At 41.5% G+C, this 144179-nt stretch overlaps 3 protein-coding genes and 1 pseudogene across 9 annotated transcripts; 2 read left to right on the plus strand and 2 right to left on the minus strand.

The window, feature by feature from the left end:
- Nucleotides 1-1882: 1882 nt before the first annotated feature.
- RPL15 (ribosomal protein L15) lies at nucleotides 1883-4634 on the minus strand. Of its 3 annotated transcripts, none has more exons than XM_010386280.2 (4): nucleotides 4355-4502; nucleotides 3623-3804; nucleotides 3083-3219; nucleotides 1883-2479 (listed from the first exon to the last, which is right to left on the minus strand). In XM_010386280.2, the coding sequence occupies exons 2-4, from the start codon at nucleotides 3792-3794 to the stop codon at nucleotides 2174-2176; spliced, it is 615 nt and encodes a 204-aa protein (XP_010384582.1). In that variant the 5' UTR covers nucleotides 3795-3804; nucleotides 4355-4502; the 3' UTR covers nucleotides 1883-2173. The 3 variants fall into 3 exon arrangements, with proteins under 3 accessions (XP_010384582.1, XP_010384581.1, XP_010384580.1); XM_010386279.2 differs by lacking the exon at nucleotides 4355-4502 and adding an exon at nucleotides 3989-4007; XM_010386278.2 differs by having other exon boundaries at nucleotides 2123-2479; nucleotides 4477-4634.
- NKIRAS1 (NFKB inhibitor interacting Ras like 1) lies at nucleotides 4627-34451 on the plus strand. Of its 4 annotated transcripts, XM_010386277.2 has the most exons (5): nucleotides 4627-4733; nucleotides 13995-14105; nucleotides 24888-25129; nucleotides 33048-33132; nucleotides 34142-34451. In XM_010386277.2, exons 2-5 carry the CDS (start codon nucleotides 14012-14014, stop codon nucleotides 34156-34158), a joined length of 438 nt encoding a protein of 145 aa, XP_010384579.1. In that variant the 5' UTR covers nucleotides 4627-4733; nucleotides 13995-14011; the 3' UTR covers nucleotides 34159-34451. The 4 variants fall into 4 exon arrangements, with proteins under 4 accessions (XP_010384579.1, XP_010384576.1, XP_010384577.1 ...); XM_010386274.2 differs by having other exon boundaries at nucleotides 33048-34287; XM_010386275.2 differs by having other exon boundaries at nucleotides 4644-4771; nucleotides 33048-34287.
- Nucleotides 34452-35054: 603 nt separating this feature from the next.
- On the minus strand, nucleotides 35055-120065 carry LOC104680350 (ubiquitin-conjugating enzyme E2 E1). Of its 2 annotated transcripts, XM_030933269.1 has the most exons (6): nucleotides 119872-120065; nucleotides 118532-118716; nucleotides 114462-114512; nucleotides 38673-38805; nucleotides 37047-37194; nucleotides 35055-35850 (listed from the first exon to the last, which is right to left on the minus strand). In XM_030933269.1, exons 2-6 carry the CDS (start codon nucleotides 118681-118683, stop codon nucleotides 35753-35755), a joined length of 582 nt encoding a protein of 193 aa, XP_030789129.1. In that variant the 5' UTR covers nucleotides 118684-118716; nucleotides 119872-120065; the 3' UTR covers nucleotides 35055-35752. The 2 variants fall into 2 exon arrangements, with proteins under 2 accessions (XP_030789129.1, XP_030789128.1); XM_030933268.1 differs by lacking the exon at nucleotides 35055-35850 and having other exon boundaries at nucleotides 35857-37194.
- Nucleotides 45193-47146, plus strand: LOC104680353 (annotated as a pseudogene).
- Nucleotides 120066-144179: the final 24114 nt, after the last annotated feature.

A 144179-nucleotide genomic window follows, 5' to 3' on the forward strand; every position in this document is an offset into this window, starting at 1 on the left:
TGGGAGGCTGAGGCAGGAGAATTGCTCAAACCCGGGAGACAGACGTTACAGTGAGCCGTGATTGCCCCACTGCACTCACACCTGGGTGAGAGTGAGACTCCATCTGAAAAAAGGAAAAAAAACTGAATAATCAATGTTGCTGTGTGAATTACATGCCATTACAGAAATAGTAAAGCAAATGGGAACAGCTTGTGGGGCGGTCAGGGCATAGCCAATAAAGTGACCCTTAATATTGGAATAAAGTTTTCCCATCATAAAGGTATTAGAAGTGTTTGGTGTATTTGAAGAACAGCAAGGAGCCTGGGGTGAGGACAGCAATAGGACATGAGGTCACACATACAAAGTGGGAAGATCATGAAAGCTATTGTGAGGACTTTTGATTTTTTTGCACAGGAGTGCCGTGATCAATTTAATAGGATCCCTTGGGCTACTGTGTGGAGAATAAACTGTAGGGTAGCAAGGACAGGGACAAGGTTTTCTTGTGGACAGACAACGCTGACCTTTGGCCCGAACCCTTTCTTTCCCAAATTAGCCAGGTGTAAGTTGTTTTTTGTTTTTAAATAGAGGTCTCACTATGCTGCCCAGGCTGGCCTCAACAAATCCTCCAGCCTGTCTCCCAAAGTGCTGGGATTACAGGCCTGAGCCACCGCACCCAGCTGAAGAGTTTTAGATAAAAACTTATTTCATGCAATGATCAAAGAACTGAGAGAGTAAGTACATTTTATGCTACCTCAAATTATGTTATTTCTATAATCACATTTTGATGCCTTTTTGCTGGCTAGGGTATTTGGTTTGCTTTAAAGTACATTAGCACTAGATGACAAAAAATAACAAAGTCCATTTCTTTTAGTTTAATAGACATTTATTCCTTTAGTTGAACAACCTCTACACAATAAAAATGTATGACTTAAGAGCTTTTTGTGTGTGTATGTGAAGAAATTTAGGTCTCAAGAACTTCTATGAACTTGCTATGAGTACTTCCTGGAATTCAATTAACTGAGCCTTTTGAAACCCCTAGAGAAGATCGGAGAAAATTGGTTCAGAGAAACGAGCATTTAAATTTAAGTCAGTAAAGTCAGAATTTAGAATTGGGCAATTCCTTGTCTACCTTTTCTTTATACTCAAATCCACCCTGGGAAACAGTCTAGTCTCCTGGAAGACATGATAGAAATAGAAATGCAGTGTGGTGGTATACTCAAAGTGGGAGCACAAGTGATGGCCCAACTTTGTGGAATGGTAAGGATTTTTAGGGTAGTTTGGCCAGGAACACGAGAATTGCTTGCACAAAACACATACGGTTGCAAACCATGCGCTTATGACCTTTTCTGTAGCCTATGGGAGTGCACAGAATGGGTAACCCAAGATGTTTTTAAGACTGACTGGACTAAGAATGAGGTACTTATAGTCAACTACTTTCCCCCCTAATGTGACTTAAGGGATTCATAATGATCACAATTAGCATTACAGTTAAAATATTTTAGGATTGACTTCTCACACTTGAAAGGTATTTATCTAATGGCCACTGGCTTACCAGCTTCCCACTCTAGCATTCATTGCTAGCTTACCAATCTTAAGGCTAATTTTATCTCACATTCAATTTCAAAACACACCAGTGTTAATACCACTACCACTGATCATTGAATTACATGAAGCCATGGCACTGAACCAGGAGCTTTCACCTTTTTTATGTGAATTTAAAATGGTACTGTGGAGGCGGAAGCAATTTTCTTCAGGCTAACCCAGATTTTCTAAAGCCCAGTTAAAAAAGTGTACCTGTCAAACTAAAAAAACCCAGCTACTTGAAAGTAAACCAGCAGAGCACTGCCATCACCAACAAAGCTGCAGGTTTCATCACATGCACCAGACAAATCTACAGGGCTAGTTTCAGTTCTCTTAAAGAATTTATTTTAAACCTATTATACCACAGTATGTTTTATACACTGACATACAACTCCCTAATAAGATAAAGCAAAGACAAAAAGTTTATCTTATTAGAAACAAGATACACCACCACTTATTGTCTTCAAACATTATTGCACTTTAACTTTCTTAATTTGACAAAGCATTCAAGAAACAATCTGCAGACTAGTTTTAACAGACAAATAACACCTGTAAGCAGACATGACTGTCCTAAATTGTTTATTAGGTATGAATTTTACAAACTTTACTTATATTAGCGGTAACGGTGGAGCTGGAGAGTATTGCGCCTTCTCCAAGCTGCCCGGCGAGAACCACCAATAGTATGGTGGAACTTATGGCCCTTTCCAAGGCCACGGCTCTTTCGGCCTGCAGATGTCAGCCCACGCATCTCCCTGTGCTTGTGGACTGGTTTGGTGATCCACTGGGTGTCAGGATTTCTTCTGATAGCTTTATGGAATGGATCAATGAGGATAACCTCAAAAAATTTGTATGTGGAATCTTCTCCAACCCAGTAAGAATTCAGGACTCTCAGAGCCCCACAGTGGCGTCCAGCTCGCTCCTAGAATAGGAAAAAAGGCCAAGGTCAGTCTCCCACATTGCCTATAGCAGCAAGTCAGAAAGAATTTTAATTCTCAACTCTAGTTCACCACCAGACAGGAGTCTTTTACTACTCAAGTATTCACTAAGCATCTCTCCCTAGACTATCACAAGTATAATGAGATAAAGTAAACTTGCTAAAACACGCATAAATATAGACTGAAACACATCATTCCCTCTTAATACTCCATTCCTTACTAATACCTGGGTAACAAAATTTAGGGTTTGAGGACCTTATCTTTTTCCAATACAACTGAGAGCTCAGCAACCTTTAGCTTTAAAAATATCTAGTATATATTTTAGGCTCTGCAGGCCACATTTGGTCTCTTTTGCATATTCTTGCCTTTAATGCTTAGCTTCCACAAGTACTTCCAGTATATACACACGCATTTGAAACAAAGACAAGTCTTTCAAGCAATTACTCTTTACCAAGATTAGTAAAAATCACAAACCCTGTTTTATACACGTGACAGCTCAGGTTAAGTACAATCAGAAGAGTTGCTTAAATGTCTCTCCCACCGTCCCCAGGCAGTATTCAATATAACTGCTACTCAAAACCATTTACCTCTGCAACGGACTGAAGGCTTCGAGCAAACTTTAGCTGGTTAACACCATGATGGACAGGCTTGCCGTAAGTTGCACCCTTAGGAACTGGGCGTTTTCGGCCACCACGGCGAACACGAATCCTATATATAACGTAACCTACACACAAACACACACAAAATTAGTGATTTTACAGGAAGCCCATCAGGCTTAAGACTCAATGGCTTGTCATTAACACCACCAAAAATGAAACTTCAATAGTAAGTTAATGCTATATAATGGAAAAAAATAAAATACATCCCAGTCTGTCAATGTACTTAGGTTACTCACACAGGGAGACACACTGTTTGCTTTAGTCTGAATTCATCCAGATTTGTAACCTTTGACGCACTTGCCACTTTAGACAACAAGTGCATAAAGTAACTGACCAGTGCTGCTAGCTATGTTCTGTCAAAGCCCTATGAGAAGACAGACACTGGGGCAGCAGTGTCTTCCTACCAGCTGGTTTCCAACTTTCCTGGAATACAATTTTATCCTAGCATCCAGGCAGTCGATCACGTACCTTGCTTGGCCTTGTAGCCCAGTCGGCGCGCTTTATCAGGCCGGGTGGGGCGGGGAGCCCTGTGCAGAGCAGAGAGCTGGCGGTACTGCCAGCAGCGGACCCTCAGAAGAAAGCGCATGACATCAGACTGCTTCTTTCTCCATAGCTCCTGGATGTACTTGTATGCACCCATCTTGGCTTACCTGTGAAATCAAACTGGGTATTAAATATCATCCGCTTGAAGCACAATACGACGACCCTACTCGTCCATCTTACTTCCTCAACAAGCACAAGGAAACCGCCGGGAATGAAAATGGCTCTGCACCAACAGCGGAGGACAGCTAGCCCAACCCCCACCGATGCGCCCACGGAGCCGCGTTCAGTCACCTCCGCAACCCCGGCGCGGTGCTCCGCACGTTTTGGTGGGGCGAACGAACAGAGCCAGAGGTTAGCACCAAGGGGGCGGGTGGCTGCGGCAGGCGGCGTCCCCAAGGGGAACCTGCAAGGAGATGCAGCTGACACAACAGGACAAGGTACTGCTGCGGCCGCCGAGAATTAACTCTCGAGGAAACTGCATCTACCCCACCCAACCAGCAGCCTCTCTTTAGGCTGCCTTGTCCCGGGCGCCCCATTCGTCAGCCCCACGCCTCCTCCAGGATCCGGGCCCAGCTCGAATTCGCGCCGCCATCACATCTTCGCTCAACCCGCCCCAGGGGCCGCCTCTCCACCCCCCTCGCTGTCCCGCATCCTGACCAAACTCTGGCCGCACAGGAGGGAGACCTATCTCGGAGGACGCAGGGTCCCCGGGCCTGGATGGCTGAAGAGGAACACGATCAACGGCGGATGGAAGAGCAAAGATCTCCAAAGCAGCCTACCTGATGGCTGCCGCCAGACGGAAAGGAAAGAGCTGTACTCCCACAATCCCTTTTGGGCTCCTCCCCCACCTCAGCCAACCTCTTTCCGGTGGAAAACTGCGGCCTCCCAGAGCCTCATGGGACATGTAGTTCCAGCATCGCGCCTGGTGGGCGGAGTTCTGCCGAGTGGGGCGCAGTCGCCCCTATTGTCCCACCCGCTGCTCCGCAGGATTCCATCCTGAGCGGCCAGGGGTGAGAGAGTTGGCGGCGAGGCCTCGGTAAGCGAGCGTCGGTGACTGTCCCGCCGCGAGAGGAGGCAAGTTGAGGTCCAGGTTCCAAAGCCGGTGACCGCGTACCGCGGTGAGCGGCTGTCTTTGAGGTCAGAGGAGAGAACAGGTTTATTTCTCGCACCGCGGGCTCTCTTCCCGCGGAGTCTCTGCGTCTCCGCGCTACGCTGTCCCTCTCTGGCCTCCGCACGACAGGCGCAGAAATCTGGGCCCCAGCGCTGCGCTGAGAGACCCCCTGACGCTTCGCCAGCCCCCCAGAGAGGCCTTCACGGAGTAGGGGCGTCGCGCGTGGGGACGCTCGCTGTGTCCCTTCAGCTCCAGATTGCGTGAAGCTCCCGCAGGCCCCAGCTCCCAGGGATTTTGTCCTAAAAAAGGGTCACAGACTGGTTGGATTGCGGGCGGCTCGGCGCTTTTTCTGCATACGGATTTCATCCCAAATTTGCTAACATCAGAAACACAGTTTTTCAGAAAAGCAAATGTTTATTTGCCAAGACCTGTTTGGCAGGTGTGAATGTTTTAGGGAAGAAATGCCGAGAAAATGCTGGCATTTTGCGCTTCGGTTTTTTGTTTTTTGTTTTTTAAATTAAGAAATGGGTTACTGGCTTATTTTGCTTCTCCAGAATATTTTCATTTTTGATATAGTCATGTGGTTTTAATTTCCTTCCAGATTCTGCGTTCGAATGTGGCAAAGGCTTAAAAGAATCGTTATCTCTTAATCGTAGTGGTTTTGATTATCTTTTTTCCTACGTCATATTTTTCTTTCTTTTTAAATCACAGCTTTACGTTTTTAAGTGTCTCCATCTGGTACATTGATTGAGTCAACAAATATTTATCAAGTGTCTAATATGTGCCAGGCATAGTTGCTAGGGATGCAGCAGCAAACAACGCAGAAATTTTGGCCTTCTTGGAAACGGGCAGTAAGCAGAAGTAAGCTGTATATTGGGTTTGGTGGTAAATGCTAAGGAAAAACGGTAAGGGGAGGGAAGTGATGAGGGAGTGTTAGGGGATGGGGCTTGCAATTTGGGTTGGAATGTCCAGGTTGTCTTTTAGAGAAGGTAACATTTAAGAAAGGACCTCAAGGATAGGAGTCTGGGAGTAAGAGTAGGGGTCTGATTCAGGCAGAGGGAAGAATGCCGAGACTGGAGCATGCAAGGTGAATCGAGGAGCGGCAGGGAAGCACTGTGGCTGAACTTCACAGTAGGAGAAAGTGGGAAATGATGTCAGAGAGGTGAAGGGTCTTACTTGGACTTTGGATCTCATTGTAAGATTTTGAACAGAAGGATGACTTCATATGGCGTACATTTTAAAAAGATAATTTAGGATTGCTCCTTTTGAGGCTAAAGGGAGAGCAAAAATGGAAGCAGAGAGACTACTTAGGAAATTGTATTAGTCTTCCATTGCTCCTGTAACAAATTTCAGCAACTTTCTTGGTTACTAACAATGCAAATTTACTGTCTTTTAGTCTGTAGATCGGACTAGGTCTGTAAATCTGTAAAGCTCACTAGGCTAAAACCAAAGTGTCACTAGGGTTGTGTTCCTTCTGGAGGTACTAGGGGAACATACATTTATTCCTTGGCTTTTCCACCTTATGAAGCCTGCCTGAATTCCTTGGCTCCTGACTTCTTCCTTCATCTTCACAGCCAGCAAAAGAGCATCTTCCAGTCACACCCTCTGCCTTCTCCAGCACTCCTGTGTCTTTCTTATAAAGACACTTGTGATTACATTGGGCCCACCTAGATAATTCAGGACAATATCTTCATATGGAAGTTCTTAATCACACCCACAAAATTCTTGTATGAGTATGTAAAGTAACATATTCACAGGTTTGGGGGATTACGATGTCTTTGAGAGACCAGGTGAGAGAACGTGGTGCCTCACCCAGACCACTTCAGTAGTGATGAAAATGGTAAGCAGTGCAGCCCTGTGTGTATTTCAACAGTGAGGATGACTGACTAAAAAGTTGAATGCGCTACTCTAGGCGCACTGCCTAGGGGCGTAGTCCAACTCGGTAAGGAGCAGTAAAAATAAAATAAAAAATGTTGGATGAATCATTTGGAAAAAAAATTTCTAGTAGTGTTAATAATCACTGCTAATTTTATCAATCAGGTTTGCAGTTTTGTTTCTCAGTTTGTAGTTTCTCAGTTAACAGTTTTACAAGATTTGGATTTGTGTTTCCAGTTGATTTTGAGATTGCTGAGGACAAGGGATGATTTCTGTTTTTGCCCCCTAGTTTGTCCCTGATAGCTGGCATGACGGTAGGCCCTCACTAAATGTATGGTAAATGAATAAAAGAATGGTAAACTAGAATCTGCTTATTACATTTTCTTTTGTGCAATATTGTGTGCAAAACCTGTTGAATATATTTTTATGTATGTAAATATATTCATATATGGATAAGTGAAAGTATTCCACACCATGCATAATGTTGACATAAGTAAATACACAGTGTAGGTGGTTTCCCCACATGACAGTATTTTTAGAGATTTATGACATCTCTCCTATGATGTTAACAGTGTTTTGGTATTGTTTTTCTGTTTGCATCAGAAAGTTGTGTTTTACTTGTAACAATAGAATGACCCACTTACGTGGAAGAACAGAAGCACCAGCAGTTTTGGGGAGCTGTTTCTGATGGCTTTTCAAAGAGAATATTGACAAAGCATTTCACAGGAATGGACCAAGTCACATATTTATTCTGTTTTTTTTTTTTTTTTTTTAGTCTCAAGTTGGAGAGAGGATGTTGTATTTATTCTCTAGCAACGTTATTGATTAGCCTGGAAAATAAAGCAATAAGTATTTAAGACTGCCCTGGATCTTGCCTGTTAAGCATGTTCTCTTAGTAATTTACATCAGATGAGGTATGATAGGTGTCAGATTGAATTTTATTGCGCAGTTTCTTAGGGTAGGGATGTGACAAGTAGCTGTAACTACTGTTTTTTGTGTTCACCTCAGTGTTGTGTGTTCTCTGGATAAGCAACTTCTAATATCATAGCATCACAGTGTTGAAAGGAACCTAAAGGTGATCCATGTACTACAGAGCCTTTCAAATTGTTGAAACATAGATTTAAGTAAGAGGCTTGGTTACCCCAGGATCAGTTCATGAGATTCAGTGCCCATTCAGGGTACTGCAGGTGACCACCTTTGTATATTTCACAGGAAGTGGTGTGCATTTATTGTGTTTAGGAATTATTTAATTATAAGTGCTTTAAGAACCAAACTTTTAGTAGTTTTTATTTGTAAATCTGAAAATAAGCATGAGAACCAGTTATTTGTAATGTGAGTTCTTGCCATAGTGATCATATATAGAAAATAAAGCATTTTTGTGTATGTGTTGTTTATTCAAAATGTTAATTTTTTTTAAAGAATTCTTAGCTTTGTAATTGATGGTAGCAAGGCACTCATTTGCTTTATGTAGTAGTATTGTTTCCTATTTGGAAGGCAATCAGGAACCTACAATATTCAGCCATGCTTTGATTAATCACACTTATCTTTTCATCTTTGTTTTCTTTTTGATAGTGTAAAATATTTAATAAGGTCTGTTCTATCTCTTCACTTTCCTTCCAAAAAATGCTTAAAATCCTTAGCTAGTGTTTTGAGCTACCTTTATTCAGTTACTTTTACTGTTTGCCCATGATGAAGACTTTGGTGATATCAAAGTGAACTCCCCAATTTATTAATATACACACACAATACAAAACAATGTATAATTTTTAGCAAACGTCTGTTAATCCTGTTATCCTGATAATTATATTATCCTGATAATCATCAATGAGTGATCAAAGTACATTTGTAGTGTACTATCTTTTTTTTTTTTTTTGAGACGGAGTCTAGCTCTGTCTCCCATGCTGGAGTGCAGGGGCGTGATCTCAGCTCACTGCAAGCCCCACCTAATTTTTTGTATTTTTGGTAGAAATGGGGTTTCACTATGTTAGCCAGGATGGTCTCGATCTCCTGACCTCATGATCCACCCGCCTCAGCCTCCCAAAGTGCTGGGATAACAGGCGTGAGCCACCGCGCGCGGCCTGCAGTGTGCTACTTTTAAAGAAGATATAGTAAAATTACTTCCAAAGGTACTTGGAAAGCTTGATATCTGAATTTCTCAGGTTTCTGTTGGTGTCAGATTTTTCCAGTTTGCTGTAGTCCCCAGAACTCATATTTGCCTCTTTTTTACAGGGGGCCTGTTGCTGTTAATCGTTGGGTGTTTTTTTCCTTATAGCTGCCCGCTTCACTCAGCTACAGTATGTGCCTGCCCTTTGGAGTTTATGCGTATGTAAATTCAAAGAGACAGGGTCCCGATGTGGTGCCCAGGCCAGTCTCAAACTCCTGGCTCAAGCAATCCACCCACCTTGGGCTTCCAAAGCGTAGAGATTACAGATGTGAGCCACTGCATCCGGCCTCTTTTGAGTGTTTTTGAAGATTGGCATAATGTGTGGATAAAGGCGTATTTTTTCAGTTGAACGGGAAAGGGAGAGTAGTAAAAATTGATACTTAGAAATTCCACTGAGGGTAAGAGATTTTCAGAGAAATAGAAATAACAATAGAGAAATTTGGATTTAAATTCCAACAGCAGCCTTTTCTGACAGAATTATGCTGTGCTGTCATCATTTTTCCCATCCTCTAGGAGTTTCTTTTTCAAACTCTTCTCATGTGCCTACATGGCAGTTTCTTTTAAAATTTAGCTATTATTAAAAAAAAAATTATTCCTAAAGAAAGATACAGTGGTATCATAACTTGCAAAGAAATCACAATAGGCAGAGAGGAGAGTCCTTTGATCAATGAAGTGACATTAAATGTGTCATAAATTCAGAGGTATCTGTAGAAAACCTTTTAAAATAGGTTGTTGTTGCAGATGAAGGAAATACCATACATACCATAGATGATCAGTGTTACATAATGCTCTGCCCTTATAAATAAAGGCTGAGAATTTTTCTATTACAGTTAGGTTGAAAATATATAAAGAAAAGAAAGTCCCCTAAAAAAAGTGGTTCTCATGGAAGCCAGTATTTAATATTCTCAGAAGATTTAGAATCTGAAGCATGCCACCAAGGAAATAATGGTTGTATTATGTAAGTGATGGCTAGTTGTCTATTGGTAAAGTGCAGTGTACTACTCTGAAAATAAATACTGTGTTATTACTATGCTACAAAAATGGCAGCATTAAATTTTTTTATATGAGATTAGTGTTGTGGGTGATTTGGGTTATAAAAAAATTACAGATTGAGAAGATACAGTAGAGAAGACTTGAAATTTATTTGTGGCATAATGTTTCCAGTGTTGGTAGAAGACAGTATTGCTGTGCAACACACATGTGTGCAAATACAACTACTATACCACCACCATTAAGATATATTCTGCACTTTGGGAGGCTGAGGCCAGCGGATCACTTGAGGTCAGGAGTTCAAGACCAGCTTGGCCAACGTGGTGAAATCCCATCTCTACTAAAAATACAAAAATTAGCCAGGCATGGTGGCATGTGCCTGTAATCCCAGCTACTTGGGAGGCTGAGGCAGGAGAATCACTTGAACTCAGGAGGCGGAGGTTGCAGTGAGCCGAGACTAGTGCCACTGCACTTCAGCCTAGGTGACATACACACACACACACACACACAAAGATATATTCTGTAGTTGATGTGGTGAACACACACACACACACACACAAAGATATATTCTGTAGTTGATGTGGTGAACAGAGGAGGATCCCTTGAATCCAGTAGTTCTAGGCGGTAGTGTACTGTGATTATACCTGTGAATAGCCACTGCACTCCAGCCTGGGCCGCATAGCAAGATCTGGTCTCTAAAAAACATGTGCGTTCCGTGTTGGGTTTTTATTGTCACAATCCAGTGAGGATATGAGTGCCGAAAGATACCTAGCATCCCTTTTGTCAGAATGCTTATTTGAACTTTCTTTTCTTTTTTTGTTTTTTTGAGATGGAGTCTCTGTCGCCCAGGCTGGAGCGCAGTGGTGCCATCCCGGCTCACTGCAACCTCCACCCCCCAGGTTCAAGCAATTCTCCTGCTTCAACCTCCCAAGTAGCTGGGATTATAGGTGCCCACCACCACACTGGCTAATTTTTTGTATTTTTAGTAGAGACAGGTTTTCACCATGTTGTCCAGGCTGGTCTTGAACTCCTCACCTCAAATGATCCACCCAATGTGGCCTCCCAAAGTGCTGGGATTATAGGCGTGAGCCACTGCACCTGGCTGTGGAGTTTATTGTTAGAGCTCTTTTTGTTTGTTTTTATTTATTTATTTATTTTTTGAGACAGAGTTTCACTCTTGCTGCCCAAGTTGGAGTGTAGTGGCGTGATTTTGGCTCATTGAAATCTCTGCCTCCCGAGTTTAAGTGATTCTCCTGCCTCAGTCTCTCCAGTAGCTGGGATTATAGGCACCCACCACCACATTCGGCTATTTTTTGTATTTTTAATAGAGATGGGGTTTCATCATGTTGGCCAGGATGGTTTCCAACTCCTGATCTCAGGTGATCCACCCACCTCGGCCTCCCAAAGTGCTGGGATTACAGGCGTGAGCCACCATGACTGGCGTTAGAGTTGTTTTTGACTGCAAGGAGTTATAGTGTCCCTTTTAGCCAGGTTTATAGCATGGTCACTTATAGGTGAGCAGAGAATTAGGGGAAAGAAGGAGGTAGTGGGAGATGACAAACAGCAATGTAGAAATTTGAATTCTTTGTCTGTTGTATTTAATGATCCCTTTTAACTTTCTGCCTTGACTTCTGATACCTTGCCTTCTGGAAAGAAAAGCCTTGAGGAAAATTGAAGGAAATGTCACCTTACCTTGTTCTTACTTAGATATAAGTTGAGAAGCTAGGAGAGATTAATTTTCCTTTTCTTTCCAGTTTTAAGTGCATGGGCAATTTTTCTTTTTTACAAAATTTTAAAATTATACTTTAGTTCTAGGGTACACATGCACAATGTGCAGGTTTGTTACATATGTATACATGGGCCATGTTGGTGTGCTGTATCCATTAACTCATCATTTACATTAGGTGTATCTCCTAATGCTATCCCTCCCCGCTACCCCCACCCCACAACAGGCCTCGGTGTATGATATTCCCCACCGTGTGTCCAAGTGATCTCATTGTTCAGTTCTCACCTATGAGTGAGAACATGCAGTGTTTGGTTTTCTCTCCTTGCGATAGTTAGCTCAGAATGATGGTTTCCAGCTTCATCCATGTCCCTACAAAGGACATGAACTCATTGTTATGGCTGCATAGAATTCCATGGTGTATATGTGCCACATTTTCTTAATCCAGTCTATCATTGACGGACATTTGGGTTGATTCCAAGTCTTTCCTCTTGTGAATAGTGCTATAAATAAACATACATGTGCATGTGTCTTTATAGCAGCATGATTTATAATCCTTTGGGCATATACCCAGTAATGGGATGGCTGGGTCAAATGGTGTTTCTAGTTCTAGATCCTTGAGGAATCAATCGCTACACTGTCTTCCACAATGGCTGAAACTAGTTTACAGTCCCACCAACAGTGTAAAAGCATTCCTATTTCTCCACATCCTCTCTAAAACCTGTTGTTTCCTTTTTAATGATCACCATTCTAACTGGTGTGAGATGGTATCTCATTGTGGTTTTGATTTGCATTTCTCTGATGGCCAGTGATGATGAGCATTTTTTCATGTGTCTGTTGGCTGCATAAATGTCTTCTTTTGAGAAGTGTATGTTCATATCCTTCACCCACTTTTTGATGGGTTTGATTTTTTTCTTGTAAATTTGTTTGAGTTCTTTGTAGGTTCTGGATATTAGCCCTTTGTCAGATGGGTAGATTGTAAAAATTTTCTCCCATTCTGTAGGTTGCCTGTTCACTCTGATGGTAGTTTCTTTTGCTGTGCAGAAGCTCTTTAGTTTAATGAGATCCCATTTGTCTATTTTGGCTTTTGTTGCCGTTGCTTTTGGTGTTTTAGTCATGAAGTCCTGTGCATGGGCAATTTTTCTAGTGTTGTCTATTCTTCCTCAAAAAGAAGTATGACTAAGAAGGCCCACGTGACAGGCACAGTAGCTCACGCCTGTAATGACAGCACTTTGGGAGGCCGAGGCAGGCGGATCATTTGAGATCAGGAGTTTGAGACCATCCTGGCCAACATAGTGACACCCCATCTCTACTAAAAATACAAAAATTTCACTGGGCATAGTGGCAGGTGCCTGTAATCCCAGCTACTCGGGAGATTGAGGCAGGAGAATCGCTTGCCCTCAGGAAGCAGAAGTTGCAGTGAAGTAAGATCTCTCCACTGCACTCCAGCCTGAGTGACAGATCTAGACTCCATCTCAAAAAAAAAAAAAAAAAAAAACCGAAAAAAAACCCCACGTGACTATCAAAATCCAGTTTCTTCTCTTCCTGAGAAAAGACTGACATAAACATTCATGTTTCTCTGAAAAATCATGTCCATTTTCTAAAAATTTTATCCTCATGCCTCCTTAAATTTTTACTTAAATGTTTATTTTTCCAGGTAAATATTAATGAGTAGGCAGTCTCTTTCAAGGATTTAAGAGTCTGTTGGATTCCTATAGACTTAATCAGTATTGAAATATTCTTCATATAAAATATATTTATTCTTTTTGAAAACAAAGATGTATTCGTATCTATCCATGTATTTTATTTTTTTATTAATTTTTTTTGTTGAGACGGAGTCTCGCTCTTTCTCCCAGGCTGGAGTGAAGTGGCGCAATCTCGGCTCACTGCAACCTCTGCCCCCTGGGTTCAAGCGATTCTCCTGCCTCAGCCTACTGAGTAGCTGGGATTACAGGTGTGTGCCACCATGCCTGGCTAATTCCCAAGCGATTCTCCTGCCTCAGCCTACTGAGTAGCTGGGATGACAGGCGTGTGCCACCATGCCTGGCTAATTTTTGTATTTTTAGTGGAGACGGGGTTTCACCATGTTGGCCAGGCTGGTCCCGACCTCTTGACCTCGGGTGATCCACCCGCCTCAGCCTCCCAAAGTGGTAGGATTACAGGCGTGAGCCACTGTGCCCGGCCTGAAGTCTTATATTTATCTACATTGTCTCTGTCAGATATATAAGAAACTGATAATGCTTATTGCTCTAAGGGAGCAAATGGGAGACTGGGGAATGGGATTTGGAAGGTTATACCTTATTCTGTATCTCCTTTACTGTATTTGAAAATTTCCCCTGTGCATGTGTTACCTATTAAATTGAAATACTGAAATAAAAAGAAATGGTTAGTTTCAACAGTATACAATTTAAAAGACCTTCTGTTCTCTCCACAGTAATATCCTGAGAGAAGATGGGAAAGGGCTGCAAGGTTGTGGTTTGTGGATTGTTATCTGTGGGGAAAACTGCAATTTTGGAGCAGCTCCTTTACGGAAATCATACTGTTGGTAAGATTGTTTTTCTCTAGTTTGTCTGTAGGTTCTGGGAGCTGTCAGGGGTGTTCTGTTGGTCATGCTAAACTAAAGATGGTTGATGGTACATAAAGGGGAGGTATAATCCAGAGGGACCAAAAGAGATTAAGAGGGAGGAAAAGAGGAGGGAAAAAAGTCTTGATGTTATTGAAATTCAAGAGTGCCTGCTCTAAGTTATCACAGGTAAGGAAAGAAATGGCCAATATAGACAGATCAATATGGATATATTTTGTATATGTGTGATTTCCTGTGTATTTACATAATGAATGGTGGTCTACAACTCATAGAAACACTGATTTAAGAAAACATGACTTTCTACTGGGCGTGGTGGCTCAGGCCTGTAATCCCAGCACTTTGGGAGGCTGAGGCAGGTGGATCACCTGAGGTCAGGAGTTCAAGACCAGCCTGGCCAACATGGTGAAACTCATCTCTACTAAAAATACAACATTAGCCAGACATAGTAGCAGATGCCTGTAATCCTGCTACTTGGGGGGCTGAGGCAGGAGAATCTCTTGAACCTGGGAGGCCAAGGTTGCAGTGAGCCAAGATGGTGTTACTGCACTCCAGCCTGGGCTACAGAGCGAGACTGTCTCAGAGAAAAAAAAAAAAAAAAAAAAGGCCGAGCTCGATGGCTTACGCCTGTAATCCAAGCACTTTGGGAGGCTGAGGCAGGGGGATCATGAGGTCAAGAGATCAAGACCATCCTGGCCAACATGGTGAAACCCTGTCATTACTAAAAATACAAAAATTAGCTGAGTGTAGTGGTACATGCCTGTAGTCCCAGTTACTTAGGAGGCTGAGATAGGAGAATCACTTGAACATGAGAGGCAGAGGTTGCAGTGAGCCGAGATCACACCACTGCACTCCAGCCTGGCGACAGAGCGAGACTCCATCTCAAGAAAAAAAAAAAAAAAAAACACGACTTCCCAGAGCTGCTGTATATAGATTTTTAAAAATGGAAGAAACAGCCGTTTGGTGAGTATGACTTAATTTTGTTAATTGGGCTACCTCATTCATTTATTCATTTATTGAGTCAAATAATTATTTATTAGTATTTGCTATATGATACGTGTAATCAGGCCTTGGGTTACAGAGGTGAAGATATCATCTCTGGAGGTCATGGCTTAGTAAGGAAGATAGATATTACAGGTTAGAGTGAAGTGATGTTTGTGTTAGATAAGTAAATAGAGATCATCAAAGCATTTATTTCTGGCAAGTAACTTAAGCACATTTCTGTTTTTCTGAGATGGAGTCTCACTCTGTCTCCCAGGCTTGAGTGCAGTGGTACAATCTCGGCTCACTGCAACTTCTGCCTCCCAGGTTCAACCAATTCTCCTGTCTCAGCCTCCCGAGTAGCTGGGACTACAGGTGCGTGCCACCACTTCTGGCTAATTTTTGTATTTTTTTTTTTTTTTTAGTAGAGACGGGGTTTCACCATGTTGGCCAGGCTGGTCTCGAACTCCTGGCCTCAAGTGATCCACCCACCTTGGCCTCCCAAAGTGCTGGGATTACAGGCGTGAGCCACCGCACCTGGCCCACCACACCTGGTCCACATTTCTATTTTTCATTAATCATTTTGATGTGCTCTGCTTCTCTTCTATTTTTCTAAAATAATGTTTAACAATTGTGGTTAAATTCATATGTAGTGTTTATTATAATACCTATGTCAGTAGTTCTCAAATTTTTTGGTTTTAGACTCCGTTTGTCCTGTGAAAACTTACTGAGGAGCCCAAACAGCTTTTGTTTATGTGGGCTATATCTTCCAACACTTACTGTATTAGAAATTAAAACTGGCCAGGCGTGATGGCTCACAGTTTGGTAATCTCAGGACTTTGGGAGGCCAAGGTGGGAAGATCTCTTGGTCTCAGGAGTTTGAGACTAGCCTAAGACCTCATCTCCACTAAAAACAAAACAGAAAAAAGAAAAAAAAAGAAAGAAATTAGCCAGGTGGTCGTGGTGGCATGCGCCTGTGGTCCCAGTTACTTGAGATGCTGGGGTGGGAGAATCACATGGGAGGTTGAGGCTGCAGTGAGCCTTGATCACACCACTACATTCCAGTTTAGGAGACCCTGTCTCAAAAAAGGGAAAAAAAGGAAAATGAAGACATTTGTAAACTACTTAATTTTTCTAAATGACACTAATAAACTCATTATATTCTAGAATAACTTTATGAAAAATTTTATTTTCAAAATAGAAAGCTGGCATTGATTTACTTTTTAGAAAATATTTTCTGACGTCCAACTTAATAGAATGCAATTATCATATCTATTAATACTTGTCTTTGTAATTAATCTGTTGTGATGAGGTGTTTTAGTTGAAATATATGAAGAAAATCCAGCCGTACACAAATGTGTAGTTGGAAAAGGTAGGAGGAATACTTTAATAGTCTTTTCAGGTAATTATGGATATTTTTCTTTGGTATTTCACTGAAACTCAATGAGTGATGGTTACTTAAAGGTTATTGCAGTGTAGAATCTGAAATCATATTTGTGAACCTTTTTACTCTACTAAATTGAAATCTCATTGATTGGTCCTGTATTTTAAATGGATCTTTTACCCAAGCAGAGTTTTCTAGCACCATGAATTGGTCATTTGGGAAATTTTGGTTCGCCGAGATAAGCACATCTTCCATATCACTTTTGTTAATATCACTACCAATTTCATCAGTATTGGGAATCTATCAAGTTCATGATGATGGATACAATTCTGATTTTTGCCTGAAAGCTCAAATTTTATTGACAACAAATACTGTTATCATAGTTACTTTCCTTGAAATGCTAGGCTTCCTTTATTAATTTTTGAGAAAATGTTTGTCAAATATCATAAATACATAGTTTTTCTGTCATTTCTTATTTTTGAAAGTGACAGCTAGTTCAGCTTGCCATTCAAAACACGCAAGAGATTTTCCTCGAGACAGTTACTGTAATTGTATGCAGAAATGCTTTGTGCATAGTTCCCATTTAATCCCATAGAATATTGAAAAGATACATACTTAATGCTTGAGATTTAATAAAATTAGTGATTTTTTGTCTTTTTTTTTTTTTTTTTTCTCTTTTTTTCCTTTTTGTGGAGAATGGGGTCTCGCTATATTACCCAGGCAGGTCTTGAACTCCTGGGCTCAAGCTATCCTCCCGCCTCTGCCTCCCTAAGAGCTGGGATTATAGGCGTGAGCCACCGCGCCTGGCAAAATTAGTGATTTTTATTGCTTCATTAAGGACATTCTTAAGTAAAACTGGCTTTTTTATTTTTTAACCGCAAGCACAAGATGGTGAAGAGAGGATCTAATGGTGACTATACATTTAGTGCCACTGACTTGATTTGCACTAAGGTACCTGCAGTTTTACCCACCATTGCTTTTCTACATCAGTACAAATGTCAACACAGTGGAAAATGCAAATGTCTTAGTATTATTATGAATATAGTTTTGCCCACGTGGATCCCCTGAAAGGAGACCTCATGAGATCTGCAGAGCACAGTTGGAGAGCTGCTGGCATATATAAATACAGTATTAATACAGTACAATTGACCCTTCAACAGTGCGGGGGTTACGGGTGCCAATACCGCCCCCCCAGTCAGTTGAAAACCTGCATATAATTTTTGACTCCCCAGAAACTTAACTACTAATAGCTTACTGTTGACCAGAAGCCTTAAACCTGATAACGTAAACAGTTGATTGTCATGTTTTATATGTTGTATTATATACTGTACTCTTAACAATAAAGTAAGCTAGAGATAAGAAAATGTTATTAAAGTCATAAGGAAGAAGCTGGGCGTGGTGGCTCACGCCTGTGATCCCAGCACTTTGGGAGGCTGAGGCAGGCAGATCACTTGAAGTCAGGAGAGTCAGGAGTTCAAGACCAGCATGGCCAACATGGCAAAACCCCGTCTCTACTGAAAATATAAAAATTAGGCGGGCATGGTGGCATGTGCTTGTAATCTCAGCTACCCGGGAGGCTGAGTCATGAGAATCTCTTGAACCGGGAGGCAGAATTTATCGTGAGCCGAGATCACGCCACTGCACTCCAGCCTGGGCAACAGAGCGAGACCTCAATAAAAACAAAAAACAAAAAACCTGCTTTAAAAAATAAAGGTTGTTTTGAAATGTATAAGAGGTTACCATTATTTAAATTTGAAAAGAAGAATGTAAGTGAAAAATAGCCACTGCAAAGGATGTAAGACCCTCTCTTTGATGATAATGCCTATAAAATAAAATCAGTGTCTCCCAGGCTGGAGTATAGTGGTGCAATCTTGGCTCACTGCAACCTCCACCTCCTGGGTTCAAGCAATTCTCCATCTCAAAAAAAAAAAAAAAAAAAAATCATAAGGAAGAGAAAATATATTTACTATTTAGTAACTGGAAGTGGTGCATCGTAAAGGTCTTCATCCTCATTGTTTTTATGTGGAGTAGACTGAGGAGAAGGAGGAGGGTTTGGTCTTGCTGTCGGGTGGCAGAGGAGAAAGAAAATCCTCATGTGAGACATGTGAAGTTCAAACCTGTGTTGTTTAAGGCTCAGCTGTATTCTCAGTTGAGCAGTTTAGTATACTGTGATTCTTTTTTTGTTGTTGTTGTTTTCATGGAAGCTAATATTTGCTTTATTTGTCATTTATTTAGTTTTGTTTATACCTTTTGCTAGTTCTTTCCACGTAGTCCAGATGTTTCTCAGTTCTCCATGAGGTCAGCTCCATCAGATAATCTGTTTTTTTCTTCCCCTTTGTTTCTTCCTGTGATTTTTTTTTTTTTGAAACGGAGTCTCACTCTGTCACCCAGGCTGGAGTGCAGTGGCACGATCTCGGCTCACTGCAACCTCCGCCTCCTAGTTTCAAGTGATTCTCCTGCCTCAGCCTCCCAAGTAGCTGGGATTACAGGCATGCACCACCACGCCCGGCTAATTTTTTTATTTTTAGTAGAGACAGGGTTTCACCATGTTGCGCAGGCTGGTGTCAAACTCCTGGCCTCAAGCAATCTGCCCGCCTCAGCCTCCCAAAATATTGGAATTACAGGCGTGAGCCACTGCACCCGGCCTCTCCCTGGTTTTGACTTCCTGTTTCCTAGATCTCTTGTCATCTTCTTTTGGCTTATACCTTTTTTTTTTTTTTTTTGGAACACATTTTCCAGTACTTTTCTGAGGTTGAAAAGGTTGTACAGTAGAAGAAAACGTTCAGTGATGGCGGCCTTCAACATGCCCTCTGCCTGGCACCTAGTTGTGACGCTGGGGCTTCCAAATTGAGATATTTACTAATTGTGCTTGTGGTTTCCTTTACTTCATATCTGTGTTAGGGTCTGCTTCTTTCTGTTTCTGTGATTACATGTTCATTGTTATGGAGGGTCTCCTCAGATAGTTTTCTGAGAAAATATACGTGATACATTTTTTTGAGGCTTTGTATGTTTGAAACTGTCTGTATTTTACACTAACATTTGTATTGTAAGTTTGATGGGTATAGAACTCTAGGTCAAAAATAATATCCTTTCAGAATTTTGAAAGCATTGCGTATATGATTTAATCAATAATTATAAGACAAACCTTCACAAACTCTCCACATGGATCAAGAAGTACAACACTGAGGACAGGCCAGTGGCCCTCTGTGTTCCTCTGTCCAGTTGCAACTCATTCCTTCCCTTGACTTTTGGTTAATCATTCTTTTTATTTTTAATTGCCACATATGTGTGTATCACTAAATGGTATAGTTTATTTTTGCCCTATGGATTTTATATGAATTAATCCATGTCTGGCTTCTTTTATTCAACATTGTATTTGTAAGACACGTCAGGCCAGGCACGGTGGCTCACCACTGGAATCCCAACACTTTGGGAGGCTTAGGTGGGAAGATCACTTGATCCCAAGAGTTTGAGATCAGCCTGGGCAACACTGGGAGACCCCATCTCTATTTAGAAAAAAAAAAATAAAAGATTCATCCATTTTTGCCGTAGCTGTGGTGCTTTACTTTTCATTGATGTAACATTTTATTGCATGAAACTGCCTCTGTCTCCTGTCTTGATGAACATTTGGGTTATTTCCAGTTTGGAGCTATTGGAAATAATGCTACTCTGGAACATTATTGTACGTGTATCCTGGCTATCATGTGATAAATTCTGGTATACATATCTAGGAATGAAATTGCTGATTCATAGAAGGTGTATCTCTTTAACTTTCCAGCTTCTCTTGTCTTCTTGCTTCTAGTGCTACTTTTGAGAATCTGGGAACCATTACGATTCTTGATGCTTTGTCAGTGGAAGCTTTTCTAGGCTCTCTTCTTTGTTCCCAGTCGCTGTAGTTTGAAGGATAGTATCTCCTCCAAAATTCATGTTGAAACTTAATCTCCAATGCAACAGTATTAAGCAATGTGGCCTATAAGAGATGATTAAGTCATGAGGGCTCCACCCTTCACCTTCATGAGGACTAATCCCTCATGAAAGATTAGCATCCTTATAAAAGGGTTGAGGTTGAAGGGAGTGCTCTCTTGCCCTTCTGTCTCTCCCACCATGTGAGGACACAACATTTGACCCCTCCCAAGGATGCAGCAACAAGGTTCCATCTTGCAGTGGAGACTGGGCTGTAACAAGACACCAAACCTATTGGCACCTTGATCTTGGACTTCCTAGCCTCCAGAACTGTGAGAAATTTTCTGTTTATGAATTACCCAGTCTGTGGTATTTTGTTATAGAAGCACAAATGAAATAAGACACCAGTGTTCTGAAATTTCAGTGATGCGTCATAGAATTGATCTTTTCTTTTTCTTTCTTTTTTTTTTTTTAATGGAATCTCGCTCTGTTGCCCAGGTTGGAGTGCAGTGGCACGATCTCAGCTCACTGCAGCCTCCACCTCCTGAGTTCAGGCAATTCTCTCATCTCAGCCTCCCGAGTAACTGTGATTACAGGCACGCGCCACCATGCCCAGCTAATTTTTGTATTTTTAGTAGAGACAGGGTTTCACCATGTTAGCCAGGCTGGTCTCAAACTCCTGACTTCAGGTGATCTGCCCACCTCGGCCTCCCAAAGTGCTGGGATTACAGGTGTGAGCCCCCACGCCTGGCCAGTCTGTTTTCATTTACTGTAGTGGACAGTTAGAGGGTCCCTTCTAGATGGAAATGCGTGTTCTTCAGTTTTGAATTATTTTGTTGTTGCTTTCTTTCCTCTGTGTTCTCTGTTCTTTTTTTCTGGAACTTTCTTTTTGGATGCTGGACCTTCTGGACTAGTCTTTGAATTTTCTTATTTCTCCTTTCCTATTTATCATCTCTCAATATTTTTGTACCACTTTTTGGGAGATATCCTCATCTTTATTTTCCAGCCCTTCTATTGAGTTTTTGTTTTTTAGTATCCTGTTCTTATTTCATGGATGTACTATCTTATTTTTTTGATAGATTAGGTAGTTTTTTGTTTGTTTTGTTTTTCTTTTCTTTGTATACTTGATTTCCTCTGTAGTGGTGTCTTCTTGTTAGTCTCTATTTTCTTCAGGTGTCTACTAAACCTTGGTTATCTGTTCATAATTAAAAATGGACACCTAGGCCCAGTGCATTGGCTCACGCCTGTAATCCTAGCACTTTGGGAGGCAGAGGCAGGCGGATAGCTTGAGCTCAGGAGTTCGAGACCAGCCTGGGCAACATGGTGAAACCCCATCTGTACAAAAAAATACAAGAATTAGTGGGGCTTGGTGGTGTGCACCTATTGTCCCAGCCACTTGAACGACTGAGGTGGGAGGATCGCTTGAGCCCAGGAGATCGAGGCTGCAATGAGCTGAGATTGTCCCAATGAGCTCCAGTCTAGATGACAAAGTGAGACCCTGTCTCAAAAATAAATAAATAAGTAAGACTTAAAAAGCCAATTGGGGCTGGGCGCGGTGGCTCAAGCCTGTAATCCCAGCACTTTGGGAGGCTGAGACGGGCAGATCATGAGGTCAGGAGATCGAGACCATCCTGGCTAACACGGTGAAACACCCCATCTCTACTAAAAAATACAAAAAAACCCAGCTACTCGGGAGGCTGAGGCAGGAGAATGGCGTAAACCCGGGAGGCGGAGCTTGCAGTGAGCCGAGATCCACTGCACTCCAGCCTGGGCGACGGAGCGAGACTCCATCTCAAAAAAAAAAAAAACAAAAAAACAAAACACCAATTGGAAGCTCTAAGCATATGGATAGGGTTCATGACTTTGAGCTTCACTAAAGTGATCTGGCAGGGGCATTTGTTGGGGAAGCCTAGATGTCAGTATATTTAGGAGTTTCTCCTTTTCCATTGGCCAGATTCTCCAGATTCCTCTGGATGGGGATAAAGTCCTGGCTGCCAGTGTTTTGGGAGCAGAAAGGGAGAGCTGGAGGACTTCAACATTCAGTATGTGTGTGTTCAGGCATGTCACTTAATTGCCCCGTTTTCATGGTGGAACTCATTCCCTTTATTCCACAGGCCAGACAGCCTTTGTTTTACGCTCCCCAGAGATTGCACCCTTAAGCCTTCCCCTGGAGTGTGAGATGGGTTGTTGCCCAGCAGCATGGAGTGGGAGAGGAGATCTAGAGAATTAATGGAAGACTCTTGACTTCATTTGATCTTTAGAGTACTAAAATATCAAAAGGTCTAAGCTTTAGACCCCCTTTTGGAGAGGCAGGTAGGGGTGGGCTAACAGGACTGGCTTTTGGTGGATAAAACGTCACATGACAAAACACTTGGTAGTTTTTGCTTTTTTTTTTTTTTTTGAGACAGAGTCTCGCTCTGTTGCCCGGGCTGGAGTGCAGTGGCCGGTTCTCAGCTCACTGCAAGCTCTGCCTCCCGGGTTTACGCTGTTCTCCTGCCTCAGCCTCCGAGTAGCTGGGACTACAGGTGCCTGCCACCTCGCCCTGCTAGTTTTTTGTATTTTTTAGTAGAGACGGGGTTTCACTGTGTTAGCCAGGATGGTCTCGATCTCCTGACCTCGTGATCTGCCCATCTCGGCCTCCCAAAGTGCTGGGATTACAGGCTTGAGCCACCGCTCCCGGCCAGTTTTTGCTTTTAAATTAATTTGTAATCAAAGCCCCGTATGTTTGTGTCTTAGTAGATAACCTTTAATTTCCTTAGGGCTTAATTTATGACAGGATGACACAGACATCTATATACATAATCAAATTTATGAATAATTTTACTTTTCTAAACACTGAATACATTCTTTATGAGTTATGTTGATGAAAGTAATTTTTGGTTTCTCATGATCCAATCTATGTATTACCATGTGATTATTCCTTTTAATCTAATACTTATGGAGATTTTATGTAATCTAATACTTACAGACATTTCATGTAAGGCATCTGGAACAAATCATTCTACAATATATAGGTTGTTTAGGAAAACTGTAACTGGAGTTTTAAAAAAAAACTATAACATAGTATGACTTGGGGGGGTATAGGATGTTACCCATGTGATTTTTACCTCTAGATATATCTCACATTTATTTATTTTTTTTTTTTTTTTTTTTTTTTTTTTTTTTTTTTTTTTTGAGACGGAGTCTCGCTCTGTCGCCCAGGCTGGAGTGCAGTGGCCGGATCTCAGCTCACTGCAAGCTCCGCCTCCCGGGTTCACGCCATTCTCCTGCCTCAGCCTCCCGAGTAGCTGGGACTACAGGCGCCCACCACCTCGCCCGGCTAGATTTTTGTAGTTTTTGGTAGAGACGGGGTTTCACCGTGTTAGCCAGGATGGTCTCGATCTCCTGACCTCATGATCCGCCCGTCTCGGCCTCCCAAAGTGCTGGGATTACAGGCTTGAGCCACCGCGCCCGGCCTATTTTTATTTTTTTAAATTATTTTTTAAGATGGAGTCTCGCTCTGTCGCCCCAGGCTGGAGTGCAGTGGCATGATCTCGGCTCACTGCAACCTCTGCTTCCCGGGTTCAAGCAATTCTCCCTGCCTCAACCTCCTAAGTAGCTGGGATTACAGGCGCCCACCACCACACCCAGTGAATTTTTAGTAAAGACGGGGTTTGGCCATGTTGGCCAGACTGGTCTTGAACTCCTGACCTCAGGTGATCTGCCCACCTAGGCCTCCCAAAGCTGGGATTATAGGCATGAGCCACCGCACCTGGCCTCATATTTAAATACAGAGGTGGTTACTGGGACTATACCTTACCTGTCTTATCACATGTCTCTCCACTACTCTTATTAAAATTCAGAGTGCTAATCTTCTCCCTTTAATTCCTTTATCAATAAGAGCTTATTGAATATTTGCTGTGTACACAGAATGGTTCCTTTCACTCAATAAACTTAGAGACTAGTTGAAGAGATAAAACTTGCACAAATGAAACAAAGTGGTAAAATGCATTTTTAAAAGATCATAAACAAGAAGAGGATTTTAATTTTTATGCAGAAGTAGTATTTTTTAAAAGATTTTTGTTTATGCCAGGTGCCTCACACCTGTAATCCCAGCACTTTTAGAGGCCAAAGTGGGTAGATTGCTTGAGCCCAGGAGTTCGAGACCAGCCTGGGCCACATGGTGAAAGCCTGTCTCTACAAAAAGTAGCTGGGCATGATGGCACCTGTAGTCCCAGCTGGGAGGGACTACTTGGGAGGCTGAGGTGGGAGGATCCCTTGAGCCCAGGAGGCGGAGGTTGCAGTGAGCTGAGATCGAGCCACTGCACTTCAGCCTGGGCAACAGAATAGGACCCTGTTTCAAAAAAAAGTAAAATAGAAATGTGATTATTATATGTGGTAAATAGGAAACCTAGAAAGCCAATTTCTAAAGGACAAGAAAATACTGAGCAGTTGACACTGGCTTAGCCAAAAAGAGTAATTTCTTTTCTTAATCCCAGGAATGGAAGATTGCGAAACAATGGAAGATGTGTACATGGCTTCAGTGGAAACAGACCGAGGAGTAAAAGAACAGTTACATCTTTATGACACCAGAGGTCTACAGGAAGGCGTGGAGCTGCCAAAGCATTATTTTTCATTTGCTGATGGCTTTGTTCTTGTGTACAGTGTGAATAACCTTGAATCCTTTCAAAGAGTGGAGCTTCTGAAGAAAGAAATTGATAAGTTCAAAGACAAAAAAGAGGCAAGTGGATAAAAATGCCAAATGTGAATTATAATACCATTTAAATTATAACACAGACTTTTGGGTAGTTTATTTTCAGATCATTACAATGTATTCTTAGTATCTGTAAAACCTTAACCCTTTACAGTTTTTTTCTTTTTTTTTTTTTTGAGACGGAGTCTCGCTTTGTCGCCTAGGCTGGAGTGCAGTGGCTGGATCTCAGCTCACTGCAAGCTCCGCCTCCTGGGTTCACGTCATTCTCCTGCCTCAGCCTCCTGAGTAGCTGGGACTACAGGTGCCCACCACCTCACCTGGCTAGTTTTTTTGTATTTTTTAGTAGAGACGGGGTTTCACCGTGTTCGCCAGGATGGTCTCGATCTCCTGACCTCGTGATCCGCCTGTCTTGGCCTCCCAAAGTGCTGGGATTACAGGCCTGAGCCACCGCGCCCGGCCTGTTTTTTTCTTTTCTTTTTTTTTTTTTTTTTTGTTTTTTGAGACGGAGTCTCACTCTGTCTCCCAGGCAGGAGTGCAAAGTGCAATGGTACGATTTCGGCTCTCTGCAACCTCCGCCTCCCAAGTACAAGCAATTCTCCTGCTTCAGCCTCCCCAGTAGCTGGGATTATAGGTGTGTGCCACTATGCCTGGTTAATTTTTATATTTTTAGTGGAGACAGGGTATCACCATGTTGACCAGGCTGGTCTTGAACTCCTAACCTCAAGTGCTCTGCTGGCCTTGGCCTTCCAAAGTGCTGGGATTACAGGTGTGAGCCACCATGCCTGGCCTAGAATTTTTTTCTTAACCCAAGAAATACAGGACTGACGGAATTTAGTCAGGACCAGAATTTGACTTTCTGCCTTTTGCTTGTTACTATGTACAAGTTGAATTTTAATGACTTATCTCAAGTACTACATAATTCATTTTATGTTCTTTGGTATTGCTATTTCCTTGGGTTTTTAAAATTTGTTTGTTTGTTTGTTTGTTTTTGAGACAGAGTCTCTCTCTTTCACCCAGGCTGGAGTGCAATGGCACGATCTTGGCTCACTGCAACCCCTGCCTCCCAGGTTCAAACAATTCTCCTGCCTCAGCCTCCCGAGTAGCTGGGACTACTGGCATGTGCTACCATGCCCACTAATTTTTTGTATTTTTAGTAGAAACAGGGTTTCACCGTGTTAGCCAGGATGGTCTCAGTCTCTTGACCTTGTGATCCACCTGCCTCAGCCTCCCAAAGTGCTGAGATTACAGACGTGAGCCACTGTGCCCGGCCTCCTTGGGCTTTTTATTATCTCCTTGGGTACATAGGATTCTTGTCTTCAGGCTTACTGAGAAAAAAAAAAAAAGCTAATAATTATTGGATTCTACCCATATACCACTTAAACATAAGATTCATATGCCTTACAGTGGTCTGTAAAGATTTAGATTACCTGGCCCACGCCTATCCTTTTCATCTCATCTTTATCATCTGCTTGTCTCTCACACTATACTCCAGTGACACTGGTCTACTTTCTGTTTTTTCAACATGATAGTTTTGTTCTCCTATTAAACTTTCTCAATGGCTTGTTTCCCTGCCTGAAACTGTCTTATCTCAAATCTTTCTCCAGATCTTCACATGGCAGACTCTTCATTGTCTAGGGAACCAGATAATATACTGATTAACAGTACTGGCTAGATGTTCTTAACTTAGATTTTTATATGTTGTTTTGTTAAGCTTTTATTTTGAGACAGTTGTTGAGTCACATGCAGTTTTAAGAAGTAACACAAAGAGATCCCTTACCCATTTGTCCCAGTGGTACCATCTTCAAAACTGTAGAACATCATAACCACTGTATTTGTGTTGATTCAGTCAAGACACAGAACATTTCCATCACCACAAAGATCCCTCATGTTACTCTTTTGTAGCCGCCCCTTCCTTCCCATCTTCACTCCCACCTTAACCCTTGGTAACCACTAATCTGGTCTCCATTTCTATAATTGTGTCATTTCAAGATTGTTACATAAATCAGTGGTCCCCAATCTTTTTGGCATCAGGGACCGGTTTTGTGGATGACCATTTTTCCACAGATGGAGTTGGGGTGGTTTGGGGATGAAGCTGTTCCCCCTCAGATCATCAGGCATTGGATTCTCAAAAAGAGCATGCAGCCTAGATCCCTCACATGTGCAGTTCACAAATCGGTTCTCGAGCTCCTGTGAGAATCTCGTGCCACCACTGATCTGACAGGAGGCAGAGCTCAGGTGGTAATGCTTACTGGCTCCCTGCTCACCTCCTATTGTGTGGCCCGGTTCCTAACAGGCCCTGCACTGGTACCGTGTATGACCTAGGGGTTGGGGACCCCTGATATAAAAGAAATCATACAGGCCGGGCACAGTAGCTCACACCTGTAATCCCAGTACTTTGGGAGGCCGAGGTGGGTGGATCGTGAGGTCAGGAGTTCGAGTCCAACCTGACCAACATGGTGAAACCTCGTTTCTACTAAAAAAATACAAAAAGTAGCCTGGTGTGATGGTGCACACCTGTAATCCCAGCTACTCAGAAGGCTGAGGCAGGAGAATTGCTTGAAACCTGGGAGGCAGAGGTTGTAGCAGTGAGCTGAGATCACACCAGCCTGGGTGACAGAGCAAGACTCCATCTCAAAAAAAAAAAAAAAAAAAAAAGAAATCATACAATATATAATCTTTTGGGATTGGCTTTTTTCACTCACATATTCTCTGGAGATTCATCCAAGTCACTGCATGTATCAGTAGTTCATTTCTTTTTCGTGGTGAATAGTATTCCATGGTGTGTACCAAACTCTTTTTAACCAATATCTGTTGTAAGACATCTGAGTTACTGATATTTTATTTAGAATACTAATTTACTTTGTGAATAGATAACATATTCACAAGGTTTTGAAAAGATATAAGAAGGCATGAAAGCTCCTCTCCCCTGTATTTTCCATCTTTCCCACCGAAACAGGCAAATGCTGTAATTATTTATTGGGTATCCTCCAGAGACTTCTCTCTGCCCCACAGAAGTTGAAAGGTCAACGAACACTCATGTACTAGATACTTAAATCTTGGCTTTGCTTCTCAGCTTTTCTGCTTCAGTTTCTTTATCTGTAAAAGGAGAATGATAGTACCTTCCTCATATGCTTCTTCAATCCCCATAATCATATTAATTCAGTGAATGCTTATTGAGCAACTACTATGTGCCAGGCATTATTCTAGGTACAGGGAATGTGTTAGAGAACAAAACAGCCCATATCTCAGTAAAGCTTCTATTTTTGGAGTGAGAGAGACAGTAAATAAATATATTTAATACATTACAAAGAGTGATGCTATGTAGAAAAGCAGAATGGGGAATGAAGGCACTATTTTCTGTAGGGTGACTGTAGCAGATATTTGAAGGAAGTAAGGAGGGAGGGAGCAAAGCTGATGTCTGGAAGGAAGAGTGCTCCAGGTGGAGGGAATAGCTAGTGCCAAGGATCTGAGGTCGGAATTTGCTTGCCACGTTCAGGAATCAGCAGTAAAGCCAGAGTGGGCTAGCAGGTATGTTGTAGCTGATGAGGGCACTTTGCTTTTCACTTTTAGTGAGATCAGAAGGCACTGGTTTGGGGCAAAGGAATGACATGATATGGTTTAAGTTGCATTTATTTATTTTCATGTTTGGTTTAAAAAAAATTCAATAAGTAATGTTTGCACATGGTTCAAAAATGGGGACTGTGTTCAGTCTGGTTCCCACAGCTGTCCTCAACCACCAAGATCCTATACATTAAGCATGGTTTTAAAAATATTTTTACCAGTTTTGGGGCAGTTGTCCAAAGTTTCTTTATATAAATACAAGCAAATAGGAGTCTACATTAAAAAATATTTTTCCTCCTTTTTTTTTTTTTCTTTATTTCAGACAGGGTCTTACTCTGTGGCCCAGACTAGGGAGCTACGGCATGATCATAGCTCATTGCAGCCTAAAATTTCTGGGCTCCAGTGACCTTCTGCCTCAGTCTCCTAAGTAGCTGGGACTACAGGCATGCATCACCATGCTTGCCTAATTTTTATTTTTATTTTATTTTTTTTGTAAAGACAAGGTCTTGCTATGTGGTCCAGGCTGGTCTCCAACTCCTGGCTTCAAGTGATCCTCCTGCCTTGGCCTCCCAAAGTGCTGGGATTACGAGTGTGAGCCACCATGTGCCTAGCCTTTTTTTCCCTTTCTTACACCAGGTACATACTATCTTGTACCTTCTGTTTTTCATGTAGCATATCTTGGAGTTCTTTCCATATCAGTACCCAGACTTTTTTCTTTTTTTTTTTTTTTTTAATTGTAGAGACAGGTCTTGTTGTGTTGTTCAGGCTAGTCTCAAACTCCTGGTCTCAAACAGTCCTCCTTCTTCAGCCTCTCACACTGTTGGGATTACAGGTGTGAGCTACCACACCTACCCGCCCCCTGCCTTTTTTTCTTGGTAACTGATGAATAATATTCATCCTGTGGCTATAGTTGTATCATCCTTGTTTTTTTGTGTTTTTGAGATGGAATCTCGCTGTTGCCCAGGCTAGAGTGCAGTGGCATGAACTCAGCCCACCGCAACCTCCGCCTCCCAGGTTCAAGCAATTTTCCTGCCTCAGCCTCCTGACTAGCTGGGATTACAGGCATTTTCACCACCACGGCTGGCTAATTTTTGTATTTTTAGTAGAGATGGGGTTTCACCATGTTGGACAGGCTGGTCCTGAACTACTGACCTCAGGTGATCCACCCACCTCAGCCTCCCAAAGTGCTGGGATTACAGGCATGAGCCACCGTGCCTGGCCGTTTGTTTTGTTTAGATAACATTGTTTGTATGCTAATGGAAGAAAATTGATGATGAGGGGACTAAGTGCTGGAGTGACATCCTTGTCCAGGTAAAGGAGGATGGGTTTTAGGGCAGAGCGAATGGGCTTGAAAGATGGTAGGTTGTTAGATGTGGTGGCGGAAGGATGTGGAAATACTCTTTTTTTTTTTTCTTTTTTTTTTTTTTTTTCAGATGGATTCTCGCTCTGTGGCCCAGGCTGGAGTGCAGTGGCGCGATCTCAGCTCACTGCAAGCTCCGCCTCGTGGGTTCACGCTGTTCTCCTGCCTCAGCCTCCCGGGTAGCTGGAACTACAGGCACCCGCCACCACGCCCGGCTAATTTTTTTGTATTTTTAGTAGAGATGGGGTTTCACCATGTTAGCCAGGATGGTCTCGATCTCCTGACCTCGTGATCCATCCGCCTCTGCCTCCCAAAATCCTGGAATTACAGGCGTGAGCCACCACGCCCGGCTGAAATTTTCTTCTAATTGCGTATCTTACTGAAACAATATGGTCATCCGGTGAAACGAAAGTGGGGAAGAGTAGATACTGGAACTTGTAGAAGGGCACCAAGGTATGAGATGTCTCATTACAGAGTAAATGGAGAAAATGTAATACATTTGCCGGAGAACACCAGTTCATTTGAGGTCTGTGGTATGATCTGGGCCAGCAGGGTTGTATGTTTTTCTCCAGCCATATTCAGCTAAATGGTGTAGGCACAGAGTCTGGTTAACAGCTAAATTTAACAAAGGAGGGGTTTTGCCAGGTGAATATGGTGGGATAATGGGGGCGAGGGAGTGAATAAAAATAATCTAAGCTTTTTTTTAGATTATTTTAGGGTACGGAGGAATTAAGGACATGAGTAGGGTGGAAGGACAGTGATAAAGGTAGTAGAGCCAGTAGGTTGTATGTCTTTGTGGTGTTTGGAATTCTTGCACTGGGGGCATTAGGCATGACTGGGAAGGCAGGAGTTAGAGTGGGATGCCTGGAGCTGAGATCATAGAGAGCAGTTACAATGTCAAGGTCTAGGCTGGGTGTGGTGGTTCACGCCTGTAATCCCAGCACTTTGTGGAGCTGAGGCAGGAGGATTGCTTGAAGCAAGGAGTTTGAGACCAGCTCCAGCAACAAAGTAAGACCCCATCTCTAAAAATTAAAAAAATAGCTGGGCATGATGGCACATGCCTGTGGTCACAGCTGCTGGTAGGCTGAGGAGGAGGATCAGGATCGCTTGAGCCCAGAAGCCCAAGGCTGCAACCAGCTATGATCAAGCCATTGCACTCCATCCTCTGTGACAGAGAAAGAGAGAGAGAGAGAGAGAGAGAGAGAGAGAGAGAGAGAGAGAGAGGAGAGAGAGAGAGAGAGAGATAGAGAGAGACAGAGAGAGAGAGACCCTATCTCTTTAAAACAAACAAACAAAAAACAAGGTCTAGGATATGACTGCGGGAGTGGTGGATGGCTGAGGTAAGGATGATGAGACCACTGGAGAAGTCAAAGAATGAGAGACCAGGTTACTGGAAGCAGCATCTGCATGGCTAGTGAAATCACTAAGAATTATGACCAGAGTAACGGCGAGGGCGGGTTGACCATGAGCCAGCTCTGTGATGAGGAGCAGTTGGGTGGCCAGCCCGGGGTTAGTAGGTACAACAGACTGATAGCATCAGCCTTCTGCAGGGGTTTTAGAGGACACCATTGGAGGTAGCATTGAGGGGCAAGGAGGACATCTTACCTGAACCTCGTGGTAGTGGTAGGAGGGGAGTGATAGGGGAAGCAGGACTGCAAGGCAACTAGGAAAGAAGGTGAAGGGAACATTCAAAGCAGAGGTGGAGGACGCAGTGGGGGTGAGTCTTGCTGAATTCTAAGGGGTAAAGTGAACGAGTTTCTGCAGTTGGGAGGAGAGGGAGATGGAAGTCACAGTAGGGGATGTACATGAAGATGAAAATCTGGGTGATGAAGAATGACAGGAGGGCTTGAAGGGTGAGATAGAGTATGTGATTCCCATAGCAAACCGGAGCTCTGGGCCCACTTTCATCCTGCCAGCAAGGCATGGCCTTACCTGGAGCACAGGGAGCTCAAGCTCAACGTACAGACAGGAAGGAATACAGTAGTGGTTCCAAGGTCTGATGAGTTCACTGCTGCTCCTCAGAGGGGCCTTCTTATGACAGTTCTTGCTGCCCCTCCTCTACTGTCACGGCATCCTGTGTCATCTTTATGGGTACTATCTGAAAATCTGGTTTGGGGTCTCTTCTCCTCCCCCCAAGCTTTGACTGCTGTATTCTGGTCACCTTTAGTGCCTGGTGTATAGTACGCATTCGTGTAAAATGTTCCTATTGGCACATACTTGTTTTTTTGGCCCATACGTTTAACAGATCCTTAGCAGTCACCTTTTTAGTATTGGGAATAATGTGAACATAACAATTCCTGTTCTCATGGATACAGAACTCCCATAGCTCCAGTTGTCTTATTTTGAAGTACTATGTTGCAAATCTCTCATACATCAAGTATAGCCAAACTGAAATGCAGACTCATCGAAACCAGTCTGTATCCTAGATGCCTATTTCCCAAGTCTATCTTCCATTCATACCTGAGCTAAATTTTTTTTTTTTTTTTTTGCAGTTAGCAAACTACAGAGCATCTGCTTTTTTTTTTTTTTTTTTTTTTTTTTTTTTTTTTTTTTTGGAGATGGAGTTTCGTGCAGTCACCCAGGCTGGAGTGCAGTGGTGCCATCTCGGCTTACTGCAACCTCTGCCTCCCAGGTTCAAGCGATTCTCCTGCATCAGCCTCCCACGTAGAGGGGACTACAGGCGCATGCCACCATGCCCGGCTAATTTTCTTATTTTCAGTAGAGATGGGGTTTCACCCTGTTGGCCAGGGTGGTCTCGAACTCCTGACCTCAAGAGATCCGTGAGCCTCGGCCTCCCAAAATGCTGGGAATACAGGCATAAGTCACTGCACCCAGCCGAACATCTGCATTTTTAACAAAAACGCATTAAGGAGTAAGGTGATACCCTAATATCCAGTCACATTTGAGAATGAGTTTAATGAAGCGGGTTTGTTAAGTGGAACAGTTTTCCTTATGTCTCCATTTTGCCCAGGAACTGATGTTGGCAAAGTACTAGTATGATCTTTTCAATCCGTTTTCTTTCAGGTAGCAATTGTTGTGTTAGGAAACAAAATCGACCTTTCTGAGCAGAGACAAGTGGATGCTGAAGTGGCACAGCAGTGGGCAAAAAGTGAGAAAGTGAGACTGTGGGAGGTGACTGTTACAGATCGGAAAACTCTGATTGAACCATTCACTTTATTAGCCAGTAAACTTTCTCAACCCCAGAGCAAATCAAGCTTTCCTTTGCCTGGGAGGAAAAACAAAGGGAACTCTAGTTCTGAGAACTAAAAATCAGTAATTCCACAATTGTATGTTGAATAGTGACTGCCTTTAAGTGTCTGTGAACATGGAGTAATATCACTATTTAAAATAGGCCATTTGTATCTACCTTTGGTCCTTAGGAAAATTCCCAAGGAAGTCATTTAATGCACTTTAGATGTTAAAAGTATTTGGGCTAAGGTTATTATTGCCTGTTATGAAATAATATATTCTTATTCTCATTGTTTGAAACCTGTCTTTGAAATTAGCACCTTTGTTATTTATATTGTACTTGTGAAAACAGTAAAATAAAGTTTGGACAGTTATGCAAATGCACCTATGTGTAACTTCCCCCCATCCCCAAGCTGTTTCAGAAGATACCATAAACCATTGTTACATTATGCAAACTTCTAAGCTCAAACATGACTTTGTTTTTAAAAAGTTCATTAATGTCTAGGATTATAAAACACTTTTTATGTCTAAATTGGACCCAAAACATTGAACAGTTTGGGGTAGTAAGCTAAATTTCATCTTGTAGAGATTTTGCTAAACAGACTAAGACCCATGATTTAGGGTCAAATTAGAATGTTTAGCATGATTTGAGGTACCAGGTAGTGTAAGTAGGTTCATCACACTCTAAGGCTGTTTTTTCTTCAGCTAGATCCCAGTTGATAGACCAGATACTTGAGGGCAAACTGTTTGCTCCTCCTCTTGAAAATGATTAGGCACTTTAGGACAGTAAAGCTGTATTTTCTGGAAGGAAGACTGTATCTTCTGGAATAGTTTTCTAGAAAACTAGTCATATACAATAAAAGTATCAAAAATACTGGGCTCTAGATGGTCTAACTTAGATGTCTGAATTTGTGTTGTTTTCTCTACAGATTTTGGCAAGACTTGAGCAATGTGGCTGACTGTAACTTTATTAATTTAAAAGGAAGGAAGGAAGCTAGTGGTTTCATCTGTGAAATAACTATTTTGATTGAAATGTAAAATAAGCTATTCAGCAAAGAACATATTAAAACATCAAGTAATTTGTAACATCTTAAATGGAATACTTTTTATGAGCTCAAGTGAAGAACTACTACATATAAAATACAATACTTATAAATCAGCTATTGCTGCTACAGTAGAATTCTTCAAAATTTCCCATCATAAATTCATTTTTTGGTCAAAAAATTGCCACTCAGACACTAACTCACCCCTTACCTTTTCCCCCTGTTATTGAATATTAATCTAGCTTTTCCCCCCATGCATGTTACATAGATGGACAAATGCTTTCATAATGATTTTTAAATAAGTACCTTCCAGTTTGCTTTGTTTCCTACTAATGCAACTTAGTCTATATTAGTACAGACAGAGTTACCAATTCTTTTTAAATTCTGTAATGAATGTAAGTTTCTCTGAAAGAGACACACAGAAACAGCACTGCTGGGTCATGCATTGTATATACTTAGGTACTGCCAAAATGCCCCCTACGGCAGTGTACCAGTTTATCCCTGACAGAACCCATTTCTCATGTACTTGCTACTACAGCATCTGCAAGTTAGAAAACGCTTTTTAAAAAAATGCAGTAGGGTTTGTCTTTGAAGCCTAAATGAGGTAGATTATTTATTTAACCTTTTCTAGGATACCTCAACATCTACAGCTGTGTAAAGTACAGATCCTAATATGGGTAAATAATACCTACTAAATATGCATTATTTTTAGCTTGTTTTAGAAGCAGATACCTATCAATTTCAGAAGAATCTGCAAACAGCAACCAAAAGGCAAAATAAAAGTAAATGAACACAGCAGTATTAGGCGGTTTTTAATATTGTTTATTAGCACAGTAACAAATGCAGACTTAAGTAGTCCACAACATATAACCAATCCACTGAGCAACTCCTATTCCACGCCTTACAGTTAACAGCTTAAGGTATTTCACTACAGGTTTTCACAAGTCCTGATTTAAACCTTTTTTAAACAAAGTAGATTGGCATATAAAATAAAACATATTACTCATCTCCTATATGGTGTTTTACAGCCATGTGTCCATTTTATATATATGAGATGACAGTCTCTAAAAACTCTGTTAAATATCAATGTTCCCTTCCAAGAAGGGAAAACAAATTCCAATTTTGTTTTAAACAAAAAGTATGTAGTCTTAGAGGGACTTTACATAAATGGCCATATGTGTAACCTGTACAAAATTAAGCTGTTTTAAATTTACAGACTACAAGCAACTGAACCCAAATGTCTAAATGTACATTCTTTTCAGTACTACATTTCAGCTAATATTGCAGAACTAATGACAATTTTAAAAGTTGCTATTACCAATTCTGTCTACTGTAGCAAGATACCTTAAGTTACAACAAAATCTTAGGAAATAAGACTGAATAATATCTGTTATAGAAATACCCTACTCTTTACCAACTCCCACCCTCCCTGACCCCTTCAGAATCATAAGCAGCTCTCTTCTGTGACAAATAATGTAAGAATTGTGAAAACCCAGTTTATGTAGCGTATCTCTTGGTCCACTGTCTGGCCATTCTGTCATGTTCTGCTCTGTTGGTCATATACTGAGTGGCAATACTTCCCACCAAGGGGTCGGCTGGAAGAAAAGAATGTAGATTACTTTGGAGAAAGGAAAAGAACATTTTAAACTTTAGCAAATACATTAGTGACAGCTTGGGTAGACATGTACAACCAAGTATGTGTGATCAAACCCATCTTCGAAACACCACTCCACCATGCTGGATATTTTTCCATCAAAAATTTAAAAATCGTAACATGGGAGGAAGAGGGAACGCTCAGGCTCTAGTGTACTGGTCTGTCTCTATCTTAGTTCATTCCATTTTTCTCCCAATAAACAACACCCGATTGGAGTTTCTTTACTCTTATGTGTTAGGCTGAGTTCAATAGAGACTGGAACGGTCAAGGCTCCAGACTACAATGAGCATCCAGCTGTGTTCATGTGACCCTTAGCTCAATGTCACCAGTTACGGCATTGTGAATACTGTGAAGTCTTCGGGGCTGCTGCAATGCAACACTATTTACCTTTACACTGGTTAAAGAGCCAGGTTGCCAGGCAAAACCTGGACCTCCAATTAAGTATCGACAAACACACACACACACACACACATATATATATATATTTATATTTTTTTTGAGACAGGGTCTCGCTTTGCCACCCAGGCTGGAGTTCCGTGCAGCGACATGCTCATGGCTCACTGCAGCCTTGGCCTTCTGGGTTCAAACAATCCTGCCACCTCAGCCACCCTAGTAGCTGGGACTACAGAAAAATATTTTTTAAATGAAATGAAGTCCCAAAAAAGTCACAATTCAATAGTCACTAAGTATTTAACAAATACCATTTTCAAAATTGAGTGCCATCTCAGTGACCAGCCATGGGGCGCATGCCCACTGAACCCCACAGGCAAGGTGAGGCTTGCCAGGCAGATGACTTGACATTTAGAAGTGTATGATTTGTTTTATAAGAACTATATGGGAAATTAAGCAACAGGAAAAAAAAAAAAAAAGATGAGGAAGAATAACTGAAACTGTAAAAGCCCAAGGCAAACTTAAGTCTTCAGTTTAAAATACTCTGTTGCTAGAATATACTGATTAATGAAGTTGTATGTCTCAACTAGTAGACTGAACTTCTCGATTAAAACTTTTGAAAAGCAGATTAGTTTTTATATTCATAAAGTTTTGCAGAAAAATTAGTTTTGCCCTTTGAAAGCTTTTGGAAACAAGTACTTTGCAGGTGAGGAAGAATAAAACAAGGTAAAGAATTATTAACCTTACCAGGATTACAGTCTGTAAGAAGTGAGCAGATAGAAAGGAGGACTTTAGAAATGGTTAGTGCTGGACTCCAATTATCTTTCAATATGTCCAAGCAAATAACACCTTGACTGTTAATATTACAATGATAGATTCTTGTCCGAAATGTAACCTAAGGAAAACAAGGAAGTGTCAAACAATAGTTAAACAGCAAACAAACTTTTTACTAAATACTCAACCGAATGACCCTAATTAGAAAGGAAAAAAAAAAAAAAAAAAAACTCCCAGATAGGTAGTTTTTAAAAAGGTGAATAAAAGCAGCTTTAATTAAAGCTGTCAAGAAGATAGACTTGTTTAATAAATTTGATTAGAACGTGTTCACTGACCATCTCAGGGACTGTGTCAATTTCATTTAAAATGTTATGTCCACTGATGGTAAGTTCAGTACTTCCTAATTTTATCTTTAGCAATTTTAAATCTTTTAAATATTAACATTTCCAAGTCTGAATAGCTAATTGTTTGCTGACCTCTTGTGCTAGCTGGTAGTACTACACTGCCTCAAAGTAAGCTTTAAAATACTGAGAATCATAAATATCTCTTAAAAACTGAAGTGCAACATAATAGGTACCTAAAGATAATTAAACAACATACTTAGCAGACAATGACTACACCCAAAAAGCTGAACAAAATTTGAAGAGAAGTCTACTTCTGCTTTTTTCTGACCTTCACATCAGGTCCCATAGACATCCTGTCTACCTAAATCACAGAATTTACTATCTATCTAGAGTGTCCATGGATGCAGAGCCAGTAATGGGCAAGGACCACAGCAGAACACAACACAAGCCACGTGAGCAGGTGTTATTTGGGTCTCTTAATTTTTATTTGTGAAATATACCAAAACACAAAGTAAAAATTACCTGTAATTTTACCAGTTTTTTAAAAAAGTGACTTTCGATTACTTCTTGGTGCTGCAATTGTACTTTTATCTGGCAGTCTACCTAATCCCCAAAGACTGCGTTTTATTTCTGACTGAATGAGAATCATAGATTGAGTACAAGAGATGGGTGACTCGGGCAATCCCCACCTGTCCTAGAAAGAAAACTGAGGCCTGGAGGTAAGGAATTGAACAAGACCAAAACATGGCAGGGAGCAGAATAGAGTCCAAACTTTGGTAAGAAATTCTGATACTCTAGTTGTTTATGATTTTCTAGTTGTTTGACCCCCTGACCTGTCCTTTTTTTGGGGTGTCGCTTTGTTGCCCAGACTGGACTCAAACTCTTGAGCTCAAACAGTCCTCCCAAGTAGCCAGACTACAGGTGCACACCACTGCACCTGGCTTGACACCATTTTTAACTGTTTAAAACCCTTCTCTATGGGGTGGAAAACGGATTAGTTCTAGGTTGATGACAATATTACTATAAATAGCACAATTTTAGGCACCATCAAAACAAAGCACTTACTCCTAGAATGGTCTCTGCCAGATAAAGCAAAATCAACCTAAAGAAGTGTTTTGTATATGTAAAAATACTCAGCTCTATTAGGACATAAGATAAATCTAGGTTTTGTGATTAAAAATTAAATTTAGGAAAACCTCAACAGTTGCTCTCTTGTGGGAATTAGTAAATTTGAGCATACAGGGAGATTTCTTACCTTTGGAGGCTTGAAGGGATACTCTGGTGTAAAAGTGATATCGAGAAAGAATACGCCACCCTCATACACGGATCCTGGAGGCCCTAGAATGGTTGATCTCCATTCATAGATGTTATCACCTTTGGGACCAGCACTGTGAATAATACATCAACAAATAAGCAGATGGTGGCACTATCCCAGTTTTTACAGTGTACTAATAAAGATGGAAAGATTACCTCTCTCCTCTCTTTTGTTTACTGTGTGGATTCTCTTTACAAAACAAGTACAGAAATGGATGCAGAACTGCCACAAACCCATAGCCATTGGTCAAGTAAGTAAAGTGGATGATAAAAGAATGTTAAAACCATTCTAAAGCCTACCTAGCTACGAAGAAGCAGGAAACTTGCCTCAATTCTCAAACCTCTCCTTGACACATAGGTAAGTGTAAACAATACTTAAATGAGAAACACATCTCAGCACCTAGAAGCTAAATTAGTGACAAATGACAGCAATTTCTGCTCAGAGCTACATCATTTATGACCATTTTAAGCACAGAAGTTTCATTTTCTGACCCACTAACTGGTTCTTCCTTGCTCTTGTATCTCCATAATCTCACCTGAAAAAGAATCTAATAGATGGCCATACTTTTTACATTATAAACCGTGTTAGGTGGGAGAGGGAGGAGAATGTAAGTATCCAGTTACAGGTTATTCAATTTTCATTTCAATTTGTATTCTATAATTGGGTTCTCTAAATATTAATACTTAAAGACATTCCTCCAACCCTGTTAGCTGTTATTATAAATCACTGTTACATGGGTACACCATAATTTGGCCACCATTCTAAAGCACTGTGTTGGCTTCTGGAGTGCCACCGCACCCAGCAGAACTACTCTTTTAAATAAATATATGATGTGAATTGGATTTATTCACTCACTCACTGAATGCCCATGTACTAGGCAGAGGGTTAAATGTCAGGAGTTTTGATACTGAACAAGACAAACTCCTTCAAGATGCCCTCCGCTAACTGGTTACAAAGTCTGATGCCTTCATTTAAGAGAAAGAAGAGATGAAGAGAGAGGGAATAAAAAGCCTACCCATGGGCCTGTACTTGCCCCAAACCCATCACACGTTTTTCTCTTGGTCTGAAGTTTGGTGTGAGAGATGCAACAGGTTAGGGGAATGAGCTATTACAAAGGAAAAGCAGAGGAGAATACAAGCTGAGGAAGAAAACATGACAAGGCAAAAAAGGTGGGAGAAAGTATGGGCAACCGAATAGCAGGTAATGGGAAGAACAGGGCCCAGACTGGCCAAGAGGCAGAAAGAGCTCAGACACTGGCTACCTCACAGGAATGTTTTCAGAATTAAGTGAGAGAAAGAAGGAAACTATAGAGCAACACACCCACGGGTATTCTCTCATTAAACAGCAGTGATCACCATTATTAATCCTTTAGTATCTCTTTGTGATGGGTATTACCAAAAACTAAAACTTGCTTTACTTTTTATTTTTGAAACCGTCTTGATCCACTACCCAGGCTGGAATGCAGTGAGTGGCATGATCTCGGGTCACTGTAGCCTTGACTTCTAGGCTCCAGTGATCCTCCCACCTTAGCCACCTGAGTAGCTGGGACTACAGGCATGCACCACCACGGCTGGCTAATGTTTTCTGTTTCATTTGTATACACTGAGGTCTCACTATGTTGCCCAGGCTGGTCTTGAACTCCTAAGCTCAAGCAATCCTCCTACCTCAGCCTCCCAGAGTGCTGGGATTATAAGTGTAAGCCACCTAAAAAATTTGTTTTAGATTAGATACAGAGAGAGATTTTTTTTTTTTAAAGGCGGAGTTTCGCTCTTGTTGCCCAGGCTAGAGTGCAATGGCACGATCTCGGCTCACTGCAACCTCCGCCTCCCGGGTTCAAGCGATTCTCCTGCCTCAGCCTCCTGAGTAACTGGGCTTACAGGCATGCGCCATTATGCCTGGCTAATTTTGTGTTTTGGTAGACACAGGGTTTCACCATGTTTGTCAGGCCGGTCTTGAACTCCCTATCTCAGGTGATCCACCCGCCTCGGTCTCCCAAAGTGTTGGGATTACAGGCATGAGCCACCGCGCCCGGCCAGAGATTTTTTAACATTGTCTACACCATGAAGTCATACTTTGTGTTTAAAAAAGATGACTTCATACTTTTACATGATATCTGATGGCAATTTTCCCAAGGTGGAATGTAGGGAGAGCTCTTACTCAGCCCTCTCCCTCTAGACACAAGCAGTAACTTCTCCAGTGAAATGATATTACCGTTACTGCTTCATTTCCTGAGGTGAGAACCGGTTCTTGGTCATCGTAAGTTTGCCTACCTGCGTACATGTTTGCATCCCCTCAAAACTTTTATGTTGAAATCCTAACCCTCAATGTGATGGTATTAGGAGGTGGAGTCTTTGAAGGTATTGGGTTAGGGGGTAGAAATCCTCATGAAAAGGATTAGTGTCCTTAAAGAGAACCTCAAAAGCTCTCTTTTCTCTACCATATGAGGATACAGCAAGAAGACAGTTGTCTGGAAACCAAGAAATGCATCCTCACCAGACCTGAAGCTGCCAGTACCTTGATCTCATATTTCTAGCCTCCAGAACTGTGAGACATAAACTTCTGTTGTTTATAAGCCATCCAATTTATGGTACTTTGTTATAGCAAACTGAAGGAAGAAAGTCTAGGGACGCTGGCTGATACAGCTATGACGCCTGGAGTGCAGTTAATGAAAAGTGGCCTATGTATGAAAATAACACTAATATAGGGGTTGCAAATAAAGAGGAATGCTCTTTTATCTGGTTTATGGTAAACACTTAAAGGCAAAAGGCTACTCTAAAATCTTTTTACAGATGAGGAACCAAGGCCAAGAGTTCATTCAGAGGAGCCAGGCTCTCTAAAATCCAGTACTGACAGTATTCCAAGCTGCCTCCTAAAAAGACACTAGAGCTCAGGAGTCACACTGTTCATGTTCAACTTGGTAGTGCTAAGAAACCAACCTAGAAAAAAACGAAAGTGAGGGCAGTCTAACCCTAGAGGTGACATGCTGGCATGGGCCCAATGCTGCTGGTCCTTTAGTGTACAAAAAAGATAAAGGTTTATCAATATGTCACTACATGCAGATGTATGGATTGTAATGAAACTTGGTGGTTCCCAAATTTCACTGTGCATCAAAATAACCGATGGAACTTTCAAGGTTTCTAGACCCCACCCCAGGCCCAGTGAGTCTAGAATATCTAGAGGGGGACCGAAGAATCTATGTATTTCAGTGCCCCACCCACAACCATGGCCTCGAAGCAGGGAGTCTGCATTTGGGAGCCGCTGCTACAGGTTACTAGTGGACAACCAGTCAGGAGCATAAGCTGTAACATTTCACAGTCTGTCACCTGTGATAGCTTATCACCTGTGATATGACCAGAAATCCAATTAAGATTGTATCTCTGTAATCTGCTTGCAGTTTAGGTGTTATTTTTTTTTTGAAAGTTCAGAAAAAAGTAGAGAAAACAGAGAAAAGGAATCAAGTACACAACAATTACATAACGACAAAAAACATACTACACTTGTGTTAAACTTCAAAACTGGAGAATAAAGGTGCAATATGAAAAATAATTAAATGCGAAGTGAAATAATACCAAACGTAATTGACCCTGAAGAACATTCAATAGTGAGGGATCCCTAACCTGTGGGCCCTCAGGAATTACTGTGAATGGTCTGAGAATCCACCGGAAAAGACCAAGCATTGTCACTGAATATCAAACTTTCTTTTTTTGAGATGGAGTCTTGCTGTGTCATCCAGGTTGGAGTATAGTGGTGCGATCTCGGCTCACTGCAACCTCCGCCTCGCAGGTTCAAGCGATTCTCCTGCCTCAGTCTCCCAAGCAGCTGGGACTACAGGCATGTGCCACCATGCCCAGTTAATTTCTGTATTTTTAGTAGAGCTGGGGTTTCACCATATTGGCTAGACTGGTCTCAAACTCCTGACCCTGTGATCCCTCCCGCCCCAGTCTCCCAAAGTGCTGGGATTACAGGTGTGAGCCACCATGCTCGGCCCTGAATATCAAGCTTTAGATAGTCACTTAAAGCTGCTACTGTATGAATTCAGGTAGCTTTTTGTCATGTGTACTTCTTAATCAGAGAATAAAACAGAAAAATTCTGATATAGGGGCCTACAATTTTATTTTTTTCCTAAGTTCTCACTGGGAAAGTTAGGATCTGCTGGCCTACAAAGTGGGCAGGCAGTCCCATCCCCAGGGGTGGAGGACAATGTTAACAACTCTCAGAAGGCCAGTGCCAGGAGAACAGGAAATAAGAGAAGCTTTACTTGAGGCTGTTCAAGTATCCCACCTATTTCTTGATAAAATGACTGACCAGGTTTGCCCTCAGGTCACCTAAGTACACCCTTTACTAATCTCCTGTCTCCTCCAGAAGACACTTTTGGTTCCACAACAAGAAATACAAGTTTAATTTTAAACACTGGTTCAAGCATACCTTAGAATGGTATGTAATTTAAATTATTAATCCAAATGATTAGAGAGTAGGGAAAATCCTGAATTGGGAAAAGAGGGGTTGAAATTAAGATATTAAAGAAAGATGGGAGCAGAAAAGTACATTTCCTAATTTTGCATGAAGTCTACCCCGTCTGTCTTCACCTGGGCACTTATTTTAATTGAGATTCTCTAAACTGGGTCATCTCCGTTTTGTGCAGTAAGATTTTTTAAAACCAGCCAACCAAAGTATCACTGGGGTTATAGAAATAAGTGTAAGACTTTGCCTCCTTTAAAAAACCCACTTATCCCTGTTTGAAGACATTGAAATTTAACTGTGATCAGAACCTTTGCATGAGAGGATGTAACTGAGAAAGTGAAGAGACTATGCCTATACTTTTCACACGTTCCTACACAGAGGTTTAAAGTTTATTTGTAACTAAAAACACTTTTCAAAATGTAAGTAGAATACATACAAGGCAAAAAGAAAAAAGATAACAGTTTTTTTTCTAATCAAAATAAATATTACTCTGATACAGATTTTAAGAAAAATGAGTCATTTCTACTTTAACACCATATTTTCTTTTTTCTATAAAGGCTTCTGACTTCATACAGGTATGTAAACATTAGGAGCAGGGATGGCCATGAGCCACAACACTTCTGTCATACAGGAAGCTGTGTCTGTTAACTGATAGGAAACTCTCCATTGAATAAACACAATTAACAAGGACTCACTTCTGACAGCTTTTCCTACAATCCTGGAGACATTTTCTCTCTAATGACCCCTGGACAAGGTGGCTACATATCTTATGCCTCAATATTATATTGATAAGTATACAAAGTAAAAAACTATCAACTGGTAGTAACTTTTGCTTTACACATATACAGTCTTAAACAGCATTTGCACAGTATAAAATGTACTACAAATCATTGGAGGTATTAACCAACTGTCAAAGCCTGTCATTAGCACCGTCTTACTAGAATCTGTTGCGTTCCCTCGATTGACTTAAAATCTTCCAGGATAACTCCACGAAGTAACATTTATGTTTCCTTTATGTTTTAAAATCATGTTTTTGTGAGTCTTTCCCCATTCCCATTCTCAGTACAGACTTAACTACAGACTACTCTGCTGTTCTTCCATTTCAATGGTCAGAAACCAAATCTGCATTTCAATTGTCAAATGACATTACTGATTTCTTTTAAAGAACATCCTGAAGCAAAGTGAACTTTAGAATATTTTTTGAGTCACAGTCTCACTGTGTCACCCAGGCTGGAGCACTGTGTGTGATCTCGGCTCACAGTAGCCTTGACTTCCTGGGCTCAAGTGATCCTCCCACCTCACCTCCCTGGTAGCTGGGACTAAAGGCACATGCCACCATGCCCAGCTAATTTTTTAAAAAATTTATTTATTATTATTATTTTTAAGACGGAGTTTCACTCATGTCACCCAGGCTGAAGTGCAGTGGTGCCATCTTGGCTCACTGCAGCCTCTGCCTCCCAGGTTCAAGCAATTCTCCTGCCTCAGCCTCCTGAGAGCTGGGATTACAGGCATCCGCCACCACGCCCAGCTAATTTTTGTATTTTTAGTAGAGATGGGGTTTCACCATGTTGGCCAGGCTGGTCTCGAAATCCTGACCTCAGATGATCGCCCGCCTCAGCCTCCCAAAGTGCTGGGATTACAGGTGTGAGCCACCACGCCCAGCCTCATTTTTAAATTTTTTGTAGTGACAGGCTCTCACCAGGTTGCACAGGCTCTTCTCAAATTCTTGGGCTCAAGTGATCCTCCCACCTGGGCCTCCCAAAGTGCTGAGATTCACAGGCGTGAGCCACTGTGCCTGGCCAGAATCAATTTTTTAAAGGTATCTTTCTATCAAATGAATTTTTACATTTTTTATTGGGAGAGAGGACCCTTGCCTACAAACACATAAACCATAATTCAGATATATATTCTAGGCATAATTTCAGAAGACTTAGTTATCTGCTGTCATACCCTAGAAAAAAGTGAGAGGATGAGAGGCTGGGAAGATAGGAAGATAAGCATGCTAGAAACAGAATTGCGGGCTGCTGGGCGAGCACTGTTAGAGCAGCCAGGCACACAGCGCCCACCTGGTGCCCTGTCCTCCGCCGCTGCCCAGGCCTCCCTGGTGCCCACGGACAGGTATCAGAACACCTCCCCAGATGCTAGGAGAGACGCTGAGTGAAGAGAAGGGAAGGATGGTTAGTCTTATAGCTGGATCACCTACGAAGAGAAGTTCTAAAGCAAGAAGAAAGCGTTTCAATTTGGGACACTTATTTGCAGTGGGAAATTGGGAAAAGGACCATCAGACCAGACTTCTATCCTGTCCAGTCGGCCTTCATTTCAGTCCTTCCACACTGTTATTCCAGGTTTGTACTGTGCTAGAAAGACAAATGTCTTACACAGGCTGCAGTTGATGAATTTGTAAATACTGTACCTACCAAAAGATTTAACACTGAGAAAATCAAGGTAACCTTGGGAAATTCTAAAACAGTCCCTTTTCACTTCTGGGATGTAGGTGTCCAGGAGAAAGTAAGGCCACTGTGGGAGTTACATGCCAGATGCACAGATGGCATTGTATTTGTTGTGGACTCCGCAGATGTGGAAGGATGGAAGAAACTAAAACTTCATAAAATAAGATACAGAAAATCAAGCAGTCCCTGTACTTCCAGTTGCTAACACCAAGACTTCAGGAACTCATTCTCTCAGGAATGGATTCATTGTTGGCAAGGAGTGAACTGAGCTCATCAAGTCCTTGGCGTTTGCAGCCTACCCGTGCAATCACAGGAGATGGACTAAAGCAGCAGTCCACAACTTTTTTGGCACCAGGGGCTGCTTTTGTGGAAGACAATTTTTCCACAGATGGGGGGTGGCGGCTGGGACAGTTTGGGATGATTCAAGTGCATTGCATTTATTGTGCACTCTATTTCTGTTGCTATTACACTGTGATATAGAGTGAAATAATTATACAACTCATCACATAATGTAGAATCAGTGGGGAGCCCCTGAGCTTGTTTTCCTGCAACTAGACGGTCCCATGTGGGGGTGATGGGAGACAGTGACAGACCATCAAGCATTAGATTCTCATAAGGAGCACCCAACCTAGATCCCTCACATGAGCAGTTCACAATGCGGTTTGCGCTCCTATGAGAATCTAATGCCGCTGCTGATCTGATCTGACAGGAGGCGGAGCTCAGGCTGTAATGTAAGCAATCGGCAGTGGCTGTAAATACAGATGGAGCTTCGATCAGCTGGCTGGCCTGCCCACCCACTGCTCATCTGTTATGCGCATGGTTCCTAATGGGCCAGGGACCAGTACGGGGTCTGTGGCCCAGGCGTTGGGGAATCCTGAACTAAAGAAAGGACTTGAGACAACTACATGATAATAATTAAAAGAAGAAAAACGTTGTGGCAACAGTAAAGAAATGGTGACTATCGCTACCTTTTAATCTGTGGGGGGTAGGTTTTCTCTGGTCTGATTTTGACAAATGTAGAGTGTCTACAGCCTGGTTTGCGTGTCTGCCCTTCTGGGTGCTACTGAAGCCTTGTTTTGTTGAATAATCAGATGCCCAACTCTGCTGCCTTGTGGAAGATGAGTAAATGCAGTGCTTCTTAAAGTGGTCTCTTCTACCTATTAACACAAATCTTTTGCTACTGGCATTTGGGGAAGCCAAGCAAGGATAGGAAATTGACCAGAACACAGTTGTGACATTTGACTTGAAGTTAGTGATATAAAACTTTAAAGAGTAGGGGGGAAAAAAAGAGACATGTGGACAGCAGCAGGAAGTAAGAATGAAGAAACGGGCAGGGGCAGGGTAGCAACAGTGCCAGCATATTTCAAAAAAGGGCAGAGGCTTGGTATCAACTGAATTAGAGACTCAGTTCTACCTATTTAAAAATCTCAAGTAATTCCTGATATTATCTCATAGTACAATGACGAATGTTTTGTAAAAATGAAGAACTGGCACTTGGAGTAAGCTTTATCATCATCCTCAGAAAGCCAGATGTGGCACAGACTGCTTATTAGCTACTGCACACGCCTATTCTCCTTTTGTCTGTGGAAGCTTCATGATAAGCTTCTATGTCACTTAACATAAAGTACATCATCCATATCACAAACCCCCCCAAACACCCGTATTTCAACAGTAGCCTTAGAGCAGTGGTTCTCGACTGGAAGTAATTTTGCCTCCTACCCTACCCCCTGACATTTGGCAATGCTTGCAGTCATTCTGAATGTCACAAATGGGAGGAAGGGTGCTAATGGCATCTGGTGGGTAGAGGCTAGGGATGCTGCTGAACATCCTACAATGCACCAGACAGCCCCCACAAAGAATGATCTCAGCCTAAAATGTCAATAGTGCCAAGGTTGAGAACCCCTGCCTTAGAGAAAATTTGCTCAAGGTTAAGCTAGTAAAGGGAAGAGCTTCAATCTGAATCCCAGTTGTTAGACTCCAATACCCAGTCTTATTTTATTTTTTCTGTGCTTGGTACGCCAAAAAAAGATCAATATACGTGGTTGTTGTTATTATTACTAAAAGTTAGATTTGCATATACCCTGAATGTTCTATAGACTGATACTCAAAGTGCTGCCTCTGGACAAGCAACATCGGCATCCATGCCCTGGGAGTTTGTTAGAAATGCAGACATCAGACTCTACCTCAGACCCAATCGATGTGCATGTTAACACATGATTCTTATGCACATTAAAGTTTGAGAAGCCAGATATACAGGATTATTAAGAGCAATGAATACCAACTTTTTTTTTTTTTTTTTTTTTTCAGCTGTTGCCCAAGCTGGAGTGCAGTGGCTCAATCACAGCTGGCTCAAGTGATCCTTCCATCTCAGCCTCCTGAGTTGCTGGGACTACAGGTGTGCATCACCACACCTGGCTAATTTTTTATTTTTTTGTAGAGACAGGGTCTTGCTAGGTTACCCAGACTGGTCTTGAACTCCTGGGCTCAAGCAATACTTCTGCTTGGCCTCTGAAAGCACTGACATTACAGTAGTGAGCCATAGTTCTGATTTTCTAGATTTAAATTGCCATTGATATTATTTAGCTCCCTTCTCCCTTGTCTACAACTCTTTGCAGTAACAAATATGCATCAACCCTGGTAATGCCTAGCTTTATTAAGACAAGAAACAAAAACCAAAAACAAAAAACCCAAAACTGAATTTACAAAATGCTTATATGAAAAAAAAACCGCAGGCCGGGCGCGGTGGCTCAAGCCTGTAATCCCAGCACTTTGGGAGGCCGAGACGGGCGGATCACGAGGTCAGGAGATCGAGACCATCCTGGCTAACACGGTGAAACCCCGTCTCTACTAAAAAAAACTACAAAAAACTAGCCGGGCGACGTGGCGGCGCCTGTAGTCCCAGCTACTCGGGAAGGCGGAGACAGGAGAATGGCGTGAACCCGGGAGGCGGAGCTTGCAGTGAGCTGAGATCCGGCCACAGCACTCCAGCCTGGGTGACAGAGCGAGACTCCGTCTCAAAAAAAAAAAAAAAGAAAAAAGAAAAAAAGAAAAAAAAACCAATTGTGTCTATATTCCCTATGACAAACACACTACTAAAAATTCATTCCTGATTTAATCTTCTATTGCTAAGAAATTCATACAGAAGAAGATAAGCTATGAAGGTAGCAATCTATCAGAGATACCGGGTGAAAGCTGCCTTCTCCATGAGATCTACTTGGTACAATCTTACCCTCAACATCCCTTCATAAAACAGTAACCATTTGTAACCTAGAAGTGAGTGGCAGAAAGAACTTGAAAAATGAGAAAACCTTACTAAGGGTAACAGGGTAGTGACACAATTTTGTAAGTGCTATTAAAAAGCAGGATGACCACTGCCACAGTCCCAACAACAAAGTTAGAAGGCCTCCTCACATGAGGTGAGGGGAGGAGGAAAGGAAGAGGCTATGGTACTGTGAGGAGTGTACCATTCAGGTAACTAGCCCTTGGAAAGAACTTGCAGACCTAGAGCCAACCTAAAGGGCTCCCCAGAAAAACTAGTACCCACACACAAGAATCCATATATTTGGCTGGGCACAGTGGCTCACGCCTGTAATCCCAGCACTTTGGGAGGCCAAGGCGGGCAGATCACGAGGTCAAGAGATCGAGACCATCCTGGCCAACATAGTGAAACCCCATCTCTACTAAAAATACAAAAATTAGCTGGGTGTGGTGGTGAGCACCTGTAGTCCCAGCTACTCGGAAGGCTGAGGCAGGAGAATCACTTGAACCCAGGAGGCAGAGGTTGCAGTGAGATGAGATCACACCACTGCACTCCAGCCTGGGCGACAGAGTGAGACTCCATCTCCAAAAAAAAAAAAAAAAAAAAGAATTCACATTAGTGGTATCCACTATACCTAGGAAGTTATACTGGGGCACGGTGGGGCTAAATAGGGGGTGTATCTTCCTAACTATGAGAAGGAGACTATCCCAGGCACTTAAGATCTGAAACAGTGTGGCCATTTAATGGTCTAGTTCTAACAAAGCCCTCCAAAAATCTTATGACACCAACTCGGAGGAAATGGTGCCTACTGTCTTCCTCCAGCATAAAGTAGGTAAACTTTCAAAGGAAGTTTTGATGTCACTTTCTGTGGCGCACAAGGATGATTTGTGGCCTATGGAAGCTATAGAGTTCATTTTTAAAATTTGTTCCAAACCAGGAAGAGAACAGATTTGTCTGGGTATTTACACAGAATGCTACAGTCATTTGGATACAATCTTTTGTACATCAGAATTTAAGTCTCTAGAGAGTAGTAATTTCCCACGCACTACAGGGCTTGGCACACTGACAGTTGCCAATATTTAATTAGATGATCAAATATGTACTACTGTTTGGGATTACACAACAGTGTTTCCAAATGAGGTAAAATAAGTAAAACATCACAAAAGCTCAATCTTGCCCAGTCATTCAGTCATAGGTTTTACTGTATATGTTGCTGCTCTAGTGACAGTCTAGCACGTCTAGAAATTTACATTCCAATATTGAAAAAAAATTAGATGCACATAGAGTAAGGACACTAGTTTTAAAAGAAAACTACTTCCAAGTAACCTGTAAGTAAAGGGTTAAGATACTCCGGTAGGGATGACAAAAGAAGAGTAGACCTAAAAAAATGTGGACATTAAGGGGTCAGTCTTAACTAGGGATGGCTGAATGAGGAGTTACTAGTACAGTGAGCCAAGGAACCGCACTTTCCCTTCTGGCCTGTCAGGATAGTAGTGGGGGTAGGTAGCAAGCAAGTAAAATGACAAAACAAGTTCAATGCCAAGCACCTGAAAGCAGCAGGGGCTGGGGGTACAGCAGTGACTATAATTAAAGTAAGATCAGTATCCCTTGTGTCATGAAAGACATTTTCCTCTGTAGATTAAACATGTAGGTAAGTCAGGATGAAGGTGGAGCCGACAATAGGTCTTTTCTGCAGGAATTACACAAACCTGACTTGGAACAATTCTAATCTGCCCTTTCCCCCAAGAAGTTAGAAAAAATGAGTCAGGACAGAATCCAATGCTGTGTGTGTGTGGTGACTACTCCTCTACTCCCACTAAAGAATCCAGAGCTTGGGTATCTGGTATCTGCCTGATGGTCGAGTCCAGATTCTTCAGTTGCAATGCTTATGCTACCATATATAAAACTGCTATTTAAATGAGTAAATACCAACGGGTTGTTAGTCCTGGTTCTTTGGTTCACAGGGCACGACCGACTCTTCTATTGGGATGATTAACTATACTGTGGGTAAGTGAGTCAGCTGGGGGAAAAGCAGGGCATCTTGTTCAGACTTTTTGATGGGAGAACGTATTGTTAACTAAACCTCTACCCTCCACACATTTAAGTGCTGATCCCCAAAAGCAACAGTGTCACAAAGAAAGCTTTTTTTAAACGGATACCAAGATTCTCTTAAAGGAGCTTATCAGGTTTTACTCAATTCTAAGAAAAGATTCTGGCACACATATTTGATAATGAAATTAATTTTAGCTAAAGGTTTCCCATTTCACTCACACTCAGCCCCTATGCAGCTTCCACACTGCAACTGCTGCCAATATCAAACTCCAGGTAGGGCAGTCAGGGGGCTGCCAGGTCAGTGGGAAGCATGGGAAGTGACACAGGTATAATGTTCAAGAAACAGACTTCAATAACTTGCTACAAAGCAGAGTTGTGTGAACTGTCTTGCACAGTGATTTTCTGGTCACTGTGTGATGTGAATCTATGATTATTTTATTGTTTGGCAAAGTCTTTATCTGGTAATATTTTCAGTTTTTTTATTGCCTACTTTTGCTTTCTAAAGTGTTCTAACTTGCATATTATATGGTTACCCTACTTATGAAGGAATCAGAACACCTCCCTGCACTGGTCAATCAGCCTGAAACTCTCTTGTCTCTTTGTTTTTGAGACAGAGTCTCGCTCTGTTGCCCAGGCTGGAGTGCAGTCGTGCCATCTCAGCTCACTGCAACCTCCACCTCCCAGGTTCAAGTGATTCTCCTGCCTCAGCCTCCTGAGAAGCTGGGATTACAGGCGCACGCCACCATGCCTGGCTAATTTTTAGTATTTTTAGTAGAGACGGGATGTCACCATGTTGGTCAGGCGGGTCTCGAACTCCTGACCTCATGATCTGCCCACCTCAGCCTCCCCACAGTGCTGGGATTACAGGCGTGAGCCACCGTGCCCAACTGCCTAATTCTGACAATTTTGCTGCTGCTTCAACCTCCACCTGCACCCTCCCAGGACTATAGGTTCAGCTCCCTGTATCTTCCCTCAGTACAGAGCTCATGTGAATTTGGAGGATAAAAATGCCTTCAGCTGAAGGTAGCATTTACACCATCAGGGAAAAATTAGGCAGTTCTCCCAAGACCCTTTCAAGGAAGCCCCATGAAGTCAAAACTATTTTCATAAATCTAAAACATGACTTACCGTTTTTACTCCCATTTTCTCACATTTGTACTGTGAGATTTTCCTGAATCTACACCAGGTGTGCGAGGGCCACAGACTGAATGCAGAAGCAGATATGAAAATCTACCTGTCTGCTAATAAGTCAGACATTAAAGTCACTTGCAAATATGTGAACTAGTACCACTCTTCTAGTTAATTTTTTTTTTTTTTTTTTTTTTATAGAGTCCCGCTCTGTTGCCCAGGCTGGAGTGCAGTGGTGTGATCTCAGCTCACTGCAACCTCCGCCTCCCAGGTTCAAGCAATTCTCCTGCCTCAGCCTCCTGAGTAGCTGGGACTATAGGCATGCGCCACCACACCCGGCTAATTTTTGCATTTTTAGTAGAGACGGGGTGTCACCGTGTTAGCCAGGATGGTCTCGATCTCCTGACCTCGTGATCACCTGCCTTGGCCTCCCAAAGTGCTGGGATTACTGGCATGAGCCACTGCGCCCAGCCTAGGCTGTTTAATTTTGAAAAACAGTTTTCATTTACAGTATTATTTATATTAATATTTTTTATTTTAAAATCAATCATAGATGTTTTAAATAATTCTGTTTTAATTTTGAAAATCCTTAACTGTTAACCATATAATCAAAAGCTGCTGGGGTCTGAAATAAATTTTAGGCGTGTAATGGGGTCCTGAAACCAAAGAGTTTGAGAACCACCGGGCAGATTATTTTTAAATTATTTTGGTGCAACTGGCTAACCATTAAAATAAGTGCTTGATTCTTACTCCCAGATGTTAAAAAACAAAAGTTAAACTAATAATTTTAAATAGGAACTAAGAATTTTAAATAGTGAACAGTTTTATAGTTTTGGAAATGAGAGAAGCCACCTGAACTCCTGAGCTCACTGACAAAAACTACAGCAGAAGCTGTCAGTGCCTCACCAACACATCCCTTAGGATTCTGGTATGCTATGGTCAAGTTCTAGCTACCCCTATCTATCTGCGCCTCTGTGCTTAAAGCTGCTCTGCCCGTAGCAATAGGCAGGAGGACAGGTAAATTAACTCCCTGTGGCAGTTTTACAACACTGTCCACAGATTGTTTGAAACTGCTCAAAGAGGTAGAGTCCAATTCCCCTCCCTCTGAATATGGGCTGGTGATATTTAGGTCTAAAGTGATGTAAGTGTGACTTCACAACTGGCTCCAATGGTCCCTTCTGCCCCCTAACTCATCCTGCAGCTGTCTGTCTCTCCCTTTCTATGTGCCTTGGAAACTGTAAACATCACATAAGAAGCCTAGTACTGCAGAGACCATGTGGAGAGACCACATCAAGAATGAGAATTAGCCAAGAAGCCCAAGGTTGTTCCAGCCCTCAGCTATGTGAGCCTTCCCAGCCCAGGTAGAAGACTAGACATGTGAGTGAGAAAGCCTTCAGACGACTCCAGTCCTAGCCCCTGTAACTGCATTAGAAAGCTTCAGTAGGAACCAGCCCCAAACTCTGTATCTATGAAAGATTAATATAATAATAAACGGTAGTTGTTGTTTAGATTATTTTGTTATGTAGCAATAAATAACTGGAACACTCCCCCCAAGAGCAGACTTCAACGAATAACTGATAATTTGGGTGGGATCATTCTCAGGCAAGTGTTCTGCCCAATTTCCCAGTTTCCGCAGAGGCAATTTTCCCTGTGGGGGCTGGCTTAATAAGACACTTTTTTTTTTTTTTTTTTTTTTGAGACAGGGTCTCACTATGTTGCCTGGGCAGGTCTCGAACTCCTGAGCTGAAGCGATCCCTGCCTGCCTCAGCCTCCCAAAGTGCTGGGATTATATGCATGAGCCACTGAGCCCAGATGAGACATCTTTTATTGACTATCTTTTCTTCCTTAGCTTCCCTTTGTTCTTTGTACCTGGAAATAAACTGCTTGTATTTGAACTCTCATCTCAAGAGTCACACAGGGGTTGAGGGGGCAGGCGGGAGTGTGGGAATGACCAAAACCGAGACATCACTGAAGTTCAAACACACACACACAAAGGAAAAGACCAACAGATCTGACTACACAAAAATCAAAAATCCTTTCAAGAAAAAAAAAAAGATACCATAAAGTTTATAAAAAGGTGAGGGGGGGAGGCATTTTTAGTTCATGACTAAGGGTTAATATCTTGACTAATTTAAATAATAACAATGGATAAAGTACACAGGCAGTTCTCAAAAGTGGAAAATAAACACATGGCAAATAAACACATTCACAATCTTACTTAGACTCAAAGAAATACAAGTTAAACACTGGTACTGTTACCTATCAGAATGGCAAAAATTTCCAGTAAACACTTTGATATAGAAATTCTGCTTCTTGGAACTTACCCTAAGGAAATAACTGGACATGTGCATGTGACTGTAGTAGAAGGATATTTTGGAGACTCTTACTTATATATGATGAAAAAAATTTGGAATGAGCTAACTGACTGACAGGAGATAGGTTCACTGGAGTACAACCATATGATGGTATACTGTGCAGCTCGTAAATAAGATGAGGCATACATACTGAACAAGGAGAGAAATCCAGAAGGACTGAAAGCAAGTTCCACAACAGTACGCAAAACAAACATTTTTGTAAGATATAAATATACCCAAACTTAATAGTGGTTGCACTTGCAGGATGAGATGCAGGCGATTTTCTCCTTCAAACAGATTCCAATTATTGAGATTTAAAAAAAACAAACAAACTGTGTTTACTTCCCAGTTTCTATTCTGAAGGACAAAATAAAGGCAGAAGAGATGGAATCTAATCTGCCTATTAATATAGAAAGTAATAAGAGAAAGTAAAAGTGGCCGGGCGCGGTGACTCACAGCTGTAATCCCAGCACTTTGGGAGACTAAGGCAGGCGGATCACAAGGTCAGGAGACTGAGTCCAGCCTGGCCAATATGGTGAAACCCCGTCTCTAATAAAAATACAAAAATTAGCCGGGTGTGTTAGCGGGCGCCTGTAGTCCCAGCTACTCAGGAGGCTGAGGCAGGAGAATAGCTTGAACCCGGGAAGCGGGGGTTGCAGTGAGCGAGATGGTGTCACTGCACTCCAGCCTGGGCGACAGAGGGAGACTCCGTATCAAAAAAATAAATAAATAAAAATAAAAAATAAAAGTAACTATGGTCACCCTAGGGTAAGTAGCGTTTCTGACTAGAAGGCCAATGCTTTAAGGACTTGGAGAGATGGGGGGGATACTGAGTCTGGGCTATCAGTATTCTTATTCCAGCCATTGGAACCTGTGTTTCATTTAAGCCCAGTTTTCACAGTTATTTTTACAACAAAGTTGCTTAGGAACTGAGGGGAGATCTTTTGACTCACTCCTGCTTCATTCCAAACATGTTTTCAATAGTGACCCACTGATATGCCACATCTTTGGGTAAAAAAATACCTAGAACACTCATTCATAGGAAATATTTATGACTGCTGCCATTCCCATCTATAGCCCAGTGAAAATCATCAGGGACTACATACAAGGGGTTCGGGTCTCCTGTGGCTCTGTGGGTCACACTGAAGGACAGATTTTTGGCCCTATGATAAAAGCTTCCACTGACATTTTATTGGAAAATTTGGAAATACTCAGACTAACTGGACACTATCTCACTGTTGTGCCTTCTCTGCTCCCTCCTCTATTCAATTCAGGTGCTCTTTCCTACCCTCCTCCTTCTCCTATGCTCTCAGACATGGGACTGAGATACTAAGCCTCCAAGAGACTACAGTAAAACCTGCACCAGTATAAGTGAAAGGGCTCAAGTTTACTCCAACAGCAGGATGCAAATCGGCTTTCGAAATGTGACAGGGGGACCAGAGAGCCCACACAGGAGAAACTTCTACCAAAAGAGGGTGCTCTTTCTCCCTTCTTTAATGTAGAAATACTAACTGTTAGCTAAGATAACTATTTGTCAATTTATCTAAACAGTCAAAACACATGGAAGACTTGAAATGGGTGAATTTAATTGTGTGTAAATTACATCTCAACAAAGTTGATGATAATTTATCCAAATATAAGCAAAATAAAGTTTGAACTCAATTCTCCACAATTTATTACATACAGGTTTGTTCTGACCTACTATTTGTACATCTAAAATATCACTCCAAGAACCAACACAAATCAAAGACAGAAAAGTACCCTAACACTTGCAGAGAAATATATAATTTTCAAAGTTCCTTCGTAAACTTTGACTTCTTTTGATCTTTGCCCAGAATCTTTGAACAGGAAAGGTAACATTTCTCCATTTTAAAGATGAGGAAAATAAAATAAATAAAATATTAAAAAGACAATAAGAAAATAATACAAAATAAATAAATATATTTAAAAAAAGAGGGAAAAAAAAAAAAAGATGAGGAGAAGGATTCAGGATTAAGTGCTTTGTTTGTACAAAGTCAGAAAGCCTAGAAGTCAGTCCTGGCTAATGGCAATCCAGGTTTTCTTAAGGTGGTATTTTTTTTACTACACCCATGAAGCTTAAAATAAAGTTACATGTCTTTGGACTCAACACAAAAGTTGTTTGATCACATTTACTGGCCTGCTTCTCCCACCTTACTATTTCACTTCTCTTTCACATTTGGATGGAAGCTGCGATTAAATAAGAGCAAGAAAATCTTGTGATCTGCCAAAAGGTGTTATTAAAATTTCTTAATACCAAAAATTAAATCACTTTATTTGCAGAAATGAATTAGGTGCAAATAAACACATACCACACAGAGTACTTAGTGTGGAGGACAGGGATTTCGATAATAATGTGACAACTCCAAAAATGCAGAGAATCCCCCACCTTAATGAAAACCAAAGACATTTTGGGGAAACAAGCATCAGTTCAATTACAGTCCAAATGTTATGCCCCTAAGCTGCAAAGAGAACAAGAAAGATTCACAATTCTTTCTTTCCCCCCAGAGCTAAAAAAAGCAGGTATAGAACATGAGACCTACTTTCTCCAGCTCAGAAGTTAGGTTGGTCCCAGGCATAGTCCAGGAATTCAGATCCACTTCACTCTATTCCATTCTAGTTCACAGCGGCACTGGGAGGTCCAGCAGTCATTAGAATGACCTGCACTGAAATGTGAGGTCAACCCCTGCCTGAGGATACAATATCACCCACTGCTCAATGCTCTGTGAAGCTAAGGCCTCTGCAACTTCTTTGTTCCCTCCCTCTCCACTGCAGGATCCACAACTCAGAACTACCAGGAAATAACAGGGTCAGGAGGTGAGGAGAGCTATTTACTGCACTTGGGGGAATCACTGGCTTCTTTCTTGGCCCCAGCTGGCCTGGAGAGACAAGAGGAAGGCTGTTTATATTTGCATAGGGCTGAGAGACTGAATGAGTGAGGTTATGCCCTGCATGTCAAATACAGGGCTGGGCTTGGAGGGGAGGGTCTGGTTGCTTTCTCACTGCCAACTCTTTCACCCAAGCGAATCCTTGGTCCTGCTATCTACACACACCCTTCTAGCTGAGCAGTAGACAATAGCTTTCAAAAAGCTAGATGCTGCAGCAGCAGCTAAAGAGGCCCACAGATGGAGGGCTGATGTGGGACATTTCACAGCTATCTAAATGTAACAAGCCTAAAATGACTGGTAAGCAAATACTGGTGGCCACTAGTCAGGCACGAAACTGGCTTGTAAGTTAACAGATGGCAGAGTCATATGTTATCTTATGTTGGTATCAGTTGCTTTCTAAAATGATTCGAATAGTCATTTAATACCAAGGAGTGCAAAGCATTATCCCCAAACAGAGAAGAGTGCTGACTAACAAACATGTCCCATTCCAGCCAAGTGCAGTGGCTCACACCTGTAATCCCAGCACTTTGGAAGTCCAAGGCAGGCAGATTGCTTGAGCCCAGGAGTTAGGGACCAGCATGGGCAACACTGTGAAACCTCATCTCTAAAAAAAATACAAAACACAGCCGGGCATGGTGGCATGCACCTGTTATACCAGTTACTTGGGAGGCTAAGGCGGGAAGATTACCTGAGCCCAGGGAAGTTGAGGCTGCAGTGAGCCAAGACTGTACCACTGCACTCCGGCCTGGGTGAGTGACAAGAGTGAGACCTCATCTCAAAAAAAGGACTAAGTCTTAACTGACTGAAGAGTCTCCTGCTAGCCTTGAAGAAGCAAGCTCCTATGACATAAACTACCTAAGAAGAGGGCTAGAGAACTATGAGTGGCCTCTAGAAGTTGCCTGGGCCTCAGTCCTACAGCTGCAAGGAAATGAATTCTATCAACAACTGTGTGACCTTGTAAGAGCTACAGATGAGGACACAGGCCAGCTGACTCCTTGACTACAGCCAAGGGAGAGCCTGAACAGAGGGCTCAGCTAAGGTATGCCTGGATTCCTGATGCACAGTAACTGTAAGATACTGAATGTGTGTATTGTTTTGGGCTGCTAAATTTGCAGTAATTTGTTACAAAGAGAAATCCTGACAGTCTGAAGTTTACTTTCAGAAGAAGTTACAACAGAGGGTCTCTGCACCAGGGGTCATTAACATGGATGAGGGCAGAGGTGCTGTACTGAAAATGAGCTTATGCATGCAGGACAGTAAGACCCCAGTTTTCTTTCTCCACTTAGCTCCCAAAAAACACAGGCCAGCCTTCACCTTCCAGGCAATCTCTTCTGGGGAATATGAGCAACGCAGAGGAAAGACTTTCCTAACTAAGGAACAGATAACTGAGGAACATGGTTCTTATCTAACACAAAAATCAAAAATCAAAACAGACTAGAAGACAGAAAACAGAAATTATGGGAGAATTTCAAAATAAACTTATTAATACCCAGGGAGACAGAATGCATTGCACTTATGAAAAAAGAATAAAGCCAAAACAAAATAACATTCTGAGGAGAAAAAGTAGCTTTCGGAAATTAAAACCAAAAGCAAGCAAACAAACAAAAGATTTCAAAAACTCAATAAAAGATAAAAGTTGAAATCTTCCAAGAAAGTAGAAGAAAGACAGGCTGCAAATAGGAGATAAAAGATACAACAATTAGAGGATCATAGGAAGGTCAAAGATTTGAACAGTGAGAGTGATCCAGAAAAGGTAAACAGAGAAGAGGTCCAAAATATCTTAAAACTTACCAGGCCATGAGTTTCCACATTGAAAAAGCACAGTACACTGGAGGAAAACTGACCTATACAAGATGGCACATCAAGTTTCCAGGGAGAAAAAAAGAAGCAACGTGTAAGAAACTCCAAATCAGCTGGCTTTAGATTTCAAAAGCAATAGTGGGAGTGAGCTGGCAATGAAGCAACGTCTTCAAAATGATTTCCAATACAAATTCCACACCAGACAAACTATCAGTCAAGTGCTAGGGAAGAATAGGGATCTTTTCAGATACTTGAGGTCTCTAAAAATTATCTCCCAAGAAACCTTTTTCAGGAAGTTACTGAGGGATGTACTCTGCAAAACAAGGGCATAAACAAGAAAAAGAAAGATAAAGGAAAAAAAAACTTCTATGTAGAATAGTGAAGAGAATTCCCCAAAAGACACTAACAAGAGAATCCGGTATGACAGCTATAAACAGAATTAGCAGGTAGCCTGTTAAAACCAGAACAGGTCAGATGGCTCTGGGGAGAGATTTCTTCAAAAAAGATAAAATTCAGGCTGGGTGCAGTGGTTCACGCCTGTAATCCCAGCACTTTGGGAGGCTAGGTGAGCGGATGACCTGAGGTTGGGAGTTTGAGACCAGCCTAGCCAACATGGAGAAACCCCATCTCTACTAAAAATACAAAATTAGCCAGGCGTGGTGGTGCATGCCTGCAATCTCAGCTACTTGGGAGGCTGAGGCAGGAGAATCGCTTGAACCCGGGAGGTGGAGGTTGCGGTGAGTTGAGATCGCGCCACTGCGCTCCAGCCTGGGCAACAAGAGCGAAAACTCCCTCTCAAAAAAAAAGATAAAACGTATATAAAACTCAATGCATCTGAATGTCTTTTGAGGATATTTAGATAATTGTGAAGGCATTTGGGGTTGAATTTGTGACAAGTATATATATGAAGTGGGTAGGGAAGGGGGCAGAAGGTTGAGAAAGGGAGAGGAGAAAAGGTGAGAGAATAATTAACTTGGGGAGGGGAGTAGTCAAGCAGGGAAGGAAAAATAACCAGTCTGCTACATGTGAATAATGCTCACGTAATATAAACAGTGAACATTTTATCAACATTGATCCAAGCAAACCAGGATAAAGGAAGAGTGTGACTGGGGAGGAAAGAACTAAGTTGTCGTCATCCATTGTCATGAATCAATAGCTATTGGTAAAAATTGAAATATAAAGTAATAAGTATATACCTAAAAACAGGATATAAACAACAAAGTAATTGGCTCAACGAGGTACATGTAGTTGCCACTAGAGAGCAAAATGCTGGGAACAGTTTTTTTTTAACAAAGAAATATTAAAGTCTTTAAACTATGTTAGTGTATAATTTCAATAAAAATGAAAACTATTGTGAGGTCAAGGTGGGAGGATCGCTTGAGGTCACAAGTTCAAGACCATCCTAGGCAACATAGGGAGATGCTGTCTCTACAAAAAATTAAAAAATTAGCTGAGTGTGATGGTGCATGCCTATAGCCCCAGCTACTTGGAAGGCTGAGGTGGGAGAAATGCCTAAGCCCAGGAGTTTGAGGCTGCAGTAAGCTGTGATGGCACCACTCCGTGCCAGCCTGGGTGACAGAGCAAGACTCTGTCTCAAAAAATAAATGATAAGTAAATAAGAAAGATAAGACGGAAAGGAAAAAGATAATATCTTGCAACCTATAACCATGTGACACAACTCTTTACCAATTCAAGTTCCTCTGCCATGCACAATGGTGGTATATTTTTCCAAATGATCATCTACTTGGTTCCCAGAAATCAAGCATAACATATTAGCTTAATATTATAGGTTCACCACATATAGTTCAGGGATAACTATATGCCAGGGACATATAGTTCACTGTACACTGTACCATATATAGTACAATACAAACTAAAAAATATGTTTCAAAGGAACAGACAGAACACAGAAATGTATTCTACAGAAAACTGAGAAGGTTTCATAGTGTAATGGTATCTAAGTTATGCTTACAGAGCTTAACAGGTATTTTTCAGGGGAAAGGGTGACCAAACCGAAGATCTTTTGGTTTGAGAAACAGAGATGTGTTTCTCCTGCAGAAATGAAGGTGAAGATGGAACCTGAAAGACTAAATGAGACCAGATCAGACAGGACCTTACATGCCTACTAAGCGAACTTAGATTTTAATAGCTTTGCACTGTCTATAGGAGTGAAATGGGAAAAGTTCCCTTGTCCCCCTTGCAGGGTGTGCGATGGGGGTGTGGCTCACTTCTTCAGTGCCCTGCTGCTCAAACCTCTAGGGAGCAGACAGACACGCAGGCTGTGAGGCTCCGACCCCACGGCAGTGTCTAGGGGTGAATGTTGACAGCTGAAGCCCAATGGGTATGCGTTTCAGGATGTTCTTTTAGTTTAGCCGTCCATAGGCGGCTTCTGTTGTCCAGCACAGTTAGAACTCTGCCTTATCGCAAGGACAGAGGGCTTTCCACGTCCTGGGGTTCTCACCTTGGCATACCGGAAGAATAGGATCACATGTGGGCTTGGAGAATGAGTGCAAGGTTTTGTTGAGTGGAAGTAACTCTCAGCAGATGGGGTAGCTGGAAGGGAAATGGTTTTCCCCTGGAGTCTGGCCGCTTGGTGGCCCAACTCTTCTCCAACTGCCCCAGCCAAACTCTGTGTCATTCTGCTGGTCGCTGGCCTGCTGGCGTCTCCCAGTGTGCTCCCACACCAGTGCATTCCTCTTGACGTCCAGCCAGCTGTGTGTTCCTTCGCCGATGTGTTTCTCTCGGCGTCCAGCTTGTGTGTCTGTCTGGTAGGGTCTTGGGGTTTTCATAGGCACAGAATGGGGGCCAGGGTGGTCTTGGGAAATGCAACATTTGGGCATGAAAGGCAGGAGTTCCTGTCTTCACCTAGGTCTGTGGGTACAGGCCTAGGGATGGAGCCCTCGCCAGGGACCCACTCTTCTCCTCCGAGCACTTCCCTATCTCCCTTCCATATCAGGAGTGAGGTAATAGAAAACCAGTCACTGTCTTCAGAAATACGTGTCTTCAGAAATACGTAACCCCAAACACTGAAAACATCAAACAATTCAGAAACAGGAAGCTACTTAGAGCCTTCAATAAGTGAAGCAGAGAGCCTAATTAAAGAGGCTACAGAGGTCTAACAACCTGGACAACAGCACTGGCAATGGAAACAAAATTGTCTCTGGGGAAATCATAACTACTTCACAGTAACAATCCTAAAGGAGTTATCAATAAACCACAGATCCTCTGAAGGCATCAACACATACACAAATAAGATGTCTACACTCTAAGGAGCAGAAGGGAATGTAAACTGTCTCCTTCTGGCCTGTGCAGTCTCCCTGCGGTATTGTTAAAGAGACATCCTGAGCATCATTCCAAGCATGGCTGTGCAGCATTTGGTGAAGTCATCATTTACTAAATAAATAAAATGTGACTTTACATATATCTATATATACATATCCCTGTCTGTTTATATATTAACATTTCAAAAAACAATCAAAACATGTACCTTCATTTTAGTTTAAAGAATGTTCACCATTAGTTACCTGCTTAATGAATTCATTTAGTATTATATGCAATAGTTTAAATATAGTGTACATGCTATTTTAGATACTACCTAGTTTTATTTCAATAAGTTGAAAAATAAGGCTTCACATTCTTTAAAAAACACCATTTCAATGTTTATGGCTTATAGCAAGTAAAGGGGTAAGTATATGGGAAAGAAACACATTTAAGCAAAATGAATACTTTTAGTTCACTTGATAGCTTGCTTGGGTTGTGCTTCTTGTAAGAGCCAGGACCCACAGCTTTAGACACAAGGCACATTCAACACCACATAAGCATGAGGTAAGATGAGTATCAAGATAAACTCATAGGAGAGCCACTTGAATACAGTCCATTTCTGACTACTAATTGTACCTCTCCCAGAATTTTGTTAACTAAAGTCATGGTTAATGTTTGGCCATTTCAGTGTTTTGTTAATGTGTGCTTCCATTAACAATGAGTCCCATACAAAGCCACAAGGAAGCACACCAGCAAAAACATTGCTGAAAGGTAAAACCAGAGCGCTACAGATTTGTCTAGCCAAACAGCTAACTTAGTGAGGTGCAGTCACCAGCATCAAAGGAGCAGTAGTGGCAGCAGGGTCTCAACTCTACAGAAACCTGAGTGGGTCAGAACGTTCATCTTCATCTAGCCAAGGTGAAAGCATCCAGAAGCCAAAGGCAGACAGATGTGAAAGCAAGCTGGCAGCAAAGGGCCGAGCTCTCAATTTCAGTCTGGTAGAGCAAAATGATTTTCTCCTTCAGCAATGTCAGAAGAACCATCTCTTACTTCAAGACATCCTTACACATCTGCTGTGTGCAAAACCTGCACACAGGACATGGTTCTGAACTGCTGCTTCAAAACGAAGTAAATGAAAATTTCAGTGGCTCCAGCAGTTGGGACTGCTAGGCATGAAACAATGAGAGTATGAAATAAAATAAATCCTAATGTGCTTTACAATAATATAATAAACCAATAAAAATACCTATTCAGACTTAGTATTTGTTCAACATTATGCTAGGTACCAAAGAATTTTGCCTGCTGGATGGGCAGGTTGAGGCCAAATCATTAAGGGCTTTAAAAACCAGGGAAGACACTTTACCCTTAATGAACTGGGTAAAGCAAAGTCACAGCAGGTTCTTCAATACCATTTTGGAGAGAATATCCCTGTTTTGCATTAGAGGAAACCAAGGCCCAGAGACTTTAAGTAATTAACCTTAACCTAAGGTCATTCAGCTACTAACTGACAAAGACTGGACTCAAATCTCTCCCATTACAAAGGCCTTTCCATTTGCTATGGCATGGCCAAATGTTGTTCGGGTGAGTGAAGCTTCATTTGGGCTAATGTTTCTGGATGAAGAACCTGGTAAGTGGACACTGGTAAGAGATAGATATGGGTCATCCACATGGATATCAAAGTCACAAGGGTGGGAGCAGATAATATGGACAGTCATGAGGCATGTGCTCAGGTGGAGAGTGAGGAGTAGTAGCACTGGAGATGGAGGAAAATTTCCATGCCTCATAGCTCCCTTAAGGAGTAAAAGAAAGCGAGAATTTAACGAGAGTGAAAGAACAGCTGCAGGCACATTACTCTCTGGGAAGATGAAAAGTAGGTCAAGGATTAAACATCACTTCCTCTCAACCAGCTTCCATGGGGAGAGCAGAAGGATCTGGCCTGAGGCAAAGGCAGGCTGAACGAGAGCTGGCACTAGATATTGGCCAGGAGTGTTTAGTGAGGTAACTGGTAGTAAGTTTAGACTAGCAATCAGTTCCATTTAATGAATATGGCAAAATTCTACCAAGATACACAAAAATGATAAAAAAAAAATTAATGCCTTCTCTCACAAAACTACTAGCCAAATTGGGGGTGGGGGAGTATCCAACAATAAATGATTAAAATACGAGGTATTTATTATGAGGTAAACTGTTACAGATGAGCTCAAGTGAGGGTGGCTTAGAAATGGGCCCAATATAAAAATTTCCTATGGGCAACCCTCCCTCTCCCTCACATGTATGCAGATAGCATACCAGCTTTCAAGCTCCCTTTTACTGGTGAGAAAGTGGGGAGGAGGGAGGACAAGTATTTAGGACAAGTTTCTCAAAAACGAACAGCTTCAGTGCTGCAGGTCAGTTGTTCTTACACACGAGTGGTAAGAATAAGGGGAAAGCATTACATTTTTTTTATAAATTGTAATTTATTCAATATAAAGGTTTGTCTTTCATTCTCATAAAATTCCTGGCTGGGCGCAGTGGGTCATTCCTGTAATCCTAGCACTTTAGGAGGCCGAGGTGGGCAGATCATCTGAGGTCAGGAGTTCAAGACCAGACTGACCAACATGGCGAAATCCCACCTCTACAAAAAACACAAAAACTAGCTGGGCGTGGTGGTGCATGCCTGTAATCCCAGCTACTCGGGAGACTGAGGCAGGGGAACTGCTTGAACTCAGGAGGCAGAGGCTGCAGTGAGCCGAGATCGTGCCATTGCACCCAGCCTGGATGACACAGCGAGATTCCATCTCAAAAAATAATAATAAGAAGAATAAACTTCTTCATATTTTGTGATTAAAAAGTATCCTCCCTTTTATAAAATGCTGACAGTAAACAATGACTTTTTTTCAATGTCCTTGCAAAACAAAATTAGTAGCCCTATGTCTGCCCTCTGCATTGAAATCCAGAATTTAAGTAACAGCTTCTATAGCCCCAAATGGTATCTGCCAAAGAGCCTTCGCAGGGAAAGGTCCTGAGGTTTAACTAGCCCAGTACCTCTCAACTGTCCTCAGGCTCCCAGCCTCTTAAGAAAGACTAGCTAAGGTCAGTCAGGCCAATATGGTGAAACCCTGTCTCCACTAAAAATACAAAAAATTAGCCGGGCGTGGTGGCGGGCGCCTGTAGTCCCAGCTACTCAGGAGGCTGAGGCAGGAGAATGGCGTGAACCTGGGAGGCAGAGCTTGCGGTGGACCGAGATTGCGCCATTGCACTCCAGCCTGGGCAAGAGCGAGACTCTGTCTCAAAACAAAAACAAAACAAAACAAAAAAAAGACTAGCTAAGGTCATTGCTACCATTTTACAGCCTACTGGCACCTCTGTCACTCAGACTCATTCCTGAGGAGCACACGCTGGGAACCATTTCCATAAGCACAAATGGTTCACAAAGAGGCAGAGCACAACAGCTCTTGGAGCTGCCCACAGACAGCTTCCAAACCACAAGCAAGTCCTATCTCACCAGGCTGACACCACACCAATGAGACAAATCCTTCACAAGTGGCCGGAGAAGTGAAACTTCTGTGTGTCAAACTATTTCCTAAATAAATTCAGTGTAACGTGACTTGTCAGGCGTACATCTCCAGTCTGATAGGCAATCCAAAAGTGCACGTTTTAGAAAATAACATCTTAAAGTACTGAATGTGTTCTTTACAAAGACTTCTCAGTTGTCTTGATATTCCTTGCTCCCTCAACTTCTGTTCTCCCCACATGAAAATTTCTATTTCCACTCCTCTCTTCTCCTTTCATTTCACAAAAATGTGTGCTCCTTTCTAAGATAAGCATGTGGTCTTTACCTAATTCCTCTTTTACTTTATCAGTGAATAGAACACTTGGCTACAAAAAGTTCAAACTTTCCCAAGCAGAAAGAAAGAAAAAAAAAAACCCCATCAGACTCTAAAACACACTCCTAAACACCTCTACCCCTCCAGGCTGCTGGGCCAGCTTTCCCCTGCCCTTCAGTGCCAATTTCCTGATGCTTCTAAATACACACAAACCCCTCTACATGCGATTCAGTCCTACTTTACCTCAACATTTCACAGTAAACTAGTCTCCAAAGGTCACCAAAGACCTGCCAAGCTCAAATAAATGGTATTTCTCATTCTCCCTCTCTCTCTTTTTTTTTTTTTTTTAAGAGAGAGTCTAGCTCTGTCACCCAGGCTGGAGTGCAGTGTTGTGATCATAGCGCACTGCAACCTCAAAATCCAGGACTTAAGTGATCCTCCTGCCTCAGCCTGCCAAAGTGCTAGGATTATAGAGGTGAGCGGCTGCACTCAACTCCATTTTTTTCATCAGCCTTTTTGTCAAGGACTGATGAGCCCGGCCTTCTGGAAACATTCTTGATAATCGCGACATTAATTTTCTGATTCCCCTCTAACCTCTGAACTCCCCTCTCACTTTTCTAAAGCCCTTTCTTTTCCTGCTAATCTGTCAGGGCCCAGAAACAAATCCAACAGGAGTTCCCATTGGAGTGGTATGAAAAGAGAGATGCATTTCAGGGAAAGGTTTAGATACGTGAGGTCCAGAGTGGCTTTACTAAGGACTGTTTCATCAATGGCTAATGAAAGGGAGAAAGCAAAGTCACAATCCAATGCGAATTTAGAAGAAAATCTTAGCTTGTTGATTTAACAGTTGTTGGTCCTTGGCAATGTACTAGGAAAATAATGCCTTACTACAAAGCAATGACTTCCAAACCATGCTCCAGACAGGGAGAGATGCATAATGTTTTAAACGTCTGTCTTCCCTGAAATCTGTCTTGAGAAAGGGTTAACACTGCTTTTTAAAGCTTTAAAAGTACACTTAACATTATAAGAAACCATGGCTGGGCTCACGCCTGTAATCCCAGCACTCCGGGAGGCCAAGGTGGGTGGATCACAAGGTCAGGAGTTTGAGACCAGTCTGGCCAATATGGTGAAACTCCGTCTCTACTAAAAATACAAAAAAAATTAGCGAGGCCTGGTGGTACTCACCTGTAATCCCAGCTACTTGGGAGGCTGAGGCAGGAGAATTGCTTGAACCCAAGAGGTGGAGGTTGCAGTGAGCCGAGATCGCGCCACTGCACTCCAGCCTGGGCTACAGAGTGAGACTCTGTCTCAAAGAAAAGAAAAGAAAAGAAAAGAAAAGAAAAGAAAAGAAAAGAAAAGAAAAGAAAAGAAAAGAAAAGAAAAGAAAAGAAAAACCACAAAGGGAACTTAAAAAATCTGAACAGCATGCAAATTCCAGTTCAGTCCTCAGTTTCCTCATCTGGAAAATACAGCTAATGCTATCCTACATACCACACCTCACTGAACTGAACCTTGAAGGAAATAAGCTATGTAAGTGCCTTTAAGCCCTAAAGCACTATTTCTTTATTTTTATTTTTTATTTTTATTTTTTTGAGACTGAGTCTTTCTCTGTCGCCCCAGGCTGGATTGCAGTGGCGCCATCTCGGCTCACTGCAAGCTCTGCCTCCTGGGTTCACGCCATTCTCCTGCCTCAGCCTCCGGAGTAGCTGGGACTACAGGCGCCCAACCACCACGCCCGGCTAATTTTTTTGTATTTTTAGTAGAGATGGGGTTTCACCGTGTTAGCCAGGATGGTCTCGATCTCCTGACCTCGTGATCCGCCCGCCTCAGCCTCCCAAAGTGCTGGGATTACAGGCGTGAGCCACCGCGCCCGGTCTAAAGCACCATTTCTATGCATACAATTATTTTTAAGGAACAAGTACTAACTCTTCCAAAGAAATAATGACTGCTTAACTACATATTAATAACAGCTGTCACAAAAATCTAAAGCTATATTTTTGCTTTCCAGTAATCAACAGTTTTTTCACTTTAAAGGTTAAAATTAGCATAGCAAAATCCCATATAACTAATGAAGGTATTATAATGAAATGAAACAATATGAAAATTAACATATCAAGATGTACTAATTTAATAAAATTGAAAAATTAAAACATAAATTAGTAAGAATAGTGGAAGTGTTTACTGGAGAAGGTTGCGTACTTGTGTTCCTTAGTTAACCAACTAAGAAGGAAGAAGACACTTTTGAGATCTACCTATTTAAACCCAAAGATGGCTTTTAGTATGTTTTAATTTCACCACTACATAATGAACTCTACATTTTTGGATTAAACACATCCCTGAAACGAGTTGAATCTGTAAGCTGAAAATTATTTCTTATTTTAATTCAAAGATACTGTCTCTTTGAAATCTGAAAATAATCACAGCTCTAAAGTAATAAAAAATTACACTTGAGAATCCTAACCTATCAGTGGACAATCTGCCTTCACAATCTAACTTTTGAAGCCTCTATATGCACTGAATTATCCTACAAAATACCAACAAGTTGGTCAAGTGAATAATTAATCTATATATTCATTAAAAGCAGACATTTAAAGATATGCTTCTCAGTGAATTCTCATGTAACCCGAGGACTTAAATTCAGTCTTCCACAAAGCAGCATCATAATCCTAGGTACTTAACAGAATTTTGTAACTTTTGTAAAAGCCACAAGGAGCTGCTGCTTCCAATAGCACAAACAAAAGTTATTGTCCTCTTACTGTCTATTAATAAGACAGAGCCTAATGTATTTGTAACTCCTACATATTAAAAATTTATTCAAGAAGACTAATAGCTTCCTAGTTAGGGCTTTTTCTGTTACAAGTATAGATACCTAACTCAAAAGAGCCTGGGCCAAAAGATAAACTGATTTGCCCACATAATCAAAAAGGCCATGAGAGGGCTTCAGGCCAAGGATGGACCCAAAGGGATAGACAGCGTCATTAACAGTTTCTCACTAACCCCTCAATTTTGGGTTGACTTCATTTTGAGACTGGCTTTCCACATAGGATAGCTTGGAAAAGATAATGTACCTCAGGAAAAGAGGTAAGCTTTAAAAACATCCTTCCTCAATACTTTGGTATATCTCTCATCAGTTCAGATTAGGTCAAATACCCTCTCTGAACCAATCACTGTGAGTAGAAGGACAAGCATTTTTTTTTTTTTTTTTTTGAGATTGAGTTTCTCTCTGTTGCCCAGGTGTGATTTTGGCTCACTGCAACCTCTGCCTCTCCGGTTCAAGTGATTTTCCTGCCTCCGCCTCCGGAGTAGCTAGGACTTATAGGCATGTGCTACCACACCCGGCTAATTTTTCTATTTTTAGTAGACATGGGGTTTCGCCATGTTGGCCAGACTAGACTCAAACTCATGACCTCAGGTGATCCACCCATCTTGGCCTCCCGAAGTGCTGGGATTACAGGCATGAGTCACCATGCCTGGCCAAGATCAAGCATTCCGATGGGCTGGGCTTGGGTCATGTGTCACCACTGGAGGGTAGAAGAAGACCCACTTGAACCACGTGGATGAAATGAATTATTATAAAATGAGGAGTGTTGGTACCCCAGGGGGATGTTAGGTGAACAAATAACATATGACCACCACAGATGGTCACTGGGTGGTATCCCTGAAAAACCACCACGAGGAATTTTTGAGTACTGGCAGACTACCAAATGCAAAACCTGTATAAGGCAAGACTATAGGTGTACATGGAGTTATTTTCACCAATTCACTCACCACCAAGAAACAGGTTAAGATGGACAAGTGCCTCCTCTCCCCTCCAACTCTCCTATATGCATTTAAAGATTGAATTGTGAACAGAAATGAAGAGACCTAAATTTAACAACCAAAACCAAAAAACTTCTAAAAAAAAAGTTAAAAAACCACAGAAGAAAAATCTTTGTAATCTTTGGGTAGGGAGATTTCTGAGGAGACAAAAGCATGAATCACACAAGAAAAAACTGATAACTGGGCTTCATCAAAATTAAAATCCTTGGCTCTTAAACAGACACTAATGATAAACCCACAGCCAACATCATACTTAATGGTGATGACAAAATGCTTTCCGACAACTAAGATGAGGAACAAGACAAACATGTCCACCCTCACTACTACTTATTTTATTTTTATTTTATTTTTTCAGAGCAAAAGAACTTGATACTCTTACTACTTCTATTCAATATTTTACTGGAAGTTGTAGCCAGGTGAATTACAGCAAGAAAAAGAAATAAGGCAGCCGGGCGTGGTGGCTCACGCCTATAATCCCAGCACTTTGGGAGGCCAAGGTGGGCAGATCACCTGAGGCTGGGAGTTCGAGACCACCCTGACCAACATGGAGAAACCCCATTTCTACTAAAAAAACAAACAAAATTAGCCAGGGTGGTTCCGCATGCCTGTAATCCCAGCTACTCGGGAGGCTGAGGCAGGAGAATCACTTGAACCCAGGAGGCGGAGGTTGTGGTGAGCCGAGATCATGCTATTGCACTGGTAACAAGAGCGAAACTCCATCTCAAAAAAACAAAACAAAACAAAAAATGAAATAAGATTGGGCATGGTGGCTCATGCCTGATAATCCTAGCACTCTGGGAGGCCAAGGTGGGAGGATCACTTGAACCCAGGAGTTCCTGACCAGCCTGGGCAACATGGTGAGACCCCTGCTCTACAAAAATACAAAAAACCAGCTGGGTGTGCTGGGTGCAGTGGCATGTGCCTGTAAGTCCCAGCTACTGGGGAGGCTGAAGTGGGAGGACTGCTCGAGCCCAGAAGGTCATGTCTGCACTGAGCCGAGACTGCACCACTGCACTCCAGCCTGGATGACAAAGTGAGACCCTGTCTCAAAAAAAGAGAAAAGAGAAATAAAAAGTATTCAGATTGGAAAAGAAGTAACATGATCTGTATTTGCAGATGACATAATCTTGTAGAGAGAAAACTCAAATCCACTAAAAAGCCCTTAGGACCAATAAACAAGCTGAACAAAGCTGTAGGATACAAAATTAATATACAAAAACCAACCATCTCTATATACTACCAGTGAGTAATCAGAAAATGTAATTTTTTAAAAACTCAGTTTACAATAGTATCTGAGTAAAATATACAGGTATAAATGTAACAAAAGAAGTGTAAAATATGTATATTGCAAACTAAAAACCATCAAAATAAATTAAGGGAAATATAAATAACTGAAAAGACATTTAATGTTCATGAATCATGTGTTAGTCCATTTTGTGTTGCTATAAAGGAGTATCTGAGGCTAGGTAATTTGTAAAGAAAAAAGGTTTATTTAGCTCATGGTTCTCCAGGTTGCACAAGAAGCATAGTGTCAGCATCTGCTTTTGGTGAGGCCTCAGGAAGCTTCCACTCATGGCAGAAGATGAAGGGAGAGCAAGCATGTGACATGACAGGAGGGAAGCATGAGAGAGCAGGGAGGTCCCAGACATTGTTTAAACAATGAGATCTTGCATGAACAAAGCAAGTGAAAACTCATTACTGTTAGAGCAGCACCAAGCCATATATGAAGGGTCTGTCCCTTTGACCCAAACACCTCCCACCAGGCCACACCTCCAAAAGGTGGGGATCACATTTCAACACAGGATTTGGAGGGGACCAACAACCAAACTGTACAGATCTGAATTTTAATTATTTTTATTTTTTTAGAGACAGGGTCTCCGTCACCCAGGCCTGAAGTGCAGTGGTGCAATCACTGCAGCCTCGAACTCCTGGGATCAACTCATCTTCTCATCTCAGCCTCTTGACTGGCTAGCAGTACAGATGTGTACCACCATGGCTGGCTTATTTTATTTTTTATAGAGAAGAGGGTCTCATTTTGTTAATCAAGCTCATCTCAAACTCCTGGCCTCAACCGATCTTTCCACCTTGGCCTCTCAAAAGTACTGGGAATATAATAGGCATGAGTCACTGTACCCAGCCTAAAATTAATATGGGAATATTTCTCAAACTGGTATACAGGTTCAACATAAACCCTGTAAAAACCCCAGCTGGATAGTTTATTTTAAAAAAAAAGAAAGAAAGAAATTGACAAGCAGATCCTAAAATTCATACAGAAATGCAAGAAACAGAATATTCAAACAATCTTTAAAAAGAATGAAGCTAGAGGACTTCCTTCTCAATTTCAAAACTTACTATGAAGCCACAGAAATTAAGACACTGTAGTACCAGCTAAAGGATAGATACAAAGATCAATGGAAACTAATTAAGAGCCCAGAAATAAACTCTTACATTTACAGGTCAATTGATTTTTGATAAGAATGTCAAATGAGCTCAATGGAGATAGAATAGTTTTTTTACCAAATGGTGTTGGGAACAAAAGAATAGCCACAAGCAAAAAAATGAAACGGAACCCTTCCTCACACCACATACAAAAATTAACTCAAAATGGATTACTGATCCAAATCGAAAAACTAAAAGTATAAAACTCTTAGAAGAAAATATAGGAATAGGCTGGGCATGGTGGCTCATGCCTGTAATCCCAGCACTTTGGCAGGCTGAGGCAGGTAAACTGCTTGGGTCCAGGAATTCAAGACCAATCTGGGCAACATGGCAAAATCCTGTCTCAAAAAAAAAAAAAAAAATTCACTGGGTGTGGTGGCGCACATCTGTAGTCCCCGCTACTGGAGAGATTGAGGTGGGAGGACTGCTTGAGCCTGAGGCTGCAGTGAGCCATGATCATGCCACAGCTCCTGCCTGGGTGACAGAAAGAGACCCTATCTCCAAAAAAAAAAACAAAAAAACAAAACCAAAAAAAACACGCAAACCAAAAAACAATCAGGTGTGCCAGATGCAGTGGGGCATGCCTGTAGTCCCAGCTACTTGGTCGAGGCTGCAGTGAGCTAGGATTTCACCACTGCTCCGGTGACTGAATAAGACCCTGGCTGAAAAAAAAAAAAAAAAAAAAAAAAAAAAAAAAAAAAAAAAAGAGGAGTAGATAATGGTTTCTTAAATACAATTCCAAAAGCACATGCAACAGAAGAAAAAATAGGTAAACTGGACTTCACTGAAACCACAAACTTTTATACTGCAAGCAATACCATCAAGAAAATAAAAAGACAACCCACAGACTGGGTAGACAACACTTGTAAATCATATATCTAATAAAGGACTTTTATCTGGAATAAAAATAATTTTTAATGGCCAGGCACAGTGGCTCACATGTGTAATCCCAGCGCTTTGGGAGGCTGAGGCAGGTGAATCACTTGAGGCCAGGAGTTCAATACCAGCCGGGGCAATATAGTGAAATCTTGTCTTAAGAGATTGATAGATTAGATAGATAAATAAGAACTTTTAAAATTCAGCCATCAAAAGACAGCCTGAATGTTATTAATAAAACAGTCAAAGGATCTAAAATAGACATTTTTCCAATGAGAATATGCCAATTTTGATCCAATGAAGATACCCAATAATCACATGAAAAAGATGCTCAACATCATTTACTATCAGAAAAATACAAATGTCATTTTTTAAAAATGACAATCAAAGACACACCATTGTGGAAGACAGTGTGAAAATTCCTCAAGGATCTAGAGCCAGAAATACCATTTGACCCAGCAATCCCATTACTGGGTATATACCCAAAGGATTATAAATAATTCTACTATAAAGACATTGCACACATATGTTTATTGCAGCACTATTTACAATACCAAAGACTTGGAATCAACCCAAATTCCCATCAATGATAGACTGGATAAAGAAAACATAGCACGTATACTCCATGGAATACTATGCAGCCATAAAAAGAATCAGTTCATGTTCTTTGCAGGAACATGTATGAAGCTGGAAACCATCATCCTCTGCAAACTAACACAGGAACAGAAAACCAAACACCACATGTTCTCACTAATAAGTGGGAGATGAGCAATGAGAACACATGGACACAGGGAGGGGAACATCACACACCAGGGCCTGTCAGGGGGTGAGGGGTAAGGGGAGGGTGAGCATTAGGACAAACACCTAAGGTATGTGGGGCTTAAAACCTAGTTGACAGGTTCATAGGTGCCAGCAAACCACCATGGCACAGGTATACCTATGCAACAAACCTGCACGTTCTGCACATGGATCCCAGAACTTAAAGTAAAAATTTTTAAAAAATAAAAAAAAATTTTTAAAAAGAAAGAAAATCAAAGACACAATGAAACAACACTTCACACTCACTAGGCTAACTACAATAAGAAACATGGATAATAGCAAGATGGGAACTGGCTAGATGGGAATGCAAAATAATGCACTTAGGAAAACAGGTTTGCAGCTCCTCAAAATGTTAAACACAATCATTATTATTTGACCCAGCAAAACCACTCTCAGGTTCCTAAAAAAAATAAAATAAAATATAGCCATGAAAAAACTTGCACACGAATGTTCATGACAACATTATTTTAACAGCTGAAGGTGGAAACAACCAAATGTCCACCATTTGGATAAACAAAATGTGGTATATCCCTACAATTAAATATGTATTATTCAGCCATAAAAAGAAATTAAGTACCGATACATGACACAACATAGATGAACCTTGAGAACACCGTACTAAGTGAAAGAAGTCATTCACTAAAGACCACATGAACTCATGGTCTTCACTGCTTATTAGGCCCCTTGGCTTTACCAACACCTCTCCCTCTTCGGTTCCAGTTAGGACTTTCTTGCTGATGCTATCCCCTTCTCTTCCTTTCTTAGATGTCCTCCCTTTTGGCCTTCTGTTTAAATTCTTTCCTAACCTCTCATATTCTTCTATGAAGTTTTCCCCAACCAAACCACTTGATTTCTCCCATATCTGAACTGTCAAGGTACTTACTGATTGTATCACATTATGTGGGCATTTAAATATATTGTCTCATTTTTTTCTAAAGTTGTGATTATCTTCCTCCAAGCTGTTTAAGCATAAGGTGTATTTGGGCAAGAGAATGCTATGGAAACTAACATTTACTAAGTACCTGCTTCCTGTTTAAAGTTTTTTTTGTTTTTGTTTTTTTTTGAGACAGAGTCTCACTCTGCTACCCAGGCTGGAGTGTAGGGGCACGATCTCAGCTCACTGCAACCTCCATCTTCCGAGTTCAGGTGATTCTCCTGCCTCAGCCTCCCAAGAAGGTGGGATTACGGGCACATGGCCACCACACCCGGCTAATTTTTGTATTTTTAGTAGAGACAAGGTTTCATCATGTTGACCAGGCTGGTCTCATACTCCTGACCTCAAGCGATCCATCCACCTTGGCCTCCCAAAGTGCTGGGATTACAGGCATCAGCTATCACCCCCAGCCTAGATATTTAATATATGTTTTTCCTTAAAGCAAGTTACTTTAAACGCTGAGTCTTTCTTCATTTGTAAATAAGGAAATTACTGCACAAGTTTATTGTGAAAACAGTGGGGAAAGTCCAAGATATCTAAAGTTAAAAAACCAAGGTACAGAGCTTGTGTTTATTTTAAAAAGGAGGTAGGGGAAAGGGGTGTGTGTGTGCACACATGCGCATGGGTGCATGCGTGTACTATTATAGATTAAGTATACCTAAAGTAACTCACACAGGATGCACAAGAAACTGATAACAGCTATTGCCTTTGGGGCTGGAAATGGGAAAGCTTACTTTTTCTATATACCCTTTTCTACTGTTTGAGTTGTCTACCATGTGCATTATTTCCAAACAACAATTTTAAGGCCGGGCGCGGTGGCTCATGCCTGTAACCCCAGCACTTTGGGGCCGAGGCAGGCGGACCACGAGGTCAGGAGATCGAGACCATCCTGGCTAACACGGTGAAACCCCGTCTCTACTAAAAAATAGAAAAAATTAGCCAGGTATGGTGGCGGGCGCCTGAAGTCCCAGCTACTTGGGAAGCTGAGGCAGGAGAATGATGTGAACCCAGAAGGCAGAGCCTGCAGTGAGCCGAGATCTCACCACTGCACTCCAGCCTGGGGGACAGAGTGAGACTCCATCTCAAAAAAAATAAAAATAAAAATAAAAAACTTAAAAGGTACATGTACACACACAGATATGAAATATATTTTTAAAAATATTAATACCACAGGGTATTTCTACCTTTAAGGGTATAAAAATAAGCTTCATTTCAGTCATAGTTTTCATACTTATGTTTATCACCTTTTTTCTTTGAAAATGCTCATTTCACTACGTTCTACTGATGTCATGACATTAATGGATGTCTTCTTTTCATCTAGGAAGTTAAAAGACTGATCTACCCTTTATATTAAAAGTACTATATGTGACTGGTGTATAAGATCACTACAAGTCCTGGTTTGCCCAAGACAATCTTGGTTTATGCCTACTGCCCTGATGTAATTATATTATACTAATTATATTAGTAATTATGTAATTGCCCTACTGATGAACCAAAGGGAAAAGAAGTCTATTCTTATAACATCAATCAAAGACCATTCCATCAAATTTAGGGATAAAGTATATTCTTTTGTACAATGAATTCCTCTTTTGTGAGTTTCAAGAATTAGCTTATTATCTCCTTAAAACGTGTAATAACATAATTAACATATTGACCTCGCACAGCCTACCTGGCCCCTGCTCTTAGAATATTTCAAGATAGCAGCTAGTTATTCATCTTGATAAATCGATTTAAAAAGGAAAAAAAAGTAGCTAAACACCTAGCTATTGTTACTATAGGCAGTAAAAAAAAGACTGTTTCTCTATGTCCCATCTTTAACAGTTCCATCTCAAATGGTATACTCCAAGACTTATTAAATACAGCTTAAACATTCCATTTTCCATCTCTATTACCCATTTTTTTTTTTTTTTTTTTTTTTTTTTTATGAGATGGAGTCTCCCTCTGTCGCCCAGGCTGGAGTGCAGTGGCACGATCTCAGCTCACTGCAGCCTCTGCCCCCTGGGTTCAAGTGATTGTCAGGCCTCAGCCTCCAGAGTAGCTGGGACCATAGGCATGCGCCACCATGCCCAGATAAATTTTGTGTTTTTAGTAGAGACGGGGTTTCACCATGTTGACCAGCTGGTTTCAAACTCCAGACCTCAGGTGATCTGCCCGCCTCGGCCTCCCAAAGTGCTGGGATTACAGGTGCAAGCCACCGCACCAGGCCCCATTCTTTTTTTTTTTTTTTTTTTTTTTTTAAGAGACTGTGGCCTTGCTATGTTGCCCGGGCCGAACTCAAACTCCTAGCCTCAAGCAATTCTCTCACCTCAAGCCTCCCAAGTAGCTAGGACTACAGGAATGGGCCACTGCATCTAGCTCCATTACCCACTCTTGAATAGGCTTAAAAGCAATTTAAAAAACCAAATGTTTCAACATTAGATTTACCTTAGACATTTAATTATCCCTTCCTGACCATTAAGAACTATGGTTTCTTTCTCTCACAGGTACTGAAAATTCATGTTACTGACATAAGAATTTTCCCCAAATAATACAGAGAATGACAGTTAACTATCAGAAAAACTAGGGCACTGGTTTGAAAACCTTAGTTGCCTAAGGAGCAAGAGTTGGCAAACTATGACTCACTCGGGCCAAATCAGGCCCTCAACCTGTTTCTGTTTGGTCTACTAGCTAAGAATGGTTTTTACATTTTTAAGTGATTTAAAAAATCTAAAGAAAACTAGTATTTTATGACACGTGAAAACTATTAAGAATACATTTTATATTGAATTATTAAATTGAAATCGTGTCTGTAATAAAGTTGTATTGGAACACAACCACGTTTTTTTCATTTATGAATTGTATATGGCTGCTTTTGTACTATGGGTAGAGTTGAACGGTTCTAACAGAGATCAAATGGCCTATGACACCTAGAATATTTACCACTTGGACTTCTGCTAAATAACTTTGCCAGCCTCCATTCTAGAGAGGTTTTGTTTTAAAAAAAATTACACAGAGAGACAGAGAGAGAGAGAGAGAGAGAGAGAGAGAGAAAGAGAGAGAACCAAAACAGTGGGGAGATGGAAAAAAGAGGAATTTCCATTTTTAACAACTGCCTCAAGTAATTTTGATATAGACAATATATTCAGAAAACACTGATCTACACTCTACTCCTCTATACGCTTAGAAAAAGAATTGTCATGTGGCTTACAAATTTCATTGCTAAATAAAATGAGGGCAACTTGGTAAACAGAGGCTTTCTTTCTTCTATCAACACAGTATATATGTGCATAGCCAATTCAGTCTCCTCACTCCTGAACAGTGTGCAATGCATTTTGCCACTCAGATCTTGAGGTAAAAAGAAGAAAATATCCTGTCCATAAAGAAGAAAATTTTAATTTCATATAAATTTTGCTTTAGTTTATTGTCAAAATTTGTAATTTTGAAGCTACACTTAGGAAATCCTTCCTGGCCTGTGGGTCACATTTTCTTTTTTCATTGTATAATTTTAAAATTTCACATGTAAGCCTTTAATCCACCTCGTCTACCTTTATATATGGTATTAAGTAAGAATCCAATTTTATTTGCCTCCTTGTGGTGAGTCAGTTTCCCTATACCATCTATGAACAAACCTATCGTGTCCTCAGTGTTTAGTGTCGCCATAAATTATACATTATATATTAAAATCCTACATATACACGTGTTCATCTCTGGGTGCTCCAAGTCAGCTTCATTGGTCTGTTTATCTTACCACAAGGCTACGGCAATAAATACAGTGTAGTATTATTGGAGCATGTCTTCACATCTGGTAGAGCAACAACCCACACATCACACCTAAAACTGACCTAGATGTTCACGAATATATTCTACATATATAAGTGTAGAGTATAATTGGCAAAAATTAGAAAATCAGAACGCACCTAGGAGGACACAGGAATCCTCATGCTCTGCTATTGGTGGGCATGGAGATGAGTACAGCCATTCTGGGGAACAATCTGGCACAACTTAAGTCAAATCAAATTTAAGTAAGCTTTATGATCCCCTTGCAGTTCTGCTTAATTCTTACAGAGGTCCAAAAAAGATTATAGACCAGAATGCTCACTGTTAGTGGGGATGGAGCTGGAAGCAATCTGGGCTTCTGCAAGATAAAATGAGTATACCCCTTGGAATACTATGTGGCTGTTCAAAGCAATGCATTAGATGCTTGCATAGCAACAGGGAGAAAGCTTAAAACATTGTGCTTAGAAAAACGTAAGAAAGAGAATTAGGCATCATTTATGTAAGTTAAAAATACAAACACACTAAATACATTTTACAAGAACACAAACAAGGTAGTGAAAGGCATCAGAATGGGTGCTTTTGGGGCAGAAGTAGAAAATAAGGATAAAATGGAATAAAATAAACAAGTAGGAAAGAGGAGATAAAGGAATCAACCTTTACTGGGGGAAAGGGGAGGGCTCACTAACACCAGGCTAGCTAGCTGTAGCCTGTGCCTTAGAGACTACTCACAAACCCCACCCACATGGCTCTGCCACAAATTATTTTTACATACTCGAATTTTACATATAAGTTGCTTTCATCAAAGGAGCCCTAAGAGCATAAAAAATTACATAAGGTGAAAGAAATATCAAGAAGATACCTTAAGTCAGTACAACTGCAGGATAAAGATGGCAGTATCTGTAACTTGGGCAACCAGAAAAAAATACATTAAAGAGATAAAAATATAAAAACACAGGAACAGCATTTGGGTGAAAGAAGAATTAAGTTTTAAGTTTTGGACACAGTTTGTTGTTAAGTTCCACTGTCTGGCTGAAAATACTGACTCCAGAAGGCAGTCAAGAATAGCTAGAATACATCTGAGGGTCATTTGGATTGTCAATTGTCCAAATTGCCACACAGTGATTAAAGATGACATGGGTATGGAAGATGCTGGTAAAGCTAATGATGTGGGATACTCTGGGGGAGTTGGAAGGGTGCTGGTTCAAAACAAAATAACCAATAGGAAGCAGGGGAGAAATGACTGTGGAAGGTGAGAGTGGAGTAGGTAAATTATTATAGATCTCATTTACTGAAAGTTGATGATGTGTTGTGTTCAAATACATAATTTTGTATTCAAATACAAAATACAAAATACATAATTTTGTGTTCAAATACCATTATATTCTCATAGCAGTAGGTACCAAAGACTTAAGACATTTATGCAGCAAACTCAGAATTGAGAAAATCTATATTATCATTATGTGAATGGTGTGCCACAGTTGTGCAACTCTATGGTCTTGACTCCTAAAACGTTGTGCATAATGTCAACAAATATTTAACACATATTATATGCTAAGCAATATGTTAGGAACTGTATGTCCTGCAGTCAACAACTGGCATTAACCTCATAATTATACAAACTAAGTCCAGGTATTATGGTAACCTAATGGCCTTGCCTCTGTCCCTCTCACTACTCTCAACAAAACTTAGTCTGGGGGACAGATGGCTTCCCAAAGAAAGTCCATTTTAATCTGAAAAAAATTGTCCTTGAACTATGCTCCTGCTAAAAAAACAGCTTTAAACCAAATAATCACACTATATACTACTATAATATATATTTTATACGTAACTATAATATATATAGTATATATGCTATTATATTATATATAGCATGTATACATATTATATATAGCATATATACTATATAGTATACATGCTAATGCATATATATGCTAATGCACATATACTATATAGTATACATGCTATATGTACAATAGAATATATATAGCATGTATACTATATAGTATATATGTTACTATATAATAGTACATGGGATATTTTATGGTATAAAGTTATACCATAACTACCATAATCATGCTACTATAGGGTTCTTTACTTAAATAAAATAAGCCATTGCCCTCAGAGGTTACACTTAGATTATAGAGATACAGAAAATTTGATCTTTTGAACATCTATTCCAGAAGACTCAAAGTTATAATTGTTTATTCCATTTACTGTTGTACAATGAGAAATCTTTATTCCCTCACAAAGTATAAAATCTTATGTGTGACTTCAAGAACCAAAATTAAAATTTTAAAGAACCTAATAGCGCACTTGTAATTTGTGATAATGAAATTTTATGTCACAAAAAACGCTGTTCAGTGTTGACATAGAAGTATATACGAGACTCCAACTTATTTCCTCAAGCTATGAATTCAGCTTACATAACAAAACGAGGCCCTGAAATATCTTGCCTTATTATCTCACTTAGGATGACAAAGTTTAGTGATATTTATAGCAAATGATAATAAAATAAAAAGGTATATTCTTCACAGAAAAACGAACAACAACAGGCTGGGCAATATGGCTCGACTCCGTCTCCACAAAAAATACAAAAATTAGCTGGGCGTGGTGGCACGTGCCTGTCGTCCTAGCTCCTCAGGAGGCAAGGTGGGAGGACTGCCTAAGCCCATGAGGTTGAGGCTGCAGTGAGTCATGACTGCACCACTGCATCCCAGCCTAGGCGACGAATTGAGACCCTGTAGCCAACCACACCACCACCACCACACACACACACACACATACCCTCACTTAGTGGGTCATGAAATAGTTCAATCTTTCTTCTTACCTACTCCTAACATCTGAGATTCCACTGCCCATTGCAGTCAAACCAAAAGTTACACCACATTTACTTTCACCTAGTTACAAGAAAGGTTTTAAGGTAAATGCATTTTCTGATCCAGTGTAACAATCACTAAAATAATCAAAGTACTAAATCATGTACCTCAAGTTTTTTGTAAAAGATTATTCCATTTTGTCCTCTAACAGCAGTTAGCCACTCAACACCCACCTAAAATACCTTCATCTCTCTCCTAATAGAACTCTAAACCATCTACCCCCAAACATACGTCCACAAAACAAAAAGATCTAGGACAGTCATATAAAAACTGTGACTCTTAGCTGCATGTGACTTTTTCACTCAGCAACCCATAGGATTTCAAATTTCTGTGTCAGAATAATACAGAACAATACTGAATTCAAAGGTAATGTCATGTGGGATTGTTTTTGTTTTGGTTAATGGTGGCTACAAATGTGGCTCCAGAATCCTAGAACTGTGAATGGCATGATACATGAAAAAGTGTGAGAGATGAATGTATGATATTTACATTTTCTCCCTATTAGATGGAAGGCATTTTATCTGCAAATCCAGCAGAATTCATGGAAAGTAGAAATGTAATCTCTAACAATGTGGCCATTGTAAGTCCAACTCTAACCAACACATACAATATAAATATTCTTGTGGTATGGCTTGACCTGTAAGCGTATTAGAATTAATATGCGCTCAAAGCACATCTAATCCTAAGTGAATAAGAGTAGAGAGAGAGAGAGAGAGAAAAACCAATCATCTATTCTTTAAAAAAAAAAGTCTAAGACAATTAAAAATTCTAATAACACAGTTCAGCTGATAATGGCCAGAAACAGTATCAGTCTCTAAATGTCAAGATGAATTTTAAATAAAATCTAACTCTTACCCATTTATAGCAGATAAAACTGAAACACAGCCATTTAAGATGAGCTTAATTTTTTTTCCTCACTCATTATGGAAAGAATCCAATAACTCTTTATATCTTTTCAATCTTTTCAAACAGTTCACCCGCATCTCTAGAAGTAAACAGTATCATTATAGATATATAAAAGCTGAAACAGCATGAAAGCATTGTTTTCTAACGACTAATCTTTATTTACAAAAAGTATCATGGGCCGTAAAGTCACTTCGGCTTCTAACCAAGATGGTGTAACAGGTACTAAATTTGCCCTACCACTTAAACAACAAAAAAACTGACAAAATACATAAAACAACAGTTTCCATACACTGGACATCAGCTAGTGCAAGGCAGTGATCTCTGAGAAAGGAAAAATAAACACACTGAGACCTACAATTGCCTGTGGTGCAGGAAGGAATAACCTAAGTGGTCAGAGTTCGCAAGTACCAGAGCTGCAGACAGAGAACTCCGGAGATCTGCAGAGGGTCCCCGTCAAGTATTTATCTAAGTACAAATTAGCACATGCATGAGAGGCCACTACGCAATGCCAGGGAAAAAATAACCCAGAGGAACAGAGAGAACACCCCCCAGAGCCCACACAGGGCTGAGAATGGTCTGCATTGCCAACTAGTCAGAAAGAAAAAAACCTGGTAACTTATGGGGCATCCAGCAGAATACTCCAGAATGGTGCTGCCTCAGTGGATGGTAAAAATTAGCCTTAATAGCTGTTCTGGTCATTCTCAAAAGCAGGCTTCAAAAGGATCAGACTAAGTTCCCACTTAACTGCACCTTAGGACAAAGCTCAAGAATATTTTTAAGAATACAAAAATATCCAGCACTCAAAAAGGCAAAATTCACCATGTCTGGTATCCAACCAAAAATTATCAGGCATGTACACGAGCTTGAAAATATAAGGTGAAAAACCAATCAATAGAAATTGATCCAGAAATGACCCAGATAATGAAATTAGTGGACAAAAAGACAGTAAACCCTTATTATAACCATATCCATAAATTAAAAATGATAAATACCTGACCATGGTACGTGGACTCACGGCAATTATAAAAAGATCCAAATCAAACTTCTAGATATGAAGAAACACAACATCTGAGATTAAACACACACTGAAATTAACAGCATATTAGACTATGCAAAGGAAAAATAATAAACTTGAAGTTGGCCATAAAAATTACTCAAAATGAAACACAGAAAACAAACTTTCTTTCCAAATATGATGAAACTATAAGCTCATAGATCCAAGAAGCTGAACGAACACCAAGCACAAGAAATATGAAAAATAAAAAAACTACATCAAAAGGTATATCATAATCTAACCGTGTAAAATCACTTATAAAAGTAATTCTTAAAAGTAGCCAGACAAGGGCTGGGTGCAGCGGCTCACGCCTGTAATCCCAGCACTTTGGGAGGCCGAGATGGGTGGATCACGAGGTCAGGGGTTGGAGACCAGCCTGACCAACATGCTGAAACCTCATCTCTACTAAAAATACAAAAATTAGCTGGGTGCAGTGGCTGGTGCCTGTAATCCCAGCTACTCAGGAGGCTGAGGCTGGAGAATTCCTTGAACCCGGGAGGCAAAGTTTGCAGTGAGCCGAGATCGCGCTACTGCACTCCAGCCTGGGCGACAGAGCGAGACTCCATCTAAAAACAAAACTAAACAAAAGTAGCCAGACAAAAAGATGACACATTATATGGAGAAACAAACTCAGGATTACAGAGTTCTCACTGGAAACAATGCAAGTCAGAAGACAGTTACACAGCATCTTTAAGTAAAAAACAAAACTGTCAGCCTAAAATCCTGTATCCAACAAGAACATTTCCAAAAAAAAAAGACAAAGATTTTTTTCAGACATAATAAAACAAAGGATTTGTCACTAGCAGAACTGACTGCAAGAAATTTTAAAGGAAGTCTCAGGAAGAAGTAGATGACAGTGAGTGAATACCTGAAACCATACAAAGGAAAAAAGAACACCACAAATGATAATAAATGTGTGGGAAATACACAATTTTAAATTATTATTATTATTATTATTTTTTTTTGAGACAGACTCTCGCTCTGTCACCAAGGCTGGAGTACAGTGGCGCGATCTTGGCTCACTGCAACCCCTGCCTCCTGGGTTCAAGTGATTCTCCTGCCTCAGTCTCCCAAGTAGCTGAGACTACAGGTGCGTGCCACCACGCCCGGCTAATTTTTTTGTATTTTTAGTAGACACGGGGTTTCACTGTGTTAGCCAGGATGGTCTCGATTTCCTGACCTCGTGATCCACCCGCCTCGGCCTCCCAAAGTGCTGGGATTACAGGCATGAGCCACCGCGCCCGGCTACATTATTTTTTATATCTCTTTAAAAGATGATGTTTAGGCCGGGCGCGGTGGCTCAAGCCTGTAATCCCAGCACTTTGGGAGGCCGAGACGGGCGGATCACGAGGTCAGGAGATCGAGACCATCCTGGCTAACATGGTGAAACCCCATCTCTACTAAAAATACAAAAAACTAGCCGGGCGATGTGGCGGGCGCCTGTAGTCCCAGCTACTCGGGAGGCTGAGGCAGGAGAATGGCGTGAACCTGGGAGGCGGAGCTTGCAGTGAGCTGAGATCCGGCCACTGCACTCCAGCCTGGGCGGCAGAGCAAGACTCCGTCTCAAAAAATAAATAAATAAAATAAAAATAAAAATAAAAAAAATAAAATAAAAGATGATGTTTAAAGCAAAAACAGTAACAATATATTTTGGGGTTTATAACATGCAGAATAAAACATATGACAGTAACAGCACTAATGCTGGGAGGATTGTTAAGGGGTCACTGTTGGTGAAGGGGTATAATTATCATGTGAAGGCAGTCTGTGATAAGCTAAAGATGTATTCTATAAAGATGTATTCTAAAGCAACCACTAAAAAAAAAAAAAAAAAAACAAAAAAAAAAAACAGAGTTATAGAGTTATAGCTAGTAATCCAACAGAGAAATTAATTAATATAAGATCATTAAAAAAAAAAACTCAACCCAAAAGCAAGCATGAAAAAAGGAAATACAAATAGGACAAATTGAAAATTAATTTATATCTAATTATATCAGGCCTGCCATGGTGATGGCTCACACCTGTAATCCCAGCACGCTGGGAGGCCAAGGCGGGCAGATCCCTTGAGCTCAGGAGTTTGAGAACAGCCTGGCCAACATGGGGAAAATCCGTCTCTACTAAAAATACAAAATTCAGCCAGGAGTGCTGGTGCATGCCTATAATCCCAGCTACTTGGGAGGCTGAGGCAGGAGAATCTCCTGAACTCTGGAGGGCAGAGGTTGCAGTGAGCTGAGATCAGGCCACTGTACTCCAGCCTGGGTGACAGGGCAAGACTCCATCTCAAAAAATAAAAATAAATAAATAAATCCAGTCATCAACAATAACATTAAATGTAAATGGTCTAACCATTCCAATTTAAAAGCAAAGACTGTCAGATTGGAAAAACAAGCAAGTCCCAATCATATGCTGTTTAAAAGAAATCGCCAGTCCAGGCATGGTGGTTCATGCCTGTAATCCCAGCACTTTGGAAGGCCAAGGAGGGAGGATCACTTGAGCCCAGGAGTTCAAGACTAGCTTGGGCAACATGGCGAAACATTCTCTACAGAAAGTTCAAAAATTAACCAGGTGTGGTGGCACATTTACAGTCCCAGCTACTTGGGAGGCTGAGGTAGGAGGATTACTTGAGCCCAGGAGGTTGAGGCTGCAGTGAGCTGTAATTGTGCCACTGCACTCTAGCCTGGGCAACAGAACAAGACCTTGTCTTGAAAAAATAATAATAATAAAAATGAAGAAAAGAAACCCCTATTATATATTTTGAAAGTCCTGTACCAGCTATCACTTATTAGATACTAACCAATGAAAAGAACTTCTTTGCAGAGCCTTAAAAGTATCAACTTGTTTTAATAAGCAATGCAGATTAGTGGACAAGAAGAAAGGGAAATTCCCAACAGCATGGTAAAGATTTCTCATTCTCAGTTCTCCATATTACCTGTCTACCTTCTATTAAAAGTTTGTAGTACTTAATTTTCCACATGCCAAAAGTTCCTCAAAAGATTGAAGGTGGTAAAAATGCTGCTTCTCAAAAAAAAACTCTTACTCAAACCAGATGTAGGCTAGTCCTCTAAAAAACAAAACACCAAAACCAATCAGCCAACCAAAGAAAACCTATCTCCAACGCTTTATAAAATGCAGCAAGAAGCTAGTAATTTTTAAAACATATCACATAATACATCTCAAATCCTCTGAATTTCAAACTGGAATCAGCCAATGGCTAAAAATAAAAACACATAGCAAGTTGGACTGGGATGGTGCAGGCAACAGTTCCAAAATTCAGTCCCTCCTCTCTGCAGAAGAAAGCAAATGTATCACTAAATAGCTTACAGTTAACACATTACTATCTTTTTGAGACACCAGGATCCTGGGGATACTTAGAATTTTGAGAGCTTCTCAAGTATTAGTGGTGGGTTTGGAACACACTCCCTGGCTTAGGTCCTAAATCGAAACAGAGCACTCAAACTCCTGGGTTTTAATTCTGGCTCCCAAACTTTCTAGCTGTCTGATCACAGGCAAGTTACTTAACTTCTTTGTTTCAACTTCCTCACCTGTATAACTGAGGGAAAAATAACAGTATAACTTTTTTGTGAGTATTAGTGCTTACTGTGAGCCAGGCACTGTTCCAAGTGTTTTATATACATTTTTAAATCCTAAAAACTCTATGAGGTAGGCATTACTATCCCTATCTTACAGGTAAGGAAACAGAGTAGAGATTTATGTTCCTTCCCCCAAATCACATAGCTATTATGTGAGAGCTACGATTTTAACTCAGTCTGGTTCCAGAAGCTGCCATCTTACTCAACAGGCCAAACAAGTAACAAGCCACAGATTTCCCAAATTGCCATCTTTTCATGATAGACCATAAACTACTTAACAAGAGCTTTATCTTCATCATGAGTGATCCCACCATCTAGCGCAAAGAGAGCATAAACATCAATCATAGTCTGCTGAATGAATAGATTCCTGGGCATGATTCTGTCTGTCATATGTCATTTACTTTCACATGCCCCTAAGGGACAGGGTAGAGAGTATACAAAGGTTAAGAATCAGAAGAGCGATGTTCTATACCAACCATACCAGCCCTCGGCTGAGCCATTTTAGGGAAGTCACCTCACTTCCCTAGATCAGAGTGTGTTCATTTGTAAAATGAGGAAATGAACTAGTCTAAGTTCCCTCTCAGCTCTAAAATTTCCAAGAAAGCCAATGTCACTCTTTTGGAAAAAGAACAAAAGAGCTGCCTCACTGAAATACCTTGCAGTTTTCAGAGGAACATGCACATCTCTTCTACTGCTTACTTGAAATCCCTTACTCTAAGGGAGACTAAGGGCTCCAACAGAGTCTGAACCTAGTCTCTCCTGTTTATGCCTTCCCCAATACAGCACATGGCATGTGGAAGACATCTGATGTTTAATGAGTAAATACATTATAGGTGAAAACTTGTGAGCACTATGTGAAAAGAGAAACTCTTTTTTTATACAGCATTCTAAATCAGTTATTTCCTAAACTCATGAATGGACAGCTAATTTTACTAGCGGAATGTTCATTTTAGATATTCCTATTAACTTTAGTTACAAAAGCTCTCTTATAAAGATTTATTCACAAGGCTTTTTAAAATGCTTTAACTTCTTGCTGTTTCAATGCATTTCATCTATAGCCTAAACAGTTCTTGTTACAAATGTCCTATTTAACAGAAAAATCGTAATCTTAACAGCAAAAACTCAAAAAATTTTTTCTGAAATATATATCTTACCTGTGCCATAAACTAGATCATAAAAGCAGCAGCTGAAAAGAAGTTACTAGAAATAGCTTAAAACTCACAGGAAACAGACGCTAACTTTCCCTCCCTGCCTCCCCCTTTCCTAATGCCTTTAAATATAAAGCTACTACAGGTTGAAATGAACACTTTGAGGATTATTTATTAAGAATACCCAGAGAAATCTAATGCAGTCTCAATTCACCAGAGTTTTTCAAACAATAATGTGCAAATTGATACAGGTAAACCCCTGAGGTTTAACTTCTAATGTCTAAAAAAAGGGGGAGGAGGAGAGTTTCTAAAATTGATTCACTTTTTATTTTGAATAATTGATGATTTTATGTCATAAAAGCTTAGAAATTATTACCAGAGGTACACTGTATGTAAATTTTAAAATGTATACATTACTTTAAAAGTATACATTTAAAAGTATACATTATTTCCTTGGTTCTTACCTCTGACTTCTGAGTTTCGTTTTAATGCAGGTGTGGGAACCTCCCCTAGAGATGATTCCAATGGGATGGGGCCCCAGTGTGACTGTTTTTCGTTTTGATTTTGAGGCAGGTCTTGTTCTGTGGCTCAGGCTGGAGTGTACTGGCATGATCCTAGCTCACTCAGCCTCGACCTCCTGGGCTCAAGTGATCTTCCAACCTCAGCCTCCCGAGTAGCTAGGACCACAGGTGTGCACCAGCACATCTAGCTAATTTTCAAATTTTTTGTAGACAGGATCTTGCTATATTGCCCAGGCTGCTCTTAAGCTCCTGGGCTCAAGCATTACTCCTGGCTCAACCTCCCAAATTGCTGGGATTACAAACAAGACCTACCCAACCTGGCCTGCATTTTTTTAAATATTACATGTAACTGAGATAGCAGCCAAGGTTGAGAACTACTTCATTAAACATTTAACAGTTAATGCTAGATTGCCCTCAAGTAGGTGCTCAGGTTAACTCAATATGTAAAACCTTAAAATGTTAAAATATTATACAATTAGTCCTGTATTTTTTTTTCTATGCTCTTATTCTCTATTTTAAACATTATCAATTTGAGCAGTGATTCCTCACGTTGCTTTTTATGCATTGCAGGGAATACCACGAGTCTTAAAACAAAATTTAGAATGAATTCATTTTAGTTTTAAATTTCCTCCAAAGTGGTTTCTCTCATTACATTAATATTTTAAGTTAAAAAATTTGTAGAACAAAACTGTAAAGAAAAACGATTAGCCAATTTCTCATCTCAAAGAGCTTTCCTAGTATTAAAGAGAGCACTGTAAGTTTTCTTTTTCCTTTTTTATTTTTAGAGATGGGGTCTCGCTCTGTCATCCAGGATGGAGTGCAGTGATGCAATCATAGCTCACTGCAGCCTCAAACTCCTGGGGTCAAGCAATGCTCCCATCTCAGCTCTCCGAAGCACTAAGATTACAGGCTTGAACCATGGCACCTGGCCTTTTTTTCATTTTTTAAATAAAAAGCTGCCAGGAGCATCTAGCAGTGCTGTTCAGGGAATAGAACTTGGAAAAAGCACAGGAGGAAGGGAGGTTAGAGACAAACATAGAAAAGCTACAGAGTAATGAGACACGCTACAGAGGTATGTGAGGAAGATGGGGGAGTTTTAAGTGGGCAAGTAGAACAATTAGACATATTTTAGAAAAATCATCCTAAATGGTGACAAACATTTGTCCTCTGAAGGAGAATTCGATGGGGGTTATTAGCTCTGATGTATGGATGAGAAAATAAAGCTGCTAGAGGTTAAGTGATCTGCCCAAGATTATAGTGCCATCAAGAGGCAGAGTTAAGACGTTCTGAACTCACACTGGTGAGACTAAAATCCAAGCTTTTATTACAGCAAAGAAAACTGTATGACTATCACCAATGAGCTGTAAAAGGCCTTGTCCAAAGACACTTCAAAAAATGTTTTAAATAATGGACCAAGAGTTAACCTGTTGAAGTTTTATTTTATTTATTTTTATTTATTTTTTACCACAAGGCTTTTTTGCATTGTTGAAATTTTCTGATACAAAACTTCTGGCATCTTTTTATTTGTATTTTTGAGACAGGGCTGGAGTGCAGCGGTACAAACACGGCTCACTGCAGTGTCAACTTGTCGGGCTCAAGTGATCCTCCCACCTCAGCCTCTTGAGTAGCTGGGACTACAGGCACATGCCACCATGCCCAGCTCATTTCCTAAATTATCTGTAGAGATTGGGTCTCGCTGTGTTGCTCAGGTTTGTCCTGAACTTCTAGCCCCAAGAAATCCTCCTGCCTTGGGCTCCCAAAGCGCTGGGATTACAGGCATAAGCCATCACGTCCAGCCACTTTTGGCATTTTAAATAAACCTCATTTCTTCACAGTCGTGCTTATAATTTTCTTTACACAGACAACAAAATTTGCTGTAAAATACAAGAAATTATCTTCTCTCTAGCTTTGCTAACATTACCACTGCTTTCCAACATCCTGTTCATCTGCATTTAATACTCTGTTTACTGCTATGACATGGCTTTCAGACCCTCATGTGGCTTTCTGAATCAGTGTTTATTTGTATCTTCCAACCTGACTCTATTAATATTCTAAAAATGGAGAAAAACAATTTATCTAAAATAATAAAACAAATTAAATTCATTAATGTAGCGGCTTCCAAAGGTGCCTAGGAAACAAATGGTTCCCTAGTGAGAAAGTCTATTAAATTCTTACTTTCAAATATATGACTATCAAATAGTTCACTGTCAAGAAAGGCACATACCACATACTAATCATTTTTTAAGGTTAGGAACAAGCAACACAAACTCGTATTTTAAAAATGCAAAATAAAAAATATCTCCATTTTATACTCCATTGAGAGGTAAGTTAATGGAAAATAAAAGGAAGTGCTAAGAGACAACTATATAGAGACTGAGGAAAAATGGGAGAAAAGGGACAAAAATTGAAAAATTGACCAAAAGGTGTGGTGTTATATAGTTAAAATTAACTTGAATACTTTATGTTTTTCTTTTTCTCCCTCTTCTTGAGACAGGGTCTCACTCTGTCGCCCAGGCTGGAATACAATGGCACAAACACAGCTCACTGCAGCGTCAGTCTCCTGGGCTCAAGCAATCTTCCTGCCTCAGCCTCCCAAGTACGTGGGATTATAGGCACACCACCACACCTGGATTATTTTTTGAAATTTGTTTTGTAGAGATAGGGTTTCACCATGTTGCTCAGGTTGGTCTCGAACTCCTGGACTCAAGCAATCCACCCACCTTAGCCTACCAAAGTGCTGAGATTACAGGTGTGAGTCACCACATCCCTGTATTTTTCTTTTTTTGAGACAAAGTCTCACTCTGTTAACCAGGCTGGAGCACAGTGGCAATATCTTGGCTCACTGACACCTTTGTCTCCCGGGTTCAAGTGATTCTCTCTCGGCTCACTACAACCTCTACCCACTGAGTTTGTCTCTCTCTGCCGACTGCAACCTCTGCTTCCCGGGTTCAAGAGAGTCTCCTGCCTCAGCCTCCTGAGTAGCTAGGATTACAGGTGCCCACCACCACGCTTGGCTAATTTTTGTACTTTTAGTAGAGATGGGGTTTTGCCATGGTGACCAGGCTGGTCTCGAACTCCTGAGCTCAGATGATCTGTCCACCTTGGCCTCCCAAAGTGCTGGGATTACAGGCGTGAGCCACTGCACCCGGCCCCCAACACCTCTATATTTTTCTTTACATGTCTTTTCCTTCTGGGAAAAACACAGTCCCTTCTCCTTTATTAAAAATGCATATTATCAGCTGGGCGCGGTGGCTCATGCCTGTAATCCCAGCACTTTGGGAGGTCAAGGTGGGTGGATCACGAGGTCAGGAGATCAAGACCATCCTGGCTAACATGGTGAAACCCCGTCTCTACTAAAAAAAACCCAAAAAATTAGCCAGGCATGGTGGCGGGCGCCTGTAGTCCCAGCTACTCGGGAGGCTGAGACAGGAGAATGGCGTGAACCCAGGAGGTGGAGCTTGCAGTGAGCTGAGATCGCGCCACTGCACTCCAGCCTGGACGACATAGCGAGATTCCGTCTCAAAAAAAAAAAAAAAAAGTATATTCTCTTCCAACAGGTCAACTATTTGTATCCAAGTCATTCCCTGAACAATGATCAGAAGCTGAATTCTATTTTTATTTCTCTTTTGGGAAAATTATTCATTTGCTCTTTCATTCATTCACAGCAAAAACGTTTGAGCAGTTACTGTTTTCTAAGCCCTGTGCTAGATGGCTGACACGATCCGTATGCTCACAGAGCTTAAGAGTATTGAACAAACTCAAAAAACCAATTCTTAAAGCTAAATAAATGACTAAGTTTTCTTCCTTTAGAAAAAAGTATTTGGCTGGGCATGGTGGCTCATGCCTGTAACCTCAGCACTTCGGGAGGCTGAGGCGGGCTGATCACCTGAGCTCAGGCATTCGAGACCAGTCTGGCTAACATAGTGAAACCCTGTCTCTACAAAAAAAATACAAAAATTATCTAGGCACAGTGGCAGGTGCCTGTAATTCCAGCATTTCGGAGGCTGAGGCAGGAGAATGGCTTCAGCCTGGAAGGCAGAGGTTGCAGTGAGCTGAGATCGCACCACTGCATTCCAGCCTGGGCAACAGAGTGACACACTGTCTCACAAAAAAGAAAAAAAAAGAACTACAAAACCTAGCTGGGTGTGGTAGCACGCGCCTGTAGTCCTATCTACTTAGGAGACTAAGGTGGGAAGGGATCACCTGAGCCTGGGACATCAAGGCTGCAGTGAGCCATGATCACACCACTGCACTCCAGCCTGGGCAACAGAGTGAGACCCTGTCTCAAAAAAGAAAAGAAAAGAAAAGAAAAAAAAAGTATTCATTTTGTTAAATATTTTGTAAAACTAGCTCCCAATATTAGTGTCATCTGGAACCTTTCACTTTGATTAACAAAATAGCTGACTGATCCAGAACTCAATTAAGTCAGACTAACCGGTCCCTCACCCAAGAGTTTTACAACTGGCCAAAAGTAAGTTTCTCTCTGGGTGCCTGTGGTCATGTTCTTCAGGCAGGCTGTGGGCAGCCAGCAGCAATCTGCAATGTGAGAAAAAATAAAGCGCACTTGCAGAGAGAAGCAGAGACGTGAGTTGGAAAGAATTCCTGGTTTCTGTTGTTTCCGATATCCAGAACATTTCAGTTCTTGGATTATCAGACACACACTCAAATATCCCTTTAATATTATTTTTATTTAAATGAATTAATTAGACTGCTATTACCTGCAACATAAAGAGTCTTAGCTAATAATAAACAGTGGTACCAGAATGACTAATTCTTTCCAAAGTACAGTGGTTGAGTACAGGCCCTGAAACCAGACCACGTGGGTTCTTCTGGCTTCTCCAATTACTAAGCTGCATATAACCTTAACGTTGATTTCATAATCTGTGAAATGGGAATACGTGACCACCAACAGGAATGGTTTAAGTTTTAAATGAGTTTCTAACGTTCAAAGTCCTTAGAACAAAGCCTGACCCATAGTTAAGAGCGCAACAGAAGTTAGCTATCACCACCACCTCGAAGGGGGATCTATATTCTACCATATACTGATTTGCTGATGTTTCAATGAGATCACTCATCTGGCTTGACACATTCCCTACTGCATAGAGAGCATTGACAGGGCCACTCTTAAACAGGGACAGGTTCCACATCTGGGTGAATCAAGAAGAGTAATAAGGGAGAGAGACAAAAAGTAGTGCTGGATTCTCCACAGCTCCAAGCATCACACTGTTCTCTTGTAAGGAGCTTCTATACAACCAAAACCCCAAACCTGCCCCCACCCCAATATTGAGTCACAGTGCTCTTCTTTTGATGCTGTTGGTTTTATAAGCCTAAGGATTTTTATGCATTTTTAGATCCAACAGATGACTTCAGCTTCTCAAAAAAAAACAAAAACAAAAACAAAAACCCACTCCCGACTGGCATAACTCTTCAAATCCTTTATTATTTGTAATTTTTATTTTTGTGTGTGATGGGGGTAGGGCAAAAGATGAAGACTGCTCACCTTTGTGAACCCTGAATCTATTTATAATAATGACTGAGACTCCCTCTATCTACCCCATGGTCTTGTCGGGGGATATTATAAAGGGCCAGAGTAAATTAAACACCATCCTAAAAGGCTACTTAACTAGAAGCAAGCATGTCCCAGAGATGAAGCACATGCATGTAAGAATTAGAGGATCCTAAAGAACCAGGAAGTAGTTAAAAAAAAAAAAAAAGGAAAAATAATATATGCATGATTTTTCCAAAGATATTTTCTTGACAAAGTATCTTTTAAATTATTCTAGAGCCAAAATTCCAGGCGTAGCTAGCTAGGTAATAAGAAGGAGTGGGGGAAGGGGGAGGAAGGGAAATACGCGGCATACCCATATCCTGACAATGCCAGGGCTTCTCGATAGGAATTCTGAAATAGCAGCAAACTCCTCAAGAACCCAGGCCAAAGAGAGTCAATCAATCCATGCTCATCAGCTCACCAATGTGCTGCAGGCTTTCTCCTTTTCTTTTATCTGCTTCTCTTTCAGACATCTCTTATTTATAGAAAACAGCGAGCTAAGCCTGAGGGGAAAACCAAAGTCCCCATGTCTAACCTCTCTTCTAGACCCCTTTCCTTTCTCAGTTCCTCTTTCCTTTCTCCTTCTCTTATTAGCTCAACCTCAACCTTTTCCTTGGACTCCCTAAATCTGTAAACTTTCCCACTTCAGCACTTTTCTGGGAGAGGGGCAGGTATGGGGACTCAGGCTACTGGTAAACCCAGTGCTTTGGGAGAAGGACTGCTTGAGACCAGGAGTTTGAGACCAGTCCAGGCAACACAGCAAGATCCCACCTCTCCAAAAAATTTAGAAAACAGCTGGGGCTGAGTGTGGTGATTCACACCTGTAATCCCAGCACGTTGGAAGGCTGAGGCAGGAGGATCATTTGAGCTTAGGAGTTCCCAACCAGCCTGGGCAACATAGTGAGATCCTGTCTCTAAAGAAATTTAAAAAGCTGGACTTTGTGGAGTGTACCTGTTGTCCCAGCTACTTAGGAGGCTGAGGTGGGAAGACTGCTTGACCCTAGGAGTTCAAGGCTGCAGTGAGCTATGATCACGCCATTGCATTCCAGCCTAGGCAACAAAGCGAGGCCCTGTCTTTTTTTTTTTTTTTTTGAGGCCCTGTCTAAAAAAAAAAAATCCTCCATCTTACCAAAAATAAGAACTTATTTTCAAGAATCAAAGAAAAAAATAAAAAATACAAGACGGAGAAACTGCCCCTTCTGCAACTGCCACCCTCTAGCTACAGGTACAGCTTGTCGGAACCACTGGAGGGCTTTTATTTTTCACCCCAAATTTGCTAATCTCTCCTTCCATCCACCTGTCTACTGAAAGTAAACCCGTTACTTATTGATGGGCATTTTCCCTCTTCCTTAGGTGTGCTGGGACAGGGACAAGCCTGGAAATCACGACTAGAATGTGAGACAAATCTAAGGAAAACACTGAAATCACATAAGGTTTAGATGAAATGGAATTATGATAAAAATTATAAACAAATTTACATCTTAGGTCATTAACGAACTTTCATATAATGCCTTGTTGAGTAGCTATGTAATGTTTATTTTATGTTGACAGCATCTATCACACTTTTGTATCTCCAGATGATCTAATTCAGTGCTATGCACACACAGACCCACATAAATGCTCAGCTTGTAATTTGAGTCAAATAAAAGTTTTCCTTTATTTTCGAATATTTACCAGTGCTAGCTGAAGCAGTTGCTAGTAAAGGCACTGGAGTTGATACATATAGATAGAAGTTACTTTTGCAATAAAACATTAGAGTCACCATCAGAATAGAAGACTTGAAAAATTTTATTTGACTCAAAACAAAGTCTCACTCTGTTGCCAGGCTGGAGTGCAGTGGCGTAATCCTGGCTCACTGCAACCTCCGCCTCCCGGGTTCAAGCCATTCTCCTGCCTCAGCCTCCTGAGTAGCTGAGATTACAGGCACACGCCACCATGCCCAGCTAATTTTTGTATTTATAGTAGAGACGGGGTTTCACCATGTTGGCCAGGATGGTCTCGATCTCTTGACCTTGTGATCCACCAGTCTTGGCCTCCCAAAATGCTGGGATTACAGGTATGAGCCACCACGCCCAGCCTGAGTCAAATAAAATGTTTCAAGTCTTCTATTTTGATGGTGACTCTAACCTTTACCAGCAATTGCTTCAACTAGCACTGGTAAATATTCAAATAATGATGCCATTTTCTCATAGATTTAAATATCTTACTTTTTAATCACTATGTATACTGTGTATCTTCTCAAAAATTAAGCCTATATTTAAAATGTTATGAATATTACATTTACATACAATATAGAAATTCATCTTTTTACACAATGAAAGATTAAAACACACTGTATTCATGATTTCATTGCTTCAGCCTACATATTTCTGTGATCGATGGTAACATCTAAACGAACTAACCGGTAACATTTATACAACTACTACTAAATGCTGTACTTTATTTCAGTAATCATTCCTACTTTTTAGGCATCTTCTGGTATTAGATACAAGAAACAAAAATAATCATATTTTTAAAAAACTCGGTCTTGACAGAGTGACAAACACAAATGACCGTAACTGAATGTGATACATGTTTTAAAGAGGTATGTATTTACAGTGCCCTGGGACACAGATGGGAGCTGTGTGGAGTGAGTCATTTTTATCTGAGCTTTGAAAAATAAAAAGGAAAGAAGTTGGGAGAGAGAACTTGCTAGGGGGCATACTAAAAACAGCAAGTTACAGAGAGAGGAAATAAGATGAGAATATAAAAGCTGGGATCAGGTTGTAAGGGATCTGAATATTACATAAAGATTTTGGGCACTTAAGTCTAAGGGCAGTTGGGACCTTAGATTTTTAAACAAAAGAATATAATAATTAAATCTACACTGGAGAACAAGTAGAGGTAGATGGCAATTCCAATGAAAAATATCAGCGGCAATGTTATAAAATAAGCCTCTTTTTAAATTTAAATACAGCTCTGCATATGAGTAAAATTTAACTAACGTCAACAACTCAAAGGAAGGTCTGTAATTCATAAAGCCACTATAAGAGGCAGTAGAGCATAATAGTTAGTCTTTGAAGGCTAGGGCCTAAATACCAGCTTCTCCACTTAAGAGCCTAGTGACCCTGGGCAAGGTACTTAAGTATTTTAAGGCTCTCTTTCCTCATTTATAAAACGAGAATAACAATCATATTGACATACTTAATAAAGTTAGCTGTTATTATTAAAACTTTATCCTATTTTTAAAATCTCCACAGCATAGTGTGAAGCAAAAAGAAACTAAGCTAAAATTTGTATAGTAAATCTGAAGAGCTGTCCAGAATATCATAAATCAGGCTTTCTACTGTTCCTTCATTATTTTGTATAAAGTGAATGAACACCCAGAATACTGGATATATTCATGCATTCATATCATTTTAGAATGACCAAAATTCACCCCAAAGCCAAATACAAAATACAGGATTTGTGTGTGTGTGCGTGTGTGTGTGTTTTGTTTTGTTTTTTATTATTTGGTGGTTTTTCCCTTTGGGCAAATAGCCATGTTTTGTCTGCATTGAAATTTTGTCCCTTTAAGAATTGTGAATAACTTTTTATAATGGATAAGTGAAAAAAAATTTCCTAAGGGCCCTTTTCTTAGCTGTTTATTAGCGGGGAGGAGGGGGAGTCATGAGAAACTGGTCCTTTAGCAAGACAAATGACCCTTCTGCAAGAAATCATGTAATTTCTTATCAGTGCAACCCAAAAACCTCCTGGCAACAGTTTAAGATATGCTAGAATTACATTTCATTTTATAAGTCATTTTTATAGCATATATATCAAAAAGGGATTTAGTACCTAAAGTTTAAAATACATGTCTAAGAATGATTACACTCCTACTCCAATCTCTTCATTAGCTTTATTACTTGTGTTTAGACCTCCCCTTCAGAATAGTTCAGCTATCATTAACAAAAAACTACGAAAAAATTACAACTCCACAAAAGTATCTACCAAATCAAGAAAACTGGAAAGCATTCTCCCTCCATAGTCATATCACAGGTTTGGGGCTTCACACCGTAGAGATAAATCTTTTAGGTATCACAGATAATCAAGTGAGGGCTGGGAGGAGTTCTGGCAAGCTGCCTCCCAGACTGCTGAGGTTCCCTGTTTCCAAGGTGCCCAACTCTCCTAGCTTCCCTGCTGTGTCATTTGCTGTTGTCGGTCTGAAGAAGGAGGAAGCCAAACTCTCGATGCTTCCCTATTGCCAGACTCAGGCTGTCTTCACTTCAGGTGAACAGCCAGGAACCAAGGCAAGTACGCTACAAAGACAACTAAGTTGTTTCTGTTAGCTTTAAATACTACGTATGCATTACAAACATTCACACTTCATCCAACCTTTATGGCAAGACCAGCTGAGTAATGCTAGACTTCCTTTCACTGGTTGAGACACCGATTTTTGGTAACATGTCTTCAGGTTTTGCAAAATGACTAGATTTGTTAAATACACAGATATCTAGATATAATAGAACTGTTACATAAAGGCCAGTAAAACTGCATATAATGCCAAAAAAAGTTTTACAGAGTATCTGCATAACCTCTTTTTTTTTTTTGAGGCGGGGTCTTGCTCTGTCGCCCAGGCTGGAGTGCAGTGGCGCAATCTCGGCTCACTGCAAGCTCCGCCTCCAGGGTTCACGCCATTCTCCTGTCTCAGCCTCCCGAGTAGCTGGGACTACAGGCGCCCACCACCATGCCCGGCTAATTTTTTGTATTTTTAGTAGAGATGGGGTTTCACCGTGTTAGCCAGGGTGGTCTGGATCTCCTGACCTCGTGATCCGCCCGCCTCGGCCTCCCAAAGTGCTGGGATTACAGGCGTGAGCCACCGCGCCTGGCCAACCTCTGTTTTTTAATATAATTTTTTCAAAACACTGAACAGAATCCTAATTTTTTTTTTTAAATGAGGATCTATGTTGCCCAGGTTGGAGTGCAGTGGCTACTCACAGGTGCAATCACAGTACACACCACAGCTTCAAACTCCCAGCCTTGAGTGATCCTCCAGCCTCAGTCTCCTAACAGCTGGGGATATAGGCATGCCTGACTGCACCCGCCTTCTCTCTTTTCATGAGTAGGAAATTTTATGTGAGGTATTCTCCAAGTACCTGGTATTTCACTCCTCCATTTAAAGCTCTCCCATGGCTTTCTACTGAAATTTGAATAAAATCTGACCCCTGCCTACCTCACTGCCTGCCACTCTCATCCTCATTCACTATGTCCAGCCACACTGCCCTACCCCACTCAGCACCTTTCTATCTGCTGTCCTTCAGCCTCAAATGCCCTTCTCATGGTTGGGTCCTTGTCATCATTCAGGGTCATTTCCCCAATGTGGCACCAACCAACGTTCCAACCTGCCCAGTTACTCACTAAACCATTTTACTCTATTTTAATTTCTTGGTACTGTTTTCTGAAATTACTTTTGTACATTGTTTCTTTTACTGTACCTCCCCCTATATGAATAAAACTTCCACGAGTTCAGAGACAGTGTCTTTTCTGCTGCTGTATCTTCAGTACCTGGCACAACAGTAAATGCCCAATAAATATTAGAATGAATGACTGAACATAATGAGGAGCCACTGGTTGTAACTGCATCTTAAGTCAAAGGGCCAAAAAGTGGAATAAGCCAGGGCAGGCACAGACCAAAGCACCGCCAGTGTTGTCAATGATTTGTACTGCTCAGCCTAGGTCACAAGTGAACAGGCAGAGAAACACAGGTGGGGCAGGTTGGAGACTGCCCTGCCCACCCCAGCTGAGTCACTGACAACCATGCCAGGTCTGAATACACTTGCAAAACTAGGAGTAAGATTTAACTGGAACAAACAAAAATCTCTTATTAGTATGGACAATCCTCATGATGCAAATGATGTGTGTGTAGTATGTTACACATTTTTAAAATTAATTCAAGAAATATAAGTACTAATCCTACGAGGTTCGGCATATACTTGTTGGGGAATTAGTCATACTTTTGAAGTTCAGCCCCATAATAACTGATACATACAGTCTGGGTACACAAAATCTTATCTCCTCCTTGAAAAGTCAAGTGTCACAAACTGTTTTCTGGCTTAAGTTAGCACTGTCCACAAGAAATTTCTGAGAAAACTTCACCGAACTGACTAACTTTTCTTTTTCTTAAGGGAGCAGGAAGGGGAGGAAGCACACCAGAATGGGACAAAGTCAGAAATGCACACGTAAACTGACAAGATTTCAACCAGAAAGGAAAATGCAAATTCAGCCTGCAGGATTGTTATTAGGTATACTTAGATCCAACATAGCATTTCTTTCTAGGCATATTCAGGTCAAAGGACAATGAGTAAATGCTATCATCCTCAAACCTAGTGCTCCTTGAGGGGCTTGAAGGGTCTGAGAGGAGCTTCAGAACTGAAAGATGACTGCTTTTGGAGGGGGGCTTACATTCAGATAGAAAGTTCAAATCTTGGAAAGCAATAAAAATTGGACTATAACAAACCATTAACTAGAAAGATTTTAAGAGTGGCTCTGGAGAAATGAAAAGAGGAGAAAGTAAAACATAGTACCAGTCATCTGGAGACAGGATGCATAAAATTACTATCACTTTTTTCTCTGCTAAGTCATCATCAAAGAATGCCTTTCTTCACAAATTCGTTATCAATATATACACCTCACAATAAACAGGACACAGAGACACAGAAGGGAGCATCCGGTCCTTCCTAGGTCCAAATCTCCATAACAAATAAGTTTGGGCTCCAAGATCTTAACAAGTTTTTACTTTTTTACCAAAATCATGTGTCTTAACTTGCTACAACATAGAATTTCCTCCCAATACAGGTAAATGTAAATAGTTACAGTAAAATGTAGAAGGAGAAATCCCCACATCTACATAGCATCCAGTAGTGTGGATGCAGAGAATGGCAACAACTTCAAATTTCAGTTTTAACAAGAACTGTCTCCTCAATATATGATTTACTTTAGGAATGGTCCAAATCACTTGACAATGTTTACTTTGGATGTGAGAACATCTCAGAATACCAAGCTACAAAAAATAAATGTCTTTTCGGGGGTTACCAATCTCCCTAAAGGATGAAGTTAGTCATTCTGAGGACTTTCGGAGAGAGGGTTACTCAGAAAAAGGCCAAAGCAGTGTGATATACTAGCAAGTAGTATATGATGCTGCTAACTTTACTGCCAGTCTCTGCACACACATTACTATAATCACTTAACATACATTTGTTCTGAAATATTTACTTAGGTTAGAGGAAAGGTATCTTTCATGTTTATAAAAAATCCTCCTGGGTGCTTGTAATAAAACAAATGTTTTCTTTTAGGGTCTTTTTCTCTGCTAAGTCAACAATCTCCTTTTATTTAGGATAAATGTGTTGTAGCAAAGTCTGCTATGAAATAAATTTTTATAACACCAATTCTAATAAATTACCTTAAAAATTGAGATGCACTCCCACAGAGGAGGAAAGGCTGTAAGTGGTAGTAGGAACAATTTAAATTACTTGTGCAGCAAAATTCCTATGTAGCCAAAACATTATTTGTTGCTTTTCTCTGGCAGTACAGTACCTAATGCTTTTGTGATTCCAACTAATTACTCTCTGAATTAGAAGAATGATTCCTAATCCTAAAACTTTCTTAATTCTACCCTCAATTATCAAGTTAAGCGGGACCAAGAGTATTTGGCATAATCTGAAACACATTATTAAGACACAGTCAGTGGACAATTAAAAATATAATGCTTATATGATGCTTTAAGAGTTCTAGGTTAGCCAATGTAAAGCATTAACATAACAGCCCATATTAAAAGGACAAGAAACAGGCTGGGCACAGAGGCTCATGCCTGTAATCCCAGCACTTTGGGTGGCCAAGGCAGGTGGATCACAAGGTCAGGAGTTGGAGACCAGCCTGGCCAACATGGTGAAACCCCATCTCCACTAAAAATACAAAAATTAAGCGGGCGTGGTGGTGCATGCCTGTAACCCCAGTTACTCAGGAGGCTGAGACGGGAGAATCGCTAGAACCCAGGAGGCAGAGGTTACAGTGAGCCAAGGCACTACTGCACTCCAGCCCAGGCGACAGAGCAAGGCTTCGTCTGTGGAAGGCAGGCAGTGGCGGGGGGGCGGGGCGGGGGCGGGATGAAAAACATTAAATATGATGAATAACTTATGCTGTGTTCAAAGTATATACATATAACCAACTCATTCTAGTGCATTCTCCAGCTTGAACAGAATACAAAAGGTCAATGCAAATCAAAGCATGTAAAACATTTTTAAGGATGGCAGCAGCAATTTACTGATTTTCCAATTTATCCAGTAGTTTCAAACCAAGTCTTGTAAACGAGATTCATCAAGATGTACTACATGAACCTGACATTATTTACTTGTAACATCCATAGTACAACGTTAACCTAAAGATTACAAAGGACTTGAATCTCGTAAAGTAGAAATTAACTTTTTTTGGTGAGGAAAGAGGGGAGATCAGAAAAAAAAATCCTTTGAGAATCCACTGAAAATGGTAGTAGGCCCTTTCCCCATCCTCCCCCCAAAATTATATATACCATGTTAAGAAATTCTGCCCGAAAGTGTAGAAAGTAGATAATACCACATCACTTTTCTGGATAAATACAATGAAATATTTTAACTAGGAAGAGTAATACAAGCAGATTTTCATTCCTTTTCCATTGTCTCTCCTCTAAACCAGGTTTGACATGTGAAGGTCACCAACAAACCTGGGGTAAAATCCAGTGGTCACTTGCTGGTCTTCATCTTTTTCTACTGCACAGCACCATTTCCCACTTGATCACTCTACCTCAAAACTTTCTGCTCACTGCTTTCTGTTTTTTTTTTTTTTTTTTTTTTTTTTTTTGAGACGGAGTCTCGCTCTGCCGCCCAGGCTGTAGTGCAGTGGCCGGATCTCAGCTCACTGCAAGCTCCGCCTCCTGGGTTTACGCCATTCTCCCGCCTCAGCCTCCCGAGTAGCTGGGACTACAGGCGCCCGCCACCGTCGCCCGGCTAGTTTTTTGTATTTTTTAGTAGAGACGGGGTTTCACCGTGTTAGCCAGGATGGTCTCGATATCCTGACCTCGTGATCCGCCCGTCTCGGCCTCCCAAAGTGCTGGGATTACAGGCTTGAGCCACCGCGCCCGGCCTCTGCTCACTGCTTTCTAATACCACGCTCTCTTATTTTCCTTCTGTCTCCTTTGCTGGCTTTTCCTACTGTACACTTATAAATGCCAGATGCCTGAGTCTCCATCCTGGGCACTCTTCTCACGATGCCTTTCCTTTCTAGGAGAGATAAAGGCATTCCCAAGACACTCAAGAGCCTCTGTTTGGTAAGGTCTCCTTTGCAAATGTGTATGTATCTCAAACTCACAATATTCCTCAGAGCTCCAATTACCTATGTCTCACTTATTTTTGACACCTTCATTTGGATGCCTCATAGGAATAATTTCAAATCTATCAAGTCCAAAAAGGAGTCATTTCCACCCTGCCCTCATCTCCCCCGCCACCCACCACACATGCACCCTATGGCCCTACTCTAGGCCTAGGAGTCTACCTCTCAGTAAAACATCACCATCCTCTAGCCAACTGCAAAAAAACACAGAAGCTTGGAGTCATTCTTGTTCCTATCCCTCATCTGTCACGTGCAATCCATCAACAGGTCTCTGTGTTCTACCGTATCTCCACTGCCACCACCTTAATCCTAGCTACCTGCACCAGCTAGCCTGAAATAGAGCAATACCCTCTTTTCTGGTTTCCCTTCCTCCGCTAGTGTCTTCCTTCCAGCTATTTTCCATGCAGCAGGGAGGGTGGGAAAAGCCTTTTAAAGCATTACTGAGAAAAATCCAAACTCTCTACTTACCGCGGTTTACATAATCCAGCATCACCTGACTTGTCCCCGCCTCAGGGCCTGTTTTTACCTTCCCTCTGTCCCAGATGTCTTGTGGTACTTTTCACAAGACCATTTCCCTTCCTATCTTTTAGGTCTTTGACTACATGTCTTTGTAAGCCTTCTCTAGGTAACCCTCATACCTTCCCCAATTATTCTCCATCACTGCACTCTGTCAATTTCTTTCTACTAGTCATTACAAATTGTACTAATCCTTTTGCTTAGTTGCTGTTTGTACTGTCTACTAAAATTCAGGTTTCACAAGCCAGAGGCCAGGTCTGTTTTAGTCACCTACAGAACAATGCCTAGCACACAGCAGACACGCTAATGTTTTAAATGATTACAATCTGATCTACTCATGCTGCTGTCACATGCATAACAGTGCTTCATAATAATGCTGACTTTTTGAGCTGTATCACATCTGAAACTTTTCTCCAAGTAAGATCATCCCAAGTTACTCTGTTTACTCTCATCTGTTTGAAAATGTGCCTCAATGCCTTTTTCTGTAGAATTTACTAGAGGCCCATCCCACATCAATTTTCCATCAATCAATTTAAATTAATACAAATGGCCAATGTACTGGCAGTACGGAAAATGATCATCATTTCAATGCTAGTAGACCCTACTAAGACTTCTCCATCATATTACTATTTAAAATTTAATAATGACTCAGATCACTACAGACAAGTCAGACGTGGCACCTGTGGCAAATCTGCCTTTGAATGCTATATAAGAGGGCTCTGCATTCACTTTGTCATATTGGGGTCAACATGTACTTTGGAAAGCAGACAGAATTCAGTTTTTAACTACTCTGTTAAAAGTATTAGTGAACAATACACTGCCCCAACGGTTTGCTGTCACTGTAGCAAAAACTCGGTGACAACTTAAATATGTTTTGTAGGTGAAAACCTTTGGCTTGTAAGATTTCCTGAGTGGGATGGGACATCAACTTGGCCTTCCAAAGGTTGATCATCTATGTAATGTGGCATGGACTCTACAAAGCAATCCATAATCAGTGCATATATATTTCAAGAAAAGAGCCATTAGCACACAGCAGAGTTCCTGGATTACGGTTCTCAAGCAGGGGCTTTGATGAGCTTTTAGCCTATAAAGGAGGAGGTTTCCCAGAGGATTAGAAGCATATTCTGACACCAGTTACTAGGTCTTTTGTTTCACTTTAGAGCATGGCTGCATAAAAGAGGCTGAATAAGAATGGGCTTATTATGAAACTCAGTTTCACTTCACTGGTGACAGGGAATGTGTCAGATGTCTCAGGCGGGTGCCAACATCTCTAACATAACCAACTATCTGGAATAACTGTAGGACTTGGGGGACCATCTCTAGGAACCCAATGTATTTAGCAGCCCTAGACTCTTGCTCACTTGTTAGCAAATGGTAACTTTATAATAAGGTTACAATTTGTACCTCTGTAGACTAAGAGTCCATGCCACATTACATAGATGATAAACCTTACATAAAGTCAAAACAAGCAATTCAAAGGTGTTATATTTTCTCCAATACATCTTTTCTCAATCGAGCCTGCAGCAGAGATCACGTCTTTTTTTTGCCACACTGACGTCCAGAGCTTATCTGTGATTGCAGGAAGGTCAAAATTGCTAAAACTGCTTGGGAGCCAACTCAGAAAGACTGCCAGCAATGGACAGCTGTAAAATGTGACAGCAATTTCCCCAGCAATTTCCATTATTTTCTGAAGAGGGTAATGAAGATGTTCTATTAAACCATCAGACCAAATTAGGTTTTTGTGTTTTGTGTTTTAACAAATATGTATTGTTTATCTACCCTTTCTTGGACACTGTAGGGATATAAAGACATAATCCCTGCTCTCAAGGAACTTCAAGTCTGCTGGGAAAGAACACAAACCAAGTAACACCAGAAAGATGCTGCTTCTTTTCAGTTCTATACAAGTACCTAGAGTGCTATTCAAGCACCAAAAATGCTTCCAGTCCTCTAGAAAATTCCAAGCTCCCACTTAGGAGCCTAAACTTATACATTCTCCCACTTAGGGCCTAAATTCTCTAGGCACTTAGGGCCTAAATTCTCTAGACACTGTAGGGATATAAAGACATAACAATCCCTGCTCTCAAGGAACTTCAAGTCTGCTGGGAAAGAACACAAACCAAGTAACACCAGAAAGATGCTGCTTCTTTTCAGTTCTATACAAATACCTAGAGTGCTATTCAAGCACCAAAAATGCTTCCAGTCCTCTAGAAAATTCCAGGCTCCCACTTAGGAGCCTAACTTACACATTCTCCCACTTAGGGCCTAAATTCTCTAGGGCCATCACTTTCTCTATAATTAGTTATAAAACATTACATCTGCCTCTCTAGCAATTTATTTTATTTATTATTTATTTATTTATTTATTTATTGAGGCTGAATCTTGTTCTGTCGCCCAGGCTGGAGCGCAGTGGCGCGATCTTGGCTCACGGCAACCCTGCCTCCCGGGTTCAAGCAATTCTTCTGCCTCAGCCTCCTGAGTAGCTGGGACTACAGGCACGTGCCACTGCGCCTGGCTGATATTTTGTATTTTTAATAAAGATGTTTCACCATGTTAGCTAGGATGGTCTCAGTCTCCCGACCTCGTGATCCCACCCGCCTCTTCCTCCCAAAGTGCTGGGATTACAGGCGTGAGCCACCGCGCCCCACCTCTAGCAATTTTTACTCTTTTCGTCTCTATATTTGCTTCTTCCTCTCAACCTACAAAACATACACCTAAATTCTTATACTTTAGAGCCCCAAGAGAAAATTTCCTTGATCTCCCTCTAGGGACTTTTGCAGCCTTGTGGCTCTCTTCCTATTCCTTTCTCCAAGTCCTCTTCATTTCCCATCCTCCATCTGTAGACATCCCTCAGAGCACGATTCTTTCCTCCTCCAATCTCCGCAATCTTGTGCACTTTACAATCACTCAAACTTTCAAATCTAACGTGGACTACTAAAACCAGTTCCAGCCTCAGTTCCACTGTCAGGCCACCTCAGATTCAATGTGTGCAAAGCTAAACACACGGAAGAATCATAATGCCTACAGCTCACTTTCAAATGGCTCCGCAAAATTAACATATAGAGATAAGAGAGAGACAGAGCAAACATGGTGAAATTTTGCTGAGGAATCAGGGTGAAGGGTGAGCGCTTGCTGTACCATTCTTTTAACTTTTCCTGTAGCTGTGAAAATGGTCAAACTAAAGCAGCTGAGAAAAACATGTAGGGTCAGAATCAAAGACAGAAATCATTGTCCTTGCCTTTTAGGAAGTTTATAATCTATTTAATTTGTCTAATCTAATCTAATTTAAAAGTAAGTCATGCAGATCTGGGAGTTCAATGACTGATTTAATAATAAACTCAAATATATAATCAAACTGCAAATATTTACTGAAGACCTACTATGTGGCAGCAACATGCTAAGCATTGTATGTGATCAACAAAGCAAATAACAAAACCTTTTTTTAACCCTGCGGACAGGGTCTATACATCTCTGCCTCCCTCAAGCCAGTTCATCCTCCTGCCTTATTTATTTCTGTTAATGCATCACCAACTTCCCCAACACCCAGAAGAAGCTGACTCCTTTTCAAGTCCTCCATATCGAAATCAGTGGCTAAGTCCTGTGGATTCTACTGTCTTCTACCTCTCCTTCCTCTCCACTTTGATGGCCACCACTTATACCCCAGACCATCTTGACCTTCCACCTGAACTACTGCAGCAATCTCCAAGTCTCCTGGTTCCTACCGAGTTCCACTCAATCCTTGCTCTGTCTCTATCCAGATAGCCAACTCTATCTGAATGACAGCCCCTACTCAAAAGGGTTTTAATGATTCTCCAGCATCTACAAAATGAAATTTAAAGCCTTAACCTGACACTGAAGAACACAAGCTTTATCTATTACTATTTATTCTCCCACTAATGTTTCTTACTCTCCAGACACAGCTTTTACTCACTTCTGCCCAATAGTGTCCTTTTTCTGTCTTCCCTCTGCTGTCCTGGCTTACACTGTTTCCTATCAGGAATATCCCTTATTCTTCCCCACCCCATTTCTCACCTCCTCCATGAAGCCTTCCCAGATCACTAAGTACTCCAGCCACAATCCCTCAAACCCAAGTCAAAGTAATCTCTCACTCCTCTGAAACTTTATAACATATCTGCATTTTATTATTTGCCAAATAATATTTATATTTCCAAGTACCATTCAAAATCTGAGTGTGCATGTCTTATCATCCTGACTAGATTATGAACTCCTTGAAGGTAGTGCCTTTTCTTTTTTCTTTTATTTTTTGAGACAGGGTCTCACTCTGTCGCCCAGGCCGGAGTGCAGTGGTGTGATCTCGGCTCACTGCAACCTCTGCCTCCGGGGCTCAAGTGATTCTCCCGCCTCAGCCTCGAGAGTAGCTGGGATTACGGGCGCGCATCACCACGCCTGGCTAATTTTTGTATTTTTGGGAGAGACGAGGTTTCACCACGTTGGCCAGGCTGGTCTCAAACTCCTGACCTCAGGTGATCCACCCACCTTGACCTCCCAAAGTGCTGGGATTACAGGCGTGAGCCCCCGTGCCTAGCTTGTGCCTTTTCATTTATAACAGGCCCTCAAAGTTTGTGACAGAAATTTCACATCAGTGTTCTTAACAAGAATCCCTAAAAACTGTGAGTGTCGCCCTCTAAGTTATAAGAATTTTTCTCAAAATACTGATTAATATTTTTACAGTGGTATAGCTGTTTATTGTGATAAAATATATATAACATGAAATTTGCCATTTAACCATTTTAAGTGTACAATTTAGTGGCATTAATTACATTCACAATACTGTGCAACCATCACCATTATTTCCAAAATTTTTACCACCTCAAAAAGAAACTCTGTATTCATTAAGAAATAACTCCCCATTGTCCCCTCTCCTCAGTCCCTGAAAACCTCTAATCTACTGTCTGTCCTTACCAGTTTGCCTATTCTAGGTATTTCATGTAAGTGGAATCGTACACTATTTGTCTTTTTGGGTCTAGTTTATTTCACTTAGTATAACCTTTTTTTTTTTTTTTTTTTTTTTTTTTTGAGACGGGGTCTCACTCTGTCACCCAGGCTGGAGTGCAGTGGCACGACCTCTGCTCACTGCAAGCTCCATCTCCCAGGTTCACACCATTCTCCTGCCTCAGCCTCCTGAGTAGCTAGGACTACAGGCACCCGCCACCATGCCTGGCTAGTTTTTTGTATTTTTAGTAGAGACGGGGTTTCACCGTGTTCGCCAGGATGGTCTGGATCTCCTGACCTCGTGATCCACCCGCCTCGGCCTCCCAAAGTGCTGGGATTGCAGGCATGAGCCACCGCACCCGGCCCACTTAGTATAACATTTTTAAAGTTCATCCATGTTGTATCCATGCATCAGAACTTCATTCCTTTTTATAGACGAATATTCCATTTTATGTATTAACCACATTTTGTTTACCTACTCATCTGTTGACAGACACTTGGGTTTTTTCCACTTTTTGCCTACTATGAATAATGCTATGAATACTGGCATACAAGTATCTGTTTGAGCCTCTGTTTTTAATTACTCAGGGTACATAGCTAGGAGTAAAATTATTGGGTCATACGGTAATTCTGTTTAGCTTTCTGAGGAATAACAATAGTATAGTTTTACAATCCAGATACAGTCTTTTGGTAAACACAACCACCACAAGACTTCCTACTCATGTGAAAGGCAATTCATTTCCAGATAGGTTTCTTTCCTCTCTAATAGGAAAGGACCCCAGTGTTGATCTAATTCCCAACAGCCTGACCCTGATACGGGTGCTTTTTTGATTGTGCTGAAACCCCAGTCTCCTGGTTGTCACAATTTTTCAACACTGCCTCTAAATGCATAAGGGTATACACACTGCAATGATGAAACTAAACATCATTCAGATGTTTAAGTCACACTTCTATCCTTAACGCATTTAGTAACATCAGATAAATGAAAGATACTAAAAGGAAGAATACTTTTCAGCACATAAGATACAGGGTTTTGTAAAGGATGACTTCTGCTGAACCTATTTCTTATACCCAAACAACCATCTAAAACATGCTGAACCTGGACGAGGTATGTAACACTCCACCTGTTGCAAGAAAAGGATCTCTTTTCATTCTGAACCACAATGAGCAGCCTGGGACTTCTAAACTGACATCTCATTACCATTACCACCAATTGGAGGAGGCAGTGGAATGTCAGAAAAATACAACGTAAATTCACAGAAACTACGTGGAAGTATACAAAGTGCTAACTTGGAGCACCTGTGTGCAATGAGCAGGATCAGAAGAGGTCATGAGGACCATCTTTTGCTTTTTACTCCACAAACCTCTGTATTTGAATTTTTCAAAAACACGTATTCTTGTATAATATAATGGCTTAAAACTATTTAAAATATAGGCAGTGTTAGAAAAAAAAAGCTATCAAAAGAAGGCTAAATGGAAATTCTGTCACATACAGAAAAACTAGTATCAGGGCCAGGCACCATGGCTCACGCCTGTAATCCCAGGACTCTGGAAGGGCAAAGTGGGTGGACCGCTTGAGGCCAGGAGTTTAAGATCAAGCATGGCCAACAGGCGAAACCCAGTCTCTACCAAAAAATACAATGAATTAACCAAGTGTAGTGTCGAGCGCCTGTAGTTCCTGCTACTTGGGGGCCTGAGGCAGGAGGATAGCTTGAGCCTGTGCTTGAAGTGTTTAATGACTTTTCAGGCATTTTATCCTAAAATAGCACCCCATCTGAATTTTTAGGTTAAGTCACCACTGAGACATTTACTCATGATACAAATGTATTCATTAAATAAAATCTTAAGTTTAAAGGACTTAAGCAAACTATGCCATTTAGTTGTACAGACATACTGTCTACAGACATTCATGTCTACAGGCTAGTTATAACTAGTCAATTTAGCAAAGTTTGAGCCCTGGGCTATAAATAACGGCTGCAAAACTGACTCCAGTGGCCCAGACTTCGTCAGCTATCTAAAAGGCATAATTTTACAATCTAAGATCTGGCACACTTTAGGGAATCATTACAAAGTTAACATATTTTTTCCCCTAAAAGAATAGAGCCAAATGATAGGGGAATAAAAGCCTAACTAAAATGAAGAGTGAGTTGGGAAACTATTTTGTGTGTGTGTGCGTGCGCACACACACACACAAATAGTTCAGAGATACTAAATTAAGTTCAGAGATACTGAAATTAAGAATTTGATTTCTACGGCAACATAAAGCAGTTTGAAAATGCTTACTTAAAATTACTTTCCACCGGGTCATTGAATACAATCTGTACTGTGTTCTAAAAAATATCCACCGTACATAATATACAACATTAAGAATTTAATTTTATGTTTTCATACATTATAATATATTGAGCAACTGCATTTCACATAAGTTTTGATGCTCAGTAACTTCAAATATTTTTGCCAAGTGCTAAAATTAGTGAACACAAGCAGTCCACCTTCCTTCAAGAGGAGCAATTCTTCTGATTTGCAATAATCAACTGTTTACTGAGAAGTTACTATGTGCCAAGTGCCATATTTTAATAACATGTTTAAAACTACACACTGAATGCTGACTGAAGAAAGGAAGTATAGTAAAGTGTAGAAATATAAGACAGACTAATGAAAACCAATTATTTAACTCATTGAAATCTCATGCTTTCATGCTGAGGGTAATTTTAAACATGTATGCACTTAATATATCGCTTAATTAATAGATTTTCATTGGATGCTGACTTCAAAAAGTATCACCAAGGCCAGGCGTGGTGGCTCACACCTGTAATCCCAGCACTTTGGGAAGCAGAGGCAGGTGGATGACAAGGTCAGGAGTTCAAGACCAGCCTGGCCAACATGGTGAAACCCCGTCTCTACCCAAAATACAAAAACTAGCTAGGCATGGTGGCACGTGCCTGTAATCCCAGCTACTCAGGAGGCTGAGGCAGGAGAACTGCTTGAACCAGGACTCGGGAGGTGGAGGTTGCAGTGAGCTGAGATCACACCACTGCACTCCAGACTGGGCTACAGAGCGAGACTCCGTCTCAAAAAGAAAATAAATAAATAAATAAATAAATAAATAAATAAATAATAAACTATCTTTATCTCCAATAAAGTACATTAAAATATTAAATAATTAAATCCCAAAAGGTAACAGCACAAAACGTAAAACCAAACTCATTTAAGAGAGCTGAATACTGGGACTACTATATAACATTAAGACAGCACCATTAGTAAGCCAACCAAAAGTACAAATTTTAATTCACATTACTCAAACGGCCCCACTGGAAAATAAAGTCATCTTTATTGTTAAAAGACAAAGTAATAGACATTCTCTTGCAAGAAAATGCCTCGTATTTTCTCTGAAATCAGAGATTTTTCTAAAAATTTAGTATTTTGAGCTTTGTCTCCCTAACACCAATCACCCAATGGGCACCCAGTTTGGAGCATCCCCTGACCACAGGTAATGCCCAAACATTTCACTTAAAGGGGTAATTGGGAGGGTTTCCCAAAGATAAAAAAGTTCCACATGCCTCAGGAGCACAAATGTCTTACACATAAACTCAGTTAAAATGATGTGAAACTTAAGTGTACTTATGCTGTTTTTTAAAATGATTAATCCCATGAAAATCTTCAAATGGTTTATAATTTTAGATTTGATTGTGCTTATTCACAAGAAAGTCATTGTATGTTTTAATCAATGTTATCAATAACACACATATAGGAGACCACAATACCGCAGCAGCAATAACTAGACAGCACAGATCTACCTTGGGGAATGTACACGGACTCCACACAACAATCAAGGGAAGCTACAGGCTTCCATTTGAACCACCACCATCAAAACAATGAGTTAGGCCTAAGTCTTACTGTTTCTCCACTTCTCAACCATCTTGAGAGATTACTGGCCATGAAAGAATTCCCCAGAATGATTAAGTGCTTCAATTATAAACTACAGTTTAAGATCATTTCAAACTCAAAACGACTTTCCTTACAAAACAGGACAAAGTTTCATCGAAAAGCATCCCACACCTAATCACCATTAAGAACGAAAGTAACCAAAATGGCAATAGTTTTGTATTTAATCCACTAATTAGTTTATTTTACAAAGTTCACTGTTAATAAATAAAATATTTCATTTAGCTTTTCAACCTGACTATTCCCACACACTTATCTTAAAAATTGTGTACAGCCACTGAATACTTTGTTGTAGTAACTTCTATTCCTACCAATAAGTTTAGAGTATTTCTGAAATCTCACATCCCTTTCCAACGCCGATCCTGAGAACTAGGTTAAATGTTATACTTAATTTTTAAAGTATGGGAGTTACAGGACCTCCCTTAAATAAATGGCTCTATTCTAATACATAGTTGTAAGTCACCCCTCACTTCACTGTTGATCTAGTAAAGTCATCAAGTCTTCCAGCTTGACTCAACAGTAGCAAAATGGCTTCTCTAAATAAAGTTGCGATCAACAAACCCTTAGAAAGCTGGTTTCAATTTGTTTTGAAACTGAAACACACATATGTACATAGTCTGAATAAAGCAAGTGAAAAAAACACCCCCATGAAAGAGTTTAAATTCACAATGTAAAAGAAAACCTTTATCAAAGCTAGAAATTGTTTCCTGAATTGCTTTGTCAAAAGTCTAATAAAAAATCTATATGCTACGGAGTGTTTCAAGATCCAATGTTTTAACTCTACGTTCTCTTAGCTTAGCAGAGATTGAATAAGAGATTACTATAGCAAAGCAGTTTTCCAAACCAAAATGCCCTTTGCATCTAAAAGGTTTTACATCATCCTTAATGGCATACCAAAGACCCATGATTAGGCAAGGATACACCTTTAAATTTACTTTAGTTTTGTTTCATATATGTAAAAATCCATTCCAAATAAATCCATTACTTCTCAACAGTACTGAGCTTGTCAGAGGCTCATCAAAACATTATACTCAGATTAATAAATTTCAGCTGTTACGTGACGTTAGTGCCATAACAAGCATTAGCCAAAGAATAAAAGAAAAAGTATACAATAAAAAGAAAAACCCAAGACAATGGTTAGAAGAATTTAAAAACGAAAAAAATCTGAAAAGCAACTCACCTGCAGTTAGGTGGAGGATCTAAAGTGATGTCCGCCAGCTCCTTCTGAATTCTGGAGTGGGGGAAATGAGAAAGACAAACACAAGAAACATTAAGGCGTGGAAGCCTCCCACCTGTAACGTGCAGGTCTGCAAATAAACCTGAGCGCGATCACTGGATTCTACTGGGCAAAGAGGAAACTACACATCAAGAGCTTCAGGTCCCTAGTTTAGGAAAAAACTTTTCACGGAGGCAGTGAGGCGGCCTGGAATCTCCTGTTCTCATCTATGAAGTTTGACTTCCAACCTTGCCTCGCAAACCAGGGCAGTTCTATTTCTCGGCGTTTTCCATTTAGGACCTAATTTTAAAGTTTCTCACTTGCGGACCGGTTTCCTCAGTCCCTCCCCTGCACCTCCTCTCCCCAGGCCGGAGAGATCACAGCCATCGGTCCGTGGGAAGGACGCCAGCCTTCAGCCTTCTTTGCCCCTTGGGGCCCTTTCACCCCTCAGATGCCCCCATGCCCACTCCGGCAGGGCGCCCCCCACAGGTCAAAGGTCCGAAGCCTCGCCAGACACCAGACCCGCGCGGAGTCCTCAGTGACGACGCCAACATGGCCGCTCCCCACGAGGCCCCTCGGGCCCGAGTGACCTGCTAGCCGTCGCGGGGTGCCCGGGAAGCCCAGACTGCAGGTCGCTCCCTAGCGGTGGGCTGCCACCGCCCAGCCACCCCGCCCCCACCCCGCGCGCGCCCCCGACGGCTCGCGCCTCGCCGGTGAAGTTGCGGGCGGGGGAGGGGAACAGGGTGCCCGCACGGGGGCTGTTCCACGCCGCCCCAGCTCACCTCTCCCGGCGCCCAGAACCTCGGCCCGAGGCCGCGCGCGAAAACCCCCGCCTGCCCCTCGGGCACCACCGACCCCCAGTGGCCGGCCCGCGGCCGCACAGGTGCACCGGACCCTGCCTCCGCCCCGCACGCTCGCCCTGACTCTCGGCCCACCTCCCCGGACCTGCTTTTCCCAGGGCGTCCTCTAACTTCCCGGGGTCTGCCCACTTCCTTCTCCATGGTCCGCTCTCTAGCTCACACTGGGCACAGACCCGGGACCTGCAGTTTTCTCCCTCCGCACCAACCCTCGACTTCACAAAGGGCCCCATCCCCCACTCGTAGGCCGAAGCCACCACGCAGTTCACACCAAGCCCTGGCCTTTGTCTTTTGCTTACCTAGGCACTTAGAGCATCAATTAATACGACAAAGTTTGGGGCCTCTAAGCTTCTTCACCTTCTACACGGTGCCTAATTTTATAACCTTTCCTCCTCCTATCATATAAAGCTCGGTGGGGCTATGTTACAACTTAAAAATCTCACCGAGGCAGCACTGTAGTTAAAAAAATTTTACACACACACACATACACAGAGCAATCTAATTCACAAAGGATGCGTTTCCCTTTCCAAAGGTTTTCTGCGAGTAGGAGGACGGCCTAGCTATATGTAATGAGGAATAGGTTTTAAGGACGACGACTGGGGGAGGTTCTATAAACCTTCCTACTGGAGGACATTTCCTGTCCCTACAAATCTGTCAACTTTAGAAAGGGGTTTGTTCACAATCTCAATTGACACGTATTTGTGTCCTGCTAAATTCTACTGCTACCAAAAAGCGTTTCATTTCTGAGACATTCATACTCCTGCTGTTTGACTCATGACTGTACATTAGACTCAAAGTTTGGAACATTGGTTTCCTGATTCTTTACCTGCATCTTTTCTAATAACTGTATTTTAAGACTACACACGTAGGCAAAAATTTCCTCCCCGGAGCACAACGCATATAAAAATACATATTGACTTCGGTCTTCCCTGCCAACCCAACTCCCACTATAAAATAGTCACGAAAAAGGTAGTTGTTTCTTTAATACCTAAGAAGTGTTAATACCAAAAAGCTTTATCAACTTCATCTTGACAGACAGCATTTGCATTTCCAAAAAAACTGGCAAGAGATTTGCAGGACTAACTCATACCTATTTCCAGAGAGTCATTCTTGTTCAGACCACTTGCAATGGGGGGCTTTCCTCTACCCACGGTTTAGAAACCACTTTCCAACATGCAGTTAACAGCCTGTTAGTCTGCCAGTTCAGGCTTCTTTTTCACTCCTCCTCCTGGTGAATGTGCCCCTTCCAATTCTATGGGCAACACCTACCTTCCAAATCAATATACTTCACAGAACAGCCTCCATAGGGTCCCACTAACATCAATTTTCCCCATTCTCTTTCCTGGATACACTGTCCCTCTCCTTTTTTTTTTTTTTTTTTTTTTTTTTACCTTTTGCTATTAACCTTAGGTCTGCTTTAACACTAATAGCTACTCTTTCAGCAAGATTATCAAGGAGCTAAATTCATTGCAAAAAAACAAAACAAAAGCACTGATGTTGATTTATAGGTAAAATTACTATTTGTAGCTTCCCACCTTTCATTTTTCTACACCTACCATCTCTTTTCCAGAACTTCCAGATAAATTTTTAACTTGTTTAAAATAAAAGGACAAAGTACGTCTAGTGAAAAAAAATCCCCTCTCTGTAATTCACTCACAACAAAAGCAGAGTATTTTCTAGTTGATAACTGTGTCTTTACCCCCAAATATATTCATGTACACCAGGGATATCTAGCAAAATATAAAAATGCAAATTACCAAAAGCAAGTATCCTGGCTTGAGCACGTGAGGCCAAAAAGTGAATGAGGATCAAAGAGCCTAGAGGATTGAGGTCGGGGGCAGTGTTAAGGAAGGGCCTGTCCCAAGTGGGCAGAGTAGATGCCAGGTTCCAGGAAAACCGCACGGGGCTAATCAGTGAGGGTCAGTTAGGCCTCCTGAGAAGCTATACAATCAAACCAAACCTATAAAAATGAGAACAATCTTGCAGAGGCACCTTGCCACTTAAGACCTCCACACTATTTTTAAAAAGTCACTCATTCATCAGCCCATGGTTAGGTCACCAAAACACTGCCAAGTTTTCAAATTACAAGTCAGGCAAGAATGACAAAACTAACTCTCAAACCCTGACTTCCAGGCTCACCACTCAGTGGAGAGATCTAAAGTCTCATGTTCCACTTTATTTTAAAAATTTTTAAGAAGGGTATCCCTATCTAACACATCATTTGGACTTCTTACTATCTTCCTGGTTTGCCACCTTTTTAACAACTGCCTAACTCTGAGAGCAGAAGGATTTATGAAAGGGTGTCTCAGGGCTCTTAGGAATCCATTAAAGATTATTTTAAGGTTCATGGCGATCAGAGGATATTACTGAAGGATGGCAGGAGTAACAAGTAGCTACCTCTAGAGCCTTAAGAGGAAAAGAATAAAGAAAAAGAGAGACTGCTTAAATTGAAAAAATAAGGCAAAGTAACATTTTCATAGCATGAGGACAGCAAATAGCATGAAAAAAAGACAAGTTTCCCTGAAATTTGGTAAACTGAAGTTTTTAAAGAGAATAAAAGAGAACCACAAAAATAACCTAGAATAACTATTTTATAATCACTTACTGATTCATTCATTTGCTCAACTCTCTGAAAAATCTCTTTAAATTCCACCAGAAAGCACGTCTTCACCTACTTAATTTTGTACCTGCTAATACGAGTTTCTTATTCCTTATGCAATTTGTAAAGAAAGCTGTATTTAGAAAAGATCATCCATGCAACAGGTGAGAAGGTAAAATGGTCACAGAATTCATTTTGATGCAGTTGTCTGGGCTGGTATTAGTAATTAAGAAATGGGATGATGGCCTTGGGGAAGGAAGGTTACAGATCGACCATTAGTAGGACAAGAAATCTGAAATCAGATTTGGGGGTCACTAATAAAAGTAATGAAGATTCTTACAAACTTCAGCAAGAAATGCGAGAGGGGAGCCACAACAGCTGCATGTGAGCAATGATTAAAAAAAAAACAGAAGCAGCAATAGAGAAAATAATTAGGGCTTCCAAGGCCCTTCTTTCATTTTTAAGAACACATAAACCATGAGGAGCGTTTAAGCTATCCTCATTGGGAGGCAGACCAAATGCAGCAAGAGGCAGTTCGGAAAATAGGAAGCCTGTGGAAAAAAAAAAGAGTACGGTACCTCTTGGCGCTGGTGGAGAGGAGTTTGGAGTTTTTGCTCATGCTGACTTTACTCTCCTTCTTCTTGGGGGTGTTTGTTTCTTTCTCGGTTTGCTGGTTGGAAGACGAAGATGAGGAGGAGCTGGTGCTGGCCCTCGAATCGTCATCCGACATAGCGAACCCCCCACCCCACCCCGCAAACAGCCCCTGCAGGGGGAGGGAAACAAAACAGAAACACACAAACCATGCAGCCAGTGTAAATAAGGAACTCGGGTGCTGTCAGGAGGGCACTGACCAGGGGCGCACGCGGCCGCCCACCGCCCTCCACTCGCTTTTCAAAGTCTGCAGGCCCATTAAGACTTTTGCAAATCGGACGCGGCTTGTTTATTTTTGGCCCCAAGTGGGGAACGCTGTGGGAAAACGGTCTGGAGCTAGGAGAGCGGCCCCTCCCTCGCCCCCCGGGGCTCTCCGCTGGGCAGGGAGGGAGTAGCCCGGGAGGCGAAGGAGGGCAGGGCGGGGGCGCGGGGCGCCACGGCGGGGCAGGGAGGGAAGGTCCGGCAGCCGGCCGGCCTCGGGGCTGTTTTTGTCCGCTTTCCGGGGGTCGTGGGGTGGGGGGCCGGTGGCCCGGGTGAGAGACTGTGGGGCCCAGAGAGGAGTTTGGCGAGGTCGGGAAGAGAGGAGGGGCGGGAAGGAGTAAGAGAGGAAGCCGAAACAGGGGGACGGAGGCGGGGAGCGGGTGCCCGGGTGGGGGAAGGGAGAGGCCGGCGGGGGGCAGGGGCGACGAGGCCCGAGGCCCCCCCCGCGCCGCGCCCCGAGGCCCCTCCCGGCCTGCCTGCCTCTGGGCCGCCCCGCTCACGGCTGCGCGGCCGGGAGGGGGTCTGGAGCACACGCCCGATCGCCACTCCTGGAGGGGGATAGGGGCTGCGGCGGGGAGTGGGGGGGGGGGGTCGGCCTCCGCAGCGAAGAAATAACAATGAGCCCTTCCGCCCCGGAGGGGTTAATCCCCGTGAACCCCCACCCCTGGGGAAAGCGGGGCTCCCCCAACTCCCCCCACCCCCGCTCCCGGCCCCCTCGGTGGCCAGTGGGGGGCTCTTGGGGCAGCGCTGACAGTTCGAGCCACAATGACCCCCGCCCCCGATGCGGGCGGCCCCAGCACCCCAAGCGGCCCGGGGTCCCTGCCCATCCCCCGCGGGCGGGCCCCGGACCCCTGGGGCTCCCCAGCCCCTCTCTGCTCCCCCCTCCGGCCCCGTGCCCGGCGGCCCGGCAGCCCCGGCGGCGCGAGTCGGGGAAGGCGGCGAGGGGTGTCCCCGAGGCCCGGCGGCGCGGCCGGGGGGCGGCGGGCCGCTGGGGGGATCCCCGTACCTCTCTTTGTGTCTGGCTCCTCCGTGCCGCCGCGGCGGCTGCTGCTGCGGCTGCGGCTGGGCCTGGCCACTCGTGTCTCTCTCTCGCTGGGAGAGAAGCGGAAGTGCAGCAACAGCAACTATTAAACAGGCAATGGCTTCCCCCAGCCACACACGCTCGCACACACACCACTCCTCCGCCGCCGCCGCCGCCGCCTCCTCCTCCTCCTCCTCCTCCTCGCCCTCACCCCTCCCCCACCCGGCCCGGTCCCACCCACTTGCGCTCCCCTCCCCCTGCAACACCTCCTGGGGGTGCGCGAGGAAGACCCAGGAGACCCCAGGAAACCGTGCCCCCCCCCCCACACTCCCACCCCAGCGCCTCCTCCAGACGCCCGGGAAGGGGGCGAGGGGTGTGAATTTTCTCTTAAGTGGTTTGGGAACCTGGATTCTGGGCGGGAGAGGGGAAGCCAATGGAGATGGGGGGCGCTGGGAGTGATTGGAACTGGATGGAATAGGGGGGTCACGAGAGAAAGTTCTTTCCAATGAGGGCTTTTGGAAAGGAGAGTGGTAGGGAGGTGGCAAATTGGTGAAAAAGATGGTAATCTGGTGGTGGCAAAGACTTTAGAGAATGCAGCGGGAACTCTACCTAAAAAGCGATTAAAGAGAAAAAAAAAATCACACAACAGGGGTTTTCTTTGGACTGACACTTGCTTCTCCTTCTAGCAATTTACCTGCTAGGAGCAGAGGTCAGTTTAGGCACGCCTGTGAGAAAATCCCAAACCGGGAATTTTCTGCTCAGGTCACGCGAGGCACGTGCAGTTTTACAATATTAGATTCTTCCAGTCACTTTTTATAGAAAGTGAGGTGGTTTTATAAGAGTGATACAAAGGTTTTGGTGACAGGTAAAACCAATGTGTAACGGGGCTTGCGAATGTGAGAAATCAGTGGGTATAAGCTATATACTACTAAATTAGACTAGATTTAGAATTTTTGGTGTCATTTTACATTAGATACAAGATTTGGTTTTTGGAAATTGGATGGAAAGTTCTGGGGATCACAGTGCTTTCTTTAGCTACATATAAATGCTATTCAAATAATATTTTTGAAATGATCAGTTCTTCTGAATTGTTCCTTATGTAGCATTTTTGCCAATTTTTTTTTTTAATATTAAGCCGTCAAATTACGATTTAGTTTCTCACCTATTTGTCATTTCAGTTGAAGGGAACTAAAGAGGTGTGTGCCATTCAGATACAACAGTGTCACACATACAAGGTCTTGTACATTAAGGAGACAGCCTCAGATTTCCATAGGTCACTCTAAATTATCTCATTCAAACTGCCATCATTTTCCGCGGCAACAGTGGCTTCAGTTACTACAGGAGAATACAAGATATACGCCCATGGCATATCCAGTAACCAGGAAAACAAGCATTCTCACGACCCAGCCGAACTCCTTCTAACCATCAACCTGAAACTCCAGCTTTATCAAGACTCATAAAGTAATTGTGCATGCTTCTTGCTCAATCCCTACCAGGAAACCTGTATCTGCCAGGAGTTGTCATAGAATAAGAAGTTCAAAAGCTGGAAGAAATCTTCAGGGTCATAATTTCAGCCTCCTGCTTCCAGACAGAACTATTTCTCCACCACTGAAATGCATATAGATTTTGAAAAAGTCTCCAGACATAACCTTTCTTAAGTGTTTGGTTCCGGGAGTCCTGGTAGAGTATATAAAAATGATGACATCTCTGCTGTGTATTTGAAAAATTTTTTAAACTTCTGAAAAACCGATTGTATTTTTGTTCTGATGAAAAGATGTAAATTCAGGAGAAAACAATAAGCAGATGAAATAAACTCAGGATGAAGAAAATAATCTAAAAATCGTTATTAAAATTGAAATTTCCTCCTATGAAAATTTGGATTTCTGATACTTAAAAATATATATCTACATTATGAATACAACCAGTAAAAAAGTCATGTGTTATAAAGGCAAGAACTAGCAGAGATCACAGGAAAATGAAAGGCTTGATTTGCTGAAGTGATCAGGACAGTAGCTGAATTTTTTCTTTAATATTGGTTTGCATAAATTGAATACCAGCTATAATAATAATTCTTTTGAAACAGAACATGATATTTTGTGTTGCGTTACTGATGCTTGGGTTGGACTGATTCCTTGTGAAAGAAATCATGAAATCTAACGGCTCCTCCTATGTGGAAAAGTGGTTTCCCAACCACCTGTCTGGAAGGTTTCTGGCCCTCTTTTGTGTACCATTCCCTCTAATCTCCAATACCAGCTAGCTTAGTTTAGTGCTTTGTGGTTTTGGCATGACCTGATGAGAGGGAATAAAAACTTCAAAATGTTTAGAAAAGAATCCAGTCCTCTCAAAAGACTAACCTTTATGTCAAATTATTTTTAAGACCTGTATACAACTGCCTTAGAGGAAAAAAATTCATACACAACTTTCTATCTCTCCTTGTTATTAACTACAAGGCCTAGGAAGCTAAATTGACCTCCCTGAGCCTCAGTTCCCTCATCCATAAAAGGCAGGAATACCTGTGCTCTACTGACTGGCAGGGTCAAATGTGGATCTGTCAAGAAGGTGATTTATTAGCTGTTATGCAAAGTAAATTATTAATAATTCCACTCGAGTGGAATTTTCTTAGGACATGGGTTTGGGGTTTTGTTGTTGTTGTTGCTTTTATGTTTTTTGTTTGTTTGTTTGTCACCAGGGTAGAAAAGAAGACATGGGATTTTTATAATTTAAAATTAGTGAAAATATAAGAAACCTTCCAGGAGAAACATACAGTCAAGGAATCACAGGATTTTATGCCTAGAAGGGGTCTAAGATATCTTCTAGTTCATACTCTTCATGTTACAGATAAAGAAATCAAGGCAAAGAAAGTCGGTATGTCAGGCCGGGCGCGGTGGCTCATGCCTGTAATCCCAGCACTTTGAGAGGCTGAAGCAGGTGGATCACGAGGTCAGGAAATCGAGACCATCCTGGCCAAGATGGTGAAACCCCGTCTCTACTAAAAATACAAAAATTATCTGGGCTTGATGGCACATGCCTGGAATCCCAGCTACTCAGGAAGCTGAAGCAAGAGAATCTCTTGAACCTGCGAATCTTGATCGGAGGTTACAGTGAGCTGAGATCGCGCCACTGCACTCCAGCCTGACTACAGAGCGTGACTTGGTCTCAAAAAAAAAAAAAAAGAAAGAAAAGAAAGCCAGAAAGCCGGTATGTCTTATCCAAGGTCATGCAATAAATTGGTGGCAAAATTGTTGTTATGACCCATGCTATCCACAGATGATCTTGTCAGTTCTGGCAATATTGGAGTGGGAGAAGAGCCTCAATTACATTGCAGAAAAATATATTAAATATAAAAGGGCTGGGTACAGTGGCTCACGCCTGTAATTCCAGCACTTTGGGAGGCCAAGGCAGGCAGATTGCTTGAGCCCAGGAGTTTGAGACCAGCCTGGGCAACATGGCAAGACCCTGTCTCCACAAAAAATGCAAAAATTAGCCAGGCCTGGTGGCTCATGCCTGTGGTCCCAGATACTTGGGAGGTTGAGGTGGGAGAATCACCTGAGCCCCAGAGGTTGAGGCTGCAGTGAGCTGTGATTGTGCCACTGCACTCCAACCTGGGTGATGGGAGTGAGACCCTGTCTCAAAATAAGTAAATAAATTAAATATAATATTCTCTGATAATATTTTTGAGAATATATTAACAATCAAGACAGTTGGGAAAGTGGGAACATGGAAGCAAGCTAAGGGAATCACTGAATTTGTAACATTTGCTTGAACTAATGACTGCTATTGAAGTTCCCCACCTCCACCCTCATCCTAAGAATCGTCCCATTGTTTATTTATTTTGCCTGTGTGGTTATCTTTTAAATAGATAATATATTTTCATGCTATATTATTCTAAAGAAACCAGAGAATATGCCATGAAAATATCTTTCTGCCCCTTCCCCCACCCCTCATTTCCTTTGGAGAAAGCAGTTTTCTGTTGTAGTCTATGCATGCGTGAGCAAATGCATACATATGCATTGAATGCTTTGATAGTAATGCTCAATTTACTATCAATTTTACTCAATTTACTCAATTTTAAAAAGCACATCCAGTCACAGAAGCCCAAGTAGTATTGCACTGTGACGTCTTGTGGACTTTGAGAAAGTGGGCTCCAGTTTTTATTAGTACCTATTCCTGGTTTTCAGAATGACCTAACTCTCCTTCAAGTTGTCTTTAGAGTATCAAGTACATTTAAGTAGAAGCACTTGAAGATCAAGGTGCTAGTTGATCCCTAGGAGGTGAAATATGACAGTTGAAAGAAGGAGACTTGGTTTAACTTTTTGACTTGTTGCTTACGCTGAAATTCAAGTATTTCATAAAGATTCTCTTTGGCCGGTTTCATGTCCAAAGAATTGTCAAGCAAGTTAACTTTTGTTAATATAGTTTTTTAACTTACCTTACGGCTGAATAGAAAGGATTTTCTTTGGCAGGCTTGGTGGCTCACGCTGATAATCCCAGCACTTTGGGAGGCTGAGTTGGGCGGATCACCTGAGGTCAGCAGTTTGAGACCACCCTGGCCAACATGGTGAAACCCTGTCTCTACTAGCCGGGCGCGGTGGCTCAAGCCTGTAATCCCAGCACTTTGGGAGGCCGAGACGGGCGGATCACGAGGTCAGGAGATCAAGACCATCCTGGCTAACATGGTGAAACCCCGTCTCTACTAAAAAATACAAAAAACTAGCCGGACGAGGTGGCGGGCGCCTGTAGTCCCAGCTACTCCGGAGGCTGAGGCAGGAGAATGGCGTAAACCCGGGAGGCGGAGCTTACAGTGAGCTGAGATCCAGCCACTGCAATCCAGCCCAGGCGACAGAGCGAGACTCCGTCTCAACAAAAAAAAAAAAAAAAAAAAAAAAAAAAAAAAAAAAAATTAGCTGGGTATGGTAGTACATGCCCGTAATCTCAGCTACTCAGGAGGCTGAGGCAGGAGAATCTCTTGAACCCGGGCGACAGAGGTTGCAGTGAGCAGAGATCATGCCATTGCACTCCAGCCTTGGTGACAGAGTGAGACTCCATCAAAAAAAAAAAAAAAAAAAAAAAAGAAAAGAAAGAAAAGATTTCCTTTTTCCGTCCAAAGAAAAAAAAATCTTGTGTTTGCAACTTATAAAGAATTTATATAAAGCCTTTCTGGGAAAAATGGACTCACTAGATTTCAGTCAGCTTGTTTCATTTTGTAATTCTCCTTTGGCTGAAAAATCTATTCCTTGTAAGAAAGATAAGGAAAGTTCAAAAAGAAGGGTCGATTCCATAAAGATGAATGTGATCTGGAGCATTTACCTTCAATTTGGGTCATTTTTCCATAGGCCTTTAAAAAAAAATAGCACTGATCCCATTGAAGGACCCTAAGTGCTATCATACTTTATTGGCCTGAATATTCCTATCACAGGAAGGTAGGACAGAGCTAAATTATTTTTTTCTACCACATGGAGGCATTGAACAACCATGTGATTTTCAAAATTTATCAAGACTTGGTAAGAGTCTAATGTCTCAGGCAAGGGCAAAACGGTTGATTTGATGTCCACAAAAGGATAGTGATTATTATGAAAGTACTCTTTCATATGAAAGTACCTGTTTTTTAAACAAACTAGCCTTCTTCAACTTTATATACACTGATCACACAAGAATAGATTATATTAGAATATGTAGGATTATAATTTGAGCAGTTTGGTTCAACCTTTTCCTGAATCGAACAGTCTTCCAGTTTACTGAAATTTGGAGGAATAAAATAGTAGGGAATAAATATTTTTATTTCATGTTCTCAATTATCTATTGTGAAACTTCTAAAAAATACCAACTTCTCCACAGTCCCATGGTGTGGCAAATCTATAGTCAGGGATCCAATTTGAATCCAAAATTTACCTCAATAATTGTAAACCCCAGAAGCAATTGGCAGCAAAGATACCAATCTCGACTTGCCTACAGGACACGTTCTGTCTTTGCCACCGATTGTACTCATGGCTGTGCCTCAAATAAATTAATCAACAAATATTTATTAATTAGTCAGTGTAGGCTAAGTACAGTGCTAAGTGCTATGACAGATGTAAAAAGTTGTTTCTTTTTTTTTTTCTTTTTCTTTTTAGAGACAGGGTCTTGCTCTGTCACCCAGGCTGAAGTGAAGCGGCTCAATCATAGCTCGCTGTAACCTCAAATTCCTGGGATCAAGAAATATTCTTGCTTTGGCCTCCCCAGGGGAGTCACTGGGATTACAGGCATGAGCTACCACACTGGACCCAAGATGTAAAGAGTTCCAAGAGGTACCCTCTGGCCTCCAGTAAGGACCAGAGGAAAAGGGATTAGAGCTGAGCCTAGAAGGACAAGTAGGGCTTGGGAAGATGAAGAGACATTCTCAGGTATTGAAATGGCATTGAAAATGATGTGGAAAAACATCAGACCTGAAATCGATTATTATTAAAATATAAAATTACATATATATAAATTATAAAATGTAAAATATTATATTATCAAAATAATGTTTTATTGGAAACAAAAAGAAACTGTTAATGTTTAAAAGCATCACTGGCATGAAAGACAAGGAAAAACTGAGACTCTAGATTAAAGGAGACTAAAGAAGCACAAGAACTAAATATAGTATGTGATCCTGATCAGACCCTATACTGAACGGCAAAAAAATTACAAAGGACAGTGGGTCAACTGAAAAAATTAGAGTATGGAAGTTAGATTAAAGTGTTGTATCAATGCTAAATATCCTGAAGTTGATAACTATATGAAGAATATTTTTGTTTTTAGGAAATAGACACTGAGCTATGAAGGTGTAAAGGCACATGATGTCTGCAAACTATTTCAAATAGTTGAGGAAAAATGTTACTAATTGATAAATCTGGGTAAATGGTATATGGATGTTTTCTGTATTATTTTTGTGACTTTTCCATAAGTTTGAAACTTAAAAAATATATATATGTAGTTACCTCAGAGGAAATGAAATGGAGTAAAATGAAGGAGAGATTGCTAACTCATTACATATTTCTGTATCATTTCTTAAAATAAATGTGATCCAACCACTGAGTCTTTAAAGAACAAAAAATATCTATGGAAGTAGAAAAATGCAGAAAGCGATCGGAAAGACCATTAATAGACTAATTTGGTTGAGAGATTCAGAAAACTAAGTGAATGGAGAGGAAGAAGGATGAAAAGCAGGTACCAAGAGCTTGTGGAGGGGCTCAACAGTGAGCTAAGAAGCCTGGATTTCATTACAGGATAAAAAGTACAAGGGGAAAACATTACAGGCATTTTAGCCTCTGGGTATTTTAAGAAGATTAGTTTGATAGAAAAGCCAGAAAGGAGTCAAGGAAACCAAGGAAGACGCCATTGAGAAAGACCAGGCTTAGGGAAGCAGCTCCTAATTCCTAATTCTCTGTGCTTATTTTAATTAATCACTGTTTAATGTTGAAGCTCTGGGAATCTAAGTCCCATGTTAGAGCATTTGTCTGCTTAGAACTGTTTTTAAAACAGTGCTTGGTCCTTAGTAGGCATGCAAGAAAAGTTAACCAAGGTAGGGAATGAAAGCCATCCTTGCTTTTAGTACTATTCCTTTCTTTCCCTTTTCCCCATCTCTTCTGATGTTCCATGATTCATGCATACATGATTACACCATCAAGCAGTTGGCAGTTGACAAGGAATGTGTGGGTGGGTGTTGTTCACTGAAAGAGGGTGGGTGACCTCAAGGTGAGGCCTAAAGTGACCGCCACCCTCCAGCCCCCCAAGCATTGTGAGGAATTCAAGCCTTGACATCAGAGTCACAGAATTCCAAACCGGAAGAGCTCTAGAGACCAGCAAGTGTTCCCCATTCTATTGACAGATGAAGACACTAAGGTGCAGGGAGAAAGGATGAGTTTTCTGAGGTCAGGCAAGTAGGTAGCAGCAGAACCGAAACCTTTCCCTTGACGGAATCAAAGTTGACTATGGGGATTTGTGGAATCCACATCTCTATACCTCAAGCGTGGAGCAGCGGGCAGGGACTACAGAAGCAAGAGGAAACCTCCATGGAGGCAGGCATGTTCTCATTCTATCTACCCAGCTACTACTGCTTTTCAGGATCTGGGCTATCTCATAGTCTTTGATATCCACCCAGCAGTGAGCATTGGGCTGGACACACGCACACACACACACACCCCTTGTTTCCTGAATTACTTAATTGGAAGCTAACCTAAGGATGGGCACGGTGGCTCACGCCTATAATCCCAGCACTTTGGGGGGTTAAGGCAGTCAGATCACAAGTTCAGGAGTTCGAGACCAGCCTGGCCAATATGGTGAAACCTCGTCTCTACTAAAAATACAAAAATTAGCTCGGCATGGTGGTGCATGCCTGTAGTCCCAGCTACTCAGGAGGCCGAGGCAGGACAATGGTTTGAACTCGGGAGGCGGAGGTTGCAGTAAGCCAAGATCACACCGCTGCACTCCAGCCTGGGCAACAGAGCAAGATTCCGCCTCAAAAAAAAAAAAAAAAAAAAAAAAAAGAAGCCCACACAGATACGTTCCCAACGTGATAGACAGGATAGAAGCAAAGATTCCTACATCCCTTTTCAACTCTGACTTTAGTCATCTTGAAAAGTCTCTTCAGATCTTGGCGAAGTAGTAGGAAACAGGAAAATGGTGAGCATAATCACCTTGGTTTTGTGGCTGAAACTACACATATCACCACTGGGTTCCCCACAGATTGTCAGGGGCTGAAAGCTGGGGAGTATCCTTGCCCCTTTTCCCCATTGCTTCCTTTTTCTCCACTCCTCCATCCCAGAGAAGAGTGCAGCTCAGGGTAGTTATGAGAATGAACAGACCCGAGTTTTCATACCTACCTTGCCGCTTATTGGCTACACATCCTTGGAAAGTTGTAAAATCTGCCTGAAACTTTGTTGCTGCATATGTAAAATTGGGAAAATAAAACTCACTTCATGAGGTTTTTTTGAAGGTTAAATGAGAAACATCTGTAAAATGCTTAGTCCTGTTCCTGGCATGGGCTAAGTACCCAATAAATAGTAGCTGTTATCAGTCGAGTCTAACACGTCTCCTGGCCTAACGTATTGTTTCAATGCTCAGTTTAGCGACCTTTCTTTGGCTGATCCAGAGTTGCTAAGAATGAAAGCTTTAGTTACTAGAAGAATGCATGCAGCTGAACCTCACTTACATACTATTTTGTGTTGTTTCCTGCAGGTCAAGAAGTCGCAAGCAAAGGGAGACCAGGACCCCTGCTGTATTCCAGCTCCACCCCAGTGCCAAGCTCATTCCAGGAGCTGAGTAACCACCTGTTGATTGATTATTACACTGACAAGAGCCCTGAAAGAGCATGAACAAACAGGTAGGTCAGAAAACATCTGGGGTTTGCCCAGAAATGTTCCTCTCTAAATGAATGAATCAGAATGGCCCACGGATGTGATGCTTCTGCTTAAATTGTTCTCGAAGACTATCAAGAGAAGGATGTTTTCAAATGATTTATGTCCATTACTGGAATTAATTCTTTCTCTTTAGATGGAAAGGCAGTCCAGCCTCTTAGAAATGTTAAATGGAGAGATCTAAAAAAACAGCTGGCTGCGAGCAAGTTAGGATTTTCAAAGTTTAAAACACAAAAAAAACTTCCCTGGGAAGTTTGTCAATCACGAGGTGGGCAAGTATGGAAAATGTTGGTGAAAATATTTAGGCTTCTAAACAGGCTAATTCCCCCCTGTAAGACTTGCTCTTTTATTCTTGGAAGCAATACACCTGTCATAATCAGCGCTTTTTGTTTGAAAAGGCCATTCTCAGAAACATCTGTGAGTTATTCAGGTTCTTACGTCTAAATCTAGAAGAGGACTTAAGACTGGATAATTTGAGGAAACATTTGCTCTCTTCTTAGGGTTCTTAATTTTTACTATATTGAGGGCTTGAGAGCCACGACTTTTTTTGAAAACAGTTTTTTTTTCTCAAAATTGTAAAATGTTAAGATTTCTATTCAGAAACCCTCAAATAATAAAAAAGCCAGTTACCCACAATTTCTCAATCACTCCTTGGTACCAGTGTATCTGTGACTAGTATAGGAAGATAGATGAGAATTCTTTCTAACACTGAGATTCATGTTCCAATGCTGAGAGTTTACTTGCTTCCAGTTGTGTCTTAGCTTAAAATAAATCTTTGGGGTGGTGGGTTGGTCTATGAGGTATATATTTAAGATGTTATTTTTGGAAACTGCTAGAGAATAAAATGAAAACGTGATTTTTCTCGAACTTGGCTTGAAAGTAAAATAAAGATTTTATGAACTGGGAAGGTGAATACGTTTACTCTCCCCAAACTTTCTCACTTGTAAATGAGTGGCTTCGTGCAGATCCCAGAGTTGGGAATTCAAATCCTATAGATTTTTCTTAGCTTTGTCTCTGCTTGCGAATCAATCTTTACCCAAACTATTAACCATGCTCTGACTTTTTTTTAAAAAAGTACTTACAGTTCCAATGCGTTTATATTATAAACCCATATTATTAATTTTATCCGATCATTTATTTATTGCACATCTAAGTGCTACACAGGCCCCCAAACCGGAGAATTTAGGTTTGACCCTTTGTAGGAATGGCTGAAGAGGTTTTCCTTAGGAGGATCAGGTGGGGTGTTTTTTCCCCCTTAAATGTGGGATTTTTGTGTCCTCTCCTCATGAAATGTACATGAACTCCTAATTGTGTAAGATGTGGAAGGCAGAGCTGTGCCGTGTGTCACCATCACTGAATGGACATTTGGATATGGTGCTGTGCTGGGTCACGTCCTGAACAATTTTGACACATAGCTTCTGCTTTCTAAAATGGTACTTTTAAAATTTGTTTACTTTTTATCATCAAAAAATTTCAAATCTTTTTTTTGCTAAATCATTTTAATGTAAATTATAGATATCAAGACAATTTACCCAGCCAGGCGCAGTGGCTAATGCCTGTAATCCCAGCACTTTGGGAGGCCGAGGTGGGCGGATCACCTGAGGTCAGGAGTTTGAGACCAGCCTGACCAACATGGTGAAACCCCGACTCTACTACATACACAAAAATGAGCCAGGCGCGGTGGCATGAGCCTGTAATCCCAGCTACTCAGGAGGATGTGGCAGGAGAATTGCTTGAACCTGGGAGGCGGAGGTGAGCCGAGATTATGCCACTGCACTCCAGTTGGGCAACAGAGTAAGACTCTGTCTCTAAATATATATATAAATATTTATATATATATATTTATATATATATAAAATTATATATATATAATTTACCCTTAAATTCTTCAACATGATTTTTCAAAAGCTAGACACATACTATTATCACATTTGACAAAACTAGCAATAGGTCCCTGGTATTGTATAAATATTCTGTCCATATTCAATTCTCTGATTTTCTTTTAGATTCAAATCACTATTCTATTAAAGATCATGAACATTGCTTTTGTTTGTTTTGTCTCTCTCTCACTCTGTTGCCCAGGCTGGAATGCAGCGGCACAAACATGGTCATTGCAGCCTCGATCTTCCAGGCTCAAGTGATCCTTCCACCTCAGCCTCCCAAATAGCTGGGACTACACATGTGAGCCCAGCTACACCATGCCCAGCTAATTATTTGTATTTTTTATAGAGATGGGATCTTGCCATATTGCCCAGGCTGGTCTCAAACTCCTGGCTTCAAGCAATCCACCTACCTCGGCCTCCCAAAGTGCTGGAATCATAGGCATGAGCCACTACACTGGGCCTGTTATATTTCTTTTAATCTCAAACAATCCCCTAATTATTCCACTTCCTCTGTCTTTCTTTTATTTGTAGCATTGACTTGTTGAAAAGATGTATGGCCAGTTTGCATTGCAGAATGTCCCACATTCTGGGTCAGCTTGATTGTTTTTCCACACGGTACCATTTAACATGACCCCCCCCCCCTTTTTTTTCTTGTTTTTTTCTTTTTCTTTTTTTCTGTGATCTTCTCTTTTGAGGAACTCTTTCTTCTATGTCTTATAATTTGAGGTTTCATAGTAAGGCATGATTCAATGCCACTTACACAGTTTTGGCAAGATAGTCAAGTCATAGCATAGGTGACACTGTGTCCGTCCCATTGTATCACATCAGGAAGTGATGACTGCTTGCCACTTAAAAAGTGGCTCTTGAGAAGGAGCAGTATCTACCATTTCTTATTTGTCTTAACACCGCTGGACCTGAAGCCAGAACTGTGAACATCATTTAGCCTCTTTTATCAGTTTTCTGTGAGAGACAAAACTAATACTAGTCTCTCTAACTTCACAAGGTATGATAAAAACCACAGGAGACAATGACAGCAACATAATAATACCACCACCACCAATACCTATCATTTTTTGAGCAATCACTATTCAAGCCCTGTGCAAGAGCTTGCCACTCACGATTTCAGCTAATCCCCACAATAACCATGAGAGATGGGTACTGTTATCACCTCCATTGTATAGGTAAGGAAACTGAGTCACAGAGCGTTTAAGCAACTTGGCCAAGGTCAAACAGCTGGTAAGAGTGGGAGGTGGGATGGAAAGCCAGCCAGCCTGGCTGCAGAGCCTCTGTAGGAAATCATACGTATCATACAAAAGTAAAGCAATGACACAGAAATACCAGTTGTTGTGTTAGGGGATGGAGAAGACATTTTTCTTTTGTTTTTTTCTCTATTTTTCAGACTTCTATTGCTGCTACTCGATTACTTTAATAACCATAAAACAAATAGGTACTTAAAGTGAGACATGCAATATGAATATAAAGTAACAATCAGAATCATTTATTAAGTACCTGCTCTAGTGGTACTGACAACAGAATAAAAGGAATCACATCAACAATAATAAAGAAAACTTTGCCTAGAGGCAAATAGACATAGGAACTAACACCATAAACAGTTATTCTATATTTTCTTCTTTACTCCTTTTGTCCTGTTTTATTTGACATATGGCTCACTTCATAAAAATGTTTCTGTAATAGCTTTAGTTGGTCCTAAAACAACATTAAGAGACCATGTGGTTCTGGAAGGCTCCATTCTGCTGTTCCTGTTTTAAAAAAAAAAAAAAGCCCCCTTTTTTTTAAAGGATTTTTGAATCAAGATGGTTGGTCAATTATACCCAAACAAGGTGACCATGCAATTTCTTTTTTATTTTTATTTTATTATTTATTTATTTAATGTATTATAATTATTTTTTGAGACACAGTCTCGCTCTGTCTCCCAGGCTGGAGTGCAGTGGTACGATCTCAGCTCACTGCAACCTATGCCTCCCAGGTTCAAGCCATTCTCCTGCCTCAGCCTCCCTAGTAGCTGGGACTACAGGGGCACACCACCATGCCCCACTAATTTTTGTATTTTTAGTAGAGACAGGGTTTCAAGCATGTTGGCCAGGCTGGTTTCAAACTCCTAACCTCAGGTGATCCACCCACCTTGGCCTCCCAAAGTGCTGGGATTACAGGCATGAGCCCCCACACCCGGCCGCACTTTCCTTTTTAAAGGTTATGTTTACGATATCTAAAGAGACACTGCCCAGTGCATCCTCTGTGTTAACCTCTTAGATGAGCATCTGTCTTCTCCAAGGTGTGAAATCATACTTGGCAAACAGTATCTGAGCCCCTAGAAACCTAAGCCAAAGCCATCACGTTTTATGCCCACACACGGTAAAGATAGCTGTGAACACTGTGTGCATTCCCCAGAAGCTCTTTGCCACTGAAGTCACTAGGAGGTTTTTTTTCTCCTGCCTTCCCCTTCTGCTTCAACTATTAGAAATATAAAATGTTTAATTTGGTAGCTGTAATAGTCCTAATCCTGGAAATATTTATTATGACTTCATATGAAAGCCATTAAGACCTTTGAAATCAGTTTAAAAATGTATACATCACCCACTGGAGGAAGGAAGCCAACCTCCAAAGATCAGCGAGCTATGGGAAGGTAACTAATGATATGACAAAATTTAAAAATCAGAATTGTCTTTTATCATGCCTATATGGCTATAAAAGAAAAAACATGGTTTTGTGAAATCTCACATAGCTTATTTCTACTCAAAAGCTTTTTTTTTTTTTTGAGACGGAGTCTCGCTCTGCCGCCCAGGCTGGAGTGCAGTGGCCAGATCTCAGCTCACTGCAAGCTCCGCCCCCCGGGTTCACGCCATTCTCCTGCTTCCGCCACCTCGCCCGGCTAGTGTTGTTTTTTTTTTTTTTTTTTTTTTTTTTTTTTGAGACGGAGTCTTGCTCTGTCGCCAGGGCTGGAGTGTAGTGGCCGGATCTCAGCTCACTGCAAGCTCCGCCTCCCGGGTTTACGCCATTCTCCTGCCTCAGCCTCCCGAGTAGCTGGGACTACAGGCGCCCGCCACCTCACCCGGCTAGCTTTTTTTGTATTTTTCAGTAGAGACGGGGTTTCACCGTGTTAGCCAGGATGGTCTCAAACTCCTGACCTCGTGATCCGCCCGTCTCGGCCTCCCAAAGTGCTGGGATTACAGGCTTGAGCCACCGCGCCCGGCCTTTTTCTTCCTTTTTATGGAGAATGGGGGTCTCACTATATTGCCCAGGCAGGTCTCGAACTCCTGGGCTCAAGCTATCCTCCCGCCTCTGCCTCCCTGAGAGCTGAGATTACAGGCGTGAGCCACCACGCCCGGCCTCCACTCAAAAGCTTTTAAACCTTATCTTTGGGTGTGGGTTTGTACAGTGTTAATACTAGCTGATATATATTGTTTTCTTACTAGTTCTGAGCACTTCACCTGCATGGTTTCACTTAATCAGCCCTGTAAGGTAGCTGCGTTTATTATCCCTTATTTACAAATGAGAAGACCGAGGCTTAGAGAGGTTAAGTAGCCACATGGAGGTTAGGCAGCAGAGTCAAGACTATCTGACTCCAGAGCCCAACCTCCCAGCTGCGCGCAGATGACAATAAATAATGAAAACAATTTTCATCAGCTGAATTTCAAACTCAAAAAATATGCAGACTCAAAATCTAGTAGAATGCCTTTTGCTGAACCTAGAACTACACAACACGAGGAACTGAGTTATAAAATGCAGTTTTAGAAGCTGGAACTGAAACTCCCATTTCCTGCATCAGCAGTGGAAGAGAATTCTTGCCACTCCCAGAGGTTTTCTCTCCTTCTCACTCCCCTGGGTAGTCTGCAGGCATTATTCACGAAGATGCTCACAGCTGCCCTGGTGTCTGCAGCTGCTCTGCACGCCCATTGCCCTTCCCACCTCCCCGCTCAAGGCTCTGGCAGGCAGTGTGTCTTCTTTCCTGTCCCCTTGGGTTTCACCCAGGAGTAAATCAATAAATATTTGTTGAATGAATAAATGAATGAATGAGTGAATGAATAAACAGCTGTCAAACTAGCCACAGATGAAAAAGTCAGCAGAGGTACATGAATAGTCAGCTGGTTGCCTAAAATAGCCTGAGCAGAATGTAAATTCCACCAAACTTCATGTTAAGTTGGGGAACATTTGTTCTATACAAGATATCGTGTTATCTTTTTCATGTTTCAAACTTGGTTTCCTCAATATTATTCAACTCTTCACTTTCTGGGTGATTGGGTTGAGTAACTTCATCTCCCTGGTCCTTGTTTCCTTGGTTTTAAAATGATGCTATGAAGCCATACCTCAGGGGCTGCACTAAGGATCAAATCAGGTCAGGTTGGGGGTGGGAGGGGTGCTCTGTAAACTACACAGTGCCTTTGGATGCCGTCATCATCATGCATTTATTGGCACCTGATATTTGTAGTCTTTGTACATCTAGTTGGGCAGGCCTAAATGCATTGTTGAAGGAGAGTATTAGGCCGGGTGTGATGGCTCACGCCTGTAATCCCAGTACTTTGGGAGGCCCAGGCGGGTGGATCACCTGACGTCGGGAGTTTGAGCCCAGCCTGACCAACACGGAGAAACCTCATCTCTGCTAAAAATACAAAAAAAGAAAAAAAAAATTAGCCAGGTGTGGCGGCACATGCCTGTAATCCCAGCTACTCAGGAGGCTGAGGCAGGAGAATCGCTTGAACCTGGGAGGCGGAGTTTGCGATGAGCCGAGATCGCGCCATTGCACTCCAGCCTGGAAAACAAGAGTGAAAGTCCATCTCAAAAAAAAAAAAAAAAAAAAAAAAAAAAAAAAAAAAAAAAAAAATGGAGAGTATTGTGGAAAAAATTCAGGGGTCCCTGATGCCACTCACAGGAACGAAACAAAACAAACTATAGCCTGAGAAGGACTTTCATGAAACCAGGATGCGGCAGGTGGACCACAGAGCAAGGAAGGCCAGTAGCTGCATTGCACCTTAAGAAAATCTGAGAAAAGCCCCAGGAAATCTTTGGAATCATCTTGCTCTTCCTTGTCTCCATCTCAGCCATAACCACCCTTCGGTCAAGGCTCCGACTGACAGCTGACAACCTGATTGTGTAATTAAGCCATGCAATTGCCCTTGAGACAGTCATCCCGGAGGAAAACGCTGGGCTTGAGCCATAGCACCTGTCTAGGTGGGCATGTTCCGGTCATCAGAAGGCAGAGCCCACCTTCCCCTCTCCATCCATCCTCCTCCACTGATGGCGGGTGGGGAGAAAGGCAGGGGGCATGGGGACCAAAACTCAGGTGAACTTTTATTTGATTCATTCTAATTTGCTTCTTCCTCCTTGTTAAGATTTACCTGAGCAGGCCGGGCGCGGTGGCTCAAGCCTGTAATCCCAGCACTTTGGGAGGCCGAGACGGGCGGATCATGAGGTCAGGAGATAAAGACCATCCTGGCTAACACGGTGAAACCCCATCTCTACTAAAAAATACAAAAAATTAGTCGAGCGTGGTGATGGGCGCCTGTAGTCCCAGCTACTCGGGAGGCTGAGGCAGGAGAATGGCGTGAACCCGGGAGGCGGAGCTTGCAGTGAGCTGAGATCCGGCCACTGCACTCCAGCCTGGGCGACAGAGCAAGACTCCATCTCAAAAAAAAAAAAAAAAAAAAAAGATTTACCTGAGCAAACGAGACAATTAACATGTGCTCAGGAAGCTCTGTTCCCCAGTCAGATCTTGGAGAAAAGACATAATGAGCCAGAAAGTTTGTAAATGGATGCTCCCTCTCTGTAGGGTCTTCCTTACTTCCCCCTTTCTTTGTCCTCTCCACTTTCTCGCAGTCACCACCTGCTCTGTGGAAGAGGAAATTCTCTGACATATCTGTGAAACAAACAAAAAGTTTCTTCGTTTCTTCCTCCAAGTTTCTTTGCACTAGTTTTTAAAACACACTTTTTGCAGCAGATTGTTTTGGTGGGTTCAGGAACGTACTTTTTAGTTCTTAGCCCCCAAGCTAACATTTCAACCAGGGATTCCTTACCTTCTTAAAAAAAAAAAAAAAAAAAAAAAAGGTGCAAAGTAAATTTCTCCAGTAAAGAAAGACCTAGTATTTTTCTGGTCCTTTGTGCAAACAGAGGCCTCTTAGACAATATTTACATCTACATGTGGGTGAGTTGGGACTGTGCTTGGGGCACTTGGAATAACAGAGGCATTGATATATTCCAGTAAGGCTTGTGGGTATTGAAGAAGAGTAAGGATGGTGTAACTTGGGGGACAGGCACTGGGTTTGTGAAAAATGTCTAACATTTATAGAATATTCATGTGAACCTGGCATTGTGTGAAATGTTCTACAGATATCATCTTCTTGTTTTATCTTCGTAATCACTCCACAAGGTAGAAACTAACATTCCTGATTTACAGATGAGGAAACTGGAATGCAGAGGTAAGGGATCTGAAATCATAGCTGATCAGTTTTAGAGTTGAGATTCTAACACAAGCCCTCTGACTCCCTGCCCTGCCGCTCCTGTGTGTCCAGGCACTAGCAGCATCTGGAGCTTGTTAGAAATGCAAAATCTCAAGCCCTGTCCTAGACCTTTTGAGTCAGAGTCTGCACCTTAACAAGCCCCTAAACAATCAGTGTACACATTCTAGTGCTGTTCTCGATCGCTAAGTATATTGGCTGCCCTGAGCATAGGTTTTTATTCTGATGCTCCTGGTGCCCTGTTTTTCACATATCTGAGGTGAAAATTTTGAGTAAATGGCTCCTATGTAAACAGTAGCAATATGTAAAAAAAAATTTTTTCCAAAAAAAAATTTTTTTTTTTTTTAAAGAACGGAGTCTCATTCTGTTGCCCAGGCTGGAGTGCAGTGGTGCAATCACAGCTCACTGCAGCCTCGACCTTCCAGACTCAAGCAATCTTCCCACCTCAGCCTCCCTAGTAGCTGGGACTACAGGCATATGCTACCACGCTGTGCTAATTTTTTAAATTTTTAGTAAAGATGATGCCTCCCTATGTTGCCCAGGCTGGTCTTGAATCCTGAGCTCAAGTGATTCCCCTAACTCAGCCTTCCAAAGTGCTGGGATTACAGGTGTGAGCCACCATGCCCGACCCTACAATTTTTTTTTTTTTTATTAGTCAGGCATGGTGGCACATGTCAGTAGTCCCAGCTGCTTGGGAAGCTGAAGCAGGTGGATTGCTTGAGCCCAGGAGTTCAAGGTTACAATAAGCTATGATTGTGCCACTGCACTCCAGTGTGGGCAACAGTGAGACCCCATCTCTTTAAAAAAATTCCTTTTCAATAGTAATAGAAATAATACACACTTAATACAGGAAACTTGGAAAATGAGGAACATAAAAGTTCCCTTATAAAAACACTATCCTGAAGGCCGGATGCAATGGCTCAAACCTGTAATCCCAGCACTTTGGGAGGCAGAGGCAGGTGGATCAGTTGAGGTTAGGAGTTTGAGACTAGCCTGGATAACTTGGTGAAACACTGTCTCTATTACAAATACAAAAAAAAATAGCTGGGTGTGGTGGTCTGTGCCTGTAATCCCAGCTACTCAGGAGGCTGAGGCAGGAGAATCATTTGAACCCGGGGGTCAGATGTTGCAGTGAGTCGAGATTGCACCATTGCACTCCAGCCTGTGTGACAGAGCAAGGCTCTGTCTCAAAAAAAAAAAAAAAAAAAAGAAAAGAAAAAAGCAGGATGCGGTGACGTTGACTCAGGCCTGTAATCCCAGCACTTTGGGAGGCCGAGGCGCGTGGATCATGAGGTCAGGAGTTCGAGACCAGTCTGGCCAATATGACGAAACCCTCTCTTTACTAAAAATACAAACATTAGCTGGGCGTGGTGGCACACACCTGTAGTCCCAGCTGCTCAGGAGGCTGAGGCAGGAGAATCGCTTGAACCCAGGAGGTGGAGCTTGCAGTGAGCTGAGATCACACCACTGCACGCCAGCCTGGGTGACAGAGCGAGACTCCATCTAAAAAAAAACAAAACGAGAAAACCATCCTGAGATAACCTCGGAAGCATTTAGTTGTGTTTCCTTCCAATATTTTCTCTACACATATGTGCATATGTGTGTGTGTGTGTGTGTGTGTGTGTATATATATATGGGGATCATTTTGTATGTATACATTTACATCCTGAAATTTTTTCTCTTCATATTTTCAGGATGAGCATTTTTGAAATAGTTAAACTGATGAATACACAAGCTGCTTTTTAAGGCTCAGACTCTGGATCAAAAAGTTCTTTCCATCTAGTTTTTATTCCTTTATCTACAGTTTTAGAATTCAGATGGGGGCCGGATACAGTGGATCATGCCTGTAATCTCAGAATTTTGGAAGGCCAAGGAGGGTGGATCACTTGAGCTCAGGAGTTCAAGACCAGCTTTGGCAGCATGGCAAGACCCCATCTCTACAAAAAATATAGCTGGGCATGGTGGCTCACATCTGTAGTCTCAGATACTCGAGAGGCTGAGGCAAATGGATTCATTGAACCTGGGAGGTCCAGGTTGCAGTGAGCTGTGATTGCACCACTGCACTCCAACCTAGGCTACAGAGCTAGACCCTGTCTCAATAAAATAATTTAAAAAATAAATACATAAATAGAAACAACAGTAAAACAACAACAACAACAACAACAATAATTCAGATAGGAACTTCCCTGTGTTTGAGTATTTCAGTGGTGGACCCCAGGCTTAGAGAAAGAACTGCATGGGGGCTGGACTGAAGGCCGACCCAGGAGACTTTGGGGTTCAGCAGTTCTAAGGCTCTGCAGAGGACCCATGTTTGTTCTGGGTATTGCAGCCCCTTTCTTAACAGTAGCTTTGACCTTAGGGACACAGAATGAGAAGTGGCATTCCAACTATGAAAGCTCCTTCAAAATAGGAATTTTGTTTGTTTGTTTGTTTGTTTTTGCTTTTGTTGTTACATCTCTATGCCCCAGTGCTCAGAACTTGGCCTGGCACATAGTAGGTATCAATAAAGTTGATGGATGAAGGTCGGGTGCGGTGGCTCATGCCTGTAATCCCAGAACTTTGGGAGGCCGAGGCAGGCGGATCACCTGACGTTGGGAGTTTGAGACCAGCCTGACCAGCACGGAGAAACCCTGTCTCTACTAAAAATACAAAATTAGCTGGGCATGATGGCACATGCCTGTAATCCCAGCTACTCGGGAGGCTGAGGTAGGAGAATCACTTGAGCCTGGGAGGTGGAGGTTGCGGCAAGCTGAGATTGCGCCACTGCACTCCAGCCTGGGCAACAAGAGCATTTCAAAAAAAAAAAAAAAAAGTTGATGGATGAATGAATCAATAAATGAATTAGTGAGTGAAGGGATGAATGAATGAATAAAGTGGAGAAGGTGGACAGGTGCCTATTGACGTGACATCTTCCAATCCCACTTTGGCCTCAAACAGCTCCTCTCCATGCCTTAAGTTCCACCAGGAGATTATTTTTTCCAGGCAGTCTTTTTTACAGTTTTTTTTTGGCACCAAAAGCAAGCATCCCTCGGGGGGTTACCTGTTTCAGTTAAACAGCCTTTGCGAATACATTGATGCTGGGATTTTAGGAAGAGGATTTCCTACAGTTTGGCATAGTCAATATTGTTCTAGGTAAACCAGCTTCCTAAGCCAAGTTCTCTGTCCTTTTAAATATTTATAAAGCAATTGTGTGCCCATCAAGGGTGTTTTCCCCAGGAGCAAGGAGACTTTGCCATTAAAAGCTCAGGGAATGGAGGGCAGAGAGGTCAGTCAATGGACTCTTTCCAATAAAAATTCTTTATGGGTGACATTGTTCCTCCTGGCAAAGATGGAATAATCTGGCATGGGAAAGAGTGTAACCCTACAACTTGGAGACTTTCTCTTAGAAGACTGGTAAAGAGCAGAACTTGCTTCCTCTTGGTTGTCACCTAAATAGCTGACTTAGAAAAGATTTCTCCATAAGGGCACAGCTTAGAGCGAGCCCAGGTTTACTGAACCACCTTTCTGTTTAAGTGTCCCCTCTACCTTGTTCAATTCTCCCTAACCCTGCCTTATCTTTCTTCACAGCATCTCTCAACACATGATATTCTATATATGTATGTATTTATCTCCTTTCCAACTAGAGTAAGACTTCCACAAGAACAAGGATGATTGTTTAGTTTTATTCACTGCTGTTGTTGGTGCGTAGAATGTTGCCTGGATCCTATTTTTTTAAGTGAATATTGAATGAATCTTAAACAATAACAATGGTATAATTTATTTTGATTTTCTTATCATTTCATTATCAGTCTTCCAACACAGTATCCCTCTCTTTTATTTTTTGTCACAGAGCTTTTTATTTCAAAGGAAAATCCAAACTCAGAATGACTATGTGGTTGTAAATAGATTCTGAAGGGTAATAAAACATGTAATGATTTTTTCATTTGCTCCACAAACAAGGCTATGTAATAGCTGGGATCCGATTCTGCCTCGTGTGCCTAAATTTCCTGGTTTGTTTTAAGAAAAGCAAAATATCGTGTGTGTGTGTTTGTGTGTGTGTGTGTGAGAGAGAGAACATCTGGCATTGTCATTTCAGGTTCAGCCTCTGGATTTGGGGACAGAGTACGAGGATCTAAAGGTTAAACACCAGAGTTCAGAGCACTCAGGAATTTGAGAGATAACTTTTCTTAACTTTTAGAAAATATTTGAAAATCCATTTAATCTCATGTAAAACTCAACAGATATATCCTGTTTCAATTTAGCTTACATTAATTTTTTTTGGTCTAACTTCAAAACAATGCAACAACTTTGTCCCAATAATTTTCTTTACTTCTTTAAGTATATAACTTAATAAATGGCACTTGTCAAACTACACGCCCAGGAAGGAGGAAAGCAGACTTTATGAACTGCACAAATGCTGACGATTATGCCCCTGAAATGACCCTTCACAACCTTAGTCCAGCCCCTACATCAATATTTCTCAAATTTCACTGTGCAGAAGAGTCACCTAGGGAATTTTGTTAAAAGTGTAGATTCCTGAGCCCCATGCATAGTGATCTGGATTCAGAACATTTTGGGGAGGGGCTAGAGAGCAGCATTGAAATGCTAGCATTCTGGGGGTGTCTGGCACAGCCTCCTCCTGAGAAGCCTGATAGATTGTAAACCACCTGCAGGCGGGAACCATACTCAACCTAAACCACAAAAGCTGCTGGTGAGGCAGCTCTGCACAGGGAGATGGCTCCTGAAAGATGTTCATCATTAAGACAGTTCTTTCTCTTGGACGGTTCTGCTGGGGCCCAATAAAGGTGTCTCCCCAGAAAGGAAGACAGACGATTGCAGAGACACCCAATGATATTGTACTTTAAGAGAGAGAGATTCAGAAGCATCCAACATCTCACAATTCTCCTTTTTTGATTATAGCTTTAAAAAGATAATTCTTTCAATTCTCCTTTTTTGATTATAGCTTCAAAAGATAATTCTTTTTCACTTTATCAAGTTAAGTTTTAGGATGATAGATTCATAGTGACACTTTTCTTTTAAAACTTGAGAATGGTCATGGCGGCTCACACCTGTAATCCCAACACTTTGGGAGGCTGAGTCAGGCAGATCACTTAACACCGCAATTTCCAGACCAGCCTGGGCAACATAGTACTCCGTCTCTAAAAACAAGGAAGACTTAGCTGGGTGTAGTTGTGCACACCTGTAATCCCAGCTACTTGGGAAGCTGAGGTGAAAGGATCACTTGAGCCTGGGAGGTTGAGGCAGTGAGCCATGATCACTGCAGACCAGCCTGGGAGACAGAGTAAGACCTTTCTCAAAAAAATAAAAATAAAAAACTTGAGAATGTCTTGATACCCAATCAGTTATTAAATAGGCCCCCACTGTTTATTTTTGGCATTAGAATAAGGACCAGGAACATGAAGGTAGCTCCTCCATCAAAGGAGTCTAGTTGGTGATTTTATAGGATTGGAGGAACCCAGTAATGAGAATTCATATACTCCAAAACTCATTATTCTCTGTGAAAATTATTCTGTTAATAGTCTTCACGGGGGTGGTGTAATGTTATGTTGGCTTCCCCCACCATTAATCCTATCCTCCATTTTTATTGTTTTAAAAAGGCGCAAGTCATGCATATCCATTCATTGTTTTAAAAAAGCCAACCAAACAGAAACATAGAGTCAAAAGAGAAAACCCCCTTCAATCCCTTTCCAATTCTGGCTCCACACCCAGGGTATCCATGGTTACTAGATTGGTGCATATCATTTCAGGCCATTTTCTATGCATTAAAAAAGGTGGGTGAGGGCATTAGAAACAGGAAGAGAGTTGATGTCCACTTTGATCCCCAGAGCTATTGCTAAACCATACCACCTCCTTCCTCTTGCAAATACTTAAACAACTTTGAAAGGGCTTGACAGCTCACTCTACCCCCTGGCATCGCCCCACACAGCCCTCCTACCAGCTGCCTTCTCATTGCACTTGCTTCATGGAGTATTTAATCTCCTGGCTTACTGTTTTCCTTACATTTGAGTCCTATCCTCATTGTTGGTAATGTTGACACCCACATCAGGGATCTTCAGTACTCAGCCTATCAGTATCTTGTCCCCACCCCAGTGCCTGATCCGGTGCTTGCAACTTTGACTTGGTTGCACCAGCCATTTCACCACATTTTCTACTGTCAGGCTGTCCCCTCTCCTCTGCAGCCTCCTCACACCATGTCTGCTGTCACTCTGTTGCTCCTTTCTCTTGCTTGAACACGCTAAGCTCTTTCCCTCTTCCAGGCCTTTGTGCTTATTTTCCCTCTGCCCAAGAGGGTCTCTGTATAGCTCCCCACTCAGCTGGATTATTCTAATCCTTCAACATCTCCTAAAAATGTCACCTTTTAGAGCAGCCTTCCCAACCAGTCCTAAAGTAGTTTCCCCAATCACTCCCTTTCTTTGCCCACTTTATTGTCTCATAAAGCTCATCACAAGCTGTGGTTGTCTTGTGATGTATTCATTGATTTGTTTGTTGTCTAGCACTCCCACTAGAACATTACCTTCACTGCCGAATCCCCAGCCTCTACCCCAGGGTCCACCACATAGCCATAA

Source organism: Rhinopithecus roxellana, chromosome 1 (assembly GCF_007565055.1).
Source record: "Rhinopithecus roxellana isolate Shanxi Qingling chromosome 1, ASM756505v1, whole genome shotgun sequence".
NCBI classification, from domain to species: domain Eukaryota; kingdom Metazoa; phylum Chordata; class Mammalia; order Primates; family Cercopithecidae; genus Rhinopithecus; species Rhinopithecus roxellana.

Bases quoted from the DNA above. Each gene is read 5' to 3' on its own strand.
- RPL15 (XM_010386280.2), bottom strand. From the start codon at position 3,794: ATGGGTGCATACAAGTACATCCAGGAGCTATGGAGAAAGAAGCAGTCT. The intron at 3,220-3,622 runs GTACGTGATCGA...GTTTGTGTGTAG, and splicing joins GGGCTACAAGGCCAAGCAAG to GTTACGTTATATATAGGATT. The intron at 2,480-3,082 runs GTAAATGGTTTT...TTCCTATTCTAG, and splicing joins GCCTTCAGTCCGTTGCAGAG to GAGCGAGCTGGACGCCACTG.
- LOC104680350 (XM_030933268.1), bottom strand. From the start codon at position 118,683: ATGTCGGATGACGATTCGAGGGCCAGCACCAGCTCCTCCTCATCTTCG. The intron at 38,806-114,461 runs GTGAGTTGCTTT...TATTATTCACAG, and splicing joins GATCCTCCACCTAACTGCAG to TGCTGGTCCCAAAGGTGATA. The intron at 37,195-38,672 runs GTAAGAAATCTC...TGTTTTCCTTAG, and splicing joins ATCCCTTCAAGCCTCCAAAG to GTTACATTTCGGACAAGAAT.
- NKIRAS1 (XM_010386274.2), top strand. From the start codon at position 14,012: ATGGGAAAGGGCTGCAAGGTTGTGGTTTGTGGATTGTTATCTGTGGGG. The intron at 14,106-24,887 runs GTAAGATTGTTT...TCTTAATCCCAG, and splicing joins TTACGGAAATCATACTGTTG to GAATGGAAGATTGCGAAACA. The intron at 25,130-33,047 runs GCAAGTGGATAA...GTTTTCTTTCAG, and splicing joins AGTTCAAAGACAAAAAAGAG to GTAGCAATTGTTGTGTTAGG.